At 39.5% G+C, this 124726-nt stretch overlaps 2 protein-coding genes across 6 annotated transcripts; both read right to left on the bottom strand.

The window, feature by feature from the left end:
* Positions 1–35610: 35610 nt before the first annotated feature.
* Positions 35611–106750, bottom strand: TAF2 (TATA-box binding protein associated factor 2). 3 transcript variants are annotated; one of them, XM_071553930.1, is made up of 26 exons: positions 106042–106750; positions 104692–104746; positions 103722–103882; positions 84525–84643; positions 82670–82811; positions 82056–82287; positions 81544–81728; positions 80971–81084; positions 79609–79708; positions 77892–77977; positions 73259–73394; positions 72169–72323; positions 69881–69995; positions 69671–69780; positions 68856–68921; positions 66736–66988; positions 64937–65077; positions 63501–63611; positions 61724–61917; positions 61058–61197; positions 54601–54670; positions 52950–53059; positions 50358–50587; positions 47585–47737; positions 47069–47174; positions 35611–37238 (listed from the first exon to the last, which is right to left on the bottom strand). In XM_071553930.1, the coding sequence occupies exons 1-26, from the start codon at positions 106092–106094 to the stop codon at positions 36973–36975; spliced, it is 3603 nt and encodes a 1200-aa protein (XP_071410031.1). In that variant the 5' UTR covers positions 106095–106750; the 3' UTR covers positions 35611–36972. The 3 variants fall into 3 exon arrangements, with proteins under 3 accessions (XP_071410031.1, XP_071410032.1, XP_071410033.1); XM_071553931.1 differs by having other exon boundaries at positions 66769–66988; XM_071553932.1 differs by lacking the exon at positions 47585–47737.
* An 813-nt stretch (positions 106751–107563) lies between these two features.
* On the bottom strand, positions 107564–120644 carry DSCC1 (DNA replication and sister chromatid cohesion 1). Of its 3 annotated transcripts, none has more exons than XM_071553935.1 (9): positions 120420–120644; positions 118862–119030; positions 115994–116128; positions 114481–114571; positions 113140–113278; positions 111688–111740; positions 110351–110508; positions 109640–109788; positions 107564–108842 (listed from the first exon to the last, which is right to left on the bottom strand). In XM_071553935.1, the coding sequence occupies exons 1-9, from the start codon at positions 120590–120592 to the stop codon at positions 108734–108736; spliced, it is 1176 nt and encodes a 391-aa protein (XP_071410036.1). In that variant the 5' UTR covers positions 120593–120644; the 3' UTR covers positions 107564–108733. The 3 variants fall into 3 exon arrangements, with proteins under 3 accessions (XP_071410036.1, XP_071410034.1, XP_071410035.1); XM_071553933.1 differs by having other exon boundaries at positions 110351–110505; positions 120420–120630; XM_071553934.1 differs by lacking the exon at positions 120420–120644 and adding an exon at positions 119601–119772.
* Between the last annotated feature and the right edge of the window lie 4082 nt (positions 120645–124726).

The raw sequence follows: 124726 nt of genomic DNA, 5'->3' as shown, positions 1-124726 counted from the left end.
TGTGGGGAGCTCGGGCACCCGTCTCCTGCTCCACAGGTGCTCCCCAAGTTTCTAACTGTGCCGCAGAGCAGAGGCTCCTCCAGACTGGAGACACCTCAAGAGCGCGGGGGTATTTTCCAGCGCTGTTCTCCCGTACTGGTGTGGCAGGGCAAGGCTCGTATCGGTGGAAACACAAACGGTTTCATCTGCATACCTGGAAACCCCCGACTTCCAGAAGGGGAGGAAAGCGACACGTTCCCTCTGCCCCACATTCCCCCGTTTTCATCAACAACAGAAATCCTGGCTGTTTGAATAAGCACTGTTATTTGCAAAACAAATGATAATGCTGAACAGAATTACGGTTGAAATCAGTGGCTTAAATAATATTTGCCAAGGCAAATTATTTACCAGTGTAGTTTGCCACTTCTTTTTCTCTGATGAAAGCTTCTTTCATGAAAGTGTTTACTAACAATTACATTTAAGGGGACAGAGTCAAGGTTTGTAAACCCTCGGATGGACTGAGCTTCTCTTGGGACCTGTCCTATATTCTATACTGGCATTGAGACACAGTACAGCTTTCTTTAAACTATCTTGTAATATTAAACATGTATGATTTTGAGCTTTGTTTAGATGTATGTTTTACTTGCTGCAGTAACTCCTCTTCCCCACCATGTAGCTTTACAGGACAGAGTCTAAGAAGCCCTTCTCTTAGCTGCCCACATCTCATCAGCTTGCCAGCCTTTGCCAGGAGCTAATCCTTTTTTATGCAGTTTCTTTACCGAAAGTGGCTCCATTGTGTAGCTGCATCTTTGCATTGCAAGGCTCAGGGCAATGTAATTAGCCGAAAAAGACCTACATCTTAGCCACACCGGGACATGCACCTAGCCTGACCGAGACTATGAATTCAAGACCCATCTCCCAGCATTCACTTCACCACTAGTTGGACTGAAAAAAAGATAGGTTGCAATAGGCAATATTTTTCTAGAAAAAGCTGAGCGTAGAGGTCTATAGAAAAGTAATTATCAAAAATATTACTCTCTATTCCTCCAAAATTCTTTGCCCTTAGCCTCTGATTTATTCTGTGGTTCAACAACTTCATTCCCAAGCACTAGTTAAGTACAGCAGTGTGTGACTGCAGCAGAAGGGAAACCTAAGCTGTCACAAGTAAAATTGCTTAATGGTGTTGTCTATATGTCTCAGCTAATGAAACTCATGATTTCATGGGCAAAATATGGAAACCAGCAGTATCAAGCTCTTTTCCAGCATGGGACCCTCAGGTCACCAAGAAACTCAGGCAAAACACAACTGAATTTTCAAATCAGGTGGCTAGTTTTGAGTATCCAAGCCAATACATCCAGTCTCATTTTCAGAGATCCTGAGTCTTTGCTGTTCCTGCATATCTTCTTAACACACAGGTCCTCAGTTCTCTTGAAAAAAAGTTCCTACATATGTTAAAAATGGCCACCCAGAAAAATAAAGCAACAAGCAAATGCAAGAAATACAGCATCATGGATGACTTCTACTGATATAAAAATATTTATTGCATGTTTCCATTCCTGTAACCTCTCTGGAGCTTGCAAACTTCAGAATTTTACATAAATGGAGATCATTTTACATAAAGGAGATCATTTTATGTTTTCTGGTCCATGTTACAAGTATATTAAATTAACGTCCTTTGTAATGTCCTTTAGAACTATAGATGATGACGACTCTGAAACTGCTAATCTTTTTCATCTGTGTTATGTAAGACACATTTTCCAGTAGCTCTAAACTGAACACATACTCAGATGCACAATGTTCTTTTTGTCACAAGGATTGTGCCTGAAGCTATCCCACAGATGCACAAGGAACTTATTAGCATAAACAAGGTCTAATCATTTTGTTCAAGCAAAATTTCACTGCTGGGATCAGTGGCAATTAATTTTTTCCACAACTTATTGCTATTTTACTCATCAGAATAGAAAGAACTAAAGCTGAAATAATGCATTACTGGCCCAAGAATTCTCAGCTTAGTGCAAATTTTAAGGCTTAAATGAAACACATTTAAAAGGAATTTAAACAAGATCAACAGAATATGAAATGCCTCTTCATTACTTATCATGAATAGGAATTGGCCTTTGGCTTTTCTGGCTTCTGTTATACTGATTATTTAACTCAGCATGCAAACGTTCAAACCAGGCACCAGATGGCGTTTTACATGAGAAATTCATACTGTAATATTTCCACAGTTACAAACATTCACAGAATCAGAGAATCAAAAAAAAACCAATTTGAAAAGACCATTAAGATCATTGAGTCCAACCCTTAACCCAGTATTGCCATGTCCACCACTAATTCATATCTATAAGTGGCACATATTTTACATCTTTTAGATACCTTCAGGGATCATGACTCCACCAGCTTCCCTGGGCAACTTGACAGCCCTTTCCATGAAGACATTTTTCCCAATATCCAATATAAACCTTCCCTGGCACAACCTGAGGCCATTTCCTCTCATCCTATCACTTGGCACTTGGGTAAAGAGAACAAACTCCACCTGGCTACAGCCTCCCTTCAGGTAGTTCTAGACAATGATAAGGTCTACCCTGAGCCTACTTCTCTCCAGTCTAAATGACCCCAATTCCCTCAGCTGTTACTCATCAGACTAGTGCTCCAGACCCTTCACCAGCTCCATTGCCCTTCTCTGGACACACTCCAGCACCTCAATGTCCTTTTTGCGCTGAGGGACCCAAAACTGAGCCCAGGATTTTAGGTGAGGCCTTGCCAGTGCCAGACCACTTCCCTGGTCCTGCTGGCCATGCTGCTGACACAATCCTTCTTGGCCATCTGGGCACACTGCTGGCTTATGTTCAACTACTGCTGACCAGCACCCACAGGTCCTTTTCCACTGGGCAGAGAACTGACTGAAGGTGCCTTCAATCCCCTTGCCCAGATCATTGTTAAGGACATGAAACAGAACTGGCTCCAGTACTGAGTCCTGGGGAACACAGCTTGTGACCGATCGCCAGTTGGATGTAACTCCATTCACCACCACTCACTGGGACCAGCCATCCAGTCAGTTTATTGTCCTGTAAAGAGGGTACCCATGCAGCCCAGGAGCAGCCAATTTCTCCAGAAGAATGGTAGGGGAAATGACATCAAAGGATGTTCCACAGAGTTAATATAAGCAAGGCAGTATTTACAGTCTTACATAAAACTGATTTTTCTCGAGCAGTTTTTTTTAATGAGAAAAGAAATGCAGAGAAATCAAGTATACTCGCTGAGTCAGAGGTTGGGGATGAAGTAGGCTCTAAAGAAAAGAGACTTTTTAGCTAATCCTCTTCACTTTGCACTGGATGCTGGGTGCAGCCACATCAGGTGACTGGGGGGCAAGGGTGAAAGCTTCCTCTATGCTTGACAGCAGCATGAAAGGCAGAAAGGTGAAGGATTTCTCAAAAGTGTCACAGAGCTCTCACCCTTCAAAACACAGCTTCCACAAATAGCTGTGGCCAAGAAAAATGGTTAGCTGGGTGTGAGAAATAGCAGCTTCAAAGAACAAAACTTTTTGATAAACCATAGAAATTCAGACAGCGTCCAGAACAAGCCCACTCAAATACAAGCACTGTGAAACAAAATGAACTTCCAGCAGCCAAAGTGAGCATGGGAAGAGTTGAGGACCTCATTGAAGACACCCTGAGTCTTTCTAACAAAATCGAAGAGGCACAACATAACAAGTACAGCTGATTCCTGTGTATAAAAGACTTTAAACCATATTTTTATCACAGAATGGTTAAGGTTGGAAGGGACCACTGGAGGTCACTTAGGTGAGCCTTCCTGCTCAAACAGGGTTCCCTAGAGCACATTACTCAGGATTGTGAATATGTTCAGAGAAGGAGACTCCACAGTCTCTTTGAGAACTTGTTCCAGTGCTCAGTCGCTCCCACAGTAGATAAGATCTTCCTCATATTCAGGCGGAACTTCCTGTGTTCCAGATTCTGCCCATTGCGTCTCATCCTACTGCTTGGCACCCCCAGCATGGTGGTGGACTTTAGAGAGTCTTATAGATCAAAACCAAATATCTTTGGCACTCAGCCAGTGCAGTGACTGATAAACAAGACAGAGAAGGAAAGGAAGATGTATTTGAAGGCAAGGACAGGAAAAGGACAGTCAAGTCAGTCAGCAGGACAGCTCAGCCAGGCCAGCAGTCTGATGACAAAAAGAGGGGCAAGAAGAGTATGACTCAGTCCAGGAGGATGATGACCTGTGATGAGCAGTCCTTCAGCAGAGATCAGTCCAGGAGCCAAGCTACAGCCAGCTACAGTAATGCAGACTGGTGACTGCACAGTCTGGGTATGCAGGAAAAAATATGCAAGAGTTGCTAAAGGAGTAGGGACCATTATCTGCTCAATTTTAAAGAGCATCATTGAAGACCCCAAAACAAGATCACTGAGAAATCCTCTTTATTTGCTGGAGGTAAAATGCTTCAGCAAGTGAAGAGGATGGCAGCTGGCTTGAAAACAAAAATTTGCAACCTGGTCATAAAAGGTAGAAGAGGACACAGATGTTCGCATGGATGCATTAAGGAGGTGGGCAGGACGGGGTAGGAAAAGGAGCTATTAGCATAGGCAAGGTCATACTGCCCCTTCCTTGGGCTGTGGTACACGTTTGAGAGTTACAGAAGCTTCTGCAAGTATCTTTTGTTATTACACACATAAAAGTTTTACTTTGTCAAAGAGGCAGAAGGCACAGGACTGACTCCTGAGGAGCTGCACCACCATGCCCTCTGCTACCCTGTGAGACTGGAAAACCTACAAACCAGGCTGCACTCATGAAAGTACACCCTCCTCACCACAGTTCCTCAAAACACCATCCAACAACAGCAGTCTCCAATTATCTGTCATCTCATTATTGCCAGATCCTCGGGGACAATCATGGACAAATTAAAGTCTTCAAAATTACAGTTTGCTGCAGCCCAACCCCTGAGGCACCAAATGCCTTAGGCACATATAGGCCCATCAACATTTTTGAGCGCCCTACATACTGCCTTCAGGATTCACAGGGCTGAGGACTGAGCCCAAAACTCACTGAGGACACCTATCAAAGCACATCAACCTGAAGAGCACGTTGCACTCTCCTTACCTCACCCTCATGTACATGTCCTGCACAAAATACAGGTGTATTGGGTTCTTGCCTGTCTGAAACAGAATTCTGCCTTCCCAGATAGAGAAAAGGAACCACTCAGGATGATCTGAGTCCCAGTATTCACTTTATACAGTTTTGTAAAACCTTTGTGGACTCACTAGGATAAGGACTAACACTCAGGTGAGTAACCTGGTTAGAAGAAGTAGGGTATAATGCAGGATAGAGACAAATTCTCCCACAAACCGCATCAGATACAACAACTTCAGTTCTTCAGTGTGGGATGTGGATTCGGTGACTGCACTGCAACTCTTGAAGCTGCCTCTGATGCCTGTGGAGAGGTCTTAGCTCAAGTGTACCCTTCACACACAATCACGATTTGTGCAGGCACATAAGCAGAGCAAGGTCTATAAGTGACAGCCAGGTCAGCTGGAAAAAGAAGAGAAGTTTTCAGTAACATGAAGAAAGCTTTGAGTGCCTGATACAAGTCATACAGCACCACTCCAACACATCTCTCACTGTGAACAGCATAACAACAGCAGCATCAACACTACTCCAACACCTTCCTCACCTTCAAACAAACTAATACTCAACTTGGTTTCTGGACAATATTATTATTACAAAACAGCACAAGTACTTCACTAAAATGCACTGAGTTCAGAATTATGTTTTTTAAGATAGTCATATGTAAAAATTTTAGCAACTAGCTAATAAAAGCTGTTCTGTGATGAAAAACTGCATCTTCAGGGAGGATGTGAAGGATTTAAACAGGGAGCCAAAGAGCCTGTATGTGTTTTTAGTGCAGCTTACGTGAGGCTTGCTATATATTCAGGTCCCCATCCTTGTTTTCCACTGCTTGAATTTGTGATGGGTGTCAGAGGGGCTTGTCAACAGTTTGACATCTGTCTTGTTAACAGAACTGTAGACTTCAGTGGTGTGAAATCTACCTACCTACCCCCAGACACTAGTCTGGAGGTTTCAAGGGCCTTGCATGGTATGTTGTATGTGCGACACACAGTCAACTGTTAATTTATTTGAATTTTACAAGTGATACAACATGTTACAGCCCTCAAAAACCATGGACCTTTAGAAACAAAGAGTTAAAGCTAAACGAGAGAAAACCCAACCAAACAAAAAAAGCCAAACAAAATTAACAAAAAACCCAACCTAAACCACAAACATACCAACAACCCCCCCACAAAGATGAAAAAGCTACTAAAAGATGTAAAAAACGGGTTTCTAGACTTCAAATCATATGGCTGGTGTAACTTGTATGTACATCCTTTACCCTGTTTGAACCTTTCTCAGTAGAATATTAGCTTGGAATCTCTGGGTATGTAAAACTTCTTGTGGGGACTTCTACAATAATCCTGTAACATCTCTCCTACTTAATCACATTTACCCTCAGCTCAAACTCTATTTTGGCACACTTTACAAGCTCAAGGCTTGGATATGATAAAAATATTCCAAGTGCTAATCTCTTCCCTACAAGTGAAATGTGGATATAATTAATACTGTTTTGTTTACTTTGTTTTATCTGCCCAACAAGAGTTTCTGTTTGTTTGAAATTGATTTTTTTCATGTTTTTGGAACTTGGATCAAGAAAGAGGTATTTTAATTAATATTTTTCTTCTAGTTAATCTAAAAAATCCCCCACTGGTATTTTCAAAAGAGTAAAATCCTATTTGATTTGAGTTTAAAGAGATTTGTCACTAGGAATATTGTTCTCAACTTGCATGCAGTTGAGACTTTGAACATCCATGCTCTTCAGCATCAGTACTTCTGCAGAAAAAGCAAGATGGGATCCAGGCTGGAAATAGAGGATTCCTCGCAACAAATAGGGACATGCCTTCTGATGGGCACATTTTCCTCCAGGTTCTATCTATAAGAGGCATCTAAAGCTGAAGAACTGGCTGTTGTTACAATGATTTGTAAGTGTCTGCCCCTATGAAAGCTTTCTTTTGGGCCATGATAAATGAATGCATGAACACAGAACAGGCCTTGGCAGTGTTGTAGTTAAGACAAAAAAAAGCTGAGGGCCTGCTGGGACTTGAACCCACTTCACATGATCACAAGTCCCATTCAAGCAGAGCTATTTTATTTGCATAAGGGCTGCAAGACTGCACCACTAAATGCAATGAGTCCAGTGTAAAAACAAGGAAATTCTGAAGAAATTAGGACAGCTGATAGTGAAGAGATGTCCTCTGAAGAAGAAAAATAACAGTTATTAATGCTGCCTAGACTGCATGATCTGATTCACTGAGTGGCTCCATGAACATTTATGTGGAGGAGGATGCTCCAGGCTTTATTTCATAGAAAAATGGATAAGTGACAACACAGCTAACACTGTCACAAACTTAATCCTATTTCCAACCCATTCTTTGGTGTCCTGATTTATCTCGTTAATGAAAGACATGTTTTTATGATTTGCACCTGCTTAAGCTATCCCCAGTTGTTGAGAGGGGTAAGGTATTTCATTACCTTGGTAATAACTTGCTTTTCTGCCTTTTTCCTTCAGAACAGAAATAAACCTAGCAAGTACAGATACCAAGTGTCTACCAGCAGCCCTGATATTGGGATCACTCTTAACTGGGGTAATGTAGATTAGCTTAGCAGCGGTCGAGGAGGCAGAGACAACTCAGGCTGCAGTGTGATCAGAAAGCTCACCGAAGGCAAAGGACTTTATTTTTAGTAACACCTTCACTTTTATCTACTCCTGCATATAACATGCCAGTACACTATTGGTCAGTTGTTCACCTAACATACATGGAAATATTCTACTGGTTACAAGGCATCCACATTCTACAGGTGCCTCTCTGGTCCTTAAGGATGCACTCATCAATCACCTCAGACCTTAAGAGATCCACACACACACAGTCACCCCCACACCCTGATAGACTGGCTAGTCCCTGCTATCACTTCCATCCTCTCACTCCAACCTTTCCTAGGGCCACACTGCAAGTCAGAACAGGTTAAAAAGTTCCCCTCCTTTGGGATGTTGCAGCTAGATGAGTTTCCTGCTCTGGTCCTCAACCCTGAAGCTCTGTTTGTGAGATACAGTGAGCTTCAAACTGCTGCTGCTTCTGAACCCCAAGAACCCCAAGTCTGGCACTGTAATAAAGGAGCATCCTGTGGGCAGGGAAGCAGCAGGCAGGGCACAGGCAAGCTCTTCTCTCCCCGCCTCACTGTGCTCCCAGGGGAGAGGTGTCACTGCAGCATACGCTCCCCAACCTGCACTGCTTAACATGCATCTGCTGCTGCCTGTTTTAATGGCAAAGCACAAAAGCATAAAACAATTGAGTCCTGCCTTTTTAGGCAATTTCAGACAGATGGGCCACTTTCCAAGCATCACAAATTTTCTGAAGTTGAAACATGTCACCACCAGTTCAGTTGAAGGCCAGTTGTTTTTTTTTCTGATTTCAGCTGAGTGCAAAGAATACAAATGTAAGTACAAAGGGAAAAACATCCTGTTGGAAGACTACTCCCTGTTTTCTGTGGGTGAGAAAGGAATAAGCAACATTTCAACAAGAAAACAATGTAATCCATTGCTGGATTTTTTAAAACTCATATAATACTATGTAACTGAATAAATTTCAAAGCCTGCAGGAGTGCAATATTAAAAAAAAAAAAAAGAAGAAAAATGCTAGCAATCAAAAATATGCAATTCTGATAGCATGGATTTGCCTAAGGAATGGAAATACTTTTTTTCATCTTTTCAGTATAAAATTTCAGAAAGGAATAAAGAATTTTTTTAATGGATTTAAAAAGTAAACTGTAGGGAAACTCAGGCCACTTAAATATTAATAAACTTCTTCATTGTTTTAAAGCAAACAATCTTACTGAGTTGTTTTGTTTAACTCATTTTTTTGTTTTATCTAGCAAAACAGGACTTTCAGAAAGAAACAGTTCCTTAGTTTATTGATTGCTGACTGTTGTAAACCAAAAGCAGCAGATTTGTTCAACCTTCACATTAACACATTTTTACCCTTGCAAATTATCAATTTCTGACAAATTAATGACCTGGTGGGCTGGTTTGTGTGTAAACACAAGAGCATGGACCTGTCTGGAAACTCGTGGGCTAGTCCTGGCTAAGTGCATATGTAGCCTGGCATCCTCAACAGCTCATCCTGCCATGTCCCTACAGCCACCTGCACTGCCACATGTGCCAGTATAGAGCTAGAATTTTGAAATTTGGCTTTAGATCAAAAAGCCTGCATGAGCAAAGCATTATGACCCAGGACAATTCATATATCCCAAGTTTTTTGATCACCACAGGAATGAGAGGCAGGACTTCAGATGAACATGCCATTAACAAGAAGCAGCAGGAAACAGAAATCTGTAAAGGGAATAAAATGTGAAATTTCAGTGGTGGGGATGGAAGGTAGTTGCTGTGGAAGGGAGGGCTTGAGGAGGAGAATGGCAGAAAAAACTCTGACCATGTCCTACAAATGGTATTTCTACACCAGATGACATGAGATGAAAAAATGAGGTAACGATCAAGGATGAGTTCCCATGAACTTCTTTGAATAAAAACCCAAATGAACAAAGATAAAGCTGGTAAAGAGGTGAGTGACGGCAAAGCCAGAGAAAATGAGAAGACTTTGAGGTTAAAATCTTTAAATAGCCAAGAAAACATGGAAAAAGAAGATCAGAGAGTGAGAATCCAGAAATGTGTACAATTGTACATTATTTGGAGGCTGGGGATGTCCTGGGCCAGACAGAGCTGGAACCACCACAGGATATCACTGTGCCTCTCATGAGCCCAAGACAGCAGTGCCTGTGGTAGAACAAAAATGTGGTGCAGGTAGTGAGGAGTGAGGGGAAAAGTAAGAGAAACAGCTCTATAGACACCAGGGTCATAGAGCAAGGAGGGGAGGAGATGCTCCAGGCACCGGAGCAGAGATTCCCCTGCAACCTGTGGAAAATACCTTATAGAAGTGGGTTTGTCCTGAAGGACTGTGGCCCACAGTGGGGCAGGGAGGTGTGTGTGGAGGAAGGAGCAGCAGAGAGGGGCTAGTACAGACTTATCCCCCAAATGCTGCCTGGGATGGTGGGGAGAGGTGGAGAACTCAGGAATGAAGAACTGGGAAAAGGGAAAAGAAAGGTGATGTTTTAATTTTTCTATTTGCTTCACTCTATCTAAATCTATTTAAATTGGCAACAAATTGAATTAATTTTCCTCAGGTTAAGTCTGTTTTCCCCATGACACTAACTGGGTAAGTGATCTCCCTGTCTTTATCTCAATCCATGAGCTTTTCTATCTTATTTTCTCTCCCAGCCCCATTGAAGAGGAGGTGTGAGAGAGCAGCTGGGTGGGCTTCTGGCAGCCAAGGCCAACCCACCACAGCTTCCCAGTAAAAGTCTCTACAAGACATGGGGAAATTAGATAAACAAAGGATGAAACTCTTGAGATACTTTATAATAAAAGGCATGTAAGAAGGACATGAAGTCCCCTATAGAAATGAAGAGTGGCTGGATAGGAACGGTATTAGAACATGAGGCATTTGCCAATCTCCCAGTCACAGGTTTAGGGAAGGTCCATCTGCAACAGGAGAAAAGTTCTATCTGGCTTAGGACAAGAGGATAGGAGCTGAGCACACCTGCTATTATTTTTTATTTTTAATCTCTTTAATCCAATTTTTCATGTTCAGTACTGTCAACTGAAACTTGTAAGCAATTCTTCAATACTTAGAAATATGAAGACTGCTACAACAAAAGACTATTTCCTGTTAATCTTTCTCACAGAATTTAAACAGTATACAACAGCAAAATAGTTCTGCAATGATGATAGAGCCCATATGTATTTATTTGTATCTTTACATTCTTTTTGTGTACCAAAGTGACAGTGACACTGTTCTCTTTTATTCTAACTGTGGGGATCACACGCAGTTCCGTGGGTTTTGAAACAAAGAAAGCCTGTGAGATCATTTGGGCTGACACCCTGCAAAGAGTTGTCATCTCACTCAGTGATGAGCCCAAGGGAGAGTGAATCCCAGCTGGGCTGGTGTGGGTGACATGGGGAGAGCAGTGCTGGGAAGCTCAAAAGCCCCATCCAGCAAGGTGCTGCAGAGGTCAGCAATGCTGCCAGCTTTGCAAACACATGAAAACCAATTTGTGTTACTGGTGTGCCAGCAATAGCAGATATTGCTGTTTCCATAGGTGGTCCATTAATTTGGAGAAGTGCCATAAATGAGCACTTAGAATGGTACATTTGGACAACTGGTGCTAGTCTCAGCACTGCCAGCAGCACTCTCATGCCACCACCCTTCATTCATCTCTCACAAATATTCATAACCTCCACTTCCAGTTCAGCTCATGTCAAAGGATTACCTTTGGCATCCTTCAGCAGAGGCTGCTCTGTGGGCACTACTATTAACAGCTCCAGCTTTCAAGAAGGATGCTAACATATCTTTAGCTGTCTGGCATTTAAATTCAGCTGGCACCCTTGATGAATAACTGGAAACCTCCCTGCTGCAGAGACTTTAAACTCATAGTTTAACCTTCATTTAACCTTCATATTACAACTTCTGAAATTAGGTAAGATTTTGTATAATAAATATTGCTACACAAATGGAGCACTATTTTTTTTTCTTAACATTCTATACAGGCCAGCCTCCTAGGAGGAAACATCTCCACAGACTTGGACTTCATGAGAAGCTCTGAATCTAAAAATGTCTGTAGATGTCCCCATACAGTTCAGCTGGTCACCTGTGGGAAGCCAATGTTAGGGGCAGAGTCAGCCTCTTCTTTCTTTCAGGTACAGGCAACCCCTTGTATTTCTCCCAACCCACCAGCACAGCCATTCCCCAGCCCACCACTCCAGTATCCCAGCACACGTCCAGCAGGGAGGGCTGGAGCTTTCACGTAAGCTTTAGGTAGAACCCTGACACCCTCTAAATGGCAAGTCAGTATCCTGGTTCCCCTTGCAGAGTTCAGCGTTCTCATCACAGATATGGAGGCAATAAGGAGCAGTCTGCACAGCACTGACACATGCTGATAGGAAGCTTGCATAGATCAGCAGTAATCAGAGGCAAATCACAGTCAAAGTCTAAGCAAATCAGACACAAAAGAGACTCAAAAGAGGAACTCAATGATAAATACTTCAAAATCAGAGTCATTAAAACAATTATGAGTCCAACATATGGAGGGGAACTACCAGGCATGCAGTGTTTTATTACTCCTTATCAATTTGCCTCTCTAATCAGCACTTTACATTTGTGGCATAGGGTGTCACAGAAAAAAATTACAGATCCTTGGGGTGTTACTGCCCTGATTAAAGAAATTCATATATTTCCTCTGGAGAAAAAGACTTAAGGAGAAGTGCCTGTAACAGGAACCTTCATGAAACTAATTGCCTTTAAGCCCAGAATTTTACCAGTGAAGCTCCAGACACTGGAAAACTTAATATATATCAAAAGCCAAGTGATGTGGGAGTTTTAAACTCATAAATATGTACTAGCATAATATTAATATTATAGGATGTAAATATAAACAAAACACGAGATACTTTGCTCATGTCTGTGCTAGATGCAGATTTTGATATTGCTATAAGGTAAGAATATATATGAAAGGCACTTTATATTAAAAAGGTTAATAGAGAAGACATGTTCAGGGGGCAAAACAAGCTGTAAGAGATCTACTGTGGTTTCTAAAATACATTTTATTCTCAGTGCATTAAATAATACTTTCTCCTTTACTTATGAATCGGAGCACTTCATACATCACCTCAATGCACTTTGAAAAGACTTCCTACTTGCCAAAGCCAAATCCAAGCTGCACTTTGCAAAAACACATTTATGCTACTTCATAGCCTGCCTTTGCTTGTAGTTACATTTATTTAAGACTACATTAGCAAGCCAGGAAAACATGTGGGGCAGAAGAGGAGGGCAGATGTGCCTACCGTACCAGTGGGTCTTTTTTCTCCATGGCTGAAGCTCGAGGTGGAAACTTCCCTTTGCCCTGGCACTGACAGAGGCTCGTGGCTGATGTGCTGCCTGGGGAGTTTGCAGTTGCCCTGGTCCCAGGCTGGCTCCCGGGGGCTGCCCGGCCACCCTGGGCCTCAGTTCCCAATGCAGCGTGGCTGAAGTCAGGGTGCCAGCTGCCCCCAGCAGGACAATGGCTCTATTGGGAGTTTGCTGGGGGACAAAAGAATGATTTTATATGCATACATGTGACCTTTGCCTGAAATGACTCTATGGAAAGTGTCCCTGTCCTGAAGCTCTGCTTTCAAATGCAGCAGTCTGAGGTGCTTGCTTTATCTGTCCTGTTTTTGCTATTTTTTTGCCACAGATGCCTCAGAAGAGGTAATGTGAGATAACAAGGTGGTGCTGAGCTTTTTCTGATCATTTAATAGAGCTATTCTGTAATCAATAAGATTGTTTTCTCCACTTTTAAAATTCCTTCACCAGAATTTGCTATCTGGAGTGCTTTTTCTGCTTTTAGGACTTTAACTACAAAACCAGAGTACCCCAACTTCTGCCCTGAGCCACCCTATGAGCCACTTCCAAGCTCAGGCCACCTTTGCTACAGGACATATAATTTTAAATTTATGCATCTAGACAAGAACAGCAGGTCCTTTGGTTTTTAATGGATGGGAGTGACTTATTTATCATAAATCAATTTATTTTGTGATTTTTAAGTATTTTGAAGACTTCTTACTTGATGGGATATAAAGTAGTGGCTGTCAATACATAGCACGTGTGAAATTCAAATATTGCTTTTTCTGGGCTGGAGGTGGGAGGTGAAGACAGAGTTTATCATCTTTTCCTTGGGATGTGGCAGTAAATGCTGCAGGTGAAAGGATGGTCCCTCAGAATGATTCTTTATTAGCTGACAGGGAAGGTTAATAACAGCGTGACTCCCAGGTTAGCCAAATTTTCCTTTGTAAGGCCTTGATTTTTGCTGTTTGATGCCCTGATAAACTTAAATTTGCACTGGTGTTTTTGTAGTCTCAGGCTTACATACCCTAGAGCAACAGATTGGATTTTGGGGACCAGGGAAGAATGGCTTTTGTTAAGTGAATACATTCATCCAACCCTACCAAATTCCACACAAATTTTGTTGAGTTTAAGACATTTTTATATATGCTCAGCACTGTGTGCAACTTGCTCACACTTATTGGCTGACCTCTCTGAAGATCATCTTCTCTGGGTGTCTTTGAGCCCCTTACAGACCATGGATCACATTGTCCATTTATTTCCCAACACTGTCCTCGCTAATACCTGTTTGAATTCCAAGTAGAAAGATATGCATTTCCCTTGCCATAGAAGCTAATGTGCAACTTGCCATGCTGTTGACAACTTTTTATCCCCATCTCATTTTAAAATAATTTTCCTTTTTAGCTTATCACTTCATTTGTTGCCCCATGAAAATATATCTGTTCTACAGCAGAGTGGCTTAAACTCATTGTTACAAGTACTCTGCTGAATAACGACATGAGTACAGTACAAACTAACTGATTTATCCACATTTACAGAGTTAAAATATACCTGTTTGGGAGACAAGCATGAGCTTCTCTGCTTAGTCTCATTTCAGCATGGTTTGGAGGAACTAGCAGGATTTAGGATTTCCCAATATATTCACTGCAATCTAAAAATATTTTGGTCTGTCTTTACATCAGTTTAGTATCATAGCAGTCTTGGTCATAGGGCTACTGACTTGTTTTGAGTCATACTCGGTTAAAATAAATCTTAGGCAACTTTCATTCTGTATAAACAAACTCAGGCTGTTTAGCAAAACAGATGCTGCTGTCCCCAGTGGGTATTGCTTTGGGTAATGCTTTGTCAAAATTAATGCACAACAACTGAAACGGTTCAAGCAGGGGCAGTGACCTGGGGCAGAACATGGTCAGAGGGGCACACAATTATGCCAGTGGAAGCTGGTGCCTGACCTGAAGGCTTTGGGAATGGACTTCTACCCATAAACATATAATTTTAAATGTATTTGTATAAAGAATTAGTTAAGACCCCCAGAAAGGGATCTGTACAGTTCTACCACCACTCGTTCACAGGCTGTGGCCATCACTGCATTTTCACAGAACCATAGAATAGTTTGGGTTGGAAGGGACTTTAAAACTCATCTAGTTCCAACCCCACTGTTCTGTGGGCAGGGAACCTTCCACTTGACCAGGTTGCTAAAGGCCCCATCCAACCTGGCCTTGAATGCTTCCTGGGATGGGGCATCCACAGCTTCTCTTGGCAACCTGTTCCAGTGCCTCACCACCCTCATAGTAAAGATTTTTTTCTTAATATCTAAGCTACACCTGCCCTCTTTCAGTTTGAAGCCATTCCTTCTTGTCCTATCACTACATACCCTTGTGAAAATATCAAACAGCTTCTGCCTGCACCATATCCTCAGTGAGTTGTGATCGGAGCTGATGGATCTGCTTTCTGGATTTGGCTTTTGGCAGTGACAAGGCACAAGTCACTTAGATCAGGGTAGGGCTGGAGTTGCACAGGTATATAGCTGCGTGTAGGAAATTTTCAGGTGTGGCAGCAGATACTTTCCACTTGAAGGAGTAACTCAACTGGACAGACAGTGGATTGCAAGTCTTGGATGAAGAATTAAAAGTACACCAAAGTTCTATTTTGATAATGGAAAACATCCCATCTAATGGAAACGAAAATCATGATTTTCTAGGTACACTAGATTCAGAAATGAATGTTCAGGAATTTGATTTTACAACAGGTGCAAAGAGAATACTTACTGAGGGGCACAGGTTCATGCTTTTATATGCAGTTAAGGCCAGATTCTGCTGTAAGGTTAATGAAAATGATAAAAAATATTATTTCTTTTTCAATATGCAGAACATGTAGGAGAAAAGTTGTACAAGGCTCAGATTTAAAGCAGCTGTTGTCATCATCAGAATCAGAACTCTGAACATCTCTTGATCTCATGCAATCAGAGGGAATAGCATTATACTTAAATCAGGCCACACATTGAGCACCTCTATATGGATTTCTGGAGCTAACATTAAGATCCTTTTTTAAAAAAGCTGTGTTTATAGATGTCCTGTCTGCTAGAAATAAAGAGCTTTTGAACATAACTCCTTTTAATCCCTGCATTTTCTGCACTCATTTTTAAACAGTATTGATGCAAATAAATTCATCATAAAATCATACTGGCAGAAAATATGCCATGGCTAGTGCAGCAGTACATTAATCATAAAAAGCAGCATTTCAAAAAATTGCACTGCAGATAGCCCTGAATAAAAGAAGATTGTGACTTACAAGAAATATACAACCCCTCCTCCTGTTAATCTGTTCCATATTTGATCATTGAGTGTGAATTACAGTTGAAAAATATCCTGGGGGATTACTTAATATACTGCCTAATCCAGCCATCCACCCCCTGCAAAGCACAGCCTCATGTGGTTTGGTTTCATTAGGAGTTTCTCTGCTGGTCCAATGACCTGGCTTAGTTTCACCTCCTGCAAACAGGTCTGAGCATGAAGAAATAGCTTCTGTGGCCAGAACTGTGCAGAAATATGTAATTCTGTACAAGAATAATTGCATGAGCTGAGCTCATGGAAAAACCGTACTTTGTCCAGCAACCTTCTAGGCATGGCTGGAGTTACTCCTTCTGCAATCTGAATGGGTTATGTGGTCTTGTATCTCAGACTTTGCCATGGCATATTTTCTTGTTCTTAACCCTTCATTTACAGTATTACAGCTGCATAACAACTTTGTTCAGACTCCAGAGGTTTACCATTTCTGTTCAACATTTTTTTCCTGCCATAAAATGTTTTGTTTCCACTAAACTTTGCCCACCAGTGGGGATGTTATGGTATCCCTTGTTCTCAGTTTATGCAAAAATGTATCTTCACTTTGGAAAGTCATCAGACTCAGAACTTCTCACGATCATCTGTCAAAAGATTAATCTTTCTATCCTGAGCTCTGTTAACCACAGTATACCTGGCTACAAGCAGTTATAAAATAGCACAGCTTTACAAACCTGGACCAGCAGGATCCACTTCCCTGAGAGTATCTGCCATGAGGAGCTTGGGATGGAAGAGAAATGGCCATAAACTGTAGTTGGGAGTAAATGTGTGCAGGGAGATAAAGTGTGGATATAAGAAAAATCATAGAGATTGTAAACTAAATCTTAGTTGTCCCTAACCAATGTAAAAAGGCTCTGCATGGGCTGAAGGTTTCCTCTGAGAGAGCATGAACTAGCTGAGATAGTTTATAGCTTTATAACTTTGGCTGTGGTGCAGAGCACTCCAAGTCCTGGATAAGGCCAGAAAAGGGCCATAGGGGAGAACAGAGCATTACCAGTATTAAATAAGATCCTCCTCCTTGGCTTGAGGGCTTTCACCATGGCTTTTTTATCTATTTTCCTTATCACTAAAACATTGGTTTCTACATCTCCTATCCTTCTCTTCTACTGGTTTTCTTGCACAATCCCTATGCCCTATCCCAAATATCTCTTTAATCTAGCACAGATACAGCTCCACCTAATTTTTAAGTTCCTACTCTTGTACAATATGTACAGATTATGTCAAATTCTACATTCTGAGCAAGATGTACAAATGTATTAAATGAAACAATAACTCAAAACTTGTAACTAGGGAACAAGTTGACAAAATCCCTGAAGAAGGGAACAAAAGTTTCAAGGCTGTTTGTATCTGCTACAGAAAACCCAGTGTTGAAATCTGACTCTAAAGGCCTGTCATGAGATATTCCACTAGGAATAAGGGTTATGAAGGTTAAATAAAGAACAATATGATAATTACACACTCCCCACAAAACTCTACCCTTTTCACCAAAGAGCAGTGCACTAGATGTTAATGCTGATCCATAGATGAAAACAGACAACAAACACAGCCACAAATACAGCCAACATACCCTAAAGAAAAGTCAAGGAACTCCACAAAAGCCTTACAGAGGAAGGACTGATGACTTTCAAGGGGTGCCACTAAAGGACAGGGTTTGGACATACATGGATTTGCAGGTAATACACTAAGACCAGCTTTCAAAGCATGATGAGTTTTGTCCACCCACCAGCTGCTGTACCACCTAGCAGTTGTTAGTCCAACAGCCATGGCATCACTCGGGTTGTTCCTGCAGTTTGTAATTCAAGATCAGTGGCTTGGCCACCATTACTATAGTGCTTGGATTTCCATCTTCCTGAAAAGAAAGTTGAATCTCCAAAGTATATAAATGTCTCAGTCTTTTAGGGTTTGGGGAATTTGGTCAAATCTTTTAGAAGAAAATAATAATAATAATTATTAATAATAATAACAATAACAATAATAATTCTTGTTATCTGCAGTTGGGGTATAAATGCTACTTCAAGTGACTGAACAACTCATCCTTGCACTTTGTGTGAAGTCCACGGAAAATCCATTGTGAGAATAAGCTACAATCCTGACTGGAACATGCATTAGGGCCTCTCAAGTGCTGGACTGAGAAAATATTGATCACAGGGAAAGCTGCTCCTGCATTGAAATGTACTCAGTTCTGGGAAAAAAACCTAACAGTGAACTGGCTTGTTCAGCTTTGGGTGCTGCAGAGAGGAATGGCTGTGAAGTGAAGGGTTTGGGCTGCACAAATGAATTTTACATACAGCTATTTGGGAATTCTAAAATGACTCCAGTTTGTTCGCAAGGCTTGGTTTATATTCCTGCTTACAATTTATCTTCTGTTTCTGATTCCTTACAACATCTGTGTCCTTTTTCCAGACCCCCCTGCATGGCTTTATTCACTAAAGCTTTCAGAGCTTTGTTTTCATTCTAACGTTTTTGCCCTCTAAGTTGTTTTTATTATGATGTACCACACTGAGTGTTCTAACAGCCTGCAAGGGATATTTTCTAAGAAGAATAAATTATGGGCATTAATAGAACAAAGCACAGAGCTTTCAAACATTTGGATTCAACGTGGAAGGATTCTCTTTCATATGAGAATCATGTTGAGGATTTATTTCTGGGGGAGCTTTTTCTGCAAGTAAGATCTAACGAAGCAGTATTTTACTGAAGGCTTGTTTTTTCTTTGCACACTCTGTCATGGTTATTGCACAGCTCTTCTGCTGTTTCTTATTTCACTGCAAGGTACTTATGTGCATATGAAAGGTACACTGTGCAGGGTTTGCTTTCAAGTTTTCTGTTAAGTGGGGGGAGGGAGGGTATGGGGGTTTTGTTTGAGCTTCTTTTGTGGAGAGGAATTAAGGTGAGGATGCGGAAACCAGGGGCAAAGTACTTCTTTAAAATAAATCCAGATCTCCCCTCTCTAAACACATGCCAACCAAACACACAAATTACAGCAAATTGGTTGTCTGTGTTCACAACTGAGCTCATGCTAAAAAACAAGAACAGTACAAGCACGAGTTAGAACATTTATTTGGACCTCCTTGAAAAGTCTTCCTTTCAGTAGGCTCAATTCTGCAACATAAGCAATTTAGCTCTCATGAGTAGTCCCATTGACTAAAAGCAGGGCCTGGATTTAAAGTCACCTAAACCAACAGAAGAGTTTTGAATGCAACATTTTCCCATAGGTCACTTCCCATTATACCCTTTTACCACCTGGACTCCATCTCCTTAAATCTGTTTTATTGGTCCCATACGTCTTTATTCAATGAAGTGCTCAAGCTTTGATGGAATGGAAGGGACGTAAGCGAGCACCAAACAGCTTTCCTGAACCAGTGCTGCAGCCGTGCTCCCAATTAATGCCTTCTTTCATACAGCTGGGTCCCCTCACTACATGCAGGGAACAGCCTCCCACTTGTAGTGCCCAAACATGCTGCCTTTCTCTTCCAAACCTGCTCATAAAATCCACTGTGTCACAGCTGCCTCCAGCTCACAGCTTCATGCTGTTGTCCTTTACAAGATGGAATTGCCTTTTGCTGAGTGCTGGACACCACATGCTTAAACTGTCATGGGGTTTGGTCCCCACTAGTTCCCAAGAGCAGGGTCTAACCCACAGCCCAGCAAGTCTGGAGGCTGGCAGCCCCCAGCTGGTACCACTGCACCCTCCTTGTATCATCTATGGCTTCCACTTGGCTCCCACAGGATTTAATTTAGGTTCCCAAAAGGCACAAAATACTTCTCCCCTCTCTGCTTTTGGTTGGATTTGGTTTCTGGATATTTAGCAAGGTGACTCATCAGATCAAGGTGAGCCTCTGTGCTGATCCCCAGAAGTGGACTGGGTGGAGGAAAGGACCACTAATTGTAGAATTCACACCCAAGTAAGGGAAGACACAGAGACAGGTCCATATATCTTTCCTGCTACATATATCCATGCACATTCTCCTTTCTGTCAGCTTTTTACAATACAAAAAGAAAATATTTAGTACAGATTTCCTGAAAACTCCAGCACTTTTTGCACCTTGACAGATTTTTAGCAGCACTTAAACATATTTCAAAGCTGGTATGGTAGCTCTACATGTACTTCTAAGGTAAAGATGCAAACAGTTTTATTACATCATATTCCAGATCAAAAAGTGGGAAGTAAGAACTGCAAACTTTGCCATGTTTGACTTGAACTCAAGTGAAAACATCTGAAGGCTTTTGTGGCTGTTTGAACTTCTCAGTGACAGGAATCAAGGTAAAAGCAACTTGATTGTTTCTTTTTATCACTTTCCAGCCTTGGTACAAAAACAGGAATCTGTTAATTACTTCGGACACCAATGGGATTGGGTTGGCAGCAGTGAGGAGCTCTGAGCTTTTTCCTTGTAACTGCTGCGATGAAAAACTCCTGTGTGTTTCCTTCCCCACCACATGTCTCACAAAGAGATTTACGGCTGAGTTTTAACCACACATCAATGAGCCAATGTGTCAAGATTTACAGCAGCAAATTTGGAGACTTATCTGCATCTGAATTTTCCTGCTGATAGACTATAATTTATAAGTGTTTGCATATTTAATTAGCTGTATGATGAGATGAAATATTACAGAACAGCAGCTTAAATGAAGGAGGCAAGTCAATGGCACCGTATCCCTTCCCATCCCTGCAAAGAGTAAGCAGGACCTGAGGAATGAGATCAGATTTCTTAGCTGCGCTATGCTGCTCACAAGCAGCAGCAAATAAGTGTATAGGAATACCAAGAAATGGATGTTTATTTGCATGTCCGGAGGTTTTGCTTTAGTTTCTTGCAGGCTATCTTACCATCAATGCTTCAATGCTACTTCTGTCAATTTGTTTTCAACTGGACTCCAAAACATCCCAGTAGAGACAAGGACCTAGCCATTTTTTCAGGATTATTTGAAGGGGTTTTTTTTGTTTTTTTTTGTTTTTTTTTTGTTGTTGTTTTTGTGGGTTTTTTTGTTTGTTTGTTTGTTTGTTTGGTGTTTTTTTTGTTTGTTTTTTTTTTTTTTTTTCAGTTTACATGCATAGAGCAGGAGTCTGTGAGACTGGAACAGACAGAGAGAATGGACTTGTGAGTGGATGCCAAGGAAGAGGCCTTGGGCAAGTGAGAGCTGAACACCTACACTTTCTTTACATGCTGTCTCTTAGAGCAGTATTTTTTGACTGCTCTCAGCCACTTCCATGACATGCATGCCAGGGAATGGCACAGCACAGCAGAGTTCCTGTAGACAATCTAAGCAATACAATTTCCTGTTACAGAGATGCACTTTTTTCTCAGGCCTTTTCTTAGCCAACAAAAGCTGAAATCCAGCTAAGGTGGTGTCAGCCACTCCCTCTTGTTTTCTGGCTTGTGCCTAGAGCATAATCTTTGTCCACATTTCAAATATGAAACTTGCCAAGTTGTGTTCAGCAGAGTGTCTTGTTTCCTTTTGGAGTTTGCTGTTATGGATCACAGTATTGAAATAAGCATATGTCAGACTGCATTAATGAAGAGCTGTTGAGCTGACTTAAAAAACTCCAGAAAGCTCTTAATGACAGCCTAATTTCAGGTTAGATTTCTTTGGTTTATCTCTGAGTTCAGTAACTCAATCCCTCCAGGTCCATTATTTTCAGAACCACTGCTCAGTCTTATCACCCCCTTTGGCTCAAAAAATGAAATCACCTCCAGGCTCAGCCTGCTGTGCCTCTTGAAATCATCCCACCCATGAATCCATTACCTCAGAGAGAGGCATTTCATAGAACAAGCCTAGGGAAGCCTGACCCAAATTAACAGGTGACAGCACCTGTCCTTCTTCCATTTTCTCTTCTCACTTCACTGATGGTAATTTCCACATAAGTTTTAGCATATAAATGTCATGCTGCAAAAAACACATTTTACCTTTTACAAGGCAGCACCTTCAGAAAACATGTAATCACTACTGAAGTAGAATTTTGCTGTTTGAACTGCCAGTCTTCACACACCGTCCAGGGGACCAATATGAATTTCAAAGGTAAAACTAAGCACAGATTTACTTTAAAAGACACCTTTTCAAGGTGCCTTCCTCCATTTTAAAGACTTCACAGAGCAGAATACCACCTTGTTTCCTTTTCAAACTACCTGCAAGACACTCGCAAATTCTTGAAGCACAACAAAAGCCAATTTAGGTATAAATGCAACACATGCATAGCAGAAATAAAACATGTAATCCATTTTTAAAACTAATTATTGAACCAAGTACTCTCCAGCAGAGTTTCAACCCTCTATTAATTCACCTCATTCTATACCAATAGGAAAAAAACAGCAGGATCAATGTGGAACTGTGCAAATAAATAAGAGCAATAATATAACTTCCAGAGGGTTCCAAGAGTGTTGCCTCTCTCTTGCAAAGCAGCAGTCTACTCTCTCTGATCCTTTATGCTTTTGCCATTCATCTAAGGTTGGACGTCAGATGAAATTGTTAAATCAGAGCTGGGGAGTTTGCCAGGCTTCCAAACCCAGGCGGTGAAAGGCCCCCTCTGTCCATTGCAGTTTCATGGGAACTGCAGACAGCAGATCTGAGACAGCCTTTCAGGTCTGTCTTTATCAGTCAAATCTCCTCTTGTGCTCTGGAGGGACTCCCTGGAGAGTCTTCAGCCTCCTGGCTGTGCTGGTGTGTGGGGGGGGCTCAGCCATATGCACCCCCAGCCAGCCAGACCCCCAGGCTGCCAAACTTTCCCTTCACACAGCCAGTTGGCTCTCAAGCAGCACTGGCCTCCCTCTGCTTGCAGAAATTCTTGTTCTTGTGTAAGTTTTGATGTATGGAAACATAAGATACCTGTCAGGAGAAGAAATTAAGTCTCTTTCAGTTTTATTACATTCCTTCCATTTTATAGGTAGGTTGTTCCTTTCTTGTTTGCTTTACAAAAGACATTATAATAATAATCAACCAGTGGAAGCAGTTTGCTTTTTATTCCTTTGGATGAACTGCCTTAGACAGACTGTGTCTGAAGTAGAAAACATTAGGACTTTATTTACTAATATGCCACAGTCTCAGGGAGAGGGGGGGGATAATCCCTCAAAAAGGGCTGTTTGTTATAAAACCCACCACAAGTAATCAATATACCCCAAAAGAGCAAAGGCAGTGATGGAGCAAACCCTTAATGTGAACCAGACTGAATAACACGGAACAATCAGCTTGATGGGTGAAGTAGTGATTTGGCAAATGTTCTGACATTCCTTGCCATGGGATTTCCGGACAGTCATGGTGAAAGTAAGTAAACATGCTTCATCAGAAATAACATTAGCAACAGGCCCAACAGTAACACACAGCTGGGCTGCTCATTCAGAGCAGGGATTCCTTCCTTTACCTGATAGTAAATCTTACCCTCCATATGGTGCCACAAAGCAACTTGGATATGAACTTTGCATCAAAAATGCACTTCCATTGCAATACTTCTGAGCTGGAGGTGCAACAATGTGATGGCTAAGTTCACACTTCATGGCAAAACCAAGGGGTTCCCTGAAGGAATACACATCCATTATGACTGGAGAAACAATCCAGGAGCTGGCACTTGCAGGTTCCCCAACTCATGCTCTTTCCATTGCACAAAGAAATTCTGTATTTCAGTTACAGGATTACCTAGGGCTTTCTGGGGAATTTTGAGCCAAATCAATTTCCTCATCTGGAAAAAAAAATTAGGAGAGTTAAAACATGTAAAGAGTTTTAAACAATGAAAATGCTAATTGTTATTCTCTATGTAGCAACTGAACCTTGATTTGTTTGTATTTCATTGAAGGAGCCACTTCCATCCCTGGGGAGTGTGAACTGTGCAAAATGGAGAGAAGAAGAAAAGGGATGTTTCATTTTGTCAAGAGAGGGATTCAGTCTCCCTCCAGGAAAAGGAATATAATACATAAAATCACTTTATAAATCTTCAGCTCAAGAGCCACTAATCCAGGGCTCCCAATGTCTGCAAACTCAGATGATCTCCCAATGCCCAGCCCTTCTTTCTGATTAGCTGCAAAAAGATATGAGCTTTTCTGGTGACACCAAACTTGGGGGGAATCTGAGACAATCCCCTAGACCAGAAATCAACAGCAACAATTGTATACAAAGGTTGGGATTTTTGGACAAAGCATCAGGGCCCATGGGGAACATTCCTGCATTAAAGTCAGTGTTTGATTCCAAAATTTGACATCTCCAAGATGCTCAGAGACATTTCAAGAAAACAAGACCATCACTCAAAGTGTGACAGGAGCTTCTAACTGTTACAACATCATCTCCAACAGGCATTAACACTGAGCTTTAAACATTGAGTGCTGGAGTTTGATGCAGCTCCAGGAAAGTGCTTTGCTAAGCTTCGGAGAGGATGTGCTAAATTTGGAATGTTGTCCAAAGAGAAAACCAATTATATTCACCAGAAGTCCATCTAATGTTTTTCAGTGACCTTAAAGCAGGCAGATGTAACAAGGGATGGCAAATAGCCACTGACCTGAATTGTATTTCATCCTAGCTCCAAGGTTGCTTGTCAAATACAAATAGTGAGCAGTACTGAGAAGCCACATAGTGTTCAATACACAGCATAAGGCTGAAGGGAGCCTGAAGTATAGCTAAGGGACAACCTATTGACTGATGCAGAAGGAGCTCCCAGCTGGTTTTGTGCTTCTCTCCTACTGAGAACTTGATCAAGAAAGCAAGCAATTCTGTGTTGCAGAAGACACAAAATTTGGCCAACAATTCTCTTGCACTTAGTATATTCATATCTCTGCAACAAGCATCTTCAGCATGCTCTTAGGGCATCAGAATTATCACATAAATGCAAAATTTATCACCCAAAATGTACTCCAAATCACTCAAACTAGGACAGATTCCCACTGCCACTCAGTCTGTCCCTTGGTGAGACACTGATTCATGTCTATTGCTCTGGCTCATGTGTGTTCTGTTTATCCAGGTGCTTTCTGCACAGGTCCTGGTGTTGTAGATCCTTGTTTCAAAAAACATCAACCATCACCACAAGCCAGATGTTCTTATAGCACCCTTGCTCTATCTGCTTCCCCACACCGACACCACACTGTAAACCACAGCAGGGAGCCATGCCAGCTCATTTTCATTTGCAATGCTAGATGCTGCTAAGAAGAAAGGGGCACAGAGCACCCCACTGCTGTTTACACACTGCAGGGCTGCAGGTCCAGCTGAATCTTCCAGGGGCAGCCAGTGATACCAACAGGAACACAGTGGCTCACCACAGTCACTGCATACAATCTCCTGACTTCTTTATTATGGAACACCATTCAAAGCTTTACTCTGGATAAGATGACCAAGAAATGTCCTTGCAGTGTCCAAGCAGTTTCCAAAATATTTTGACAACACTCCTTTGAGGTAAAGACAGCACTACCGCGATTTGCAAATGAGATACAGGGACATTAACAAACTATTTCCACTTATTTTAAGTGCTTGCCTTAAGACTTCAAGAATCCCAGCTTCAAGAATTCAGAGTATCATATAGCACTACTACCACAGCCTGTAACAGGCACAACAAGAGACTGGCTGTACTGGATGTGTGCAGCACAGACCCATGTTATGTGCCGATGAAGCCATCAAGACTCAGCAGTTCTCGTAATCAGAGCTGTGCATTTCAAATAGAGTGCTGAACAGAGACTTGAAAAATAACCTGTTCTGAAAATTATAGCTGAAATTACCTGGCACTATCTAATACTAATTCTGTCTATGGAGACAGAGAAACAGAATTCAGTCTCCAGAGCAAGACAGAACCAATCTGAGCATGACCTGATTTCTCCTGCAGCCTCATTCCCTACTCAAGACATTGCTCTTGAGATCACCTCATCACACAATGCCAATGAGTGGTGTAAGGTCTTATGTTCACTCTAATGGACCTTATTCATATTCTCCAAAGAGAGTACTTTGTGGTTTGTTTCTTTATTATTTTAAAAGACTGAATTCAAAGAGCAATTCCTGGTGTATTGACAATGTGCTGCCTCTCATGGTTCAAAGCAGCATTAGTACACATCAGGTTTGCATGAGGTAAGAGACTGGCAACTACAGCTGTTGTAGATTGCCATCCCTTTGGTAACGGATACCTACAGAGAAATAAAACATGTATTTTAAGCAAACTGATGTGAAACCTGTTGCCCAAGAGCACTGAGACTCCTGAAGCCCTGGTTACAACCCAGTGGATTGTGGCTCTAAATTATTTTGTCTAGTCATCTTTGACAATTGTCCCTTGATGCCCAGATTTTCTTCCTTGTCGCTGTTGCCCCTCAGATCTTCCTTTTGACTTTATGCTTGGTCACTGGCTCTTTTTTCCAGTTCTTGATCCATTGGCTTAGCTCCCCCACTCCCTGGGCTACCTTAAGATTTTATTTCACATTTGATTCACCTTCAAGGTCAGTCTAAACCACCAGACTTCACTCTGGAATGGCTGAGCCCAGAGTGCCCATTCCTTTCTGCTGCCTCTGCCCTGGGGATTATGTGAACTGCTTCAGCCGTGTATCAAAGTGGTAAGTCTCACAGAAATTCACAGGGCTTTGATTTTGCCATGCTGGAGTCTCTTCTGGAAATCGGGCAAGGACTTCTAAATCATGTGAATGGTTTGGCCAGTTCTACCTTTCACTGAAAAATGTGAGTCTTTCATTATTTCAGGCAGATGTTGGTGGATGATTCAGGGAGCAGATACATAGTTGCCAGCCACTGGGTTGAAGAAACCCCAAAGAGAGTCGAAGAGATGATAAAGCTGAGCAAAACTGAGAGTTAATCCAAAGCTTGTAACTTGCACTCAGCACCCCTGGGAACACACAACACCACACTGAGCTGTGGATTCCAAAATATTAAGAAACAAGCTAGCGTGTAAGAAAAATAAGGATCTCCTGTTGAATTAAGGAGTTAGGTCATTAATGCTTGTTCGTATTACATTACTCACACTTGAGAGACAAATAACTATCTGTTGCCTCACTAACCCGCATATTTATTTGAACAAATATTTCCCAAGAAGTAGGAAGAGAGAATCATTTCAACGGAAAAGTTCTGTATTATGGTCTTATCATAACAAACCACTTCACAGTATGCTGATGTGTATCGTATACAAGCATCCATTGTAAAAAGCTATTAAGTGTATCTCCTTTTACAGTGCTGACATGTTCATTCCTTCACAGAGGTCAGTAGCTCACAAGGGGCCTCTCATTTCCCTATGCCTTACTAAGATTTTGCTGCATTTCAGAATCAAACCTTGGTATTGGCATTATTAATTCAGATCGACATGGTCAGTGCCCCATAAAGTCAATTTCTACAGAAATCCTGCAATCATTCAGCTCAAATTTTACACATAAAAATTCTACAGTCTCTGAATGGAAAGGACATAGTGCATGACTAGCTCAAATTCACATGCTTATGATTTTTAACAGAAGACTAACCTTCTAAAAGGGAAAAACCCCCACTCCTAAACAAAACTACTTCTTTTCCTCTAGGCCGAAAATGCTGCTCAGCCGCCTGCCCACAGGCCAACCTGTAAACACGGTGCTGGATGTGAACAGCGTGTGAAGGTGAATTGCTGCCTATATTTTGATCAAACAAGCCTGCGATTGCTGCTGGAGCACCATTATAGCCCTCAGCCAGAAAGCAGAGATGTGCCAGGCAGCAGTGCTGCTCCTCCTCCCCATTGCACTCTGCTACCCCAGAGCTGTGCCAAGGGCAGAACACTATCCACCTGGGCCATATCAATCACCAGAAAAGTCAAAACCTCTGAAGAAGTAAAGCAAGGTTTGGGTGTAGACAGAGGCCAATGACCAGAGTGCCCTCATCTGCACACATGCTTATGGTTTTAACTGTCTCTGTAATTGTCTCAAGTGCATGAAAGACTATTTGGTGGCATGTACTGCTGTCCGATGTATAAAAGTACTTCCATCTTCTGGTTCTGCTCTTCAACCCAATGAGGTTTGAAACTTTGATACCCTGAACAGCTCGTGTCTGAGGCTGTAGAAATGTAAAAAGTAGTAAAGGAAAAGAAAATGAAGTGCAGGAAAAGGGGAGACACAAGAGCAGCAGGACTAAGCCAGGGAAAGAGGAGCCTGAGAGCTGATGGGGTGTGAGGTGGCCCTTGTCTGTGAAGCATAGTCAGCTCATGAGTGATACACAGCAGTTCACCTTCCAGTCTGTCCTGCTTCCTCTGCCTGGCAAGGTGCTGGTACAGCCTGTGCAGCCACATGAGATATTCAGAATAGCAGACATGGTCAGTGAACAGATCAGTCACAATGCAGAAGGTGTGCAGGAAAAAAAGTCTTGGCAGTTATGACTGCAGCTCAGGTGAGCTCAAAGTGTTTCTTGTCTACTTAAAGGGCAGAGAAGTAATTTGCATGCAAACAGAGGACCTGAGCAGTAATTTGAAGGAAGAAAAAGATGCTGTCTTTACAGAGAAGAACTCTGCAAATGCAAAAAGAAATTTAAAAAATTCTGAATTATTCCAGGATCCAAAAAACTGGGATAGTCATGTCCCTCAATGAATGTCAAAATCTCAAGAATATTAAGTATTAGACATGGAACAGCTCACCACCTGGAGCTTCCTTTAGCAGTGATAGCATTATGGATGCCTTTTACTAATTCACCTTTACTTGGTTTGAGTTACCAAAAAACACTCTTAAGATCTACAACTTTCCTCTTTTTCTGTAGCAAACTGGTAACTGTCAGGAGTTGCTTCAGAAGCTCAGCATACCAAGCAGGATCATCCCAGCCTGAAAATCTGCCCAGACTGAATCCTCCCACCATTCTCAGGTGAAACCTCCATCATTTAAATACAAAAAAGGTAGATGAATGAGAAAAACTAGCACTCCAATTGAGGAAGCTGGAAGAGGCTCTCAATGGCCTTATAATACCTGCTTCAAATGGTGACATATTGCCCAAAATTGTCTCAGACTCTAGGGAAAGGTACAAGTCATTGCTTCAACTCAAAACTACAACCAGAAATACATATTGATAAAAGTACAGCTCAAAGGCTAATCTCTGACTGTGCTCCTGCGCAGCACAAGTACAATTTATATAGTCATTATAGAACAAGTAAATCACACTCAAAGTATATTTGATTTTGGTAAAACAACTGTAAACCATACATTTAGAAATTTCCTCTATTCCTGATAACAGAATTCAATAAAGAAAAATCAAAAGCAAAACTCCAAACTGCTAGTTGCAGTTAGATGACAGGTATTCAGTCACGATTCAGTGCTTGACTGGAGAAGAAATGGAGCTTTTACTAGGGTCTCGATTAAGGAATATAGCACTCAAGGACAAAGGTCACAAATTAAGCAGCTGTTGTATGTTATATACATTACAACTGTCTTGTTTTCATTATATAAATGCATTTGTCTCCAATTAAATTGTTGAACTTTTGTTGAAAAGAGAGTACTGTTTTCAGCTGCCCTCTCCATGCAATTTTACTCTGAGGTTTTCGGATCTCTTCATCATAGCAGTGGTCAACAACCAATTCCTTGAAGTGCATTATCAGTTCTCCTACAGCGTAATTGCATTTCTCTTCTATGAAGAGATGTACAAAAAGGGTTTGTTTTCTCTCCTTCTCTCTGTGTCTTGCCTTAGTTTGTAAGTGCTGAGTGCTTTATTGAGCACCTGGAACATTTTCAGTGCTATATAAACAAATGTCTCTTTGTAAAAATCTGACTCTCAAAATAAAAGCAACAGACAGTGTTCAGTATTTTGAAATTAGTCAAGTACTCCGTAACAAACATAGGAATTCCAACATTTTAAAATAACATTTGAGATGCAGAAAGATTTTTTTATACATATTGCTCCAAATAGAACAAAGATGCTTGCATAAGACTCTGGAACTGCAAATTGCCCATAAGGGAAAAGGAACATCTCTGTGTGGTTCTCAGAGAGAAGAAATAAGCTGCAGCAGCCTGCTGGCCACAGAAATGGGAACAGACCATGAGAAACCATGACACAAGCCTCAAACTCCAAGAATGCTTCTAAGCAGCTTAAACCCTCTGCTTTAGTGGATATTATTCCATGATTTGTCTTTCTTGAGGCTCGGACATCACTCTGGTATCTAGTACACCTATAAACCAGAAGGAGACTTGAAGGTAAAGAAACAGTAGAGGAAAACAAGTGAAGACAGCAGCAGCTCCATAATACCTAAAAGCAGCAGAGATGACCTTAGGAAGGTGAGTGACAGAGCTGATGTGAGACCTTTAATCTGAGTTTCTCTTCACTGAGGTGACAGACCATCACAGTTCCTTCTCTCCTCTTTATCTCTAGTTTTTCACTGTACAGAAAACTAGGAATTAAGTGACTAAAACTAGCAAAACAATAATGCTTTGTCAATAACTTCCATGACTGCCATATCAACATAAAAAGTTGGACTCAAACAGCTCCAAAACTCCTCAGAAACCTTAGGCCCACATATGCTTCAATTCAACTCCTGTATGGGAGATGAGCTATGAAAAGATCAAAGACTTTTTTATAGTGCCAAAGTTTAAGGCATTAAAAAACTGGAAACATTTAGCAAAATAAATGGCTAGAAGCTCAGCAGAGCCAGTAGTGTATGCTTAAACAGGTCCGTGACTGCTTCCACACATGCTGTAGCTGAGTGCTGAAGGAAAATTGTGGCCTCTTTCCACACTTTCGTGGTGTCCCATTGGGTCCCACGCTGAAGCCACACCCCAGCAGACACCCAGGGCCTGGCATGAGGGTTCCACCTTCCATAACAAACAGAGGGTTACTGATGTGAATGCAAATAGCTTTTAAATCGTGAGCCAGTCTCTGTTATCCCTCCTTTTCCTGCAAATGTGAGGAATGGATAACTTCCAGAAGAGGCTTCTTTTGCCCTGGAAGTATGGTTTTGAAAAAGGGAAGAACCAATCAGGCCTTGAAATGTGCTCTTATTTGTAATGTGCTTTCAAACTTTCCTTCTTTTTAGGGAGTATTTTAATTTAGCTGTTACTTATACTTTACAGTATGATTTATTTCTAAAATACAGGAACATTTAGAAAATTAAAAGTACATGTTCAGAATGAAATGCTTCATATTGACAGCCTTGTGAAATTGAATTCTGTGATAAAAGTAAAATAAAACAAACTAGAATAACAATAGTAAATTTTAAAAGAATAAAAATAATTAATAAAACTCTATTTGACTATAAATGACCTTTGGAATAATTTTTGAAGAGAGGTTTCTTTTGTCCTTTATTGTTGAGACCATTTTTTTTAAACAGCAAAGAAAAAATAACTGCCAGTCATGTAAGCTCATCTCACTCCAGCCTTCCAAAATTTCCAAAATGAATCTGATTCAAAACAATCACTCAACAAACTCACAACAAAACTAAGACTCCCAAAGAGGCACAGATGTGAAAACTTGAATTCTCGCTATTGTATTGTTTTCTCAGAGCAAAGTCACAAGGAGCAGCAGAGCCAAATGAATTGGCTGCTGCTGCCAATGAGGGTTTTGTTCCCGTTCACGCCTCCCTCCCTCTTCCCACTCCACCCTTGGCTCCACAAGCCGGGCATCAGCCTTGCTGCCTCCTCTGTCTCTGCGTGAAAGTTTCAGATCCCTAACACTGCAAGAATTACCTACATTTTATTCACAGGTTAGAGAGTTGTATTGGGCCACAGAAAAGAAAGCCCAGTGAGCAAAAAATCCCACATGGGACTGTGGGGTCAGGAGCTGCAGGGAGAAAAACAGCTCCTTGCTCAGCAGGGACAAGCTGTCAGATCAGCCCAAAGCATGCCCACACAGACTCACTTTCACTCAGAAATTAAGAATATCCAGCTAAATATGCTTTCAGTTGTTCTGCCACTTTATGATGGTTACCACATTCTAAGCACTATACTAGCTGAAGTATTTTTCAATAAAACACAAAGTCTTTCAAATTAAATCCTGACTCATCTACAAAGATTACTAACATTGCAGATTTATCAGGACAAAAATAATAATAAAAGAAAAACTTGGAATGGTGTTTAGAAAAACTATATTTATGGACTGTGATAATGACTGTTATGACTATGGACTAATGCAGATTTTAAATATTAGCTACCATTACTTAATTCTTATGCATATGCTCATATAATTGCCACTTAACATTATAAAATCAGGAAGAAAACATATATTTAAAAATATATATTTTAATGCAATATAAAAATTGACACACAAAAGTAATTAAATCTCATCTAAAACATTTCTACTTACCTTGTATATTTTAAGAGCCCCTTTGTAATACTGACGCTCCATTAAAAACTGGGTTCTTAAGTTTCTGTGAATGAAGGTAGAAAAGGAACTAAAAATAATGACTAAAAATTTCTCATATTAGAATTGACAAAATTATCATATTTCTATGAATATGAAATTAACTAAAACTAAACAGCATTTATATCCCCAAAAGCTAAACAGTGTAAGATGCCTTGTTATCATTGATACGTGTCCTAATGCTAGCTGGAGTGCTTTAGGGGACAGCACAGTTTATGATATAAAGACATTAAGAGATCACCCAAGAACTCAGTGAAGTTGCACTCTGCTGTCCCTCCCTCCACCAGCACCAGGACAGATTGACAGGGCCTGGTAGTGACTGACCAAAACTGAAACACGGGCTTACCTGGACACCTAAAGAGAGAAGCCATATCCTCATTAGATACTTGAGCATGCCTACAAATCTGAGAGATCCAGTAGTTAATTTGTGGACATTTTATTCTATAATGTTACTGAGAAATAAAGAAAAATCCCCAAGATAAATTAAAAGTCTGCATTAAAAACACATATAGGGATTTTAATATTGCATATTTCCCCTATACTTATGAGTATTGTAATGCTTATATGGAACAAAATCAAGGAATTCATGTTAAAAACTGAGATATCAAAATAAATTCTCCAGACTTTGACTGTTTTGCACATTTTCAACAACATACTAATTTCTACTTGATATGTGTAATGCACATTCTTCCAGTATTGGGATAATACTCCACTTAAATAAGACGTTTTTCCTAGTGTTTTAAGTTAAGTGCACCATCATCATCATGGCTCGGCTTCGTAAATGAAGACTTGGGATGGGCTCTCCCCACATGCGTGTGTCCTTCGAGCCTGCACAGTGGATTTTTTAGGTGAGGCACAGCGTGTGCAGAACCGGCCCCACCCTTTAACTCCTAAAGTTCATCTGCCACGGCCGAGCGAGCTTGGATGGTGACAGTGAAGTCCTCGGGACTAGAACCTACAGCCCCCGGTATTCCCGGGAGGTCTCCCATCCAGGTACTAACCGAAACTGACCCTGCTTAGAGATCTGACAGGATCGGGTGTCAGGGTGGCATTTAACTGCCCAATAAAGCAGAAGTTGTAACTAAAAACCAGAACCCAGACCAAAAGCAACTTCATACATTACAGGCAACCAAGGTGGAGAGGAAAAAGAGCTGAATCCATCACCCAAATACCAAATTTTATCTTGAATCGATGTCAAGGTTACAAACTTGGAAATAATCATCAGTTTTTCAGCAGATGAAAAGCCCAGGCTCAACAGCAATTGGTGAGATCTTTGGCAGGCAAAGACCTCCAGTGAGTCACCACAGCAACTTCACCGACAAAAAGGGAAGATCAAAGAAACCACCCTGCACTGTGGCAGGGTGAAGCATGCCATAAACATCCCCTCCAGACGTTTCCCAATCTGCTGCTGAAAAGCCTACAAGAAATGAGTTTTCACATCATCATTAGGTGCCTGTTGGAATGTTTTTAATCTTAACATTTAACATTTTTTCTTGTGAATAAAGCTAATCCTTCCCTTCCCACAGGAAATATCAAGAACAACTGATAAACATTTTTTGTTGTAGCAATATTTTAGGTATGAGAAGTGCAAGTTCCTTCGTCAGACTTTTTTATTCTAGACCAGGAATACTCAGTTCCCTTTATTTATTTTCTTATATGCAATGTTATCTCCTGTTTTCATTTGCCCACCTGTTTCTTAAAATGTGTTGCTCCAAATCACTAGCCCTTGATAGAACAATTTTCACACCTTACATAAAAAATTCTTGTTCATCCTTAAATAAGTGCCCCTTTTGCAATAGTATCAAATTGCTCACTTCTGTGCAACCAGATGCTTTTTTTCTCACTACACCTTATAAGATGGGAGGAATGGTTTGCTTTCATGCGCTTCATTTTCCCCGGAGTTCAGTGTTTCACATTCATTCCTACACAATTTCAGTTTGCTGCTTTTGAATCACCAGTGCAAATCTCTGCTGAATTGTTCTGACTTCTGAGCACATCTATCACTTTGTGAACATTGCATGTTGCACCACCTGCAGACCTCAAACTCTGTATTCCATCAAACATATTAATGGATACTCTGAACCAGGAACATGACAACCTCAGAAACTGCACTGGAAAAAGCTTTTTTAGATTTCCCTCCCCTGCTTCCAATTTTCTGTTGGCAGTATCTTTGCCATATTTCCTTAGCATATATTCAATAGTTTGCTTAAAGTCATACAGCAAAACATACACTGGCAGAATTGCTGTAACAGCTCTGCCTCAGTTCTGTGTCCGTATCACTGAACAGTAAGTATTCCCTTAGCCTAAGAGCACAATTCCATGTCTCCAAACATAGAAACAACACCAGCCTAAATTACCCATGACCTCATTTTTAACACATAAATGCATCTGCCTTTACTCTCCCAAACAATGCCAGCTTTCATTGCTTATTAGCCCAGGTCTCCCACAAACATTCTTGGCACTGTTACATCACTCCCTAGCCAAGGGAAAAACACCTCAAAGTATTTCCATTGAGCTATTACTCTTACTATATTCTCCCAGCCTCTCCCTGTGCCACAGTTCATGATTGCTCACTGCCTCACAAGGGGTGCTAAGCTGAGCTGCACACATGGTTAGTCCGGCCAGAACACACTCAGTACCTCATTCTGCCCATGCTTAGGTGTTCCTCTTGCAGCTTTCGCTCACCTAAGCTGAGAGAGCTTGCAGTGGTTGCTAAAAGGGAGCAAAACCAAGATGGGCTTCCCTGGATGTGGCGCAGCAGCAGATGCGGAGAGGCTGCGATGCTCCCAAGGTCCATCATGCCTGAATCCAGCCCAAACATACCTTAACATGTGTTCCAAGTGCAACGATTAGCACAATATCCATGCAGTATTAAAGGGATATGGTGTTTGAATAATAAAACAAGTATATGCATATTACAAAATATCGGAGCCTATCATTTTTCCATTCTACAGATAACTCATTATTACAAAAACTACAGGATTCAACAGCAGGTATAGAATATAAAAGTATTTATTAACTTTCAAGAAACAGAATATGGCTTAAAAAAATCCTCGAGTCCCTCTTGAACTTTCTCTCCCTGCTCTAAGAAGCAGAATCAGTCACTCATGGAAATTTGGGAAAATTAAAAAAAACAAAAACAAACAAACAAAACCAAATACAAACCAACTTACAGAATACTATGTGAACTCTGGGCAACTGAAGTCAACTAGCGCATGGAAATAAAGCACTGCCTCTACATACATATGAAGAAAGCAGATAAAAAGTGGCAGAGATTATTTTTCTCTATTATTAAAACATCTAAAAAATTAAGTTTTTAAATAAAACATTTCCTAGGTGTAAGTAGTACACTGCATAAAACACAGCTAAAGAAATTTAAATGTATCCATCATTTCATGTCCCAGATCCTAGTTTAATCTACTAATGTAATTCTCCAGTGGATTCAGGAGCTGATCATACATAGAATGTTTCCAAGCAAACTACCCCTCAGCAGAAAGAAATACATGTATTTTAATTTTTAAGCTTTTCATTTTTTTAAATTTTAGCAAAACCACCCTTCAAAAGCATATTCTAATGTCAAGCTTGAATAAAAAAATCTGTCAAAATAATTCACAAACTTTATTGGATTTTTAAAAGCCTGATTACAGGACAAAACATGCATTAAGCATTTTGCTAAAATTCCAAAAACAAATGCAGAACTTCATCATATTCAAAGGCTCAGGTCCATTAATAAATAGCATCAGCTTAAAAGCAGTTTGGGATTTTTCAAGAGTTTTAGTATCTGAAAAATGCAAATGTTATATATACACTCTTCTTTTAAAAGTCTGACAATACTTTGCAATGGTTAAAGCAAGAAACAGCTCAGCTGAAGACTACAGAAAATCCGTCTTCTGAGGAGGTCTACATTTAGTTATACAATACTGCTCTGGAAACAGCCTGTCACCAAAGGACTGGCAATTGGCTTCTGCTTAAAACACTCTGCCTCTAACATTCTTCAAAGGATTAAAGCATAATTGATTCTGGCAATACACATGGTCAGCGTGATGTGCAGGGGGTTGCCAGTGGACATGGGGCCCTTATATAAAGGGCCATTTTCTTTGTTTAAAATGGAAAAAAGAGTGGGAGGTGTAGAGAACAGTGAAATACAAAATGAGTCAGAATCACAAACCATATTTTTTGAATCAGATTTCAACAACCACATATGCAAATAGAAGGCTTCAAAGGTGGCAGAGGTTCTGAATTGCTAAGGCAATTCATATATTCATAGTTCCATAAAAAAAGATAGAAGCTATAGTTATATACATCCTTCTAAGCACTCCAAGACTATTGCAAGTTGAACTCCAGAGCAGCCATCAATATCAGTCTGAAAGTGATGGGGAACGGATTGATCGTGCACTGGCTGGACTGTTAGAGAAAGCAAAGGGATCCTTTTCCTTTTCTTTAGTGTCATGTTTATGTTTATGCTTATGCTTATGCTTGTGTTTTTTCTTCTTTTTCTTGTGCTCATGGTGGTGATGGTGGTGGTGGTCACTATGTTTTGAGGAGTTTGATTCTTTACTAAACACGGAGAGTGGAGCTGCTGAGACAGGGTGCATGTTTATTTCTCCTGAAGATTGTTCTTTACCTAAAGGAATGGATATAGTGGGATTAATAAATGTTTAACTTGCATTGTTTCCAAGAGTAAGAAATTCTGAAATATTAGATAAAAGTCTACATTATCATTTACACATGCAAACACAGAATCTGTTATGATACTTGTATTGTTAGCTTTTTGGTTTTTTTCAGAGGAGGCTCGGAATATGCCATTAAAGTTCCCATAGTACCAGCAATTTTTACAGAGGTTGTCCTTCCCTCCTCAACAGAAGGAAAGTATTCCAGACAATTAGGAACTGCAAAGAGCTAAGAAAGTGCAAGTTATACCAGCTTCCTGAAATTAATTTTAAAGCAGAGTAGGAAGGCCACTAAACTCTGAATAATGCAAATATAACTGCTTGTAAAAATTCTGATATAAAGTACAAGACTGGCATACATTAAAGTGCAGTTTTGAGATGTGAATCCTTTTTAGTCAGGAGCTAAAGCTCCCTGCAAGAATATACAAACCTTTGATAGTGAAAAGAAGAATGAAAGCACTTTTTCTAAAAATTGTATCTTACAACCAATTTAGCCTATTTGAAAGATTATACAAAGTTTTTTTCTTAAACAAAACCAAATCCCAATACAGACAATTACACAATCTTTGTCAGTACATATTTAACTATTAATATACTGAGCAAACCAGGTATCTGAACGTGGGGAAAGAAAATATGATATATGACATCTCAATCCAGGAATTACTTTCTCATTCTCTCCTTGGCTCATTTGATATTTTAGTATTTCACACAGACTGGAATAGCTTCAACAGCAGGAATTAAAGAGCACTAATATAGGAATGCTCGGATTTCTTTAGGCAGAAATGGAATCAAATCACTCACATTGCAAGAATGGGCTTTACCAACCATATAAATGTAGAAAAGCACTATCAGAGTTTTGAAGGCAACTACTCCCCTAAGTTTTAAATAAAGTGGATTTTCTTCACAGTTACTTTAAATATTTGGGGTTTCTCCCCACCTCTCCAAGTTTTTGGTGAAAATATCCCCATTATGTAACAAGGAATTATATAATACACTTTGTAATTATCTTTTCCTGTATATTTGAAAACACATTTATTTTCCAGTACACCTTTTTGTTTGGCTGGTTGGTTTTGTAACTCTAAAGGCAAGAATAATCATTCTATGGTAATGATCCTGGAAGTCTAATGAGCTCCCTGTAGTATGACAAACAAGTACTGAGAACAAGTTCTTTCTAGCCTTACCTGAAAGATTAAGGACTGATTCAATCAAGCACAGAAAGTTTCTAGATGGCACCACTATTCTGGGGTTTGTTTGTTTGTTTTTAAATATTTCTGGAAAAAACAAAATCTACATCTGTATGAAGTGTTTCAAAGTCAAACTAGAAACACGAAATATTTTTACAGTGAGGATAATCAATTACTTACTATGGGGCATGATGGAATCTCTATTGCTTCAAGTTTTAAAGAACAAAATTATGTCTTTCTAGAAATATGTTTGGTCTTAACCACAAGACGTGAATATGGTGCAATATAAAATTCTGCTGAGTTTATGAAGGAGGCTAGTCTAGGGCACAATAGTTTCCTATAAACTTAAAATCCCTAATATGCAAATATTTAAAAAGATTTAATTCTTATTTGATCAAAACTATGCAGCAGTAAGCTCACATCATCAAAGCAAAGACTTATGGTTATGTGTCTTATGGCACATCAAAGATACACACCCCAATTCCAACCTCTACTTCCTGACTTCAATGCATAGTTTCTACCATTATTTTACATTGTTATCTGCAGCCATTCTTGACAATGCAGACAGCATGCAAGCTTATGGCATTAGATGGGAGAGGACACAAGATGGCTTCACAGTGTAACTATTTGCAATTATATTTTTTCTTTGAAGGAACTCCTACGTATCCCCATAATCTGAGCTCATTCATCTAAGGAAAAAGGAGCACATCTGACTCAGGCCACTAGACAAGGAAAGGGTGGAGGCTGTACCTCAGAAAACCAAAGCAGGCAGTATTTGACACCATTAAAATATGCTACAGTAGTTAAAGGTGAACTGTGGCAGTGACACAAGCAAAGCTCCAATAACACAGAAATAAGAGTCATGGCAAAAAGCCTGAAGACCACTGGTCAGTGCTCATCCACAGAAAATGTACAAAAGCTTACCCAAAATACAGAGAACATTCTCATATGTTCTCAAGCTACAAGCGCAAGATACATTAAAATATACAAGGCAAACTCAAGTCAACTTAAAAGAAAAGAAAAAACCCACACACATGACACAAACTCTTAAAAACTTCACAGCTGCATTAGTTTCAAATTGTGGAGTTATTTTTACATGGAAACGAAACCTGTAAGTCCAGACACTCCATTTGTAACAACTTCAAACCAAAGCTAAGCCTCTATCCTTTAGAAATTTTAATCCAGCAGAACTGGTATAAGGACTGTGGCTTAAGTCTGCAGGGATGATGTAAGAGTAGTGTAAAGCACTAGTGAAGATGGAGGATGCAACCCAACAGATCCTCCTGACTGTTGCACGATCTGCAATTTGTGCAGATTTCCTGCAGTTTACTGAACTACCAGCTCTGCTAAGGCAAGTCTGTATTATTAACTCATTACTTACTTCAGGTGGGTTATGAACAAAATCAATTAGTTAAAGCAGTTAAACACCACTGACTGGAATAAGCTATGGAGCAAATACAACATTAGCTCAAGCCAACAGGACTGAAGGGGTGGTGATGACCACCTAAAGATGCAGGAGAAATGGGATCCAACTGCAACTCAGGGGCTATTGACACTTAAGGAGACAGACAATATAGGTAATATGGCATAGACGTCAGTAAGAAATGAAAGAATCTCATTACAAAAATCTACTCCTACTGAGCAAGCACTATAAACATAGAATTTGTTCATAGAAGCAACCCTAGATGACTGAGATCTGTTTGGTTTTTTAAATGCAAAAGTAACAGTATCCGAAAAAAAAAAATCTCATAGTGTTAAAGAATGCTTTGAAATCAGGAATCAAATACACTGACCCTGGCTGACGATGCCAAAAGATGGAGAACAAACTACCAGACTCATTTGTGTTAAAATGGACAGAACTATTAAAACTCTATAAAATGTGGTACAGATTTGTATCCATAAAATTCACTGTTAAACTTCAGAACAGTTTTTTTCTTCCTTTTAAATAGTGTCTAGTTAAAGCCCATGCCAGAAACATGCCAAGCATCGTTGAGGAAAGCAAGGCTAAACAGAAATTGCTTTACAGGTCAGTATCATCATCCTTATTACCAATAGGGGTTGCAGGACTGCTGCAAGGAGGCACAGAGCACTCCCTCTTCCTGCAGGGAACCCATTTCTTCCTGGCAGAGGGAGCAGGACTGCAACCTGGGTTTCTCAAATCACAGAAACACACAATAAGTGGAGGGTGAGCCGAGGAGCCTGCTTCTGAAGTGGTTAGTAGCATTCCTTGGAAGAAAATGCACATATGTGTCTATTCAGTTGGATCTCCTCCTGTTTAGGATGAAGAGATTCCAATGTAATTATTGGCTTTGTGGTGTTCCAGCTAGCTGGGTAGGTGTTTAAAATTAGACAGGATTATAATCCCATGGGAGAAAGATCAGAAACTTTATGTACAGTTTGTCACAGGGACCAATACAAATGCTGTGGATGTCATGAGAGAGAATAAAATAGGAAAACATAGATCTCATAGCTTAGTTTTAGAATGAAAGGGATTTAGATCCTGATAAGCTTTAAAGTAACATTTTCTGTCATAAAACAAATTGCTGTCAGATAATTATAACATCCTGTTAAATTATTTAAGGAAGTTTCTTTTCTTTGCAAGACTTATGGGTACATTAACATTGAACTGTGTTGTTGGGTAGAGCTATTTTACTCTTATTTTGTTATTGAACCTTTACAATTTGAGAATATGTAACCTGAGACTTTAACATGCCAACAAGCTTTCTTAAGTTCTTTCCTACTGTCTCTCCTGTGTTTCTGATTTCATGTGAAGAGGGTGGGACACCTCTTACCTACACAGCCTCTGTTTCTTTGCATGAACAATCAAGTGTAAAACAGCTGGTCGATACAGAATCTTTACAAATTGACACTTGTTTGAAATGACCCAATTTGCACTCTGATTTATTCAAACATCAGAGAGGGAGAAACCAAGCTCACAAATCATAGCAAAGGCTGAGGCCTATGGGTCCAGTGTTTTTCCTGAGCACAGGCTGGCGCTCCAGAACTTGACATCAACCAGCTCTGGGAAGAAGGGGCATCAGCACAAGCGCTTAATGTTTCTCCCCCAGAACCCAAAGAAAGCCTACCAGTGACAAAAATAATGCACTCTCTTTGCCTAGCAGTTGAACTGAACCTCTGGCTAGCATTTTCTCTAAAGAGAGAACACTTAAAAACTAGCAAAGATTGTAAGAACTGTTTCAAAATTATGTTTTTCCTTATTTCTTCTTTTCTTTTTAGCGTTACCCTGGAAACACACAAGACACACTGTTTTTTATTTTCTTGCCGTGTTTATGCATCTGTTGAGACATCAAAAAAGCAAAAAGTTACCAAGCATAAATGATTTCAAGTTTCCAGAATGCAAGTGTCTTGTAATTTGTCTACAGAATCAGAATTTTCAAATTATATGTCTCTGAAAAAGGTTATCCATTTTCTCTCTAGGAAAGTGGTCTTTTAAGGTCTATGGGACAAAATTTAATTTGAGGGTAAGAAATAAAGGTCTAGTTGAAGAAAAAAAGTTTCCCGAGGTTGTGCTAAGCAAATCAGTTAATTTGGCTCCAACATAAACATTTTAACTAGTTCAAATTTACAGATTCATTTGGTTTCATTTTTTTAGTGGTATTTATAACCAGATAGAAAATTCCTCATACCTATACCAAAGGTATAACTAAAGCATTCAATAAACAAGCTGGTGATTTAACTAAAATATACTTTCAACTGGTAATCATTTCATAAATTTCTTCATTGACTTACATTTAACAACTATATTGCCTTGTAGTTACATTAAAATAATATCTTAACTGTGGTGTTATTTTAACTTCCTTTAATATTCTAGTGAAATCCCTCTTTTCTAAAAAAAGAACATTTATGCCTATGACAGTTTCAGGTAGTTCACTCCAGAATTTGCTATCATCCATCTCTACCTTTGAGAGTGATCAGTTGTTTTCTCAGAGACAGGCACAGATACAGTGTTACATTGTATTCATTTAAACATGTAGTTGACACAGCAGTCACACATTGATGCAATTCTCACTTATGTTGTCACTACCTGTAGTGCTTGTGTTTCTATTAAAGCTGCTTTCTTTTGGATAAAGCACAGGAAAACACCCTTCCGTGTGAAGTGGACAATTAACCAGACACTGTTTCAGAGAGGCAAAATTAGGTATAGAACCTCAAAGCCTATCAGTTACCAGCTTGAAAACAGTTATAGCTTGAGTAAGAACGTCAAGATATGTGTAAGAGATACTGTCAAACAGATACTATATTAATATTATGCGTTATTAAAAGGTATTCTAATGGAACAATTGTAACAACTCTTTCATCCTTAGAAAGTAATGCAAAAATTCACCATTGTCAGTGGTGTTCTCATATCCAAGAACTGTTCATTTATGTATTTGTCTGCATGCTGATGTTTCCATAGGCTCTTTTGGGAGAGAGCCACTAATGGCTGAACTTTGATGTACTGGTGCACTTACAGCTAACTCAGGGAATTGCAGAGCTGCAGAGGACAGGGCTTTTAGCATAGTTCAGACTGAATTTCTATTTACTACTGCATCCACACTCAAAATGCAGTGACTTGCACCTCAGGCTCAGATCTCCTGTTGGGAAGGTAGTCTTTAAATATAATAACTACAGTAGTTTACCCCCACTCTACTGAGGCATGTGCAGTATGTCTAATTTCAAATCGTTCCAGAAAAAAGTCAATCCATAGAAATCATAATCACCTGAAAGTGCAGACAGTAACTGTAATAAACAAGATCACAATCCAATCAACATGTATGGGTGTGGCCCAGACCTCCAAAGTTTCACATACATCTACATAGTAAACTGAGCGACCTACAATGTCAGCAGTAGAAATTTCCAATTTGAATATCCTAGAAAACTGCTAAAGGATTAACAGAATGGCCAAAGAATTTATTTCATCTGAGTTTGAATGCTCAGGATGTGTCCTGAAAGCCGATTGCCTCTGAATGTGATCAGAAAAAGGACTGCCAATGTACAAAGAGAACACTGCTGTATTTTATTTTTCTTTGCTTTGTAGAAAGAAAGGAGAGAATTGGATACTGCTTTTTATCAACTTTTGAACCATCAAAACTAGTGGGGAAAATTCTAAGTGTTTATCAGTGATGAGCCATAATGCCATGTAACTTCACTGGAAGATCATGCAGCCTTACAGCCAAGCATTTATTTTGGAAGCAGAAAAGACCAGGCCAATCAATAACCACTGACAGACACAGCAAAACCTTTTAGAAGTTACTTCTGATGTATTGCACTTTCAGATTAGTGAAATACTGAAGTAGAGTATCTTTATCTGATTTCACTGAAGTCAAGAACACATGACACGTCACCTGACAGAGTTCAAATCTGTTGCTTACACAAAATCTGATCTTGAAATTCTTTTGATCTTGAGAGTAGGGAGCATTCCTACTATTCTTGATGATCTTGTAGCAAATAAAATCTCACATTAGAAATGTGACCTTACACAGCTTTGGAGGCTCAAAGAAGGCTACCAAGTTTCTGGTCCTTAGGGCTGATGAGTAATCAGCACAACAGCATTCTTTGGACAGTTCACAACTGCTGTTTTGTTGGTTTTAATAATTTCTTGAAAAAATTATAAGATTGCCTTATAAATATCAGAGTCCACAGTTCTAGTATCATAGTCAGGATGCTTTACTAGGATTTAAAATATTTATTTTCCATAAGAACCAGGAAAGGTGCTGTAATTATAGCACTGAAACCTGTATTCCAGCAATAGTTGTATTCTAAGACTTATTTTTTTGTCTCAATCCTAACCTTTCACATCCATAGGCAGAAACACACAATAAAAAATTCCATGAACTTTTAAAGGAAAACAACATTTCCCTGGCTTTACAGGGGTTACATCAACTTGAATAAATCCAAATTATCATTTGGTGTGGGGAGCGTTAAAAAAAGACAACAACTCAACAAAAAACTACAGATACGGCAGGACTTAGACCCAACATGAACTTCCTCCTGGCAGCTGCTCTGTGTTTGGCTGATGACCTAACACTTCATGTGACATGTGGGGACATAACCCACAGCTGTGGGAGGAAAACTGCATAAGGACCAAGAGCTCACTTCTTCCAAGTACGAGTCACAGAGCTGAGGCAGATACAAAATCTTACAGAGTTATTAACAAGATGCTGAGACCATTTCAGAACTGATTGTCAATCTATTTCACAATAATTGCTCACTGAAATGCACCCATCCTCCATCATTGTCGCAAAACCTCAAAGGCCCTCAGGAAATATTACCTGCAATTCCTTGGTAAAACAGAACACTCCTTTGCATGCAAAATTTTATTTATGTATGCTTTTATTTTTCCCTATCTGTCTCTTCTCAAAAGTATACTATTTCCTAATGACTGAACTATCTTTATTTACTCAGTCTAAAATTCATACATCTCTGCTTCTAAGAAAAATGCCATGAATAAGAAACAGGTGAAATTTAAGAAGCAAAGAATATGTGAAGTCTAACTGTTTCTAGCTGTACAAATGAAAAAAAAAAGAATAAAGTAATCTGAAGTGCTTCAAAATAATGCTTTTCAAAGGCTTATTATTTAAAATTAATTCTGTTGCAAACCCTGGCATTTGTCTCATTTATTACCTAGGAAAGAAAATGTATTCCAGTGGGCTGAATGTCTAAACAGCCAAGGTGAGAAGGTCACTCAGCACACAAGTGAAACTCAAAGTAGCTTGTGTCTGCTGTAGGTCTACAAAAGCACCAGTCAACTGGCCATTACTCTGACTCTTGGTCACTTTACCCTTTCTGACCTCTAGTGAAAACATAATCTGACACAGTCCTGGCGCACAGACCTGGCACACAGAGCGTCCCGTAAGTCCTATTTGTGAAGCATTTGGCAGAGTTTTGTTTATGACTTTATATTCCATAGAGCGTGTAAATCTAGTAAAAACCTTGTTGCAAAATATCATGTAAGAGTTATTAATACTAATCCTCAGTGGATTCGGTTTGCACTTGCCTGCCCTGGATGCATCATTCTTTGCCGTAACAGAAAATGAGAAGGTTGTCCATAGCACTGAGAGCAAAATTCAAAGCAGCTCTGAGGTTTAAAGTAAAGGTCGTGCAGATAAAGACTTCTAAGTTCATGAGAACAACCTATATGCAGGCTACCCCTTTGCTCTGTTGAAATAAGGCAAAAAGTTGTGAGTTTTGCTACTCTACATCTCTAACAGCAAAACTGTCCTGGTGGAGCTGACTGTACACAGACACATGTCTTTAACTGAAGGCCATCTGGAATCCAGAAACCAGACCTCCCTGTGTTTTAATGTCCCCATATGAACTTAATTGCTGAGCAGTGACAGCAGTTACCCTTTATTTTAAAATAAATAAATTAAAAACAAACAAACAAACTCTCTTAGTGGCTAGAGCATCTGCCAAGGAAGTAAAAATGTTAAGTCCTAGGACCTGATGGAATACGACCCTATAGCTTCTGTGCTGCTGGCCAGCACCAAGGCACCAGCCTCAGCAGGAGTGTCAGAGTAGGACCATCCACCAGCCCTTCTTTTAAATGGGGCCACTAAATTGCCAGGTCACAGAGAAAGCAGATGAGGTCACCTGTCAGCACAGCTCAGGACCTAGAGCACTCAAGATGGAACCAACATTTCAAATCCTGCTGCTAAGGTTTACTTCTGTTTTACATTAGGCAGTTACTGGATAAAAACAGAAAAACAAGGAAGAGAGTAATTACTACGAATTCTAAAGCCAAAAACTCCACTTTTACACAATGCAGTATTGCAACCTTAAAACCTTGTTCTGGATCTGTACTGAAGATCTCTCAGAATGCTTGGTACATCATCACATTACCTCACCTTAGTTCCACTGGGACATTATGGAACTAAACTTCAGAAATGTTGTCAAAATATTTTAAGAAAATGAGACTAACCACTGAATTTCTTTGCTAATGACAGATAAGCAAAGAAGGTGAAAGTTCATCAATGAAGTTCTGGCTGCCTCAAGGTTTCTAAGAAACACAATGCTTTGAGAATAATTTTGTCAAGTATTCTATGGAAAAAAGTAAGACAAGTAGTAAAAGAAAGGAAGTGCTTGAAATGACATTTCACTCACAGATGCAATCTTTTCAACTTTGAAAAGCCCTTTTAAGTATCTTTGAGACTTCTATGGCTTTTAACTACTAATATTAAAGTTATAAATCATTAATATTTGAGATTTTTTTTACCTGAAGAGTCTTGCTACTTTTAATTCTCAAAATTATAACTTTTTAAATGACACCTATGGCAAAAGAAGATTTAGCTAACTGCTTACGGATGTCTAGTTCAACTTTGTGTTCTTTTATTCATTCCTCACCTTTCCACTTTTATAAGCATGATATATACTTGTCTTACTTAGATATGTGTGAAAATACACATGTATAGAGTTATCTATACATATACAGGTAGGTAAAGAAATGTTTTCATGCACCCTTTATACACCTCCTGGAATTGAGATAACATTTAACACTTACCAACACTGTCTGTATGGAAATGTGCAGTAGCAAAACACACTCCGTAACTGAAATACTTAAAAAAATCATACAGTCATTTTGTCAATGATGTTACTCATACCTGGTGTGGATGGTCTCTCCAGCATATTCAAATGATGGTAAATAAAGGCTTGACTGTCATGAACTGTGTCCATATCAATTTCTTCCTCCTCTTGAGAGTTTGAGAACTAAGATACCAGGAGAAAAGATAAGCAGATGCTAATAATTCATAAAAGCACTAAATAGAACTTAAGATATTTTATTTTTGAGGTAAACTGGGGGTGAGAGGGAAAGGAAGTGATATCTACCACTGCAAAGGAATAAAAGCTTGGTAAAATTAAAAAGGGCCAGTAACTTTTCTTCTTTTTAATTTACTGTGAAGCTGTGTGAACAAGAGCATTATCTCTCAACTTTAGTTCTTGCCAGCCAATGCAGAATCTGATAGGAAATGATTTTGCCAAAGTAAGCATAACAGCTGCTGTGCACATATACACAGCATGTCTTTTGTTTGAACACAGCTTCAAGGCAAGTCAGCAGACCCCACTGCTGTTATTCTGAACACCCTACATATTGTGCAAGTTGTATTTCCATTTCTTACTCTGATTTTGAGTTTGACTTTACTGTCTTCATTCTTCTCTAGTATTTGCCCTGGCTCCAATGGAGACCCGAGTGGCATATCAGCCTTCCTCTTCACCCCCTGCTGATGACCAGAAATGCTGGATGCTGTTTCCTTAATAAGGTGATCATCCTCCTGAAGCAGCATTAAAAGACCAAAATTAGAAGATAGCAAGATCCATGTTTCAGAGAAAGAGACCTGATAGCTGAAAAATCTTCTGAGTGAAGTGGGTGATTTGCACAAAGTTTTCTCTGTAGTTCTGGGAAAAAGTATTTTCTAAAACCCTGTATGGATTTGTGCCAACTATTCCTACAAACATAGTTTCTTTTTACTTCTATCCCTGCTCCCTCTGCATATCTAGCATTGGCATCTTTTCTGTTGCTTCTCACAATCATGGTACTGTTGGTGTGCAACAACATTTGCTGCCTCTGAATAGCCTTTCTATAAATCTGTGCCTCGTAGACTCTCCTCAGGCCAACTCTCAGTTGAAAAACTATGATAGCCTCTGATCTACATATGTGATTTAGCTAAATCTTCTTTTAGCTAGTTTTAAAAGCTAACACTTACTTTATTGAATACAAATCATAATGTGTACTTATAACTTGGGGTTTTTTTTATTTTACAACAGTATTCACTAAAGAATCAAAGTATTTTTTAAGTACTGCTTATATTATTAAAAAAAACAAGGTCAAAGAAATATAAAACTAGGAGAGTCTACTAAGTTATACATACAGTCATGAATATAGGAGACAGGTGTTCAAAGAAGTTAAATGCACATAATATAGAAGGGAAAATAAAGCATCCACAGAAAGAAATGTAATTAAAAGCTCACTAAAAACTAGATAAAAGGAACATGTATCAGACTCTCAAGAGTGTATGCTGCTCCACTGAACTGCTCTTTCTCTGTCCTACAAAGGGCACTCTAACCCCACAAACTCTTGCCCTGAACAATTCAAATTCTATTTTATGAAGTAACTTTTATCATGCTCAGCAAATTCAGTGTCGCAAGTCTATCAGTACTGATTGTAACATATTTATGCTCTCATATTATAGCTATCTTAAAGAATCCAGTTAATCTGATAAATTCTATCATATGTTTATTTCTTTTTTTCCCCTTAAATACGCACTTCCTTTTTTTCTTCCCTATTATTTAGCCCAATACACTGCTTTGGTGAAACACTTTGGATAAACTTTGTCTGATATGAGAAGTAGCCTGTGATTTTTTTTACAAGAAAAATCAGTTCCCTGAATTTTGGGGTTGTTACAGTGAAAACGGTAACCTTAAAGTAAGGGGTAGGAGAATGGAGATGAGACACAGGAGAAGATAGAAGGGATGAAGTGTAAATTGAGGCTTATACTAGAGCAGTATTTTGACACTAGTCCAAGCTAGCGCTTCCTCACACAGTTGTGTCCTGGGGTGCCACAAGCATTTTTGTAAGTACATGATGAACCAGAGCAGGAACCTGAAATATCTGTTCATAAAAAGGTACTGCTCAACTAGATCCTCCCTGGATCCAGCTCACTATGCAGCAACAACTACCATGATAGCAGAAAGGAGAGGACAGTATAGGAAAAGAATATATAAGAGGAAATTTTCTGATAGTCTGGCTCTGAAAAAAAGTTTGGAATTTTCACTGAACTGTAATCTAAAATTCCGCCAACAAAATGCCTCCTGCTATTTAATTCTAATGATTATGTGCAGCAAATTAGGACTTACTACACGCTCTGCAAATATGCAGGAGAGCTCTAATTATATCTGACTCTACCAGCATTTTCTCCTCCTGCTGGAAAGGGCCTGCGGGGTACTGTTAATTAGTACTCTCAGTATACTTTTCAATAAAAACTATTTAGACATTAACTATGGGACCAATAAAGTAACAGTAAACCATCCCATTCAAAAGGCTGGAAAGAGTTCCAAACACACTAATCACACGTTTACATTCTCTTTCAGGATCTACTCCTGAACAGTTTCAATCAAATGCAGTTTTTGAAACTGTTAGGAAAAATCACTCATTAGTTCCATGTCTGTTGATTTTTTTTCCTTCATAATTAAGTATGTCCAACAAAAATACTTAATCTTGCAGCAGTGGCAGTTGTTATTTTTAAGGAAAATAAGAAGTTATAAAAATCTATTTTGTAACTACACAGGGATTATGTGTTAGGACTGAAGACTCCAAATCCAGAAAGATATCAAGCTGAATGTATGCCATTTTTCAGTTGTTACAAATCCTTCAGAGCACAGTGTAAACAATCAGATACAAATGTTCAATGCGTTCAGTTTGTTAAAGTTCCAACTTTCACATCTCTTAAAGTTGCTTAAAAAGAGGTGTATCTATGTATTTTAAGATGCAACAAATTTACTGATAAAAGGTTTTGGTTTGGAAAATTGCATAACTTGCCTATAATAAGTACTCCTGGTCTCATAAAAAAGTTTTCATCACAGCATCAAACATTTCTGTGAATCACTTCATGTCTCATAAACAATGCATAAAAAGTAAAATTTTGTAAGGAACAGAAATGATGAAACTAGAAAAAAAAAAGTAAAAAGCTTGCATATGTTATGCAATAGTTTAAAAATGTCAAAAAAGTCATGGTATATGCCAGCTTTTCAATTGGAGAGAATAAAGAGCAACAAGACAAAAAGGTAGCTAAGGCAAGGCATGAGAGGCTTGAACACAGTACAAAATGAAATCAGCAACCAAAGCAAGAACTTTGAGCTAAGTTAATGGGATGTATGCAGATAGTTTGTGCTTACGGTGTTCTGAAATCCTACTGACTGTCCGTGATTGGTAGTGCTGTTCACAGGTTCCTGATTGTTTGCAACTGCTTCAGGGATAATCGTTGGGTTAAGTACAGCCTTCTTTTCTTTAAGATTAAGAACAAGTCCAAGCTCTGGTAATGGCAAACAAGAAGGCCTGCTGAGGCCAAAAAGCGTAAAATACAGGTCCACAGCACCACATCGTAATCTCCAGTCATGTGAAGTTCCTAAAATCCAAAAGAGACTGTTGTTAATACAGAAATACAATCTTTTCCTTTCCCACAAATAAAACAGTTTAAGTGATCTGGGCCCACCAAAGTATGACATTTTCTGTGCTTAAGATATACTTCTTCCTCCCTTATTCTTGCATCTTACTGGCTCTACCTCACCTGTCACATCATGTTTAAAAGGAAGGTTTTAAGTTGCTTGGGTTGTAAGTTAGACATGTTTAGTAGAACAAGAATGGGAAAGTAAGTGCTATAATAACAAAAAATAGAAGAAAAATAACCACACCCATATGCTTTTATTTTTCAAATTGCACCTTAAGTTTTTCTGTTGGATAATTAAATAGAACATTTTGTTACCAAACTGGCTTCCCGTATCAATGGATTTGGTTGCATTTGTCCATGTATCCCATGGAGCGTAGCAGGAGCCTTAGGCATGGCTGAGATCTATACCCTCTGGAAACAGCACTAACAGAAATGTAGAAGCACACACTTCACTGGATACCCACTACTTTAATCTGTATTCATACTGGAGATATGTACTAATACTGCACTAAGAAATGCTTCATTTTTTAAAAAATTATTTTTCACCGCAAACTGTGTACTGCTTTTACATCTTCACACACAAATGGTCAAAGTACATTTGGCACCAATCACAACAGAAAGACATCTGACATCTGGAGCAGAGCTGCAGATACTACAGTGATTCTGGTGTTAACTCCGCCCAGCTCCTGACTGATCGCAAGTTTACTGAACATATTGTTCCCCAGGAGGAATTGAACTATATCTGGTAAACAAGACACAGATGTGCCAACTGCCATATTAATGTGGCTGTGTAAGACTTCGCACAAAATAAAATTACAAGATCTATCCCTGTTTTTATGAGGCTAAGTCGTGTTTTGCGCAAGCTTAGCTTACCCTTACCAGTTACAAATTACCAATTACACTTACCCAGTCACTAATGAAAGCAGCATGAATATTAATCTAGACATTTCTGACATTAAAACACTCCCTAGAGAATGACACATTCACAAATATTAATTTAAAAACTATTGTAACATTTTAACACCAAATAATTTGCTGTTTCTTAAACTACTACATTTAAAATGGCATGATGAATCCCCATTCAGCATCTCTTTCCTTTTCCAGTGGAACAGCTAAACTTAAATATAATTGGTTGCCGAATTTCTTTGCAATCTTTGGAACTTGTTAGCATAATCAATTTAATGCAGATTAAGACAGAAAAAAAGAAAAGATTACATATATCAGTCTGAGTCTGTTTTCTATTGCATGTATGTTAAATAAATGTCAGTCATGATTTGAGAATCATGCAGCTATAAATCTGGCTACTAACTTGTCACACTTTAACAGACTTTTTTTTCAAGGCACCCTGGAATGCTACAGTTATCCCTTACAAAAAATAAATTGAAACATTATGTCATCTCGAGGTTTAGAAATTAAAGTGCTTGAAACTCCATGAATCATAATAAGAATGTATACCCTATTTGTTACTTGCATAAAGAGGTAATGGTTGTAACACTGCACACACTCTTCTCTCACGAAAAAACAAAAACAAACTCTCTGATGGGAACATCAAAATTGTTTATTTTCTGTGCCTGACACTTGGCAAATCCTACGAAACTGAACTACTAGTAGTCTCCCCGCTTCAACCCCTGGAGTGTAGCAGTAAACTTTTAAACACTAAAAATAATGACACACAGAAAACAGAAAGCCTTCAATGACCTAAAAAGCTATATAAATGTTTATATGTAATCTATGTAGCAATGTGCCAGATGTTAAAGGGCAGTTTGTCAGGACTGGATAAAACTGCTTCAGTAATGAAAAACAGGTCAATGGTAAAGATGCAAGCCCTTCTCTCATTAGGATCTTTCCTAATTATACAAGCGAAATTGAATATTAGGTTTATAATGCATTTCTAAAAGTCTCATTTAAATTACCTATACCAATGCTATCGTCTCATGTTTCCTCAGAATTTAGAAAAAGGTGACAAAGAAAGACCATCTAATCTAAAGCAAACTATAGAGAAAAAGGTAACACAGACACCATTATTTGTGGAAGTATTTGCTTTGAATATCTGGTTAAAAGAATTATTCTGTGCAAAAGTACATCAAAGCACACTATATCAGTAGAGAAATGAATGAAAAACAAGGTTTGGTACCCTGTGTCACTGAGAATGTTCTGGAAATACATTTGTGATATTCAACTTCTGAGACTAAATTTTCATTTTCTAAGTATAGAAACTAAGAGAGCTCTTGGAATATTCTGAAGCAAGTCTCTAACACTTATTTCAAAAAACCCCACAATAAAAGTCCAACACAACAACACAACAAATAAAAAAACTAACCTGAATTCATCAGTTTCCAAAGCTGATCTACCAAAGCTTCATTGCACAAAGGGGACTCCATGTTTTTGGTAAAAGGTGGATTCTTAGTCAGCATATCCAAAATCTTATGTCTGAAAGAAATAGAAAATAAAATTATGATTAAAGCCAAAAGAAATACACTAAGAATATAAAGTCTGTTAAGCTTGGAATATTATTACCAACTTCTTTAACTATAGGATTTCTTCCAAATTTTTAACCAATGTTTACGTGTTTAGCTCTTCCTGCTGTCCACAATATGCACTGACACAGATTTACCATCAGCAATATAACTTTGAGTGAAAAAGTAGGGTGCAAAGCAGCAGGATAGTATTAGACACTGTTAACAGCAGCAGGCTACATTATGCTCTTCTGTTTAGTAACAATCTTTTTTTGCACATTGACTTGGTAATGACAAAGAAGCAGCAACACTGGCAAATAAACTCCTTCCATACTGACACCAAAGAACTTTTAAAGAACTTTAAATGTTTATGACTGCTACAAAATGGCAGGATCAAAACCAGTCACTTAAACATTTTCCTGGAAAGAAACACTGCCACCTCTTACATTACACTGGTGTATGAAGATTCGTCACTTACCATGTTTGCTTACAACATTTACATACTGAGCTGAAAGTAGATGCATTTTTCTACACTTTCTTTCTTCAAACTTGGCCTTGAAAACATTTTACAAATAATTCTTTATGCCATTACTTATTATTCTAACGATTTTTCTCTGTATAGCCAGCTTTGCCCTTGCTGTCTTACATACTTGGGACAAGAAGACCCTTGCAGGGTATTTTTTATCTTTACCTTTTAGAAGAGGCTAACATATGGCACTCAATTGAAAATTAAAACTCCTTTTTAAAAGGATACAAAATTAAATTAACTCTCCTTCCTAGATTGAAGCTAAACCTCCCTCTAGTGAGTCTAATTGTATTTACTTTCACTAACCAAAATGACAGAAATAAAACGGACAACAATCTTGCAGCTATGATCTTTGTAAGAAATCACCTATAAAGACAAAGTAATATTATTTATCTTTGAAACTCAGTATTTTAATGGTGGCCGTAAGAACAAAGTATTGGGAAAAAACAGTTACTATGAACCTTGGTGGTCACAGGTTTACAACGGACAGATTAAAGTATCCAATCATTGTGAAAACAAAGTTGAAACAGGCAATACTAGAAATTACACTGTATTTTCACATGATCCTTTCACCCCATCTACAGTCTAACAATTGCTTTACACCCCATGCTGTCCAAATATTGTGTGCACTGTCTCAACCTCTGTCCTTTCTAAATATCAAAGTCTTTTTTGTCATATGCAACATCAGATTTATATACTCTATTTACATTGAGGAATTAACTTCTAAGTTCAGACTTCTGCCACCGGGGTAGTATGTAATAGACATAAATAATATAATGCAGAATAAGAACAGCATATACTAACTCTTGAGATATGAACTTTTGAAACATCAAAACATGTTTCAATTAACATAAAAAACCAAGAAGGAAAAATAGTTTTGTGAAGAAGCAGTTAAGCATCTGATCTATTCTAGTGATTTCAGGACAAGAATTTACTTAGTAGTTTCAGCATTAATAAAAATACTGTCGTCTCTTTATTAACTCACTAACCTTATGTAGGGTACAGGATCACTCTGAACCATAGCAAGCAGCCACTGTAGTTCTTCATAGCTTCTATCAACTGCAAAGCCAAAGAAAATAAAATGGCTATAAGTATATATAAGCTAGAAGGATTTTGATCAAGACAACACAGGTTCCTGAATTAGCATACGAACAGCTCAAATAATTGCAACTAAAGAGAAATTTCATTAATTACAGTGCAAATTCAAAGTGAAAAGTGGTTTACTCTACGCTGAAGTAGAAACATTAATAAAATTCCTACATGCCTCAACTGTTCAGTAATAACCAAGTTGACTATTTCCATTAGCATTGATTAGGAACATCAGAGTAAAGGATCATCTCGATATTATGTGCCTCCTAAAATGAACACATTCAACTATCCTTTCAACAATCAGAAAGTATAAAAGTAGGGAATTGGGAATATACAATTCTCATACATTATAAATCTGTTAAAGATTATTATCTTTAAATAGGATAGAAAGAGGAATACTACAGGACTTATACAGAACTGCAAAGATACTTTCCTCAGTAGCCTTCATTAGTTTTTTAATATACTTTGCAACTAAAACGGATTTGGAAACCTCTCAGCAGATGCTTCTAGAAAATTGCTGACACTGTTGGAAACAAAGCCAGCTTGTTAGTTTAAAATGTAAGTTACATTACAAAATTCCTTTGATTATCAGAGTAACATTGCAAAATAGGAAACAACACAGGACATCACCATTACTGATCACACAAAAAAGGAAAGAATTTTCATCTCTTTTCCTCAGGTGTATAACTAAGATTATTACAACACTATTCTCATTTCTTCAAAGCAGTGAAGAGGGTGTGTTAATCATTACTGTATAGACAGGTCTAAAAACATTTTTGTTGCTTTCCATTTTGTGGTCCTAACAATGTATTTCTTTCTTCCTTTAGCACACTGCATTTTTAGTTCTGAGTATCTTGGTTCAACTTTCTTTCCTGATTTCAGTTAGTTTTTGTTTTTTTAAACTGTAACTTCTTTAGTCCAACCAATTCTAATATCTATTATTCACTTGTTATTTCATTAACGTAAGTTGTTTTTAACACAAGAGGCATTTATTTATAATATAAGAATCAGCACCTCAGTGCTATTACAAGTTTGAAAAACACTTTGGACAACTAGAACATAAGATCTCTTCCTGGGCTAGGAGAAGGCAAGTACATTGTAATATTGCCTAGAAGGTGGTTGAAGAGTCTTTTGCAGGCCATTTGCAAGTCAGCATTGCTCTCCCTACAATCCAACCAAAACAAAACTGGTTACACTGCTGAGGTACTGATAAGCTCTGTATAGAGGCAGGAAGTTTAAGCTCACTCTGTGCACCATTTAGAGCATGGCCACACAGTCCTGGATGATACTAGGGCAAATTTGTAGCCATACAGACCAGAACTACAAACTCAGATTTGCCTTGAACATCAGAGAAATCTCTGAAAAGCTATGCCTAAGAGGCATTTTAAGGGATTAGTGAACTGCCAGTACCCAGCTCCATGCACAGCTACTTTTTCTGGCTTGGGACAGCATCAGAAATTATACTGTATTATCACACAGCACAGAACTGTAACATGGCAAACACCAGGTCACAATCATTAGCAAACTGCAGTGATTTTGACTGATAACTGTCCTAGTTCAACAGAGGGGACCAGTTTATCACTGTGTGTGGGTGACCAAAGCTATGTGTTCTACACCCTCTATTCATTTCCCGTGAACTGTTAACAATTTGCAGCAGCTGCCCAGGGCATACCCAACTCCTCAGGGTGTGAGCTGGGCATGAAAGACACCTGTGAGATAAGAGCTGTGGTAACTTCCTTCCAGGAAGCTGTTAGCCTGAGGGGTCATGTCTGCCAATGGGCCATCAATGATTCCAAATACCCCATGACTCACAGAGGGAATTACCTATTGTGTAATTCCCTGCCCTGAGGGAGGTAGTGGGCGGTCTCACCTGGACCTGAGGGGATGTAATCTTGGGGGTTTTGGGACTTGGAAAACCACTCCTTGGATCCAGAGGAGGACCAGAACCTCAACAGGAGGAGACCACCACTCTGGACCAGATTGCGACCATCACTCTTTGCCAGACTGCGGCCGTCATCTGCACCAACAGGTTTCTCACTTCCTTTTACTTCGGACTTGGGGGAACCAAGTGGAGTTCAGTATGGGGGCTACAAAAACTTCTGTGTTTGTGCCCCAGGGTGCTGGGTTACACTTCTGGGTTTTGTGGGTTAAAACCAATTTCTCTTTGTGTCATTGCATTTGTTGTAATACTGTTAATAAATTGTAACTCTGACTTATAATCTCTTTTGTGTTAGGTTTGTTTCTCCTGCTGGTTTACCTTTAAACCAGCACATAACATAGAAGATTATAAAATGGTTTTTCATTAGAAAATGAGAAGTCTGGAAGATGAGCCTTTTAGGCTTACAGTACTGGATAACAAAACCAGGAAACACCATAATGTTGTGATTAAAAAATAAAATTTCTTTTTTTGCATTTTAAACTTGTTTCTGCTTGAAATAAAGTAAGTCTTCCCTGATATTTGCCTTGTAGTGTAAACTAATGCTGCTAGGCTTCCAAAGCTTTGCTACTAATGCATTTAACCTGGTTTTCAATTTTATATATAACTATGAAAGTATTTGAACAGCAATGACAAATTAAATCTGACCTTGGGCAGAAGAAATCTTATTAGCCAGAAGAATCGTGCACCAGCCTGGTTTGGAAGAGACCCCGAAAGATCACCTGGTCAAACCTTTAACAGGAAAGGGAGCCTAGATAAGATTATCCAGCACTCTGTCCAAGTGCATCTTGAAAACCTCCAGTGATGGGGACTCCACCACATCTCTGGGGCGGTTGTGCCCCTGACTTTCTCACTGTAAAAATTTTTTTCTTGTACCAAGATGAAACCTCTCTTGGTGCAACCTGTACTTCTTCATCCTTCTCCTTTCCATGTGGAGGAGAGAGAGATACTCCATCCACCTTGTAGCTGCCCTTTAAGTACTGAGTATTGCGATGAAGACCCCCTGAGCCTTCTCTTCTCCAGTGAAAAAAGACCTAACTCCTTCAGTCTTCCCTCACACAGCACATTCTCCAGCCCACCAATCCATCTTCATGGCCCCTCTCTGGACACTCCCAAGTCTGGCCACATCTTCTGCACTCAAGTGCACACTGAGTACAGCGTACAGTGGAATGTTCACATCTCTGTCTCTGTCAGTACTACCTGTGCAGATGCAGCCCAGGGCCTGACTGGCTGCAGCAGCACACTGCTGACTCATGGTTAGCTTGTTGTCCACCAAGACCCCCCAGGTCCCTTACAATGCTGTTCCCCAGCCACAGATCCTGGCCTGTTGTGGGCTCTTTCTTATCTTGTCCCAGGTGCAGGACCTTGCACTTGTTAAACTCCATACAATTCTTGCTTGTCTGCTCTTCCAGCCTGTCCATGTCCCTCTGTAAGATTTCTCTCCCTTCTGACATGTCTACCTCACCACCCACTTTGGTTCCATCAACAAACTTGGTGGAGCTGCTTTCAATGCAGTTGTCCACATAATTTCTGAAGATGTTCCCTGAGGCACTTGTGACAGACTGCCAGCCTCAGTAAAAACCACAGATCACCATCCTCTGACCGTAGCCCATGACCTGATTTCATCCCCATTACACTGACCACCCATCCTGTCTGTAGCTTGCCCATTTGTCTAGAAGAAGACTGTGGGGAAAGAAAAGATGTGTACATTTTCATACTTCTGGTAGACACAGAAACAAGTGATTGCTTTCTGAAACAAAAATTGAGATTTTTTTCAAATTACAAGAGTTGATGTATCACTTCTCAATTACAGCAGAGCATCTCTGAGAAGCTCAATTTTAACATTCATGAGATTTGCTAATGGATATTTATTTAGAATACTTTGGGTTTATGTCTCTTATGTATGCAACTGCTTTGTTATATACAAAAAACTACTAATAGTCATACAACTCTCAGAACATAACTTTAAAAAGTTATTAAACCTTGTTCACTTCAAGCCAAGTTAGATCAACTGTCCAAGCCCTTATATGCTGACTCAAGCATTTTAAAGTTACCATGTCTCAAAAAACCCTCAGTATTAAGAGCAAAGAAAACAACTTATTCAGTTCTATGGAGAAATTATTTCTTTTCAAGTAACTTATAAAAGACAGTGCCATTCCTACCCTGAGAGTTCCACCCAGAAAACAGAGACTTTCCTTTTTATGGAAATTACAAAATCTGTCATTTTCCTTTACAAGAACTGTTAAAAGCCAGTTTTGGCAGAAGCAACAGGCATTTGATACCTGCTGGTTTGCATCCAGTGTGAACTGGAAACCAGGTAACTGGGAACAATGAGAATCAGATCTCTGGGCAATAGATGGACAATCATTTCTCCCTCCAAAGCCACGTTTAGGGCTCGGCAAGACAATCACTGCTAAGTTCTCTGTGACTACTGTGCTCAGTGCTGGAAGGCTGTATTTGAGAAATGACAGTGATGACTAGCTAGACAGTAGGCTGTGTTGTGAATTGTAGTGACTTTATAGCAGATAGATATTTGTATCCACTACCTCTGCATCGGAGAAAAAGCTTCTGCCAAGGGGCAAGGCAGTTCGATATAGTGGTATTCCAGTCTATCATTTTCGGCTCTCTCAGTGAGCTCAGTCAAAAACTGTGTTCAGCTCAATCACCGACTTCTGCAACTAATCTGTTACTTTTTGCCATTCAAGTTTTAGTTTCCTGTAGAATATTCCAAGCATCTTACCCTATTATCTTGCTTATACACTACTCTATTTGATCACCTGTTTTAAAGATGCACTCTATTACTTTGTAATACAAACACCTTCTTATCCAAGCCCCTTTTAACTATAAACAAGAAACAAAATGGTCAAGAATTTAATGAGAAAACATAATTTCTCTCCGTTTGGCTTTTCAAAGGGTGGGATGAACTAGTGAGGAGATTATTCTAAAGGAAGAGAGCTGATGAGTAAGCTTTCCATTCCCCAGCAATCTTTCCACTAAATCTCTATGAAGGGAGGAATAAAGCAAGTAGCCTAACAGAGAGATGCACAGCACCAGCACAGTTCTGAATTCTAGTTATGTATCACTCACAGGGTTACCTGTATGTGTATGTGCAGTGGGTTATGGATACAGAAGGCTTGGTGGATTACAAGATGGGAACAGAGTGATGCCCAGTGCACAATCTCCTTTGAAGTTATCAGCTTTTCTGTGTGACAGCCTGGTTTCAGTCTCTAAGTGTACCCCTGAATTCCACCAGACATGTTCACTCAAACATTCCAATTGCCTTAAAACCTCCCATTGCCTCTGTAGTTTGAGAAGCCTTTGGATAGAATGACAGAAGTAATGTAAAGTAATAGAGCCCTTTAAAATAACGGCAAAAACAATTATTTCCAGAACTGGCAAGGGAAACTCTCCATTATCCTGAAAACAAAATTAAACCATGAAATCTGATACAGAATGATTAGAAACCTAGATTCATCAGTCTGCTCTCAGAGGAAGAATTGAAGGATTTGGTCACTTTGACACTTGACCTTCAAACACAAGAAGTGTTACAAATCTGCTGAACAGAGAAAGACTCACCCAAATAAATGAACAGGACAATATAATACTAAATTAACTTTATGAAATGCAAATAATTGAAGCCATAATTTTTAACTGTCCCTAGAAAAGCTGTCAGGATTGAGTTTCAACTTCAAAGAGCATTTAAGAAACTACCTAGGGTTTTTTTCATGAACCTGGAGCAGTCAACTAAGACAAAGGCAATCTTAAAAGAATGTAAACATCTCACAAACACAAGCTATATATAAGGAATGGCAAAGCAGAATCAGTCAGAAAACCACTGCAATCATCTGAGTTTCCAAAATTTCTAACAGAATCACAGACTATTCTGAGTTGGAAGAGACCCACAAGGATCATTGAGTCCAACTCTCAAGTCAGTGGAACACATAGGTGATTGAACCCATGACCTTGGCATTATTACCATCAAGTTTTAACCAACTGAGCTAATCTCAGGGTCCATAAGATGCATGCAAAAAAGCAAAATAAAGATATTTGCAAGAAGGCAAATCCTGGAATTCTGATTAGCCATGATGGCTGAAATCAGTTGAATCAAAGTAACTGAAAATTAAATGTTAAAAATAAATTACCAAGCCCTCTTACCACTACTCACGGTGCTGTTGACTCATTATTTCAAAACTTAGGTATCTGATGCAATTTGCAAAACACTGAGAAACAATGCTCAGCACATCTTCATAAAACTTGCATTCGCTAGGACAAAGCATTACCAGAAATCTCAGCTTCTTATTGATATACCTGTCATCACAAAAACCCTTCTAGAGGATATTATTTCGACCCAATACTAATGAGGTAAGTGTTACATTTGTCTGAGAATTGCTACAGTGTCAAAATACTTGGAAAAAAAATACCTTTTGTGTAATCAACAACAGCTTCCAATGCTGCTATTCGGACATCTATGAAGTGTCCGTATTCTGCATATGACTTGAAGAGGGCGGGATCACTTGGGACGTGACCATTCTTCTGAAGCACTCGAATAGCTTTTAAACAGCTAGACATGGTAGAAAAGACAATTTGCATTAGGTTTATGGAATACCAGCCAAGAAAAATAAAATCACTTTCTCAAAACCAAGTACTTCAATTTTTCTAGAGTTATGTTATCCACATTAACATGTTACAATTATTTTCACAGAATTAACACACAGCTCTTGTTACCTCTGAATTAGGCAGAAAACACAAACAGTATTCTCCAACATGTCAAATCCATTGTTCAGTTGCAGCAGAGCTGCACTAATACAGCTCAGGTGACAGTGTGTGCTCTACAGTTATTGTTAAAAGGCTTTCATAAATGCTCTTCTTACAGAGGTATAGGCATGACCAACTTATGACTGCTATTAAAAGTCTACATTGACAGAAATTAATATTGAAAAGTAAAGCAATTGAGACAGACTTGCACTATCAGCTTTGGAAAATTGGAAGAAATCTGACATTTAAAATTAAGACACAAGCTAAAATCTCAAAATATAACTACAAAAGCATACATAAAACCCAAGAAAAGCAGCATCATTAAACCCTACCTGACAGTAATGGTATGCCTGTAACTGGGAAGAAGCTTCTCCATATTTAGGAAACGGGTAATTTCCTCAAGAATAAGTCGCACATCAGGATTTAAGTTATCCAATGTTCGAACTTCATTGTTCACACTGACTGCAGGAGTTACAGAGTTGGCCAGGGCATCAATGAGCTCAGCACGATAGTAGTTGTCTGAAAACTAGATAAAAACAACATTAAGCACAAGGAACTATAACAATATATGTTTTTCCAAAGCTTAAGCCCTGTTATGGAACAAGAACTTAAAACCCATGGGAAAACCTAAGCAAGAAAGCAAAACAGGAATAAATTGGTTCTGGAAACGGATTTGAGAATGACTGAGCAAGCAGACATACTATCAATCATTAACCTTCACACTGTACTAAAGTATATTAATACACTGTTTTATTAAAATGGAAAGATCAGGCATTGAAAATCTTCCAAATATGGAAAATAGAAGTTACTATTTCTAAATATGAGCATCTAAACCTACCCATCTATTTCTGTATTTAGTACCAAGGTTAATGGGTGATTAGCACCTCAGAAAATCATACAGTTTATCCAGCCAGCAACTTCATAAGCTTCTGAAGTGAAGCAAGGAGCTCACTGCAGCTTAGATGGGAAAATCTTGCTTCTTCATTAACCCTTCTTACCTGGGCTAATAGTTTCACCCTTTCCATTATGCTGGCTTTTGCGCCTGTTGGTTGTGTTAGTAAGCAGCAAAAAGTACAAAAATAAAATTTATTCAAAGCAGAAAGAAGTACTGGATTTGAATATTAGTTACTTTAGACAAACACAGCATCTGCAGATCCAGTAGAAGATGTCAAACACGTGTGGAAGCAACACAAGGAAAAGTGAAGCCAGATCACCCCTTTAATGGTGGGGAGATGTTAGCACAACTTACCACTTTCTGTGGCTACTGATGTTTGCATTCATGTATCTAACTCTACCTCTCCACCCTCCATCATCCTCTTATTTCAGTAAAAAGCAACAAGTGTCTTGTTACAGTATGTGTTTCTACATACAAGAAAAAAATGAGGCTTCAGATGCATCAGACTGGTTTCACTCAAACTCGGATACTTAATTAGGAAGATTATGCTAGGCTCCTAATAGTTCTACACTTCTAGATGGTGGGGTGATGGAATTCTTTACCATCTCTGGATGTTAAAGGTCATCTAATCATTCTTCAGAAGTGGGCTATGGGAAGGAACTTTAGACAGTAACATTTCCAACTCAGATGCTTCTGTTTAGTGAATGAACAGTATTAACCTGGCTTTCATCTGTTATCTAATTAGATGAAGTTCTGTGAGCTAGAGCTGACATTCAGAATACAGAATCCCAGAGTCCTGTATATTGTTTAAAAAGATTATTTCCTTTCCTAGCACTTTCAAATACTCTTCTCAAGGTGAAAAAACCCATGAATAAACCAGTGCTTAACTTTGTATGCTATGTGTTAGCCTCCTTCACATCTTCTCACAACACATGTGTCTTTTGAATGAAAAAAAGTATGTGTGCAAATGGAGACAGGCAGGTCCTTAGTAAGTCAACAAGCACACAGAGCTTTGAAACATCCAAAAAATGCCTCCACAGAAATATCAGCTAGAGAACATACCATAACATTTACCATTTAGTTTAGCATATCACTTTTACATCAACTCTCTTAACCAGATATTTACAGTTGTGGCATAAAATCATACAGTGTATTAACTAAGACTTTTTTCAATAAGAAAAAAAGCAACAGATTAAAATAAACACATTCTTTACCTTATTCTTCCTGTTATCATTATACTTGATCAAATCCAAAATAAACATTAAAACCTCCTTAGGACAGAGGTTGTGAACATCTCTCAGAAGGGCCATGGCAACGGGCATAGTCTGTAATAAAATTAATACCAGCATCATTCTTACGTCAGTGAAATGATAGTTACATCCTGAAAAGAGGTACATCCTGAAAGTCAGCAATTAATAAATTTATAATAGCAAATCCCTGAAAAGCTGCATTTAAATACCTTTGTAAAGTCATACCACATGCTATCTAGTTTTAAGATCAAATGAACTAAGTAGTTATTTCTCAATATTTAGTCATGGAGCAGACTGAAAAAGAAAAATGTATGTCCAAGCACAGACTGTCCAGTCAAGACACTACTGAAAAAGTAACAAATTGAACATAAACTGATGATGGAATTAATTCTGAGACAGACATTGAACTTGGATGTTTTCATGTGAACATGACTAAGCCTTCTGTTAGACATACAGATCCAACAGGGTCAGTGAAGCATGAAGAATTATTAGCCAAACAGGTATTACTCTGATCAGCTATTTATTTTAGAATGAGCTAAGCAGATCTCTAGGATCCACTCACCACAGATTGAGGAGTCTTACTCCAGATCTGTAAACTTGTGACATCGGATTAAAAAGGGACAAAATTGTAAGATTTAGTGGTAAAGATTAAGCAATGACAAAAAAAAAGGCAGAAAAATGCAAAAGAAGGTCCAAGAAAGAGATGTGGGAAGAAGAATAAAACAGTTTTGGACAGAGTTAAAAAACAAAATTTGACTTTTTGCTATAATCAGGAATATGAAATCTATGAAATAAGAACTCAATCACTCAATAATTATGAAGTGAATCTTAAGAGAAAACCATTGTAATCAATTTTATTATCCACTATACTATCAAAAACTATAGGTTCCAGTAAAAAAACCTGTGCTAACACCAAAATAAGCTGCAACAATACATGATGTTGACAACAGAAAGAAAAGGCCAAGAAGGATTATGCAATGCCTTGGACTAACAAGCCCACCAATTTAAGATTTATGAGATTTTACTTGCAGTATGGTATAATTGCTCCTAAAGAAACAAGGCCATTGCTGAATTCACCTAAAAGACAAAAGAAATAGCTTTCTTATGGTGCTATATAAGAATGAGCTCAGAAATAATTGCAAATAATTATTTTATGCACTCCATTCTTCTGACAAAACTGCTACTTTAACTTCAGCTACTCAGAAAAAATTGATAATTTTTTTAATTGTTTTTTTCCTAAGATGGAACAAACAGAAGCCATATGAGAAAGAATTAGTTACTACATATTTTTATGAAGGGGTAAAGCAGGACTGTACTATCCATGCTCCTGTAATTGTCAATTGTAGAAACATTTTCATATTTTGACAATTTTTTCAAAACATTCATAAAATAAATTTTACCTTTTGCAGAAAGTAGCTTTGAAAGTTCATGAAGTTGTTGGTCTTCACAATGTTTGGACAAGTCTTACAACAAAACATCCGGGTGAAGAGTGACTTCATGGCTGGTGGTCCTGTCCATGTGCTTACCATGGAATTTGCAATCTGAATAAGTAGGGGGGAAGGGAAATCATATTAACACAACCACTGCAAGTTTAGTTTGGCTGCAGAAAAATACAGCCATTCCCATAATCAAAAAGGATAATTGCCAAGAACATTTTCTCCTTTAAACAGATACTTATTTTCATTGGTGTATTATATTAGCTAAGTTTTCACTGTCACTCCCAATGTATCTTCTCTACATTAAAGGTAAATTTTATGAAAATTTTTCCACTTGGAAGATGTATGCAACTACTTATCTTTCCATGATAAACTTCTGTTCTTAATTATTTTCTCTTTTATATATTTTAGATGAAAATTCTGTTTTCGCTAAGTCAAGTTTTCTGACTCTACGGAAGCCAGTGGTGGAAGAGCATTTTGCAGTACCAGCTTCCCACATCGAATACAGTTAATGACAACAGGAAGTTTAACCTTACTAATGTCCTGATGCTGGAATCAGTAATAGAATGTATTACACTTTCCTCCTAGGTAATTACAGAAACAGATCTACAACTGTTCTGCCATACTCCTTCACCTTGATTCAATGTCACAGCCATACTTTTTGCTTGCCTTATAATCTTCTTTTCTGTAAGTCAACCAACTTATCCACAGACCCAAGATTTTCCATACAATTACAACTGAACAAAAACGGCAATGATTATTTCCAGCTCAATTGCCTAAGAATTCAAAGTAAAGACAGAAAAAACTATTGCATTTAAAGGTTTTAACAACTGTTCTTTTAATATTTATCTCTGAAATGCACATTGTTAGATATTCCAAGTGAATTCATTCTGAAAAGTGCATATTTTAAGTCAGATACTGACAGCACCAATACCAGCACATACACTGGCAGTTCTACATCAGTGCTTTGTAATATTCAAATACTTTCTCAGAAACACTTATTGGATTTTGATTTTCAAAATATGGCCAAAGGATTTACTTCTATACAGGTACTGAATTATGCCCAAGAGGTAAACAGCAGAAAGCAAGCTATATGCCAATAATCTGAATTCTACAAATTGTCAATAAATACATCTTCATGTCCATAAAAGTATGTCACCAACATGCCACTTCAGAAAGTTCTGTTCTTCTCTTTTTCCACTCTCTTTTACAGGGCTATCTAATTTCTAGGCTTAATGCTAATTTTGTAAATCACAGTGTCTACCAAAAAAAAAATTTCCCTTTTCAAGGCAATTATTTAGCTTTTTAATATTTAATTGTAGCCCAACTTGAAGTTTATTTTGTGACACTATTCAATCTGAAACGATACAGAGTAGCAAAGACAAATTTCAGCACTTCAGAGTTCTCAACAGATTGGCCAAGGAACTTCCCTGTAAAATAATAAAAAATACACTTTGGTTCTGAAAAAAATTTTAAACAGAAGTCTTTTATTTCTGCTACTTAATGAAATCTGGAAAAATCCCTTGTGGTTTTTATGTCTGACATCTCAATTTGACAATTATGAAAGCCTTCTGCAGTCTCCATTTACAGACTAAAATAATACAGCTTTCCTTTCAAATCAGTCATGTTAAAAATACTTGGCAAATACATTTAGGAGGCTAAATATCAAGGCAGTTTAAGAACTGTGATGAGTCTTGACCCATTTTCCAACCTTTACAAAGTCCAGCGCATTTTGTCCCTTCCTCTCACCCACACCACCTCACCTTGGCAAGGCAGAAGCAGGCCAGCATCCTCACCCGGTAGAAACACTGCTCCTGTTCCAGTATATCAGTCAGTGCAAGACGTGATGCTGGAGTAGGGAACTTTTCCAATGCCAGAATGGCTTCTTCTTGTGCAACCACATCTCTCTCATATCGAAGCTGATACTGCCACATGAAATCAGACTGTTCAAATTCGACCTTCCTCAGTACTGACATATCGGGGTCTATTCTTATCCAGAGCAAGGGGGAATCAGCACTAAGGCAGACATGAAACACATTATTAACTTACAAAATTTCAAGATTATAGAAACTTCAAAGTTGTTCTAACTTGCTATGAGTCATTTATAAAGTATTTAGATTCAAAGAGCCATAAAATAATCTAGGTTAGAAGGGACTTTTGAAAGTCTCGTGGTCCAATCTCCTACCTCTAGGATGGCAATTCTATATCCTACCACAGCATTCTGTTCAAACCTCTAATACATCAAACTGAACACAGTGTTTTAGTATTTGTAACCTACAGATAGCTGATTATGGTAAACTACTGTATAATCTCAGTATATTTAATTGTACTTCCTCAGAAGCTATAAGTGAGCAGCACTTATCAACTTTTAAAGGTTAAGACTACCAAAAAAAATCCAAGAAAATCTGGTGTTGAACACCCAATGTTTTTAATCAATAGATGGGAAAGGGCTTTACACCACAGACATGCCATGATGTTGAAAGCTGAAAAGGATAACTTTGCAAATCATGATAAAAGTGAAAGTATCAACAGACAAGATTGAAGTTAAATTATAGATAAAATGACTCAGTTGTATTCCATCCAAACAAGCATTTTATCCTTTAGTATTCACACAGCATCGTAACTGCAGAAGTAAATTATGGGAGCAACAAGCACAAACTGTGCAATAAATTCTCTTACGTGTTTTTCCACATAAAAATTGCAACAGAAAAATACACACATGGAATTCATAGAGAGTTTGAAATGATAAAAAGAGCATCACTATAAATAGACGGTATATTTCTGTGTATGTTTGTAGAATATCTAGAATTACTGTCAAGATAGTAGCTAGAGAAGAAAGGACAGTGAAAAAGTGTATACATGGGATTTAGAAGAATAAAGAAGCGTGTATATTATCATATATATTTGGAGCAGAGTCCAAACTGGACAACAGATAATATACCAGTTCAAAGGTCATTCTAAGATCATTAAAGTCTCAGCTCAGTGTAACGCAGCAATGACCTGAACATAACTGATAAAAAATTATTCACAAATACTTATGTTAATTATTCTTCAATGCAATTAAAAGACTATTCACATGTCAACTGCCACACAGAAATGACAGCAATAACTTGCTCAATGTAAATATCCCTTTTAAAATTTTTTCTCATCATATATTAGATGAGGTTAAATTTATGAGACTCTCCAACACTTTTAAGGTGATAAGCAATCTACCCTTCTTCAAGGAGACACCACTGGTTTTCAAGAGCAGATTATTTACTTCCCTCGGTCGGAAAACAAGGTACCAACACCTTCACTATTTTTGAGAGCACTACTGGCTCCAACTCAAGGACGCCAAGGTTGGTATTTACATTAGGCAACAATTTGCTTCCAAAGAGCTGAACAGTTCCAACTGAAACTAATGCCAGTGTGAACTTCAATATGAAGCACTTCATCATTACTTTTAATCTAAAAAGGATTCTTTCATAATTAACCACAGATTTCAGAAACTTGTCTTAGTGGCAGTTCAGTGGTCCTCATCAAGGTCCAACAAAAATCGCTTTTACTTTGTTTCAGGAATTTTTTTTATTTTACCTATAAAATCAGATGAGAGGTATCATTGGAAATGTGTAAGAATCAAGTAATTTATCATATCACCTTATCATGCCCAGGACTTTTTACAAAAACTGAATACAATGGTTAAACCACACTTTTTACACTTAGCCAGCATTTCCCCAGTTACAGAAGAAAAGTCTTGAAGAAGACAAAGAAATGTGGTATCGTCTTGAAATTTGCCAGACACATAATGAAGTACAACACTATTATCCAATCCTTCCAAATGGAATGCTTTAGACAAGGAACAGAGCTCAGACTCACACTGAGAAACTTCAACAAGCTAACTTACTCCATAGCAGAAAGGTCCATGTCCACCTCTTCTCCATTCATCAGTGGAATCTTTTTCTTCTTATTTCTATTAAAAGAGAGAAAATAGGGGGGAAAAAAGGGTATTACTTACCAGACAGGTAAATATATGTTTACAAATAGAGCTTAAGCCCGCTAAAGTACTCTGTATTTCACCACACGAAAATATAATGCTCTCTCCAGCAAAAAATATTCACAAATTTGAGCTGTGTATCCATTTCTATAATTTTTCACTTCCACCATTTCTACAATTACATATAAATACAGAACTCTGAGAAGCAGAGTTCAAAGTTATTATTAAAATGCATTTAGAAAACTGAGAGAATCTATTTGGTAAGCATGTCACTTTTCTTGCTCATTCAGTTTACTGAACAGTGCTGGCACTCTCAACAGAAAACTATGCAAGTGCTTCTTTCATGTATCTTCCTTCACCTGAGGCACTACTCTTGCCTACAGTTGTATTCCCTCTAATTTGTGTTTCCCATTCAAAGGTATTTTCAATAACTTGATTATTTAGTTTTCATTCAACTGCTTCTCTATAAATAAGCTCTTTACAAAACCTTTACAGAATTACTTATAACTAAGAATTGCATATAAAATGTAAGGTATCTTGCAGTTCATAAACACTAAGAAATTCTATTTTCTCCACTTAACATCACAGGTAAATCTTACTTATTATAAGAAAATATAAACATAAAATTCAAAAAACCATATATTTATGATCAAATGCACTGTATGCTTTCATATATACATACTAAAAATACTAAAAATACTTGCAGTTTGCAATTTAGGTCTTACCTTCTGCTTTTAGAATGGCAAGGTATATCATGTTTAAGACTGTTTTCTTCAATCTGCAATGTATGGTTGAATGAGCCATCGAGTTCTTGCACTGTCACTTTAAGAGGACCCTTTAAGTTCACAAGATTTTAAAATTATTATTAAAATTATGTCTATTAATGTATACATCATCCTTGTACATGTAGGCAAAATGTGAAAAATGGACCTTACCACATATTTCTGAGTCCCAGGAGATGTATAGTCTTGTTTTATTTCCAATTCCAATACATTCCGTTTTCTATTAAATGCAAAGCTACCATAAAATTTTACCACTCCACTCTGATCCCTAATAAGCTGTATAGGAATTCTAGTGCACAGTGCAGTAGTATAAACAAACATAATTGTTTACACTTGCTTTATGATCCTTTATTCCTAGAATTTCCCAACCCAAGAAAATCAGGAAATGAAATCACATACGTTCATTCACAAATTTTGAAAGATTTTTGAGGTTTTGTTGGTTTTTTGTTGGTTTTTTTAACAGTTCTTTAATGTCCAATCATGTCTCTTACGGAGAAAAACTGAAGTACTATGAAAATTACCAGTTCTCTCCACCACATCCAGTGTCCTTTGCATGCTACTGAGAAAGTAATTGAGTAAGACTTCAGCAATTTCAATACGGTTTAGTATTTATTTTAATTAAATAAAATTAAGGGGGAAATGTAGACAATAGTTTCTGTTTTCTACCCACACTCCACTTAATTATTTTATGGCAATTTTTCAAACGGGGTCATGTGAGCATTCACGTGTGTGTGTGTGTGTGTGTGTGTGTGTGTGTGTGTGAGTTCACATAAACATGAGACTATACAACAGGAATGATAAAAAGTAACAATCTCACTCTGCATTTTTTCCCAGGCAGTGTTTTCTGAAGCCAACGCTTCCTGTGTATAATTTAATCATTAATTATCTGTATGAAAGCCACTACTACACTTTATTTATAGTAAAACTAAAACACTAAACTGAAGCATTTTAGTCTAAACACACACTCTCACAAGCCTCTGACAATATAAGACAAAAGCAAAGAAGGAAAATCTGTTCATGTCCTGACATTTAAGGGATGGGCTTGCAGATTCAAAAACATTTCTTATCATACACAGGTTCTTAACTTTTCTCTCAAAATGTGGCCATTTGGCCAGATACCTCACACTGGTTCTGTTCACAGAAGCTGCCTTCATAAAGCTCAGTGACTTTGACATTAGGTACAGTTTAAGGCATTTTTAGTGGTTTCTTCAGCACAAGATTTAAACTCAGCATCAACACAGCCCTTGTTTAATAGCAATGACACAGTGCTAGTTAGTAAGACCTCCTCCTAAACAACATAAAGACCTGTTGTGATCTTACAGGGTGGAAAATCTACTGTCACAGGTGTAACAGTGTTTGAATCACAGTAGGGAGGTTGCAGTCATAGGAATAAATGCAAGCTAACACGATAAACTTTGGGGTCAAAGTCTGGAGAACCTGAAAAAAACCCCAGTCTGACATTTACAATAATTCTTTGCTTACAGAACAGATGTAGTTAAGACTCACACTGCTCAGGTAGTAATGCTGACATTTAGATATAGCTGCAGTGGGAATATATGTACATATGTGTTTTCCTCAAGTATGGAAATTAGAATGATGTGTATTTACACTTTATGAATACCTCTGATGCAAATAAAATGCTAACTTCCCATATTACTATATAAATATTAATTATAAAGTGCTTTTTAGTTAGATATTGAGATGTATGAACACTGTTAAGTCAGCTTAGATGAATAATTCCTAAATATAAATACATACTTTTGCTGTTCATTAGAACAGTAAGGCATGTTTATGCTGCAGTCACGTATGATTCCAGCCTGCAGTCACATTAAATAAACTAACAATTAAAGCTGTTAAAAGAAGCAAATTCAAATCCACCCTCCTATCAATCCAAACCAAGACACTCAATTTCTTGCCTAATATCACTGAAATTTGAAGAGTCAACACAGAGATTTATTTCACATGAAAGTGCAGTATAAACACCAGCTACTAAGCTTTTAAACTGTATTGTAAACTATCAGTCTGTGCTTTAGATTACTTATTTCATGTTGATTTACTGGAAATCATATAATAAATGCACCAGACTATAGCATTTTCCATGTCAGACTTCAGCATATTTCTATGGGCAGTGTCCTCTGGAATCCCTTTCGTATAATTTGGCCTTAAATTCCAGTAGAGTTCTTGTGCCTCTTTCAAAGTAAAACTTAAAATAATGAAATCCTTTCTAGTAAAGAACATGCAAAAAAAGTCAGCATAGTCCAAAGGACTATGAAAGACTGTGGACATATGAGCCACATATACATCCAATTCACACATTAATGTACTTAATTGTTTTATGCAAAGATATTTAATACATTTCTTCACATTCCTTTAATAGTGCCAATTAACAAACCAAATTCATTCTCCATATTAGCAATCCAGACCAAGAATAAAAAGGATACACCCATTGCTTTATTAAAGGTTGGATGTCTTTGCCTGAGACATTTGAGATAGACTTCAAAAACCCAGATGTGGAAACCAGCATCTGACTCCACATATGTGACTGGAACTTCTGAGATGAAGCAGTGCTGGCCAGACTCAACAACTTGTTGAAAACCTAAAATGATAGAAAGTTATTCCTTTCCCTAAATATTTCAATATAAAATAAGCTTTTATGTTTAGTTGAAGTTGAATTGTAATTAAAAGACAACATATCACAAATTGTAATTTGCTGTCTCAAATGTGTCTTCCTCAAAGTTACATATCTACACATAAAATCCATTAAAAGTCCATCAACTTTCAAAAATTGTCTACATTGAAACAAATCATTATTTCCTTTTTCAGAAATAAAACATTCATCAGGTTCTCTGCTGCATTTTCAACATGACAACTACTTACAATAGCTTTAGCACAACAACATACATGTTTACCTTAAAACAAAACAAGCCCCCCAAGCTCAGAAATTGTTATGAAAATATCATTCTGTTTCTATCTGGGTGCTTGTAGCACCGTATCTTCTTTCAGGTATGTCACAAAAATACTTAGTAAAGAGGAGAAACAAGAGTTCTGCAGAAGTTTAGCACTTCAGAATAAAATTATAATCTTCTATTCAACTGCTTCTTCTAATATAAACATCTATGTTCCATCTAGCACTGATTGTTTTATACAGTGGAGAGAGCAGAAGCTGAATTCTCAATACTTTAGTTATTTATAATTTCACTAGATTAGCATACAGCAACACCAGTTAGGGTCAATAAAACAGGCTCTCAGTTTTAAAAACCATCACAATAACCCAAAGCAATGAAATACCTTAAGATTAAAGAGTATATGCAATATATAAAAAATACCGTAAGTATATGCAAGCATAATAGCTCACCTTATCCTAACACAAATGATCTACATCTAATATTTGTTCAGTCCTGCTAAAACTGAAACTACAAATGTAATCCTATGATGATCTGTTTTGTTCTTCTCTAAACTTTATTTAATGATTAGAAAAGCAATTAAAGAAAAAAAGTTTTCTATATTCTGCATAATCATTTAAATACCTACCTGTAACATGAACTCCATGCTAATTCTGTTCTCAATCAGTCTCATAACAAGATGTGCTTTACACTGGAACATAGTGTAATATTCCCAAGACAGTGTATGAGGGTGTTTGATAGAAAAGTGTAAATGTGATGCAGGGCTGAAAGAAAAACCAAAAGCAGCTCTCTATTTTGCATTTTATTGAACAAAACTTAAAATGCACCTAGCAACCAAGCTTAGAGCGGTACCAACAATTACTTAAGAATTCTTGTACTGCTTTAGTTATAAATTATGGCAAGCTTAAAATGACCCCTCACTTGCACAGAGAGGTGACATGGTGTGTGTACCTGGCATCCAGCAAGTACTGCATGGAGACTAATGGCATATTGTACCGTCTGTGTAGTTCTGTAAAGACAGTGGTAGCACTAGCAAACTGAGCAACTGTGACTTTCTGGAAATAACTCATAAATCAAAATTCTTCCTGCTCCACTTCCTTTTAAGAGACTGTACAGAGCAAGTAATTTGGATTTAAATAACTGTAGTTTTACAATTCACAGCAGACTTTCATGTAATGATCCAATGAAATTGCTTTCTTTTTGTTTTAGTCAGCAACTATATCTTTCAATACTTTGGCAAACTTGGTATCTTCTAAATCAGGTAACATGCCAAGAAAGACTAGGCAGAGCATCATGTTCCAGCTACCACACTGTTTCCATAATTTGAGCTATCTGTGGTGTTCCTTCACACATACCCTTCATGACTATAAGCAAAATATTTTAAATGGTTTAAGTTCATTCCATATCAGAAGACAAACAAAATGGTGAAACTCTGAAACATTAAAAATCAGAACTGATTTCTGGATACACTTACTGGCTATACAGCAATAAAGCACCAAAAGACTTAATTTTGATGATCTTTGAAATTAATTTTCTCTACCAGTTTCACATTTCAGAACACAAGTATTCTGACCTACAATCCAGTTTCAAAGTAGGAAAGTATCTGTGATACATAATCCTCAGGAAAATAAGACTTTCTTGCCTCCTTTCAAGGAGGCTACTTCTCTTATTTCAGAAGTAGAAATAACTAAAAGTCTGACTTAATTTTATTGATGAACCAAGTCTGTGGCAACTCTATGTTGTTGTGCTGGCCTTTTTCTTTTAGGTTTTTTCTCGCAGGACATTTGAATTTTCCATGAATGAATAACAAACATCCGAACAAACTGTACCGACACCATGTCAGGACAAATTCTTAAGAAGTGGAAAACCAGACATTTTATGCTAGTTGGTGGTTAATTAGAAACTGTACATTGCAACATTGAAATGCCAGCTACTTAAAATTTCTGGGCTCAAAACTGGATAATCTAACTCAACCATTTCCAGATAAACCATACACCAGAACTGCCCAAAGACTTTAGAAGACACTGCAATACAGAATGAAATGATTTATAGATTGTAGCAACCAAAGGCAAGTGCTGTAAGCCTGATCTTTCCTGCCAGCTACCTCGGGAAGAGACTGCTCTCCCAGAACCTTCAAAGGCCTACTGAACAAACCATTTTAACTTCAACCAATCTTTCCATGCAGTTGAAAGACATATTGCAGCAAGTATGATAGCACTTAGCTCCTTATCAACAGCCCTTAAGCTTTCAGGGGATGGCAAGAACCAAGGTAGTTGCAGTACATTAATAATTTTTCCATCTTTCTGTTTACTGGGAGACTCCCTTTACTTTGCTCATGAGTATCTGTTTAAAATTCTTAAGAACATAGAAAAAAGAAATTTCTAAATTGCAGCAAGTACTACCCTTCTTAGGTGCAGTAATTATATGAAAAAGAAGTACCTAGGTTTACTCCCTGCTATTTCTAGTTGATAAGCAATTGTTGAAGTTCTCATCACAATTCTCCTGTTATTTTGGATACTGCTCTATTCTGAGGTAGGGAAGGTTTAGCAACCATGACAGAATTGAAATTCAAGGAGGAAACTGAGGTTGTGGCTCAGACATTATATAATAATTTGGTCTCAGTATAAAAACTTTATCCAGCTTCAAATAATACAGCTGATTGACTCTGGTAGAATTCTTTTCTTGCAAATTACAACCAAGCCAGGACTTACATTCTTGGCTTTCTTAAATTTACTAAGTGTTGATTGATTTTGGTACTAGATACATTATTTAACTGCAAAACAGACTGAGACAACTTTGCAATTGACAGTTTTTTCTGTAGTTCATTCAATATTAGTACAGTTCTTCAGACAATATTTTTCTTCAATCATTGTACTTCTAAAATGTTTATTGAACTGGCACCAAATGAGAATTAAAATTAGTAATATGGACCTAGAACCTTTGTCAAAGTGCACAGTGACCCAACTCTTCCATGGAAATTTATAATGCTCATGCTCTTGAATACAGTCTAGGCATTCAGTGTAAACCTATTAGTAAGCTTCTTTCATATGAAATACTTTCTTAAAGTTTTTAACTAAAAATTGAATAGAACCAAAGTCTGAGTAAGAACACAAAATGAAAATATAACACACAAAGCTTTGTTCTGAAGCTTTCATCTATACAGCAGTTAACCTGCAGTTTCCTTTCCTTCATTTTCCCAAGCTCTGAAATTTTCTCTTTTAGAATAAATGCACTGGAGAGCAGTGTTTGTGTTACACAAGATATAACAGGAAGAACCCATGAAACCTGTGTTTTGCATAGAAATTAATTCATTCGTCTGAAAGAAGGTGGGCTTTTTCCCCTTGATAATTTATTACCATATTCTACTTCTAAATTAGTTGAAACATATTATTAATCAATACAAAGTTTCTTCATATTGTTATTAGTTGGAACTGCTGTACTGCAAATATGTTTGGCAGAAAACTGTATCATAACAATCAGAACAAAGAAATGCATAGAATATGTTGGAGAAAAATGTTCTAGACGTTGTTAGGAAAATACTTCCCCTATATACAAATCATATCCCAGAGTCAGGAACATATACTTGATTTACATACAAGAGAACTTTGCAATCTACAAGGAACAGCAAGTTGTAATTTATATTTAAGTGATGCTGTGGTTATTACTAACAAGCTGTGATACAATGAAGTAGTAAAATAACTGTAGAAACACAATGTGTCCAACAAGACATCACAGAGAGGAAACACACATTTAAGAGCATCAGGACAGGATTTTGTCAATTATTTATGACCAACTCTAGGATAAATACAGAGAAATTAATAAAATTAACAAAGTGACTATGATTTTAGTGAATTTTTAAACATGTGCCCCTTATCTTTAGTTTCACTTGATCCTATTACTGTGAATTGAGTTTCTCTATATAGATGAGTATGCTGATGAATTGTAATGCTGCCAATTAAAGAGTCTACCAAGACATAATTCCCCATATTTTCTTAAAATAAAGACATCAGAGCAACAGCATGACATAAAATGACTGCTGCTAACTGTAATTTGCTTTTCAGAAGTGCCTGTAACAAAAACACCCAGGTAGTTTGTCTGCATAAAGAAAGAATCGGACAGCAGAGTAAATGAAGGTTCATCATGAGCAGACAAACAAAACTGAGTAACAGCTTAGCATGCACACACATACTCAAGCTGCATCTGTGACTGTCAAGAGCCAGAAAACATGGTCATTGCTGAGGGTTCACCTGGCTGCAAAACTAGCCAACATGTCCTATTTCTGACTTCAAAAACACACCATTCAAAATTTAAATGGGTGATTTTCATAATTCATTCTGTTCTAAATCCAGAGTTCTAATTCTAAATGAACAAAGTCTGGATTTGTATACAATCAAATGCAAGAGAACCACTGTTACAGACAACTTTGGTTGCATTTTCACAATACAGGAGCTTCTGCGGCAGCAAAAATTAGAAATTCCCATATTGCCTCACTCTACCTCACAGGTTTGCACATGCTGCTCATGAGTTTCCAAAGAGCAACTCCTTGTGAGGCTGTTTCCTAATCAGATCAATTTATGCAATGAAAGTAAAACCCAGTAAAAGCTTGTCATTGAAACCCAGATAAACTACTGATCTGACAACCAGTAATATTCGTCTACCTCCAGTGGTTTGTACTACTCAGTGGGTAACACTGCAGTACCACAACAGAGGTAAGGGAAATAATTTTAAACCAAAACTACTGAAGCCACAGTTATTGGGAAAATACAAACCCAGCCAGTTCACATTGGAAACCAATGGTTCTTTACAGTACACTGATCTAATACATTTTTCCCCTCAAACATATTAAGACATTTCAGCATAAAATTAGAGGTTGATATCTGACAGTGGAAAGAGAAAAGAGCAATGAAATAGAAGGCTGATGATACTGCAAAAACCCTGAAAACTAACAAACTACTCCAGAAGAAGCTCAGGTCCAAATTTTGGCACCATATTCTCTTGTATGCTTTTACTAAAAATCATTTTCGTAACAGCATTAAAAACATTCATTATACTTAATTCCCTTTGAGATTTAAAGTGTATGAAAAATAAAACCACAGTTATTAAAATATGCTCAAGATGTACTTTATGAGACTGGTAATATATGTCTTGGGCAGCTCAAGATCTTCAGCCTTTGGCCTTGTGCTACACAACACACCCAAGGCATATATTAATGGCCCCATAAAAACATACCCTGCAATGACTAGCAGCTTAAATAAACATACTTGTCTTTCTCTTTTCCTCCTCCGAATATTGGATGCAGTAAAACTCCACCAGTCTTCAGTTCATATGCCACTATTTTATCTAACTCCTAAGAAGAACAACATACATAAGCAAGCATATTTTCAAGAGCAGAGAAATTATTTAAAGAAGACAGGAATGCTTTTAATATCATTGTTCAAGCCATACCTCCTAATTAAGCTTATTTACAAAGAGAAAGAATATTTTAAAATCAGGGATGTTCCTTGCATGACAAACAATAATAAAACAGTAGAAATAAGCAGTTAATACTTGCTTTGAGTCTGGACAGTGGGTCAACCCACAACACTACTGAACTACATTATAACTAAAGAGTATTATTATTCAATAAAAAAGTGGTCTCTGACCAAAAGAAATAAAGGTGATCAGCATTTCCTTGCAGCAGAAAGCCTCAATACATGCACACAAACATACATATATGTATGAATGTTTATAATATATTTAAATAAATAAATTTTTAAAATATTAATAAATATATATATTTATATGTCTGGCCCAAGCTTGGCACTGGAACATGAGTCTGATTTTGTGTGATGTTGTGCCCATATTAACAAGCACACATTAAGACAGGACATTTGCATGGGCTCATGTCATCCAACAGTCAATATGAATCAAACCAGTGTGAAATGCTGTCTGTCTGCAACCCAGTGTTGGCTACAGATTTTCCAAATGTTGAAATGTCTTGATATTTATAGATTCATATGAATTTACCCACTTTGGCAACACATTCAAAGAAGGGCAGGCAGAACTGGAGGCTGTGACAGTAGCGCCTCTCAGTTCTATTCGGACCAGTTAGCAACTCGTGGGGAACAACACGAGTAACTTGTATCTAAAAGCAACTTCTGCTTTTGCAACATGCAGAGAAGTCTTACAACAGACCTTCATCCAGTTCTGCTGCTCTCTGCAGAACCCACACCTTCAGCACAGTGGGTAAGCTGAATGAGCATCAGGAAGATAAGGATATGGTATTGGGTCCCCATGTGAGTCAGGGATGTAAATGGAGCTCATGGGTTGGGAATTTACCTTTTTGGAACAAGGAGAGTAAGAATGAGAGGAGGAAGATACCCATCCTTTGGTGAAAGAGTGTTACTGGCAAAGAACGAGCAGTCACTGCTGCTGTCACTAAAAGGTACCTGTCTTAGAGCATTATATTTGGAAATGTAAGCTCTAGATAGAAATTCCTTTTCCAAGAAAAGAAATCCCTTCAATGGGGATTTTTTACTGTTTCATTATTTCATTTAGCACTTCAGTGATATTAAAAGGTACCTGACCCACTCTCTTGATCCAAGTTCATACTGGATAAGAATAGCCAACACAGTAAAACGAGTTCCCCAAATACATATCCTTATGAATCCTATTTCTATGTATTCAAAAAGTAACATATTTTTTAACTTTTGTTTTGGTGTAAAAGTCCAAACAAAAAAAGGAAAAGTAATTGCACAGAGAGCCAATGAAAATTATTATTGATTGTTCACATCCAGTCACAAAAATTTATTTTGGTTCCTATGTTTGGTGGTTTTCCTTGTAGAAAATGGCAAAAATATTTCAGCTCTAAGTTTTGTCACTACTAAACACGTCTTTAGCTTGCAATGCAAAACTGCTTTTATATTCTGGTTTTATACTGTATCTCCTTTGTTGCCAAACGTCTGAAAGGCATAGAAAATGAGACCATTACAATGTTACCTGTTTAATCCAGTGGCGATACTCATTAACACCAAAGGTTTTTTTCATCCAAAGGCCATAAATGTAACCAGAGATTCCCTTCAGCACCCATTCATCTGACCTATAATACCAAAGAAACATGAACTATGTAACTTCAGAAGACGTTTTGTAGGGGATGGTGTTTTTGACCAGCTCAAAAATAGTTACAAATTTCAACAGATTATATAACTTCTCCAAGTCTGATGAGCTGTGAACCAATTTATGGATCTTGGCACCTGGATGGGACCAATGAAACTGAAAAGTCAGTGAAAACTGAACTTTTACCACAGAAATCCAGATTAAAATATAAACCCAAACTATTTTAGCTGAAATAGTAATAATAAATGTGTGCAAATGGACACTAAAGCTAAGGCAACTGCTAATCTATACGATCCTAATTTCTTAACAACATCTCAATGCAATGCAGAAGATTTGGACAGCAAGTAAACAAAATACCTATTTCACAATTTGGTGGGCATCCATTTAAACACATCTTCTGTGAGTTACAGTCCAAGAGAGAAAACTAAGGACAAAAACTACAACATGACCATAAACTAGAATTGTAAACAGAAGAATGATACACAGGGCACAATGAAGTGAATAAAACAGGAACATATAAAAAGGGAATCATTACAAAAGATGCAAAAACTTGTCTTCACCATGGAAGTAGGCTAGCAATGAGGAAGAGAGCAAGAGAAATTATAAGAGAATGAACATCTATTTAAGAATATGTTGATTTCCTTTTTTAAGACAAGGATACTGTGGGGCATACACTTTTGCCAAGAAAAAAAGGAATGGGCTACTTGTCCCCAGTATGTAAAGTGTATGCAAAAGGCTTTGAAATAAATAGTGATCATAACTGCAAGAGCCAGTTGGGAAGATTTTCTGAGCAATGAAGCTGTAGCCACCTTAGCAGGAATTTTCCTGTTTGTCACTGATTTCTGCATTGCTCTCCCTGAACAACTTCTTAATTTATTAGTTCTGTGTCCTGTAAGTACTTCCTATGCAAGCTACATTTCTTCATCCAGAATATCTGACAAAAATTTGCTGATGATGCAGAAGAGTCTCCCTTCTAAAATTTTCAGTTGCCAAAGCACACTACAACATTCAGGAAGACATATACAATCTCAGGCATTGGAACTTTTATCTCTCCTCTTCTCCTTTCAAATAACAAAAAATACTAATGGATTTTCATTTATTGAGCTGGATTTATTAATTTTTTTCTTGCTTTCTTCTACAATTACTGTTTCACTTATTTTGCTGATAAGATGCAATATGTAAATTAAAATTTTAGCTTTCCAGCTTTTTCCCATTTTCAAGAGAATTCTATGGTAAAATACTTACCAGGACATTCTGGATATGAAACATCCAAAGAATTGCTGGGCCAGAGCCTGTGCTAAGCACCTCCTTGTCAGTGGAGTTTCATCTATAATCATTGCGCTGTGCAAGAGGTTTGTGCTGAACCCCCATAAAAAGAAAATAACACAACATGAGCATCAACTCCAAAGAAACACAGGAAACTTTGCTTTAAAAGCCAAAACATATAAAATCATTCATTCACTGTTTTCCCAGTGAGATAGTAACACCTTTTTTTTAATAATCTTAAACCAGGCATATCTCTTGCTATTATCATCTATATACAACTCTCTGTGTAGAACCTAAGTAGTGTAACTCATGGAACTCTCTTAGATTCCTGATACCCTACTTGAGCTGAAGAAAAGTAAAAAACAATAAAACTTCTGCACTTAATTTGAGACTAAATATTTCATGCATGACATTTCTCATTCAGAAGGAAAATCAGCGTCAGTTTTTTCTTAAAGCAAATACAAATCCAACATCTTCATAACAAATAAAAATGGAAATGGTGTTAAAAGCCTGTAATGCCAACAAAAATAAGCCTTTTTTCTCAATACTAACCTGAAAATACTCATGGATGCATAAGCAGCTACTTCAACATAAGCTTCATCTATAAAAACAGTCTTGAAACAGGAGTATGGATAGCGGCAGGTAAGAATCTCCTCATAAAATTCAAACACCTCATGAAGGTATGATGTGGTATGTTTGAGCAATGGGAGAAGTTGCGGTAAGCAAAAATGAGTCACCTACAAAGGAAAATTGTTACAAGGTCTACGAATCTATTTAAATACATAAATATCCAGCATATTACATAACAGGGAAAAAACCCAACTCTGACTAAATCTGCCCCATAAATTCAGACATAAACAGAGTTATTCTCCATCAAAGGCTTTAATTTGGTGATAAATTTAAATACAGGCATTACTAGACAAGCTTGATCATATAACTGTACTGATGGAGGTTGATCTAGACATAGTCATACTTGATCAATATATACTAGCTGCACATAAGAAGTCAGCAATTCTTTTAACGAAAAGAGAAAAAGGAGCCCCTCCTATGATGAAGATTATTACCTCATGCATGTATGGATCAACAAGGATCTCAAAAGGTCCTATTGCCAAGGAGATGTTAGAAGCTGCAGTTGGAATAGTCAGCATGTAATGAAAAGTCTTCTTTCTCATATCATGGGTGTAAACAGTTTCCACCAAATCTCCGTTTGAAACAGCTACCATTGCAGCATCTACAGTATACTCAAGTTTCCAGGTACACAACTCAGAATATGAATCAACACACGGAAACCAAAATCTAGGAAAGTTAGGATTGGGGGGAAAATGGTTAATAATTATACTCAACAATTAGATTCTTTTTCACACATGATTTTTCTCTCAAGGTCCAAACTATTCCTAAACACTTTTAGAATATATGAATATTGAGATACTGTTTCCTACAATACATTAATTTTATAAAGCTTTACAAGTTTTTTTGCCATTACCTCATGCTGAGCTATAAAAACCAGACATCCTATACTAGTCATTAGATACTACTTCACATCAATAAGCTCCTTTCAAGGATAAATTGAGTTTCAGACTTTTTCATACTTAAGAATATTCAAAGAAATTATTTGTATTTCCTACACTTTGAGATTAAATAGGAAGCACAGTCTAACATTCAAAGACAGTTTTTTTACCTCGTAGAATTTTGATAACCACATGAAAAGACATGAGCCCCTCTTTCAGCCATGTTGCCCTCCATGTTGGGTACCACAAAATGAAGGCCTCCTTGTGGCTGGTCCAGAGAAAAGTTTATATGCACCTTTAGGACTTTTAACTCTGCAGCACAAAGACCAAAATTGGGTGAATATATACAACTTACATGAAAGTTATTTCAGAATAATAATTCAGTTTGGGATTCTTGGATTATGTGTTTATGTCATTCTCACGGACTTCTGGGTCCACTTAAGAAGTACAACACAAAAGCTTAAAACCTGAGTCCTCCTGAGCATAATTTGCAGGATATGAATTTACAGGAACCTTTATCAATTAATAAAAATTGCAATTTGAGCTACATTTCATCTTTGAATTCCCCAACAGTGAAGCATCTTTATCCACCGATTGTACCCTAACCATGAACTCTTTTGTAGCTTGCTGAAATAAATTTCTACAAAAACAGCATGCAGCAGGGAAATTCTTAAAAGACATATTGTCATTTGCAGTTGCTTAAAATCTCTTGTTATAGTTAATGCTTTTCCTGTAACTTAAGTGTCTTTGCTTTGGTTCAGTTTCACAGAAATCTCACCTATGAAGAGACTGGCAAGAAAAGAAATTCAGGCTACGTGGAAATTTATCCCACAAGTCTCACTATATTTTGGCTTTCAAACTTTGAAAAGTGAAATTGTACATATTTGAATATTTTCCTTTCTAGGCTTGCAAGGAAGGCAACAGGAACTTACACAAAAACTAAAATCAACAAAAATGTCTTTCCCATTAAGGTGCATCTGACATCACTGTGTGAGCCATCTTCATGATCCAGTTGTTATGATTATCTCACAGGACTCATAAATCCATGGGGAAAACTGATTAAACCATGTAAGAAAATCATACAAGAAACTAGTAAGACCCATGTCAGAAAATAAGCAACACTGGGGAGTAATTTATTAAAACAGTTACTTACTCCAGGATTTAGTATGCCAGTTTATAAAGTAGTCTACTTTCACTACGAAATCAATTTTAAAATTGACCATTCTTCAAAGCGAGATGGGATAAAACTAATATAGCTTTGTATAAAGATTGACACAGCTATATCCTTATAAATTATTTTCTGGGTTGGATCATATACGTTGTAAGTAGATTCAAAATTCCAATTTAGCATCCAATATACTCCATTATTTCGACTTCCTCAAATATTCTTTCTGGGGTCACGAGCACCCAGAGTATGGTTGTAAAGACTTAAGAAGCCGTGCAACCATTTCTCCATAATACCAAGAAGTGTGAAGGCATTTTTTCAGACTTGAAGTGAAAAGATACAGGTGATGAAAAAGGAAACAGTAACCATTATTTCATAAAATAATGTAACACTATTTCATTTATTGGGCGGTTCCGTGGTGTAATGGAGAGCACTCTGGACTCTCAATCCCAAGGACCTGAGTTTGAGTCTCAGTAGGGACCGTCCCCTGGCAGTTCGATGCCTCTCTGCCATCCGATCCCGTCAGATCTCGGATGCTCAGCAGGGTCAGCCCTGGTTAGTACCAGGGGCTGTGACAGTCCCGAGGACTTCTGTGTCACTGTCCAAGCTCGCTCGACCCTGGCAGATGAACTTTAGGACTTGAACAGTGGGGCCAGTTCTGTGCACGCTGTGCCTCACCTAAAAAATCCACTGCACAGGCTGGAAGGGCACACTCACAAGAGGAGAGCCTTTCCCAAATCTTCCTTTGCAAAGTCTGGCCATACATACTTCATTTATTTAAATCTACTATCTTCCTATGCAAACTTGTTGCTAACTACTCTATGGCGTCTTAAATTGAACTTTCAGTATGGTCTCTTTACCATCAACATGTTTCCACAGCTCCGAGGGAACCTTAATGCAGAGTTCTCCGTTTCCAGCATCTGGGTCCACAGCACTGACTGCAGCAGCATAGGCATTGGAAAAATAGTTGAGATTCCTCCTGTCAGAAATACAAGTTAATTCTTAAACTGCTTTTGTGCTGAACCAGAAAAAAAAACTTCGGCAGTTATAGAATTTCTATAGTGACTTTCAAGGTGCATGTTCAACTACATGTTTAGCTTCGTTTTTAAAGGAGTGGAAGAGAAAAGGAATAAAGCTTAGATTTCAACAATCAGAACTTAAAACATGGCTCTTGCACAAGTGATCTGTGATTAAAAATACTTAAGCAGCAATAATCTCCAATAAATTAAGTGAGAAATGCTCAGTGTTATTATCTTGCCAATAAGAGTAATATTTACATTTACTGGACTAGAAATTAAAAATTCTGTTTTTTTTAATTTAATTTCAGAATGAGTTTGTATCATTTTTCTAAAGATCTCTTGAACATCTGCTTCCTCATATATTGCAGTTTTACGTTGTAAAATGTAGTAAGATTGTACCTTGGCAATGGTATTTTTCCACCCTTAGCATGGTGAATAGGAATAGGGTTTTTAATGTATTTGTAAATATCACATAAAATATGACATGTTAGAGTTATGGCGTTAATACACAGAGAAATGTGTTGTGCTTTTTAGTCCCTAGAAAGATTTTCCTTTTTAAAATGTTACCATAATTTGCTTAAGATGCAGAAACAAATTTTTGCAATTAGGTTTGAGCAACTATGTATCAACTGCTAATTACCTGCTAATTTCATTCCAAAGTCATACTATTACTTCTAATATGACTTAGATTAACTGTTTTCTACTAAAAATGAGCATATGTCTGCTATTAAAATGCTTGTGAACAGGATGTTACTATTTACTCTGCTTATGTTTAGATACTGGAGGATGACCAGTCAAGTTCAAAAATAACCCAGCTTTTACAGCTTTATGCAATAGCTTTTATACTTTTTCAAAATGGATTTTTAAATTGTATAAAGCATGGGAGCAACATCTTTCTTAATTCTAATCCTCCAGGATACAAAGTTGTTGAAAAGCTTGCACAACTCTCTACATGAAAGGAAACTGAATTACTTATCATCTTTTCCCCACAATTTACCACTGATGAATCTAAATGCTGGAGGCAGAGACACAACCAAGCATAAAGCCACTATAGAATCACAGAACCTCAGAACAGTTTGGGTTCAAAGGAACTTTTAAAGGTCATTTAGTCCAATCCCCCTGAAATGGGTAAGGACATCTTGCCCAAGATGAGGTTGCTCAGAACTCCGTCCAACCAGATCTTCAGTGTTCCCAGGCATGGGTCATTTACCACGTCCGTGGGAAACCAGTTCCAGAGTTTCACTACCCTCACAGTAAAATAGTTCTTCCTTATATGTAGCCTAAATCTACCATCTTTCAGTTTATCCTGCGGCAACAGGCCCTACTAAAAAGTCTGCCCCACCCTTCTTATAAACCTCCTTTAAGTTTTGAAAGGTTGCAATAAGATCTTCCCGTGTTCGCCAGGCTGAAGAACCCCAACCCTCTCAAGTCTTTCACCACAGACCGGTACTCCATGCCTTTGATCATCTCTATGGCCCTCCTATGGACCTGCTCCTGCAGGCCCATGTCTTCCCGTGCTGAGGACCCCAGAGCTGGATGCAGCACTCCAGGTGAGGTCTCACCAGACTGGAGGGAAGAGGCAGAATCCTCTTCCTTGACCTGCCGCCCACGTGCCCGTGAGGCAGCCCAGGGCACCATCAGCCTTTTGAGTTGCACATGCACCCTGCCAGCTCACGTTGAGCCTCTCATGCACCAGCACCTCAAAGTCTTTCTCCACAGGGCTGCTTGCAATCCCTTCATTCCCAGCGTGTAGTGATACTGGGTGTTGCCCTGAACCAGGTGCAGGATTACTATACCACAATAGAGTACATTAACTTTTGGCTGGGGACTCCATCTTCCGTGGAATCTGGAAGTCCACACAAAGCAGACATGATCTCATTTCAGGATTTTGCTTTCATCTAACCATTCTCTATTCACCACCTACAGAGAAAATAACCCAAATCGCAGAACCTTCCTTGGAAGAAAGTGTAATTAACTTTGCCAATGCCATTCTGTAGATCTAGGTATGTTAAACACCATGCTTAATATTCTTAGTCTTCCACACATAAAAAACTTTGCTGAAACACTGAAATACATTGAGAACATATTTTCATATAGTTCTTCATCTTTTTGCAATAATAGTGCACAAATTCCCTGGCACCACTTCCAGGACCAAGAATGTTCAGGAGCAGTAAACTTGTCTACTTTGCTTGGAAGCTTCTAAAGATCAGACATGAATAGTAAATGGGACCATTTGAGCATAGGAACATCCAAATCTCAAATTTTAATACTTTTTTGTTTTCCTTTTTCACAGCTGGAGCATACCCAAAGATAGATCAGGATCTAATAGCAACAAGTTTTAAAAGCAAAAGGTTGAATTTGTACACTGGAATATACTGTAACTTCAGCTATGGCTCCAGAACTATTCAAACCTACTTAAACTCCAGCTGATGTGCTGTCTCCTAGTCTCAGTCTCACACTCCTACTCCCTCCCTCACTAAGAAGACTCTGGTCATCTGACCCTGTGGGGATGCAGCTGAAAGTGCCAAAAGGAAAAAAAAAGTCCTTTTTTTTGTTTCAGATAGCTTTCAGTTGGTTTACCTCCCTGATCTGTCACAGGAAGGCGTCAAACAATCACACTAGCCAATGTTGCTTTAACCTATCTTCAAAATGGCACCTGAGAAAGGCAAAGAAATACCATTGGAAAAACTATATTTCAAAAAAGATTGCATGACTAAAAACTACCATAGTAATTAAAAAAACTAGCAACAGCAAGCAACAGTAACATTCTGTTAGAATGTACAGTCTGAAAGTTTTCAAGTTTAATTTAAATTGATTCTGAAAACTGACTATTTTTGATAGGGGATCCCTTTCCAATACATTTGTTCCAAGTTTAAGGATTGTAATGAGTTTGTGGCTACACTTTAAACATCTGTGAGTTTACAGACAGGAAAAGGTTATGATTTTACAGAAAAAAAGGGAGACTTCACAGAGCTTAACATTTTATGGAAAAGAGTCTATTCTGATATTTCTATTTTTGTGAAATGTTCCAGTTCAAATGGGTGATTCATTTTAAAAGAAATCCATTAAAGGCTTAGAACCACAGATTAATTTTTTGTAGGTTGAACTATTCTCCATAAACTGGATATGGTCATTTTAACAAAAACAGAGCACATGCCTAAAGTAACAGCCCAAGGAAGAATGCTAAATTTACCGAATTCTAAGTGTAGATTGACAATTAAAAACAAATACACAGTAGTTTCTTTTTCTGGCAGAGATACATTTTATTATTAGAATTCACCCCAAACACTGTTAATTACACTCCAAATGCATGCAGCTTGATTGACTGCAAAGAAGTGATCCTCCAGAGGCTTATTTTTTAAAGCTACTAATTGATTCCAAGTAACTCTATGTCAATTTTCCATAGCATTTCTCACTACTAGATGCACCAGTGCTACAAATATATGTGCTAAACATATAGTCTATAAACTACGGTCTTACAGTACTTAGCATCAACCTGGCAAAATAAGTTCTTTGATCTACATGCAATCCATTATTCTTCATTATCTGTAATTCATTTACTATTTTAATTTACTTCCCAGGTAGAATTAGCACTTGATATTGGAGTGTAATGACAAAGCATACACTACATATAGCATATTTTAAATATATAGTATGTACATATACAGGTAATTTATAAATAAGGCAATGATTTGAATCTTTGGCACACTGAAAAACCTAATATTCATTCCTGCCCAAGATTAAAGGCATTGTTCTCCTGTTTTTCAACAGTTCTCTACATCTTTGTGTCGTGGTTTAGGAATAGTATTCCCTAATGCAGTGTTCCCACTGAAACACTCCAAGCCATGCACCACTCAGTCACTCCCTGCTTCCTCTGCCCCTTCCCCTATGGTGAGCTGAAGAGGAGAATCAGAGGCACAAGAGGTAAAGAACCCAGGATGCAATAAGAGCAATTTACTGGAAACAGCAATAAAGTAAGCCAAGAAATAGCAACAATAAAAACCACAAAGTGTACAGGACAAGAGGTGAACGATTCACACGTCAATGCTCATCCTGCAGAAAACCTCTGAAAACACCCAAATGTTCCTTCTCATGCTACCCAATGCAGCAGCGAGCGCTTCCCCGGCCCCTGGAAAATGACTGAGGTGGTACAGAACAACCTCCAGGTCCCAGGCGTATCCCCTCCCAGCTACTGCAAGAGTTAACCCTATCGTGGCCAGAACGAGGACACGACCCACCCCTTAATCTATACCATCAGTGTTGTACCCAAATCCTGCACCTACTATATATGTGTATGTGCATATGCATATACATACATACATATATATAATATATATACACATGTACACATATATATGTACAAGCACAGGTATCATTTCCATAGTCAGTGGCCACCCCTCCAAGATGTCTGTTGAGTTCATTTAGCCCATGACTGTAGGTTCTATCTGTCCCAGATGTCTCCCAGGGCAGGAGGGCTGGCGTGCTGCTGGCTGGTTGCAAGGTGCATGAGAGGCTCACAACCGGTCAATCTGAAGGAGGTAACTCATTTTCCATGGTAGTTATGGCATATCGTGGCAGTGTCATTGACCAACCAATATTATACAATTCATCATTACAGACTGTAGCCTGACTCTTGGGTACGTATGTCCTTGGCATACTTTTACAGCCAACTTTTCTACCTGGCCAGCGATGTGTTGGCACAACTCAGCAGCCCAGATGGGTTTCCTTCTGTACTGCCAATTGGTCTTTTTCCCTCAGCCCAGCCACCCCCTAAGAGCATTTGCTACCATCCAGGAGTCACTGCAGACACAGAGCACTGGTCATTTCTCTTGTTCAGCAATGTCTAAAGCCAGTTGGACAGCTTTCAGCTCTGCAACCTGACTTGATCCACCTTGCCTCCCAATAGGTTCTGCAACTCGCCACGTAGGATTCCATATGGCAGCTTTCCATTTTTCATGTAGACCTACCATACAGCACGAGTAAAGTGAGGGTGTCCGTTTTAATTTCGTGGTAGCTGATTATATGGCCAGGCCTCCTCACTTTGTGTCATCTTTTCCTCCTTCTCCTGTGATGGTAGTCTGAAATTTTCACCTTTGGGTCAGCTTGTGAAGGACTCCAAGATCTCTGGGCAACTGGGATTTTGAACTCTGTGTGTCACGAGAGTGCTCTTACTCCACGTAGCATCAGTGGCATGATGCATGGAAAGGACTATCCCTTTGAACATCCAGCCCAGCACTGGCAGGTCAGAGTGCCAGGAGCTGTGCTTCAGTGCCAATCGCTTCTGAAGCAGCTCAAACCCATTCATAAGCTGCCACTATCTCTTTTTCAGTTGGTGTGTAACGGACCTCAGATCCTTTGTATACCCAACCCCAGAACCCCAGGGGTGGTCCTCAAGTTTCCTCAGGTACTTTCTGCCAGAAACTCCGGGAAGGGCCATTCTCCCTGGCTGCAGTGTAGATCACATTCTTTACATCCTGTACTCGACTGACTGGCCTAAGGGCAACTACATGAACAATCTACTGTTTAATTTGTTCAAAAGCTTGCTGTTGTTCAGGGCCCTACTTAAAACTGTTCTTCTGGGTCTCTTGATAGAGAGGGTTTACAATCTCATTGTAATCTGGAATATGCATTCTCCAAAACCCCACTGTTCTTAGGAAGCCCGAGTTTCCTTCTTAACTGGTTGGTGAGGACATAGATGCTTTATGCAGCATTGCGGGAAAGGGAAATGGTTCCCACCTGTCCTCCGGAGCTGGGGAGCACTGAGACAGAGACATTTTCAGTCTGTAGGTGAGGGGCGAAAACAGGTTTATTGCAAAATTCCGGGGGCTTTTATGGGGTCCCCGGGGGGAAGAGGCTGGAACTGGAACTGGATTGGGTAAGGGCTTGGGTGGAAGGGTGTTGCTTAGGTCTGGGCTAGTGAAGGGGGAAATGGGAGAAGCACAGCCAATAGAAACTCACTGATTGGGCACAGACAGGTGAGATAACCAATACGGCTAGGACAGGGGTGGGGCTGGCTGTGTGGGTGGAGCAACATGGCGCTGACCAGGGAAGCCAGGAGGCTGCCATGTGCAAGGACGTCCTGGCACAGAGCCACTCTGGCTCCATCCCGCTGGGCAGCAGCCCCAGCTTGCCTAGGACCAGTGGGGGCCACCGCAGCAGTGCAGGGCGGGGGTCCCTCGGGCAGGGCTGCACCTGGCCGAGGGGGGAGGGAAGAGAGGGGAGGGGAACAATGCTGTGCTTATGACTCATCTGGAGAACAAAAGCCTCCAGGGAACACAGGGAAAGACAGGGTGGGGGGTGGCAACCCAGCAGGAAAGTGATAACGAGCAGGGAGAGGTTGTTGCAGCCCGATTCAGGTGGGCCTGAGTGACCACCTTACAAGTTTCGTTTTCACCTTAAAAGGACATGTTTCCAGCCTCAACCAATTGGAGTCAGACCACCCCACCTGGGGTGGGGTCACTTGAGGTCATATATACCTGTGTTTTTGAATAAACTTGGGATTTGCTTTACATCACATTGGTGTGTGCAGTCCTCTCTAGAGCAGGCTGCGACAAGTGGTGGACCCCGACGTGTCTCAGAACATTGGTGTCTGCAGTCCTCACTAGGGCCTGGCGACAACAAATGGTGGACCCCAACGTGTCTCAGAACATGAAACCCACCTGCACGCCTGCCTAGAGCCTTAAGAAGTGGCCCCTGAGAGCTACTATGCCCCAGTTTTTTTGGGTGCTTTGTGGAGAAGCCCCTGAGAGCTTCTGTCTCCTGTAAACTTGGGAGTTTTGTGTAGTGGCCCTGAGAGCTGCTGAAAGAACGTGGACTGAAGGAACCACGACCTTCGAACCGGTGAGTTAAAGAAACATGGGAAATTCCAACTCGACTAAAACGAAGTTATTGCTTGATAAATTTGAGAAACTAGCTCGTGTAACGAAAACAAACATTGAAAGACAAGCATTACAGGAATTTTTGGATTGGTGCTTCAGTCGAGGGCACCTAACAGATGCCAATTCCACGCTTTCCATAAAATTATGGGACAATATTGGGGCAGATTTGTGGAATTTAGTGCAAACTGCACCCGAAGAATTTTTGCCGCACATTTCGTCATACTGTTAGAGGTAGAACGAGCCCGTAAAAACCTCGATCTACCGGAGAGAAGGGAAAAAAGTCACTTTCTGCAGGGAGATTTTTCCCCTGAACATCCTTCTGCACCGCCGTGGGCACCGCCGCCCGCAGAAACGCCGCCGCGGTACCCATACGCGGCACTGCCCGCTCCCGCTCCGGAAAACCCGACAGAATCACAGCAACCATGGAATCAAAGCTTTTCCACGCCGTTCGTCACGGCAAAAAGCCAAGAAGTCGTCTTTGCACCGCCTTACAATTCACAGCGAATGAGACCACCGGCTGCCGCTGTAGAAGCGGCCGGACCTCAGCAGCAACCTTGGAACCCCACGAGACACGCCGCAGAAAACCAAACCGTGAGTGAGTTTTATTTAAATCCTAACTCCGAGAAGGCGCGATGGGGAATGCCCTCAGCCGAGAGAGACATGTGGAGGGGGAGACAAACCCCTTGGAGTTTCTCTTTCCCTGTCCATCCACCTTCGGCGCCGGCTCCACCGCCGCCGCCGCCAATGCCCTGCGGGTACCTCGGGGCTGGGGTCGCCCCGCCGCCGCGCTCCCCGCCACCCCGCGGGTACGCTGGAGTTGCTCCGTTGCGGCAGGAGACTGTTCAGGCAGACATTCCAGCAGGGCTACAGCCGCCCGGCATAACCGCGTGGCCAGGAAAACAGAGAGACCACGTGATGGCAAAGCCCACGAAATCAAACAAAGGAACGGCGCGCCCTGACCACGAGGCGCCAGGACCGCCCAACCCCCCTCCCTACTGCCTGCCAATCACAGCGCATGCACCAGGCGCGGGTCCGCCGCAGCCTGCAGGGGCCGGGGTCGGCTCCGAATTCGCCCGCTCCGGGGGCAGATCAGTTCCCGCGCCACCACCACCACCTCCTGCGTGGATCGACTACGTCATGGAGAGGGGAGAGACTCCTCCCCAGTGGAGCGGAGCCACCGGAGCTCCCCCTGAGCGTTCCCTTCACTGCGTGCCATCCACAGCGCAAGTGCCCCGAGAGCGAGTTCCCACAGCGCCGGTCGCGCAGGAGACAAGTTCTGCAGCACCAGTGGGGACTCCCTCCCCGATAGCCGTGCGCTACCCGCAGCTGCCAACACCGGCACTGGAACCCCCCGCGCCGGTAGAGACTGCCCCTGCGCCGGCAACCTGGTACATGCAGCCTCCATCACCGACAGCCACACCCACCAGCTGTATCCCAGAATGGAGAGCAACAGAAAAAGAAGCCTCTGTTTGGGACATGCTGGGGGGAGATGGAAATTGCAATGCTGTTAACTTAATTTCAAAGCTTTCTGATACCCAGGTACCAGATTCTGCAGATGGAGTCACAAAGCCACCTCGCGACCTCACATTTAATACCCAGCAAAGGTACAAAGAGTTAGTATCCATAGCTGCAGAAGTAGGTACACCCTCACCTTCCCTGCAACCCCTGGTTTCTGCGCCTGTGATTAACACTACACAAGGCTTAAAATGGGAGCCACTTGATTGGAAAATTGCACAAAAAATACACAGTGTAGTCTTTCAATACGGCTATGACAATGCTTTGGTAAAAAACCAAATCACAGCCTTCATAAAATACAATAACATAATCCCAGCAGACACTAAGGTTTTAATGGAGTTTATTCTACCTCCTACTGCTTATATGATATTTCTACAGAAATGGAAAGAGCAGTTAACGGAGGAACAGGAAAAAATATACACTTAGAAACTGGACATCCCTTAAGATTAGCATCTTTAGACCAGCTAATGGGATCAGGAACTTATGAAGACCCACAAACACAAGCTGCATTACATTTTCATATTTTGCAACAGTCAAAGAATGCTGCTTTGACCGCATTCTCTAATCTGCCTAAGAAGGGAAAACCTTCTCTACCCTATATGCAAATAATGCAGAAACCTGGACAGACATTCATGGAATTTGTAGATAAAGTAACAGAAGCTTTGGATGCTGCTCCAAATATTACCCCTGACATTAAACCAGTATTATTGAAAGATCTGGTAATTAATAATGCCAGTCCTCAATGCAAACAGCTCATAGCCTCTCTACCAGCCACAGCTACTTTGGTACAGTTAATTGAAGCCTGTGCCAGATTGCCCTGGGTAGAAGAGGAGGAAAAAGCAAAGCTACATGCTTCTGCTCTAGCCACAGCTCTTAGCAAACAATCCACCAAAAAAAGGGGGAAAAGACCCTGGAATTTAACAACAAAATCTTGTCCAGCACAACCAAAATATAGCAGAGCTCAAAGGTTCACTGGAGAATGTAACCGTTGTCACAGACTCGGTCACAAAGCCCAAGATTGTCATTCTAAATGTAAAAAGGATGGTACTCCTCTAACAAACATGGGGTGGGGAGCTGGACCTCCAAAAAACCAGAGGGGCTGCAAGCCATGGGGCGCAGCCAGTCAAATAGCTCATGGAAACTGGAGCCACACTGCCTTCCCCATATGGCAACCACAACCACAAGCAGCAGTAGCCTAGGACTAGTTGTTAACTGTCCAATCAAACAAGAACAGTCTAGTTCAAGAGCATGTTGTTTAGCCTGTATTTTGAAATTCTGTTAATTTTCAGTTAAAGTGCAGTTTTGAGCTTATTGCACTGCCAAGTTGCCCAGCAGGATGTAGGGATGAGGATACCTGCCCCCTAAGCTGCTGAACATTTTCTAGAGAGCGTAAGATCATCAGTACTTACTCTCTTTCAGTGTTGGTTATGTTTAGCCTTTGTGAATTTCCTCTGTGAATTCACACTTGTTTACTGCTTCAACAAGAGTGTATAAGGCCTAAAAATCAAAGCTTCATTCTCAAACCTCTGTGATGGCCACACAGAAGTTCTGAGAATGGACCTTGAACATAAGGAGATTTAGTTCAGCTGGACTGAACTTGCTTCTTTGCTAAGTTAAGTCACTCTGCACTCTTGAACACTTTGAAAATTCTAGTTTGTTTACAGTGGTTTGTGCGGTGACGACTGCACAAAAAGACCACAATTTCACGCGTGAAAGAAAAGTTTCTTGTTTTGCACTAGTTGTAAGTTTGCAAATTCCAAACATACATGTCTTAGTCATGTATTAGTTTGTGTGAGTTTACAAAGGTTACTGTACCTCCTTCCAAAAGTTCTATTTTGAAAAGAGAGGGGGAGGTAGGGATGTGTAACCTGCAAATACCCTGTTAAGTCTTGAATTAGCAAAATTTGAGATATTCAAAAAGTTATTTCTCAATTTTCAAAATTTTCAGCCTTTCTGTTCAAGTTGCAATATGCATGATGTGTATTATGTTGTTTGCATTTTTGCTTTGTTCTTTGAAACAAAAGGGGGAGATGTTGCAGCCTGATTCAGGTGGGCCTGAGTGACCACCTTACAAGTTTCGTTTTCACCTTAAAAGGACATGTTTCCAGCCTCAACCAATTGGAGTCAGACCACCGCACCTGGGGTGGGGTCACTTGAGGTCATATATACCTGTGTTTTTGAATAAACTTGGGATTTGCTTTACAACACATTGGTGTGTGCAGTCCTCTCTAGAGCAGGCTGCGACAGAGGTGATACAGAAAACTTGCTTAACTAAAAACCGTACAAATAAAACACATAATTTTAAAACTTCAACAAGTCTCTCATGTATGTGGCTAGGAGAATTCAAGGTATCTCCCAGCGCTGTCCTCCTTGGAGGTCCATACCAGAGCTTGCTCTTTCCATACTTCATAGTCTGGTCTGTTTCCCACAGATGCCATCTTGTTAACCATGTCCACTGGAATCTGACAACATTGATCTTGCCATTTTACTCCCAAAACTGCATTTTCTGGGCAGGTCCCTTTACTTTACTTTGTTTTATGGCAAAACCAGCTTTCAGGAGGATCTGGATTCTCTTCCCTTTCTCAAAAACTTCCTCTGCTGTGTTAACCCATATGAAGATGTCATCAATGTACTGCAAGTGTTGTGGAGCCTCCCCCTTTTCCAGTGCAGTCTGGATCAGTCCATGGGAAATAGTGGGACTGTGTTTCCATCCCTAGTGCAGTCCATTCCAGGTGTACTACACTGCCTTCCAGGTAAAGGCAAACCATTGTCTATGCTCTGCTGCAAAAGGAATGGAGAAGAACGCCCTGGCCATATTGATGGTGGCAGTACTTCGCTGTCTTGGCCTTGTTTGTACTGAAGATCCAGTATGTCCGGCACAGCCGCACTCACTGGTGGTGTGACTTCATTCAGGCCACAATAGTCCTCTGTCAGTCTCCACACTCCACTGGACTTATGCACTGGCCATATATGACTTTTTAAAGAGTGGGTGAGTCTTGCTGACCACTCTATGGCTCTCCACGTATCATCTCACGGATGGGGTCAGAGAGTCCTGGTTAGTGCAGTGTTGTCAACGGTGCACTATTATGGTAGTAATTGGTACCTGTTGTACTTTGACCCTCAGCAGTCCCACAGTAAAAGGGCTCTCTGAGAGATCAAGTAAGATATTCGGCTCTCTTCCTTTGTGCTAAAATAATCTATGCCAAGAATGCACCGGGCCTCTAGGCCAGTCACAATGGGGTGTTTTTGACATTTGTTCCCAGTCAGGCTCACTTCAGCTTCCAAAACAGTCAGCTGTTGGAACCTCCCTATCACCCCAAAAGTAAAGATGGATTCTACCCCTACACATCTTCATGGCATCACAGTACATCGTGAGTACATTGTGCACTGGCATCAACTTGTTACAGTTTCAAAAGCTTTCACGGATTTTTTTGACCCTTGCCAACACAGCAATTTGAGGGTTGGGGGCGAGAGCAAAGTGGCTTTTTGGAAACAGTTTTTTCACTACTTGTGGGAGCTGAGTTAGCTAGTTAGATCCCAGCCAACTGTCTACAGCCTACACAAGAGAGTGGCTGATAGCCCCTGCATGCCAGTGTTAATTGCTTGGGAATATGGTGCAGGGGGAGGAGGTTTTTTCTTTTGTATTTTTGGGCACTTTTGCCCTGCCTTGGAAAGTGGTCAGAGAGAGGTTTTCCCACGCTCATTTTTGCCAGTGCCCCACGCTTCTGGTCGCATCAGCTTGGGTGCTAGGCCACTGCCTGGCTGGGCTCACAGTAGCACTGGAAGGGGACCTAGCTCACTCCTGACTCCACACATCTTGCACTGTTTCCTCTGAGGATGGCCAAACCACCTGGATTTGCCCCGGACTCTCTGGGGGCCAGCGCCATCGGCAGAGGAGTTTCTAATCCTCCAACACTTTTAGAAAGATGGTGACAGGGTCCTTGCGCTGCCCATGGGAAAGGTTCCAGCCCAACCCTGTGGCTGCCATTCCCTTGCGAGCTTTGGAACCGGCACCGCTCCCTCGGCTGTGCCTTTGCCCTGCCAGAGCCCGACAGCGCCCCCTGCTGGCTCTGAGTGAGTCACCGCAGCCCAAGCGTCCCGAGGCGCGACAGCGCCCCCTGCTGGTTGTAAATACAACTGCACAGAAGGGCAAAAGTTGGACTCAATTGTTTGAAAGTTTTGGTTATGGTGTTGTTGCTTGTCCTGTTTTGGTTTTGTTATAGACAGAGATAGATAGATAGATAGATAGATAGATAGATAGATAGATAGATAGATAGATAGATAGATAGATAGATAGATAGATAGATAGATAGATAAGTACAGAACTGTTATTTCTCTTTTCTACATTTTGTGCCTGAAACCTCTGAATTTCAAAATAATAATAGTAACTTGGAGAGAGTAGTTTGCTTTTCTTTCTACCCTAGGAAAGCTCCCATTCCCTCTTAGCAGACATTTTGTCTTGTCAAACCTAAACACAATTAAATCCTTTTACTCTTGTGGGTCTGATGTGCCAACCCATTAGATCCATACAGTCCAATAATCCAAGTGTCCTTTTCCTCCATGTGGCTGGAGGCAGGGCCCCTTTAATCCTGGACATAGTACTCATCGCTCAGTTCTTCTAAGTATGAACTGGAGGTGCCTCAAGAGGATAAAATGTAACATCAGCCCTTCTCCTCTGAGGACTTGCCCACAGGAAACTGGACTGGCATTTACCCTTGAAGAATTTCCTGCAGTGGTTGTTCTTCCTCTCAACTCAACTGCCCCTGCTGCCAGGGCAGAGGTGGGCTTTCATTCCCCTTCCCAGCAACCTCTCTGTGGTCATGTATGCAAAACCATGTGAGTTACCTCATGACATGTACGCCCTCTCTTGAGCAGCAGGGCACTTGCTCCCAATAGCAGAGACTTTGGTCCATACGGGCAGGGCACAGGACCTTTTCTCTCTAACTTGCTAGAGACTTCTGAGTCTGTCCACAGTTTGGACAGTCTCTTCATAGCTGAGGCCCAGGTTGGTAGGGAGGAAAACAGATGATTTTCATGTTGTCAGTAGTTACCTGAAGCACCGTTTGTTCTCCTTTCATTGACATCAATGCCAATGAGCTGGCATACAACGATGGTGCACAACAGTGGTGCGCTCCATACAAACTTCTGCCACATGGACTGGGTACACCAAACCTTATCTGAATCTACAGGGCACTGCTAGTTACTTGAATTCTTACAGGTTCCCTCCAGCACAGATAATTCTCCTAGATAGTGTATGCCTTTCTCCACGGTGTTCCACCTGCTTGGGTGCACTACTACATCATCCTTGAGAATGCCCTTCCCTCACGTTTGACAGAAGCTGCCTCCACAGGCTGAGAGTTTCTGGCCTCTTCCCAATCTCTTTGTCAATGCCCACATTCCAGGACAGGGATCTCAGTTGCCTGGCTTCACTACCATCTAGTTTCCTATCATGGGCCATGATATGCACTGGAGCAATCAGGTCACCAGAGCCTCACCCAACCTGCAGCTAAAATCTTTTCACACAGCTTACAGTTCAGCCAGGGATGGGGATCAGGTGATCATCTCTGGCCCTGCCTCTTCCTCCTGTTTTGTGGACAAAAAGCAGGGGAAAAATCAGCCTCCCCTGGTCTCCCCATAGACTGGTTACAGTTATTAATGGGCTCCCAAAGGCAGCACCAAAGGTAAGGACAGGAGAGCAACATTGAATACACATCCCAAACGACCTTTACATTGTCCTTGATGTCATCATTTCCTAAGCTGATATCACACAGTACATCAACAGAGCAAGCCTGATCCCCTCTCCTGCCCTGAAAATGAACACCATGTTGGGCATGTAGTGCATATTCAAAAACATATACAGGGTACAGACCAGGCAACATTTTTACCAATGGCTCTGTATTTAATACAACAAATGCTTAGATAAATTTGTTTCCAATTCATTCTGCGCATATATGTTGTAATCGCAACCCTTCATGTCCTACATTAGGCACCAAATAAGGCTGTTGTGGTTTAGGAATGGTATTCCCCAATTTAGTGTTCCCACTGAAACACTCCAAACCATGTGCCACTCAATCACTTCCCCCTTCCCCTGCAGCAGGATGGAGAAGAGAACTGGAAGCACAAAAGGTAAAGATCCCAGGCTGAGATAATAATTATTTACTGGAAATAGCAATGAGATAAGAAAATTAACAGTAACAGCAATAATACAAGTGACAGAGGCTACAAGTAAAAGGCAAACAATTCACACAGAAATACACTCATGGACACAAACACTCTGGCAACAGACAATATCCTACTGCTTCCTCTGCCACACTGCACTGATCCGGCTGGGAGCCCTTCCCTCATCCCCAAAAAATGATGTGAGGTGCTATAGAAAAACTGCCAGGCCCTAGGCATGACCTTTCCTGGCTACCGCAAAAATTAATCCTGTCCTGGCTGGAATGAGGACACTTCCTTTATTTCTAATGAAGTCTATCATGAATTTACAATTAGACAAGCATCATATCAGTGGAAATGAAGGCTACTTACAGCAGTAAAGTGACACATGCTTAGTCCACCAGAATTTTTTGTTTTGTGCAAAGACTAAAGGCTTGATCACTGACTTCTCAGAAGAATGAATATTGCAAGACATTTGTGCTCTGATGACTACCTACCACATTGCTCGTTCTCACAGCTTACTGCTGCTTGTAAGTAAAGCAACAGTGAAGTCAGAGGACATCAAAACCTCTTCATATTTTTAATGTTTAAAAATTACAGGCTTCAAGCTCAAAAAAAGGTGAATGTACATGTAACACACAGGAAAGCATTATATGCACGTTAGCTAGCTATCCAAAACCACAGCTTCCTTTACATAGAAGTAACAATAAAATGCAACAGCTTCTCAGCGCCACATCCCAGTTATCCCACAAACATGAAGCACATAACCAGGCACCAGCAGGATCATCGCAAACTTCACTTACCACACATCAAACTATTGCATCGAAACTCTGAAATTCTGCTGCACTCATTTAACAGTTTACAATCTCACCCATAAGATTAAGAAAAAAAGATCTCTTTTGCCAGTTTTACATAAATAGGGCTGAGATACAAGCAGTTGTCTCAGTATTCTAAATATACACTGTTGGATTATAGCACAGAAAAAGCAAATTTACTTCCCCTATACTGACAGAATCAAGAAAGCAACAATTTACAAGGAAAAGAAGGAAGATGCATAGGATAGACAGCTGTAACACGCAACAGCAGCCCTAAAGCATGACCCAATGAGACATTCTCCAACACTGTTTGCAGTCTTCAAAGGATTTCAAACTCTTCCTCAAAAGCACAAGCAAAATGGGGTTCTCTGCCACCTTCTGTATAAGCAGGAAAGCAGTGTGAATTGTTTCATACCTTATGGCATTACTCAGGTGTTTGCTCAGTCAGGGAGGAAGTGATTGAGCTACCCGAGTTCATCCACCTATTCTGATACAAAAAAGCCCTGTTGTCCTGATGCCTCCAAAGGAAATTACAAGACAGAAATCTGACTTTATTTCTAGATAAACCTTTAAGAGTTCATTCACTTGTTACCTGAAACTATGGTTTGGGATTGATGGATAAACTGGCAGTGGCATCAAAGCTGAAAATATATCTAATGCATTAATTAACAGTTTCTAACATTTCCTAAAAATTTTACCAATTTTTAATTACCTCTTTAGTAAGGGGTTTTCTGATATTCAAAAGTGACCATATACAAGATTGAAAAAAATTGTTTCACCTTTTGCAACACTGAAAATGTGGAATTTCAGAGACCATGTGTCAATGATTTTTGCATCAACACATGATAGAATCTGAAAGCATTATTTGAACTGAAAACAAGTTGACTATTTAAATTCAGAACACAGAAGTGATCTCATCCAAGAAGCAGCAAAAAATATCCTGAAATAATTTCAGTTGGCGCTGCTTGTATTGCTTGTATTTCACAAATAAAGCTCTTTTTAATCTTGAATTTCTCAAACCTTTTTTAATTATGTTTTCTTGCACACCAAAATTTGCACAACATAAACAATGAACCATTTCTCTTAACTTTCACCTCCTGTCAGCAAACAAAACCTCTCAAGTCAGAGATGCTGTAGCAATTCTTCTAATCTTTACTCCATACAGAATTTTCCATTTTTAATGGCATTCTGATTCTAAATAAGAGAGTAAGAAGATTTTAAATTATTTTAACTTTGATAAAAAGGTAGGAGAGGGTTCATTAAACTGACAACTTTTCTATGTACTTATGCCCAAGATTAGATATTAGGAAAAAATTTCTTCACAGAAAGGGACTTGTACAGACTGTCCAGGGAAGTGGTGGAGTCACCATTCCTGAAAGTGTTCAAAAAACGTGTGGACATGACACTTCAAGACACGATTTAATCGTGAACGTGGTGGTGGTGCTGGGTTGATGATTGGACTTGATCATCTTAGAGGTCTTTTCCAACTTTAACACTTCTGTGACTTTATGTATTCTTTCAGAAAACAACATCTAAGAAGCTAAAAGCCTTATCAAAAAAAAAAATGTTTGTATATAAAACCTTATAACTTGAACTTATTTTGTATTTTGTATTTGTAGCTAGTTCAGCTGCATGGGCATAAAGAACATCATCACTAAACTTGCTGTAACAAACAAGAACTTGGAAAAGATGACCAGATAATTAGATATAAATACTACTACAAACCACTGCTGTTTCCAATTCTTCATAAAGAAGCGCAGAAGAAACCCACTGATGACTTTTTTTGGAGATCTTAATTCTAGGGAGTTTTTAGGTTTCTAGCATTTCTATGTGCAATCCTGCCTAAAGAGGAGAGATGCCATGTTTAATTGCCCAATTGTGACCAGGTATTTCAACGGAAAAACACACATTTCATCTAACACTTTGAAACCCATGTTGCCTTTGACTTCTGAGATACAGAAAGAGGCATACAGTTTTTCTTTTTGTGAATATTTGGTGACCTCTGTATTTCGTAACTATGAATAACACAGGAGTTATAAAACACAGAGATTTTCTATTAAGTTTGAATAGTTGGAAAAAAACCCCCTCACTTTCTCCACAAAATTATAGAATTATCTCTCCTGATTCCTATCTTAACATAGTGGATCACTCATTCTGATTATTTTAAATGCTCCTCCTTTCTCACATCTTCCAGAAGTTATGCAGGATTCCAGTTATTACAGACTCACAGAATGGCAGAGGTTGGAAGCTCTGGGGTCATCTGGCTAAATCCTCAGCTCAAGCAGGGCCACCTACAGACAGTTTCTCAGGGGTGTGTCCAGGTGACTTGTGAGTATTTCCAAGCACGATGACTCTAAAATCTCTCTGGGTAAATTGTGCCAGTGCTCAGTCATCTTCACAGTAAAAAAGTGTCTCCTGATGTCCAGAGGGAACCTCCTGTGTTTCAGTTTGTTCCCATTACCTCTGGTTCTGTCAGTGGACACAAGTTAAAATATGTGAAATTCTATCAGGATACAAGAAAATGCTTTCTGCTGTGAGGGTCACCAGCACTGGAGCAGGTTGCCTGGAGAGACTGCAGAGATTCCATCCTTGAAGATACACAAAATCCAACTGGACAAACCCCTGTGCAACCTGCTGTAGCTGAGCCTGCATGAGAAGGTGAGTTGGACTAGGTGATTTCAGTAAGTCTCTTCCAGCCTAAAGGAGTCTGTGATTTCACATCAGCTGCTGTTAAATATGTACAATGCTTTCACCACAAGTTCTTTAACAATTCAGCAAATTGTAAATTCAATCAAGCTGGCCAAAAGAAGGTGCAAGAATATGAACATAAGTTTCAGTAAATCAAAAGAGAATACTTGGGGAAATATTTGCCCATCATGCTTCTCTTACCAAAAATCAAACATATAAGATTTTTTAACGAAGTCCCTTCCCATAATAGTTCCCCAAAACATGTGGGATGCCTCATATTTTTAAACTTACTTTTCAATATCAAATGGTGAATAAATGTAAACTTTTCCTTTCAAATTTCAAACTAAGTTCATGTAGCATTCTAGGACTTATGCTCTTATCTACAACAATAAATAATGAGAGCTTGATTCCATAGGAAAGACCAAAAGCTTTACTTTCTAGCACTTCATAAGTTTAAGAATCCCTAAAATGAGGATTCTGAATTTTTGACATACCAAGGAATAGCAACAACAAAAATATCACAAAAGTCACAACACAAACAGAATTACAGAATTAATAGACTCGAGTGGTTCAGTATCAGGACTCAAAGAAAATTTCATCGCTCTGATAACCAGCTCAGTGCCCCATAAAAATTAACACTGTATTTGCAAACTGAATTATTGAAGCTCTTGCATAAGTGGTGAATAAAGGACTACAGAGTGTCTGTCACAAACAAACAGTTCAAATCCAAGGACTTTTCTCCTATAAAGTACTTCTAAAAAAGTTTTTGGTACTTCTACAAAACAATACAAAGATATGTAATAGAAATTCTAAAGAAGAATAATATAAGAGGCAAAATTGTCAGAATACTTCCCCAAAATTAAGTCAGCATACCAAAAGTCACCACTGGGAAATTACAAGGTAAAACTTGATAGTAAAATAAAATAGATCATGCTTAAGAACAACAGGAAACACTACACCTGCAGAGTTTTAAACACACCACTTACTGCTTTGACTCTTGGTGACAAACCTCCAGTGTTGGATCATTATAGATGAAAGCTGCTTCTAAATCGTTGACTCTCACTCTGTAAATCCGGCACTGTTTACTATTCAGCTTAATTCTGTTCAGGTTTGCAACTGTGGGAAATATTGTCAGTTCCACATAACCCTATGAAAACACAAATCAAAACTTTCTGTAAAATCTTTATCAACTCACAAAACAGGGAGATATAGAATAATTCTTATTAACACAATTCAAAGAAAATAGTTGGTATAAAGATTATATTTATTTAAAAAGGAAACTACTTTGCCCTTTTAGATGTCTAGATTTTCTTTCATGCTCTTTAACAGGTGAATTTTCCCAGCTGTGAAAATAAAACAAACAAAACAAAAAACTAAACATGACTGATAATTGCCCTTGTTTTAATGGAAGTAACCCACTTCTATTGACTAGATTTCAAGTTATGAGCATCACTAGGTTTTCCATCACTATGATTTAGGTTCTGATATCTGAGCTTGAGGCAACGAATTTTAAAACCTAAGCAGAATCCGTGTAAGCAGATATCTAAATACACAAAGACCCTCGGTGACTTCAGCCCTGAAATTGAGAGTCTCTTTAAAGCCCCAGTGAACGCACATATAAGCCAGAAAACTCTATAAGCCTCTCCCTAACATCAACTAACACTGTGCAAAAATCAGTTTTGAACTGCAACTTGCTCTGTAAAATTATTTGCAATGCAGTGGCCTTCATTTAGAAAGCTTTTTCTTACACAGATTAAAGTGTTCACAATTAGAAGGTATTTTATTTGATGCGTGTCAAGGAATGACAGACTTATGAGAGGCATCAGATTAGAAAGTATAACATACAAAGAAACTGAACAACATGATAAGCTTGTCTGTGCAGTTGTTTCCTCTCAAAGCATGAAGAAATCCCAGACGTTTAATTTCTACTTTCATATTTTATTAAAAAATACTTACTACAACAGACTTTCTCTGAAAATTTATGTTGTTGATACAAACTACCTGGTGAGTTGTACTGGAAAAAAAAATTAAAACAAGTAAGGTTTGGCACAAATATCAGCATTTAAAATAATACTTTAACCAAATTTAAAAAAGTAAGAGAGCTATACAGGATATAGGTACTTATAGATACGTATTGCATATAGAATATACTTATATAAGAAGAATTACTAGTTGTTTAAAGCTCTCACATGACCTAAACCAAATAATGAATACAAGTTGCACACAAAGTCAGGAAAGTTCTAACAAAATCAAACCTAGTATCACACCAGCATGAATATTATTAGTAATAGAGGAAGATAACAACACTGGTTTTGAATATTACTTATCTGTATGTAAAAATAAAACAGTACTAATGGCAGTGTCAAGGTCTAACACTGCAGTGATGTGCAGTATCAGAAATGACATTGAGCCATAATATTTGCAATGAGAGACCTGTGGAAAATTTACCACATGAGTTGACTCTCATATGCGATTTATGTAGGCAGGTATTATATGTTAAAAGATATAGCATGTGCTTGTACAATTACTAAGCCATAAGAATTTATTATTTGAAATACTAGTTATATATTAATCAAGACTGGTATTAAGGCAGTGAAATTCACAACTCAAGATACAACATCATAACAATTCAACTTTTATGCCATATCACACATTATATGCACATACCCATATACCCTGTGAATTAAAAAGTGACATTGCTTCAGTTGAGATAAAGTAATAAAAATTCCTCCAAGAGAATGACACCTAAAGGTGGATTCGGACATTATCTACATTTAATTGTATATAAGAATGATTCTATTTAGAAATACATTTGTGTTGCAGGTTTATATCAAATTCAAGGTGGTATGAAGAGAAAGATACAAAGATCAACTGAAATCAATCACCAACTGCTTTGCAGCTTGTTTACAATCAAAATAGTGAATGTGTAAAAGTTAAAATTTGTTTAACAAGTTGCTTGCTGCAAAGGCAAACTTTTTTAATAGAAAAGAGTTTGAGACAGCAGTAAGAATGGAACATGGTAGTATGGTCTGTAGGACTGACACTGTATGGAGAAATCACCCAGGTTTGAAGAGCACAATGTAAGTGTCTTCCAAAGGTGAGTCTGCATGGTTTACAGACTCGCTGTCTCATGAGTAAGTCCACTGACAATAGAACACACACCTGTAACACACGTTTTCTGAAAGCAAGCACACAAGCAAGAGCTACAGCTACACCCTCCTCTGGCAAATCATTTCTGATCAGCCTGTGGCCTGTTTCAATGTGCACTGGTTTCAAGCATAGCAACTTAAAAAAATGGATACTTATAATTTATACGGTCTCGGGCTCTCAAATCCTTTGTCTCCTTTCTTCCTATTCATCCTGAACGGCAGCACTAAACACACGCTGCTGACCGTCAGACTGGCATCATCATCATCATCCTCGCTCAACGGGTTCTTCGATTTTTCCCCGGGTCACGTCGTATTTGATCACTCATCTCCTCAGCGGATCCGTGACCCCCAGCAGTCAGGAATCTTCAGCTCGGGTGAGCAGCATCGTTACACCTACAACAATCAGTACAGGTACACGGACTTTCTGGAGTGCACAGGCAGCCCCTCAGTCCGCAGCGGGTACGGTACCAGTCCAGAGGCGCTTCCTCTCCGCAGGAAGTACGGAAACCGACCGGCTCAGCGGGCGGCGGAGGCGGGAGGCACGGAATCGGGACGGCCGAGCAGGCAGCGGGGTCCGCGCCCCCGGAAGGGCCGGCTGGGGCAGCGCAGAGCCGGGAGGAGCGGGGCGGGGGTCGGGCGGGCCGGGCCCGGGGCAGGGTGGGCCCCGCGGGTCTCCCTCAGCAGCGCGGCCCCTCCGCGGCCGCCGCCATCTTGCCCGTCACCTCCGACCCCGGCAGGTGAGAGGTCACGGCCCGATTCAAGGAGCTTTACCGCTTTCGGACTGGAAGTGTGTTTTGGAGTGTTGCTTTTTACACAAGGGCGGCACAGCAACGGCAGCGGCAGCCACAGGAAACGGAGGGGGAAAAAAAAAAAGAAAGAAGGAAATTCCCACCCCCCGCCCCGCGATCCTCGAGCCGCACAAGGGGCCGGGCCGTGTCCCCGTGCGCAGGCGCGCAGAGGCTGCGGTCGCGCAGGCGCACGCGCTCCCCGGCGCGGGGCCTCGGCGCGCGGGAAGCGCTGGAAGGGCGGGGAGGCGGCGGGAACGCGGGACCGGCATCCCATCTGGAATGAGAACGGACTTATTTCAGGAACACGGCCGCGATCACGGCACACAGACACACACAGAAGAGCCTCTCTCTCCACTGCCCACCTCTACCTCTACTTACATTATCAGGAGGGCACGAGATACGTTTCTTCGGCACAAAGATTTGTTCTAGTGCAAGTTAAGTTCCAATTCATCTGTTTTGCTCAAATGCCTGCCCGTCAAGGAAACCGATGGAGTTCTGATAGCGTCATTTTTGCTGAGTCTCACACATCAGAAGCACTGTGACACAGCACTTTTTCATGAAATGCTAATTGTTTCGCAAACAAAGCCCAGTGTAAATACACCCTGGGACCAGAGACTGCAAAATTGTCAATTGTGTTGTGTATGTCAACCAAGGAACCTTCTGCAATGCAGTGGAAAGAACGTCGGAGGGTCGGAGGCTTTTACACTGATCTCGGAGAGGGAACGTTCCGGTGCTACTGGAAGCCCAAAGCTGCTGGGACCAGACAGGGACCAAGGCAGTGTTGCCTGGCACAGAGACACTGCAAGTCTCACAGCTTGTCAAACATCACACCCAGCACCAGCAACGGAGCACAAGGAACTGACCTTGCATCGCTGGGCAACAATAAACAGAGCTTAGGAAGTAATTTTTATTCAGCTTTTTATCTGTAACAAAATTCCAAGTATGCACACATCCATCTTAAGAGTTACATTTGATTTACAATTTCTTCCCCGCTCACCCTACAGCTGGAATGTTGGCAGTTTCGTTTTTCATGTTTGATGCAGCAAATGCTTTTTGTATCAAATAACCTAAAACTGCTGAGTTTAAAAAATAAATCTGAATACTGTCTAACATTAAACTCTGGTTCACTGACACACAAATAATCTTTTTTAATGATTACAAGATTTCAATCTCAGGCACACCAGAACAGTATCATAAAAACATCCTGTTTCATTGGTCTACACAAAATAATATTCCAGTGTAAGTTTTCAAGGCACAATTTCTTTATGCAGTTATTTGCCATAACAAAGTTTTAAAAAAAATAATTGCACTACGAAGTTTTGTAAGTTCTCTTTAAAAAAACACAGGTAGTCTTCTGTAGAGCATTAGTTTTCCCTCAGCTACATTCTAATGACAGCTTATAAGAAGCTCATAACATAATGTCCAACTACTCTCTCTTACATTCACACTTCACTGCAATTTGGGGGGGTTTTGTAATATTTATAAGGTCATTTTGCCAAGTGTTAAAATGTCAAGAGCTTGTGCTAATGGTATTCACAGACATGACCACAAGAAGAACCACTTTTCAAAACTAAGACTAGTCTCAATCAGAAATGTTTTGTTCATGAGCTCCTGAAGGTCTATTCAAAATATCAACACAGCAACAAAATAATCAAAGAATGATCACTAACGGCCAAAAGACTAAATATTTCCTTTTCAAATCAATTCAATTGACTGAATTATTATCAAGGAGATTTTAAATACTTGTGTCAAACTTTAGCTTCTGGATAGACAAATAAACTGTATTCAGTAAGTTGCTTGTCTTCTGGCTTAAAACAGACACAAAGGAAAAAGAATTTGATGGGCAAAGGAAAGTGAACCGAACTATATAGTTCCTCAGAAGATGCAAATGCCCTCACACTCTACTTAGCTGAGTAGAAAACAGTGCTCATGCAAGAAGCTTAGCTGCTTAAACTCCAGTACACTGTAATGTTGGTTGGCAACTCCTTTCCCCAGAAGGCAACAACAAGCAATGCCCGCTGTTACTCCGTTCAGTATTCTCGGTTCCTAAAACAATACTTGTTATGAGATGGGTCTTCTGGAATTATAAACTTTAACACCATTCAGCATTGAGGAGCGAGCGTATTTTGTCAGAAGAGCACCAACAGTCTGCTTCTCTGCACACAAATCTCTAGAGAAAATAAAGCAGATGACATTGGCATTAGAGATACTCTCACACCAAATGAACCCATGAAATACTTTTAATCATAGCAATAAACTGGACTAGGTAGGATATTAGAAGAAAAATTAATTTCTCTAACTGCCACATAATGTTTTATATTAAAAGTTTAGAACTTTGTTTGACATTTAAGGAATAGGCAAAACTGCATTACTTAATTCAGAAACAAGGATTTTGGTTTTCGGGGGAATTGGTTGTTTTCTATTACTGTTCTTAAAAGAGTTTTCAATCTACCTAAACAATTAAGCTTTCAACTATTCAGTTCTATTACAGTAAATGTAGAGCCACTCAAAAAGGGTTGATGAAGTTACTTCTGGGTTATTAGGGGTATCTGCTCACATGTAGCACAGCTGAGCATTCCAGACAGTGAGGCAGTGTAAGTCTTAACCACCAAAGGAACAAACGACACAGTACAGGAAGCACTGTGGCTCTATAGTTCTTATGTGGTAGATCTGGAGATTGATTATTAACATCAGGAGGTTTAGGTTATGAGTTACATCTGCTTTATTCAAGTAACAGTGAGTTATCACCCATTTAAATCCACTAGGATCAGCTTTTTACACACATTTAAATCCAACAGATAGAGCTACAGATCCCAGAGCTGAGTATTCTATTCACACAGAATTCTTACTCATTTAAAATACAAAGTATGATATTTGAGTCAATGATACCTCAACAAAAGCCAGTTGTGCAAAAAAGGGAAGATTTTAACACTAATTATATTTTAATAAAAAGAAACATATCCTCACTGTATGTAAGGGGTAATATCCACTTCTGTCCACTTTTCCCGTATGCCAAATAAGCTGTTGAATCTTTCCTGATTGTCTTCAGGTAAGTCTTCTACCTTTAGCAGAGAGATGGTCTCTGGTCTTGAGCTTTTATCCACAAGAGCCAAACCCTGTAGATCAGCAACAGAGAGAAAATATTCAGTAAAGACAAAAGAACTTCCTTCTTTTTGACAATAGTCCATACAAGCTGCTTTTTGCACATCCAAAGCCTTCTAAAACTGCACTACCAGAGGCAAAGTGAAGAAGAATGATAAAGACACTATTTTACAGGCAGTATTTATAATTTCCTTTATGGCAAGAAAGAAGGGGGAATTCATAGAGTTCCAACATCTCTGTGCCTCCTTTGACCAAAAGGATTCCCATAGTGCTTCCTACTCTACTGTCACTACAATCTGCTCAACAACAGCTTCAGCTTCTGTTCTAGTTACATTTACCAGTAATAACTGTACAGCTGCAACTTTTCTTCAAACAGTGAAACATGCTGGAGTTACAGAAACATGAATCATCATGATTCCAGACTACTGGTGCTCGTAGAGGATATCATAAAATGTACTTTAACTAAAAGCTGACAGAAACAACACAGTCAACACCCAGTAATAGATAAAATTGATGTTTGACACAAGTCAGTTACAGCCTACTCACGAAAGAATCCATACTTCTTTATGTGTTTACCTTAAGCTGATCAAGCCTTGTTGTCATTCCTTCAGGGACACTTTGTTGCCAGACTTCTTGAAACTCTGACAGATTGAATTTAACTGCATTTTGCAAAAGCATTTGTGCGATAGCTCTGCATATTTTATCTTCATGCATTTCAAAGTAAACCTCCCCTGCTGGGAAACAAAAAATAGGTTACTTTGGGTTCTTGCTTTTTGATAGAAGAACAGACAACAGCCTTGTATTTCCATTCTATTCTACCATCTGCTATAAACCAAGTATCCTCTTTTTTTCCTTTTCCTCAGGAAGTAATCTGACTTGGTATTACTTTGGATAAATGATGCTGTCTTCTCGTTCTCAAGAACAAATTACGCAGAATAGAGAAGCACTATCCCAGCTACAGCATTAATTCATACCAATAAATGTATTTGCCCTCCATCTTTTCCCCTTTCACAGCACACTGTTTACCCTATAGCTTTCATTCCTATTTCTGATGCCTTGTATGAAAGCATTTGCTGTCTGTGGTTGAATAATTAACAAAACTTTCACTTCTTCAATCACCCTTCTGAGATGATGAAGGGAATAATGAGACTTTATTTTCTCTCACAATGATTTGACTAAAACTCTCTGAACAAATCAGGCATAAACACTTCCTTCCACTTTTTCAGTCACCTGGATTTCCGTAACTCAGACTTGCTCCTTGTGCAACTTGTGCAACCTGTTTAAATACATGAAGACAATAGTCTGTTGTCACTCCAACTACCTTCCTATGTCCTTTAAGGTTGAGTGCAACTCCTACTTCAGCCAAAGGTGAGATGAAAGCAACTGTGGGGAAGAATTCAGATTGAGATAAAGGCACTGCAGTATTTTGTCTGTGTGAGTTGGGCAATGGAAATTTAATCAATACAATCAGTGGATCTTGTGGTGCAGTTCAAAGGATGAAAGGCAGATGTCTACTTCAGGCAAGCTGAATTCATGCCACTGACTATTCACAACTGCATCATTAATTCTTAAATATCTGAGACCTCCTAGGGTATTCAAAGAGAGATGCCACCTAAATTTGACTAGTGATCTGTCTTTAGTCAAAAAACTATGGCTTGTAGACATCTAATAAATCACTTCCAGTACCTCTGTTAGTTCCCGATTTTTCCATATTAGCTTGTACAGTTTAATAGTCCTTTTTCTATGAAACTTCCTTTAACAATTGGACTGATTGTTAGCTCAGTTTGCTCCCTCCTTTTACTGGCACTGTAGCAAACAGATTTGTTTGGGCCATCCTCACAAAATCTGGATTTCCTCTTTAAGAACTATTTCTTTTATGCAAAGTTAAACTATGCAAGCTTTCCCAAACTTACCATCATCAACATATTTCCTCCCATAGCTTAAAAGAATGTGTTCTATCATCTCTCTGAAAAAAAAATCAGAAATCAAGTCTTACACTGCTCATTAGGACATTACAGAAACAGTTACTAAGGAAAAGGTGAAGGAACAGGTATAGGGGAAAAAATAAATCAAAGAGAACAGAAGATGAGACACATCTTCACAGGTGAAACGAAGAAGCTGATAAAAACTTAGAAGTAAAAAAGAACAACAGGGGACAGAAAAAACAGGTGGGAGTTAATTCAGCCTGTCAATGCCAAAGGTCTCTTCCACTTTCCAGTTATAACTAGCAAAGACTAAAATGTACACAGAAAATAAGGAAAAGAGACACTTGCAATATCACTTCTTTCCAATGAGAAAGAATTATATCAAAAATTGTGGCCAGCAGGACCAGGGCAGGGATCATCCCCCTGTACTTGGCACTGGTGAGGCCACACCTCAAATCCTGTGTCTCGCTACAAGGCCATTGAGGGCCTGGAGTGTGTCCAGAGAAGGGCAATGGAGCTGGGGAAGGGTCTGAAGCACAAGTCTGAGCACGAGAGGCTGAGGGAGCTGGGGCTGTTCAGCCTGGAAAAAAGGAGGCTCAGGGGAGACCTTTTCCTCTCTACAACTCCCTGAAAGGAGGTTGTATCCAGGTGACAGAAGAAGAGGAAATGGCCTGAGGTTGTACCAAGGGAGGTCTACATTGGATATAAGAAAAATTTCTTCATGGAAAGGGTTATCAAGCACAGGAACGGGCTGCCCAGGGATATGCTGGAGTCACCATTCCTCTCAGAATTTAAAAGATGTGTAGATGTGGCACTTATGACATGATTAAGTGGTCGATTTGGCAGTGCTGAGTTAACAGTTGACTCAATGATCTTAATGTTTTTTACCAGCATAAATGATTCTATGATGTAAGTCAAAGATGTGGCAGCTAATTATCCCTCACTGAATAGTAGGCATTTTTCTAGAACTCTGGCATAAAATTATAGCCTAACTGCAGACACTAAAGAAAGATCTCTTTTTGAGCTACAGACAAATAAATGGCAAATGCTACATATTGTAAATTTAAGACTTTATTTCTATGGCAATCTTGAATTACTTCATAACTTCCACTCTTATATTCTGAAATCAGTAATACACCAGAAAACACTTCCCCCATCTCAGATAGTATGCAACAGGTAAACTACACATTTTTGGCTAGCTATAGCTTCAGAACAGGCATTTGAAGATTACCAACAGACAGTAAAATCAGTTTACTAACCTATCTGTCTACACCAATAACACCCTTGTATTTTTTTAGAGACAAAGAAAATGTATCATTAACACTGTGGTAACTGGAATCTAGATTTGCAAGACTATAATTGTAATAAACAGTTAATAATTATTGTAATTAGTAGTAGTTAATAACAAAAGTAGGCAATTTTAAGTAAAATAATTATTACCTGGGCTCTAGAGATCCAAGTTCTTCCAGGCAGATACGTAGAGGAACCTTACTTAAAGACCAGGACTCTGAGTCTATCAGCTGAGTCACATGATTCAAGAGTTTCATTTCATAGTCAAATTCCAGAATTCTCCAATATCCTGGCAAACAGAAGACCACAAAACACTGTTAGCAGGAAAACATTAATGCTTTAATTCTATTCCCATTATGATACATTACAGGAGTTCGGATACTTAGATCAGACCTGTACAAAATACAGCAGCCACATTCTGTCTTTTCTGGGATTAAAACTGAGAAAAAGAATAATAAGAGCAAATGTAAAGGAGAATGAAATTTAATCATTCATAAATTCATGTAGATTAACTGCCACAGATACAAAGACGCTACAAATCCCATCTCAAGATGAATTAGACTTGGAAAAACTAATTAGTTCAGGCACAGAACTGCATGTAAAGAACTGGTTGCATTGGCCCTGCAAAGCGACAGCTCAGGTCCACATAAGTCCATAAAAATCCAGATGTGACAAAGCACATTGTGGTACAATGGTGCTGTGCAGGTCTCACTGGCAAGGGAAGTCATCTCTGACATCTTCACTTACATAATGGGATTGTACAGAGATGACGGAGCAGAACTATTCCCTGTGGTGCACAGTGATGGGATGTGAGGCAACAAGGGAAATCCCAGCTGGTTACTAGAATTTTTTTCCCCCTGTAAACAGCCGAACACTGGAACACCCTGACAGAGGGCATGAAACCTCCATCCTTGGAAATGCCAAGGCTCTGAGCAGTCAGGTCCAAGCTGGTGCTGTTCTAAAGCAGGAATTTGGACCTGATGACCTCCAGAGCTCAGTTCTGCCCTGTATCAGATCATGACTCAAGGACTGCTGCCACTTGGTGTGGGTTTGGGCATGAGTACGAGCTGTGCCAAGGTGAGGCACTTGCTCAAGGTTTGCCTCATAGTAGGAAGACACTGAGATTAACCCAGTCTGGGAGGAAAAAAAGATTGGGAAAAGGCTGAGATTACCTAAGGATCACCTATTTTTGCCTCTAGAACTCCAGAAAGCAGTAACCACTCATTCATGCAGAGGGCAACCAGCCAAAAATATTCATGTTATGGGTGGGATACTCTGATGCCAATGTTTGTAGCAACAAAGAAGGAATTACCCTGGGAAGAGAGACAGCAGTGGAGGACATAGAACTATGGAAGCAGATCTTAAAACTTTGAAGTAAGTTGCACCTTCAAAGACGAGGATGTGGAATAGGCCTTAAAAGGAGACAGGTACTTTGGGGACAATAGCAGGGTTATTTCCTCATAAGCAATAATATTCTTTAGAGAAGAATACCTTCAATTTTGCAGGCATCTATAGCCTGCAATTGGTGGAGTATTTCTTCTTCACTTGCTTGAATCAGACTTAACAAATCTTCTGTTGTATACTGCAACAAGGGGGAAAAAAGAAGAAAATAAAAACAGATTCTTCTTTGCTTCAGAGAGCATGCTAAATGCATTCTAGGCTATAATGAAAGAAAGATTTAAGACAGATGTTTTTTCTCCAGACTCTGAATTTTTGAAGGTTTACCACACTCTTTGAAAATTTTCTTGTAACTTACAACATTTTCTCAAAGGGTTATTTATTATAAAAACCAGTCTAACTACAGGAAAGTCTGTGTGTCAGACCTTCAGATTTATTTAGAGTTCCATCAGCAGCAAAGTAAGATTTGTCTACATGTATCAGACATACCTTGTTGTTCTCCAGCAAGCTCATGGAGGAAATACATTCTCCTTCAAAATAAATGGTGACTAGTCCTAAAGTAGGCACTAATGTTTGGGAGACACTGACATATTTTCATAACATTCATTCAGTATTATGAATAGATATTAATGCATTTGATTGTTTTGTTGCTAGCCTTTGTCAGTGCTTATAATTTCTGAAAAGTTTAAGCCCTTGTACCTCTTCCATCCCTTACTTTGCTGTATGTCCCACTATACCTAGACCAGAGTAGGTGGCAAAGGCAATTCTGGGGGGCAGAATTATGAAACTGATCAGAAATCTGACTGATAATCCTCCTGGAAGAGAGAGGCAGCATATCTTGCTGAGGGAGAAAAGTTACATCTACGTTTGCACATCAACGGCTTGCTGGTGTCAGCTTCAACCAAGCCACAGCAAAAAATACTTTGGAGCAACCATTTCTGTTTTTAAAGTCAAAAGGAAAACCAACCAAACTAACAAAACATTAGAATTTTTATCAGCCTTTTATCTCAGATCATATGCTGCACAGTCCAGATCTCTTCATTGCTTCTTAGACCCTAAACTGAATTTCCTGGAATCACAAAAGGGCAGCAAAACAGGATTTCATTCGTGTTTTCCCTTCTTGTAATGTCAGTCTTATACCAAACTTGTCATTCTCCTTAACTCATTAGTTCTCCTTGTCATCATAAATTACAGATTGGCAAGTGATTTGCACATGGGAGTTCTCTGATCTCACACATAACATGTCACACATGACAGACCCAAAGAAGGAAAGTTTGCATTATACCTTAGTAGTCATGTAACTCTCAAGGAACTTAGAAAAGGTCCTGAAGACTGTCTTCCAAGAAACTTCCCATATGAAGAGGGAAATCCTTAGTTTCTTTCTGTGTCCTTCCTTTTCCTCTTTTTACTAATAAAAAGGTTTCTTACCTGTACTCAGTTGAAGTGCTAACAATTAACAGCTTATTTAGAAGGTAAGTGTGAAAAAATTAAGTCCAAGGAGCACTGTGAATCATGTGAGGAAAGGCATTTTTCTAGTTAAAAAGGTATCTTCACTTTAATTTGCTCATTACCAATTACAAGAAAGCAATTTACTTAGCTGATTTACCTTTGAAAATGTCAAAGCCTGGTCTTTCCGACTATCAGGCCCTTCATATGGATCTTCCATTAAAAGCTTCCTCAGTTTCTTCAGTTTTGGTCGACATCTCCTTAATTCCCAATAGTTATTGGAGAAACCAGCAATCTACAAGAAAAAACAGTGACTCTTAAAAACATTTTAATATAGCATCTGGATTCAAAGCAGCCAACTGAAAATTATCAGCAGAAAGTGTCACTGAAAACAAGAATCTATTAAGAGAGTAACTACTTTAGAGACAAAACAATCATTGTAATGTTTTCAATAAAAAAAATTACCACAGGCCATTAAGAGTAAAAATCCACTGTTGATTGATAAAAATATGTTCATAGTGCCTAAGACAAAGGCAACAACTCATCTCTGCATGCAAATGATAGGAAATCATCACAGGGTATATTCCTGCACAATCCTCCTCAACACTGCTTTTTGTCTTAATACTAAATTATTTTACTGACATAAAACCTGTCCTGTATTATCCTCTACCTATTTTTCCCACTTCTTCCTATGCTTGGGACATACTTCACAGTCTTTTTATGCCTTAATGAACCATCATATCCATAGGCTCAAGTAAAGCAGACAGCGAGCAGAGAGACAGTAAGCTACACTTGCACACAGCTGACAAGACACCTCTGCTCCATACCCCAATTCAACACACAAATGAAAAGCTTGCAACGGGAAGCTCAGCTGTAACTGATTCAACAACACCAACCTACCAAAGCTTTACTTTCAGAGTAATCCTGAGGTGTTTCATGGGGTACATCTTGGACCTCCTGGAAGATTCTTTGAAGAGACAGGCTATTGGAGGCCTTTCGGCAAAGTTTCTGGTATTTACCAAATGCACAGAAATGGGAACAGAACGGCAGAGGCAGAACAGGCTCCAGCTTTGTGACTCCTGATCCAACCACTAGTCCCTTGTAAAAAAGCCTTTCATGAAAAAGCCTCTAGATAGTATTTTAAAATACCTTAAGTGCTTCACCAGAGTACTTGGGGTTTTTTAGAAGTAATCGGTTAAAAAAAAGGGCTAAAACTTTAAAATAATGTTGCATTTAAACCAACTAAAATCAAATCACCTATATATATAAGAATTCCTATAAAAATTCTAATACAAATAGATCTCTCACTTTTAACCTAACTATTCCTTGGCTGGCTTGGCAAAAAATTCAGGTAAACACTGATTTCCCAATAAACTTCCAAGCTTTATTTTCCCCTCCATGTCAAATAGCATTTACTTAAGTGTTAGGTTTATCTCCTGCCAAGTTCTTTTCTGAGCAATTTGGTAACAAGTAAGAAGATGCTTTGCATAGAAAAGAAAATAAATAACATGAGCTGGTCTCTGTGAAGTGAATAAAATGGCAGATGCTTTGGCTGCAGAGTGTCAGCCTTGCAAGTGATACAAAGAGCAGCACCAAGACTGCAGGAGAAGAGCCAGTAAAAGCCCTAAAGTACCGAGTACACACAGTATCTTTTGCAATGTTCCACGGTTTGCAGTGTCAATGCACCATCGAACATTTTTGAATTCACTTAAGAAAGCTCTTAGAAAAAAAACCCCTTTAAATAGTCCCTAGGCAAATCACATTTCTATGATGTGTGACTTCAGAGGATTAGTGAAATCATAGGGGGGGAAATATTACTTTCTCATTAATCTACTTGAGTTTGAATTAACTTTTTATATGAGCTGAACTGCTAACCTTATGGAAGAACTGATGTTCTCTTATAAAGTTCATCAAGGACAGGCAGGATTATTTCCCTCTCAACGACATCATTATATTCATTACAGCAAAAAATTAACTAATAATATTTGCCTAACTACTCTTAAAAGAATTTTATTAGCTATCCTTCAGAAGAGCAGAGAACAATAAATTCTTTGAATGGACAACTCTGAAATCATTCACTCCAACAAATGTTTTGATACGCTAGTTGAAAGAGACACCTTCGAATAACTTCTGCACTTAAAAATTATATTCAGGCATGACATGGTAAATCTGCCTTTTGGTGAAAGCACTCCTAATAATCAACCTGTAAATAGCTTATTTTAAATCTAGCTGTGAACACTGAGAATTAGATTTTCTTTGAATGCTTTTAATACCTACCACAAGTAATTACTATGCACTGAAAATAAACTGACATTTTAACTTCTTGGAAACAATAACAATCATATATTATGGATAAAGTTCAGTTGCCTGAAGAAGGGGCCTAGAGCCATTTTAGACAATCCAAGGTATAGCATGCTCCTGTGTATAAAACATATTATAAAGACATCCTTCTGAAGCTGTTCAATATACAAGGAAGCTACAGGAGAATCATCCTCCTGCAGCAGCAGCAATACCACAAGGCATTTTAAGAGGACTGCAGGGCAGTCCCGTGGCATAAAGGAGAGCACTCTGGACTCTGAATTCCACGGACCTGAGTTTGAGTCTCAGCAGGGACTGTACCCTGGCAGTTCGATGCCTCCCTGCCATCCGATCCCCTCAGATCTCGGATGCTCAGCAGGGTCAGCCCCGGTTGGTACCCGGTGCTGTGACACTCCCGAGGACTTCACTGTCACTGTCCAAGCTCGCTCGGCCGTGGCAAATGGACCTTAGGACTTAAACGGTGGGGCCAGTTCTGCACACGCTGTGCCTCACCTAAAAAATCCACTGTGCAGGCTGGAAGGGCACACCCACGTGGGGAGAGCCCTTCCCAAGTCTTCGTTTGCGAAGTCTGGCCATACAAGAGGACTGTGTTCAGGCCACTGAATCCCAGCAGTGTTTCACATATGCATCTTGGATAAAATAGAAGAAATTGCAGAGAATAAGAAAGCAGAGAACTAAAGCCAACTACTAAAAACCCAGAAAGACGTACCTGAGAATGAATAATATTACAAGATGATGAATCTGCATTCAGCTGCTCTGGAGTTTTGCAACCAGGAATAAACAGCAGCATATTTGAGGTATCTGCTATTTTCATGTCATAAGTTTTATCTTTGCTACACAACACTGCTTGTTCGTCCTTTTCACCACGGATTACTAGGCTAAGACATAAAAACAGCACAAAAATAAAGATGTATTTTTAACCCTATTTCAGGAGGAACACCTAGTAAACTGTCTGAGATTATTTTTTTTTGCATTTATATATTTGTAAAAAAGTTATAAACTGCAATTCTGGTTGGTGGCAGCAGTCATAGTACACCAAAATATAAACATGCAATTGTCAATTAATCTGACTGACTATGTTTTTTGCCTCTCATTTCAGTGTGGGAAAACAAAAAGAGAAGCATTCAGTTTTTACACAGATTGCAGTCAAACCCCTTCCTATGTCCATTAACACAACACCCATAAAGCACTGATTAATGCTTAAAACGTGAACTAGCTCACTAATCTTAGACATTAGACTATATCCAAAGTTGTTCTTTAATGAAGGCTGAAACTAGCCCATTGCGAAAAAAGAAAGCAAAGTTTTATCTATGGTGCAGTGCCCTTCAGACAATTCCCTGAGCAAAACATGTATTTTCTCGCAAGTAATTCCAAGTAGAAAAAAAATCATCTTCTACAACATTTCAGGACAAAGAGACAATGCAAAACCCCCTATTCAGCTCACTTACTGAAGTATAGATTCTTCATGAGGACGTGGTAATACCAAAGCAGGACCACAACACGGGAACATTCAGTTCCTCCCAGGCTACACTAAATTAAGTGCTAAGATTCAATTTAATTCAACTGCTCCTCTCACTTCCCTAAGGCTGCATGCTTAACACAGCTCAGCTGTGCCCCAAGGGGTCCTCAGCATGACTCAAGCCTCTAACCAATGACACTTCATCAATATTACACTAAACAGGAATGCAATTACTAACATTCCTCTCAGAGAATTACCTTCTTTAGAGGGAGTTCTCATATTGTGTAATTAAAACATTTTTCTTATGTCACTGGCATTGCAGTGAAGGAAGGAATTTAAAACAGCACCAAAACCTTATCCAGAACCTCTTCTTGGTCCAGTCTGATGTCACACAACCATCCCACCAAATGCCCATGTTAATATTGGAGGTCCTTCCCTGCCACTTGTCTGTCTCACAGCCACTCTGCCATCCATCGGACCTCCAGAGCTCCCGCAGGAAAATCTCAAAGTCATCAGGATTTCTTTAGAGACACAATGTCTTTTCTAAACTTTTCTGAAGTTTTTCAGCATCTATATTCATGTCTGTTCACTGAATACCCCGAGCTGGAAGGGCCCCACGAGAACCCAGTACCCTGCACAGCAGAGCCCCAAGAATCACACCATGTGCCCGAGAGCGTTGTCCAAATGCTTCTTGAACATCGTGCCACGATCACTTCCCTGAGGAGGCTGATCCAGCCTCTTCTGAGTTTTGGCGGGACAAAGTCCCGTCCGAGGGGTGTTCCCGCGGCCCGCCCCAGCCCGGCCGTACCTGCGCCCCGCCTCCAGCTCGGCGCAGAGCCCCGGCTCCAGCTGCAGCAGGCAGCACTGGCCGGCGGCGGCGTGGGGCCCGAAGCGGAGGCAGTGCACGGCGGGCAGCAGCTCGCCGGGGTTCAGCCGTGCCGCCCGCAGCGTCGCGTCCACCTGAGCGCGGCTTCGCTCCATGGCAGGGCCCGGCGCCTGCGCCCTCCCCGCCGCGCTGCCAGGGCCCGCCCGCGCGTGGGCGGCCGGCGGCAGCGCGCGCAGGCGGCGTTGGTTCTTTGGTTGGCGGCCGGCGGGGCGTGCGGCAGCGGTTCGGGCGGCCGCCAACGGGACCCGCTGTCCTCTGCTCCTCCGCCCGGTCTGACCCGGGACAAACCTCGCGGAGTCTGGAGCCAGGCGTAAAGCTCTCGATATGCCAGTAAAATGCAATAAAAATCTGCAGAATGCACTACATAAAATATAAACGCGGAATACAGCAAAGACCTCTGAGATCGTTGTCCAACTGCTAACACGGCACTGCCAAGTCTGCCACTAAATCATGGCCCCAGATGCCACATCTACACACCTTTTTAATACCTCCACCAATAGTGACTTCACCACTTCCCTCTGTAGCCTGTTCCAATGCTTGACCACCCTTTCTGTGAAGACCTTTTTCCCCATATCCAATCTAAACCTCTCCTGGTGCAGCCTGAGGTCATTTACTCTTGCTCTGTCATTGGTCACTTGGGAGAAGAGAGTGACCCCCACCTGGCTACAGCCTCTCCCTTCAGGGAGTGGTAGATGAGAAGGTCTCCCCTGAGCCTCCTCCAGCACAAATACCCCCAGCTCCCTCAGCCTCTGCTCATCAGACTCGTGCTCCAGATCCTTCCCCAGTTCTGCTGCCCTTCTCTGGACTCACTCCAGCCCCTCAATGTCCTTCTTGTAGTGAGGGGTCTGGAACTGGACACAGGGTTTGAGGTGTGGTCTCACCAGTGCCAATTACAGGGGGCTGATCCCTGTCCTGGTCCTGTTGACCACAGGTTCTGATACAAGCCAGGATGCCCTTGGCCACCTGGGGCACACTTTGGCTCATGTTCAGCTGCTGTTGACCAGCAGCCCTTTTCCACTCAGCAGCTTTCCAGCCACTCATCCCCAAGCCTGGAGTGGTGCTGTGGCATCCTCTTAAGTTTTTCCAGGACACCAGAGCATGACAGCAAGTGTGTAGAGAGGGAGGCTGAGCATCCGAGCCACCACGATGGGGCCTGGCTGTTGGTGGGAAGGTACTGGGTGAGGCCCCTGCAACCCACTGGCATCACCCACCCCAGCTCCTTCTGTCCTGGCACCTGTGGTGACAGCCTGACCGAAGGCAAGCATTTGCAGGCTCTCATCCACACAAAATCCCTCAGGAAAGGTCTTCCACCGAGTGGTTTGTCTGCTTGTGACTCAGGGATCAGCTGGGCTTCCTGCTGTGGCCTGATCTGGGCACCTTCTGCCAGAGGAAGCTGTGAAGAAGTGCTTGAGCTAAAACCATGACAGAGATGAATGAAAACCACAGGCATGCACGGTTATTGCAATGGAAATAGTCTGCAGCTCAGAGATTCAAGAGGAAGTCTACTGACATCCTTAAACCCGTAAGAAGAAAATAAAAGTGGAGGCTCAGAAGACAATGGCTCAGCATCAACAGGAGTCTTCTGCAAGGAGCAGCACAGGATGTCTCTTTCCTGCCTTGTCCAGGACAACTGGGTCCCCAAATGTGCACTGATTTTTGCTGCAGGGCATATTAACTCTCAGCCAGCAGTGTGTTAGTCCTAGCTGTCTGCTGTGTGCATTGACTAACAAATAGTTACTCTGCACTCCTCAGCTGTGTATATATCTGCTTGCAGAGTCCCTCTGTGCTTGGTGTAAGCCTGTACAAATGAGCCAGACTAGGCGGTCATAGCCCTTTTCTGTGGGAACAAGAAGCAGGAGACAGTGGGATGGAGATGACTCTGTTCAGTACCCAGCCTGGCAGAGACCAGCTGTTATATGTGATTGAGTCAAGCATCTTCTGCCTTCAGAAGGTCCTTTGCCTGAGTGGTGCCAGCAAGGTAATTGGCCTTGGAGAAAACTTTGAAGTTATTAGGCAGTTACCGCTATCACATGTGTATGGGCTTGTTCAAAGACTCAGCTATCTATTGTGTTTTCATATTTTATTTCAGTTACTGGAAGGTGGAAATACAGTCATTGTGTACACAGGAAACCAAAGGCACTCCAGCATTGGCTAGTTTCTACTAATGTGTAGCTGCAAACTAATATGTGCACAGCCTTATTCCGGACTTATATTTTGCTTTAACATAAATCTCTTCCTGCATACCTCTTAAGCAAACCAGAAAACCACTTTTTCCCAATTCTCACTCACTCACTAACTGTTTACATAGCAGCTTAATTATGCTGGGTTTAATTTAGACTTTAATTTCTGCAATTTTCCAATTACCTTGTATGCCACCTTCTCCTTCTTTCTCCTTTTCATTCTGAGAAATAAAAAAGATATAGTCAAGGAACAGCATCCAAGGCAGGAGTTTATGAAGATTGCATCTTAAGAGCTCTGCTGTGTAACAGAAACCCTATAGGAATTAAATCACTGGAGTTATTCAGGAGCTGGCATTGATCTGTGGCCAGGAATATTTGTCGTAGTTATTAATTTTTCTGGTCAGTTTTGTTTATTCTAGTGGTTCTGTTGAAGATACTTTTTATATTGTTTCCTTAGGAACTGAAATGTATATGCTTGTTCTGCTTGTGCTGCCTGCCATCTTTCTCTGCCTGCTTAACACTCTGGAAGTTGCTGTTCAAGTTTGAGTAAATTTAGCAGGTAAATTTCCTAAAAGTTTGCTTAAAATTAGCAGCTGGTTGATATATTGAAGCCCCTGTTTAGAGGAATGCAGCTGTAATCCATTCTGAGGAGCAGAAGCCAACTGGCCTATCAATAAAAACATGGACATAAATCTGTAGAGACATATCACTTCTCAGGAAACCACTGGTATAATGCTTCTGTTTTCACTGAGAATGCTTTAGAGCAATTACCAAATTGACAAAAAGTGGTTTCTCTAGGACTTCATAAAGTTGCTTTCTTGAAACATGAATGAATATAATGAATTTGAATTGCAGAGAAAATGAGGAGATGCTGAACTATCAATATTGCTGTCAATTTAGAAGGAAATGTATGCTATGGTAAGGGAGCTTGGTAGGATCTGAAGTTAATTTATATTGATGCTGTGGGATTATTTATTTGCCCTGGAGCTGCTGAAGCATAATTGAGTTCTGTTTTCACTTTAAGCTTGCCTGGTGAACCCTGAAACTGTCAGGGTTCAGGAGCATGTAACATCATGGTACAAGCAGGAGTGAAACCTGTAGGAGAATGTAAGCAAAAGTTGAGGAAGCACTTAATTCAGACATCTCAACTAATGACTAATTGCACTCACTGTGCCCAGGTGCACATTTGAGGCTCTAAGTGGCTGCTGTGAGGGTACAGCTGAGAGATGCATCTCTCAGTACAAGGGATAAGCAGACTGAACCACTAAATAGCATGGATCCTCAGCTGTGCTGGGGACAGGAGGCAGGAATGAAGTCAGGTTTCAACCAAGATAAGCTTTGGTGTAGTTTTTCAATTGACAAATGTTAATGGAAATTAGTGTTAGCAGAATGTGGTTGACTAATGTTGAGTGAAGTTAGCGAAACAAAAAAAAGGATTGTTGGAGATTATTATAGTCTTTCCTTTGAAGTTCTTGGCCCTGTATAATGTTTCCCAGGACTCAAACATCAAGGATGTGAACAGCTAAATAAATGAAGGGCAGCTGTGACAAATCAAAGAAAGGAAGTCCAAATAACTCCAAAGCTCCACAACTAAAACATAAAACAATGAACCAGGAGATAACAAACATGTAATAGTGCACGTTACCATTGTTAGGTTCTAGTCATTAGGAATATTAGGATGACTTCCCAGGTGTGTTTGGAAGCTCTGCTGTAAAATGTAGTGAGAAAATTGGGCTACATGAAATGGGGCATTTAAATGACAAAGATCTACACCCTAGAAACTTAAGGGTGTCCTTCAAAGCACAACAGAAGTCGTTGTGAAAATAAAAAAGATGATAAAGCCAGCTCTGGAAAAACTGGCACAGTACCAAAGTTGAATATCACAACACATTATCAGCCTGGTGATAATTACACAATTCACACTTACAGTTCTTGGAGATTATTCCACAAGAGACACTCATTTTGATTAAAGCCTCACAAACCTTAGTTCAAGGATTTCTTTTTCAGCTGGACTGCTGTCTGCAATATTTAAAATTAGTATGTGTGTCA

Source organism: Pithys albifrons, chromosome 4, assembly GCF_047495875.1.
Source record: "Pithys albifrons albifrons isolate INPA30051 chromosome 4, PitAlb_v1, whole genome shotgun sequence".
Taxonomy (NCBI): Eukaryota; Metazoa; Chordata; class Aves; order Passeriformes; family Thamnophilidae; genus Pithys; species Pithys albifrons.
The sequence above is the reverse complement of the archived record's forward strand: the minus strand, read 5'-3'. Positions and strand labels throughout refer to the sequence as shown.

Bases quoted from the DNA above. Each gene is read 5' to 3' on its own strand.
- TAF2 (XM_071553930.1), bottom strand. From the start codon at position 106,094: ATGAATAGGAAGAAAGGAGACAAAGGATTTGAGAGCCCGAGACCGTAT. The intron at 103,883-104,691 runs GTAAGTATTTTT...GTGTTTTCATAG, and splicing joins TTCAGAGAAAGTCTGTTGTA to GGTTATGTGGAACTGACAAT. The intron at 81,085-81,543 runs GTTAGTATTGAG...ATGGGGGTTCAG, and splicing joins GCATCCATGAGTATTTTCAG to CACAAACCTCTTGCACAGCG.
- DSCC1 (XM_071553935.1), bottom strand. From the start codon at position 120,592: ATGGAGCGAAGCCGCGCTCAGGTGGACGCGACGCTGCGGGCGGCACGG. The intron at 113,279-114,480 runs GTATTCTTCTCT...TCTGTTTGCCAG, and splicing joins AGATGCCTGCAAAATTGAAG to GATATTGGAGAATTCTGGAA. The intron at 109,789-110,350 runs GTAAACACATAA...GCTGATCTACAG, and splicing joins CAAGGCTTGATCAGCTTAAG to GGTTTGGCTCTTGTGGATAA.